Genomic DNA, 139,155 nt, shown 5'->3' on the forward strand with positions numbered 1-139,155 from the left:
GTTGCAGCTAAGAAATTCTAATCACAAAGTATTCATATATAGGAATACGTTTATAGTTCCAGTAGAGCATTTCTTTCTCTCTGGAATCCCAACTAGTGCTAAATAAGAAGGCAGAAAGCATTTCTTTATTTCTCAAAGTAAAAAGAATAACTCAGGCGCTCAGGCGACAGAATTACTAACAAGTTGGTCTGACTCATTTAAGATTGCACTGCTTCTGTTATTACACTAATTCTGACCATAATTGTTTCATTAGCTGACTGACAGACAAATAATCACAACATTACAACCTGAATAAAGCTTCAAAATGCAGCATGAAACCCAACACACTGCCTCACAGTTTTCACAGCATTCACATGATGCTGCAAATAGCAAGAGCCTGGTGAGACTCTTACTGCCAACTATTACAGCTGTGTTTCATTACTTAAATCTGCACGTAACTCAGTGAATAAAAACACATTCATACCTGTAGTAATCCAGGTATGTGTATAACATGTATTGCAAATTGTGTTCCAAGCAGTGAAGGACAAAACGAGCATGGAAGTCCAAGCCACTCGCAGCGCTGTGCTTTGGGACAGGGTGAGGATTTTGCAGAACTCCTCCGAGGGAAACCAATCTTTGGAGCAGAAGTTCAAAATCTTCCAATTCAGAAAGGACAAAAATCCCTTTTCTTTAAAAATAAATGAAAAAAAGAGAGAGAGAGAGAAAAGAAAAGAAAGGTGCACTGATTACACAGCTGTGCCTTTAGCAAGCGTGGAGGGCGCTTCCAAAATTACAAACCAGAACTTCCCATCTAAGGAATTATTTCATTAACAAACCAAAGATAACATGCCAAAATACTGCTGAGAGTGCTTTAACAACATGTTGGTTGCTGTAGCTCATGGCAAAGAATAAGGAGTGGCATGGGATGTTTAGAATTTTCTCCCCTGCAGCAGAACAGACAACAGGAGCACAACCATTGTGAGACCCCAAGCCTGGCACAGCACTTCTGCTCTCCCGTGTTCCTCACTGCTCTCAGAGCACTGACAGTGCCACAACAAGACTGAAAGCAAATGTACCAACTGATGTGTGCATTCTAAACAATGGCACCAAACACAATATAAACATGAACATGCAGCAAAGATCTGAGTAACAGGTGCTTCTCTAACTATGATTTTGGCTTCAGAAAGCCAGAAAGCTAAGCAACATGTTGGAGCACACACCTGGCCAGCTCGTTCAACACATCATTTCTCATGTAGCCACTGCACAACGTCTTCTGGTCAACAATGGCTGCAGTCAGGGGCGGCCATTTGCTCTGTGCACACGAACTGCGGCTGGGCTCAAATTCTTCGATCCATGAAGCGATGCTGAGCCAGTCGTGCCGGGCTGTCAGGTGCATCCAAAGAGCCTCAGGGTTACACGTGGCAAGTCCTGAGTTTAAAGAACAAAAAACAAAGCAATGAAGCCAACAAAATCAAAGACTGTTGAGCAAAATCTGACGTTTCTTTGTGTGTGTGTATTTTCAAAGAACAGGCATTCCTTTTTGCTAACACAGTGCTGAGATAACTATGGTACAGCATAATAAGGTTAGCAAAGTAAAAAAACATAGCTAAGTACAGCACTGCAGCAGCTGGCAATCAATTAGTACAGCTAGTTCCAAACTCCAAACAGCCCCCTGTCATAACACAACAACACAGATCCTACCAGAAGAGAATACAATATTTTCATTGTAAAAATTAAGAGGATTTGCTCACACTCAGCTCTGGTTGTACCAATGCCACGAAACTGCAGTCACTACACGAAAGTCAGATTTTTAATTCAATACTTCTCTTAACTCTCAGTTCCAGAACACTCGCCTTGGCCTTGTTTTCTGGGGAGAAGAATCAGATCCTGAAGGAGCTCGTCCCACCACTGAGCCCAGTTCAGCATCACCCTGACCTCCCTGCTGGGAACCTGGCGTCCATCGTGATCCAACAGTGACTCCAGAGCAGCCAAATGTTTGGCAGAGTCTTGTTCCTGTCTCCAGTTCTTCACACTGCAATGAAGTTTTGCATTAGGGCATTTTCTAGTATGCTTTTGTAGAATGGTTCACAATCTGACAAATAGGAGACAAGGAAAGGATCAAAAACCAGCAGAGATTTTGCTAGTTGATTTCTGGAGAAGCAGGACTTACACAGCTAACAGTCTGAGGAGAACAGGCAAAGGATTTACTAATTTTTCCAAAACTGGCACAGCAAATAATGAGTACTTGAACATTTTACAATTATTTAATTCTAAGATTGTTTTTTCCTAGGCTATTTTGTTTGTAATATTACGGGTAACATATCACAAATACAGCAAACATTCCATCTGAACATGTTTTACTCAATTAGTAACTCCAATAATATTAAATTATTAAATACTGCTTCATTTCTGTGTCAACATGAACAGAGCTCCCCTGCACTGCCAGCAGTGTCACAGCTCAGCTGGGAAGGAACACGGCAGCAGCTGCTGAACTGATGTAAAAATAATCAGCTCCCCCCGATCCTCACTACTAACCCACAGCCACCAGTGTGAGATTAATTAAATCTCAGATAACCATATTTATTAGTGCTTTAAATCACATGGAACGCAAGAGACAGTTTGTGTATATATATATATTATACACACACACACACACACTTCTATTAAGAATATTAATGAATAATTAAAACTGGTAACCCACATTACCTGGAAAGAGATTGCATCTCTTTATTTTCTTGGAAGGACTCCGAGTGCAAGCTTTCAACCTGATGCACAAAGTCTATCATTTTCTTCTCTTTTTCAGAAAAATAATTTTCTTCTTGTAAAACTTTGACCTTTAATTCAAATTAAAGTATTACCTCCAATTATAATTTTTCTCTACTTACTATATATCTACGCAGTAACTGATCCTGCAAGCCTAGGGAATAAACCAGCCGTAGGAAAAAGCCCCGACTGCACTGAGATCCATGGAGCTCATACTGTGTGAAACAGACGGAAAGTGGCCCAATGCCACAACAAACAAATTACATGTTAACCAACTTTTACCTTAGCTGCAAGTGCAAAAGATCGCAGGCATGCCAAAGCCAGTGTCAGTAGCACACTGCCAGGTGCAGGGCCAACACCAGCTCCCGTTCTGAAGATGGGCTCAGCAGCACAACGCTCTGTCTCAGCACATCTCAGTCCTTAGAGCTGAGCACATCAGCCAGACCCCACCGAATCCCTTCCTGCACTTACCAGCAAATCTCGTACGCGTCCATCAGCCGTGTAGAAACATATCTTACGTAACTGCCGCTTCACATCAAAACCCTGGAAAACCAAAAGAGGCTCATTGTGCGCTAACTGTACAGACAGATGGACACGGGGCTGCCTCAGCATTCTGAAGGCACGCCAGGGATCAAAGCAGCTCTTTTAAACATGTTTCTTTTAACTGTATGAAAAGCACGTGGTGGAATCGCTGCCTCCGCAGACAGGTAAAGCCCCTCCTCACACTTCCACCGCTCGTTCATTTCACCAGGCACAAAGAAGAGCTTAAAGCGAACTGAACACCTCTCACCATGTTCTTCAGGAGTGCTGAGGCCTCCCTGGTGTTGCCCTTCAGCAGACGGCCATAGACCAGATCCAAACCCATTCGAATGAGCTCCTGAAGGCTCTGGGCAGGATGCTGCCGCATTCGGAAGAAGGTCTGGGCCTCTGGCATTTTGTTGCTTAAGATGGCCTCAGCAATGACTTCCTAAAGGGAGAAAGAATGTCTGGAACAAACCAACCCCACTCATTTTCAGTGTTACCATCTTTGTGATTCCTAGGCCACTTTTCCCCACAACACTTTGAGGACCTTTCCATATTACACATTTCCTTGAATATTTTTTATAAGAACAGTCAGAACTTTATTATTGGCTTTTACCTCAGGTGTCAGCTTTTCCCACACCTGGCTTTCCTCTATTGCAGGCAGGTCTTCATCAGAATCGCTCTCTACATCTGTTGCATTCACTTGGGATCGAGGATAGTTTTTCAGAAACGTCCTAAGTTCAATGATGTAATCAGATAAAATCTCTGCAGCCTTCTGCAGGTGCCCATCAGGCTCTGCCAAGAACAGCCAAAACAGAATTGAACAGAAATCAACACCACGGGATTTTTAGTGCTTATGGATGATGCTGAGCACACTCTCCTAACTTCAATACACAAAACACACTTGTTCTTACTCCCGTGCCAGCGCTGGTGTTTATACCAGGATGGGTGACTGCGCTGCCCCATGGTAAAACAAACTGAAGTTTTCCAGGCAGAAACATTACCTGGTTATTTCTTTAGCTGCAGTGCCTTCTTAAACAAGCCCCTTCTACAGCCAGGGGAAGATTTGTGTCAGCATAACTCATGTGGCAGCAGTGAGAGAAGCTGAGGGCTAAATCCAACCTATGTAACGGCACTGCCATCCACAATCACCTTGAAGCTGTCACTCCTACACATGCTGATCCAGCTGGCAGCATCCAGTCTGATGTGACAGCTACTGCACTCACACTAATTTCTCAAATTTCCCCTTAAATAACACCTTTCATTCACTTAACACTAGTGCAAGCTTTTTTTTTTTTTGTATTATTAGTTATAAGCAAATGTAGGTTGTAATCCAAAACCCAAACTGTTCTCACCCAAACAATGACAAACTACATTACTACGTATGAGTCAAAACAAGTAACCTCACCCTCTGTGTGGACAAAAATTTCTTCAAGCTGCTTGCTAAGGAAAGTCAACGTGAGGTTCAGCAGCTGCTCAGAAAAGTGTTTGCTCTGCGGCTCCATGTCATTCTCTCTGATTGCTGAGCAGAGCAAGTTTAAGGCTGGTCTCAGCTCTTGCAAATCTGCACAGATTACATAGACAGTTACGCCTGCATCCTACGATACGGCTGGTCATAAAGTACAACTTAGAATAAAAGTTTGCTGCTAAATTATTTTGAAGTCCGTCAAACAATATACCTGAGGTGCTCTGCTTTCACACCAAGAAGCTCAGAGCACAACCCAGAAAAGCCACACATTATTCATCTCTCTCATTTATGAGAAGCTGCAACATCACATCATTGAAACACAGGAGGCAGAGCAGCACAAAGTGCTTCCACAGACACACAGCCAGCAGCTGAAAGGCAGCTCAGCCAAAGGACTTCACTCACTTTTCAGGAAAGAGCAGGATGCCCCATCAGCAGACTGCTGGGCTTCGGAGCGGAGCGCAGAAAGGTTGAAAAGACTTTCTTTGCTTTTTAAAAACAAATCTACTGTGTCTAGCTGACGATTTTCCAAGCCAGCCTAGGCAGACAGACAGCACCATTGTTACACACGTATTTTTAAAACATAGGGTACATTTATCAGCAGTATTTTTCACATTCTGTGCCAAAGTCTGCATGCAGAAAAATAAGAAGAAATTTAAACTACACATGCAATAACTGTAGCCTGAAATAACAAGGTGGCATGGCGAGTGCCTGCCATGCCCTTTTGATTGGTTTTTCAGGAACTCTGACCCACTATGTTTAGAGATAAAATGTTAATTAAGCAATTTATCAAAGTTTAATTTGGGATATAAAGAAGTACTATGAGAATCAGGTCTTTAAATAAGCTTACAGCAACTGAATGTTGCTGCCAACCTCCCCCCCTTCCTGGCTCAGTTCCCTGTCTATCACACCTTCAAACAGAACCAAAGAACCCCAGCACATCTTCACCTGAGCTCCCTGCCTGCAAACACAGCTGAACAGAGCTGGCAGAGCACTGTCACAGTGTGCACAGACTGCTGCATCCCAGACCTCTGGATCAATTGTTTTTTTAAGCAGGGATCACTGACACTTATAAAGGTAGAATTAGAGCAGGTAGAATTAGAGCACTGGAAAACTGCAGACATGAGGAGAGCTGGTGTGTGGTCCAGAGTTCAATTAGGAGAGGTTCTGAACGCTCCTTAATCATAGTTGTTTTTTTCAGTCTAGAAATAACACTAAAGCTGCCACATTTCACTGACTACTTTAAAGCAGTGGTTTTGCTATCTGCAGGACACGAATCAGCCCTGTTTACCTCTAGTGCATGCACTGGAATAGAACACCGCCCCCATGCATTGAGGTGACACACAGCATCCACGACTCCAGCACTGCCATAGATCATCAGTCTGTTCAAAAACTCCTCTCGAGTTAAACCAAACAGAATTAAGGAGAGGCCACGCTCTGAATAAAAGAATCAAATCATAATTAAAAACATATAAACGAGTTGCTACGTAACAAGATTTGTATCCACTGCCTGTGTACCAAATATCAACATAAAGCTGATATTAAACATAAAGCTGTAGGCTCCACTTGTGTGGCAGCTCAGCAAGAACACATTCAAAGTCAGCCAGCAGGGAAGGAGAAAGCTACAGACAAAACAAGGCTCTTCTGGGAAGGCTGCACCAGAACAATCACACAAATCACACAAAGTCACCTGTCAGCAGCAGACATAATGGCACATCCTCATTGCAATCCACATAAACACTATTTTTGCTGAACTGGTGGTGTGTTACATCTTGGGACTCGAAATCCCAGAGGGCAAGCGTCAGTGCTTTGTCATCCGCCAGGATCACAAACAGTGCCTTGGCTCCAGTCACACATTTACACTCCAGTTTCACCACTCGGTGTGATAACTGTACAGGCAGGATTTGTTTCCACCGCCGCCCCGCATCGCTGAGCTTCGTGCCAGCACTCTGCGACGGGTTGGGAAGGACACGTGGAAAAGCCTTTGGAGCAACGGCCAGCGCCTCCTCGTGGGTCTCGTAGATTAAGGGATCGTGATCTTCAAGATGGGTAAAATACTGATACCAAGGTAAGTTCATATCACACAGCAGATGTGGGGAACGTGATCCTCTTTTCCTGATTGTGCTGCGCAGGGAGGACAAGTGTGCCTTCCATGACCTGGGATGAAGAAAGCAGCCGCCAATAATACAGCGTATTAGGGCAGGTACCATGCAGACCAATCAACTTTTAACATTTCCTCAGTCAAACAGAAAGCATTTTGGTGTACAGATCAGAACCACCATTCTGCATTTGAGCCGTACCAGGTCCTATTCGTTTCTGTTTAAATACTGCTTGCACCACAGCTGCACTGGTTGGCAACAGCCACGAAGCTGAGAATTTTTACTGGAAAATTGTCCTTCATATCCCAGTACATACCCTCATTAATTAAAAATATATATATCAGTAGAAGGAAATGAATTCATAGAATCATAATATAATCTTACATACATCAAGACATAATTAACATAGTTCGTTAGTGTTAATTATTCCACTACTGAGGGTCACAAGAGAGTCACATTTTTTATCTGAACACAAAATATTCTGAAGTCCTCACATACTCACTTGTATTAAGCAGAAAACAAACAGAAAGGTACTCAGAACGCAGACAGCTGTCAGCGCTGGTTCAAACCTAACACAGCTCTACCAGCAGGAACTGCTGTTGGAAGCAGCTCAGTCATACACATGAAGTATCCTGGGGTGTTTCCTAACTGCAGCCTAACAGCCATGATAGACCGAAAGCACAGTGAGCTTTCACAAAGCAGATCTGCCACAACTGCCGGTGAAAAAAGCCAGCAGTTCTCTGATCAGTGCTCCATAGGAGGCAAAACGCAGACATTTTAGGATTATTTTCATTACCTGTCTGTGCGGAAAGGCGAGGACAGCAGCTCCATACTGTAGTCAGAACTAGCAAGGTCATCCTCATCAACTCCCTCAGGTGGCTTCAGTGGAAGGCTTTCAGGATCTCTTTTACAAATCAAATGCCCAGGGAACTGTCTGAAAGGAATTGCATATTATATTTTACCTCCCAGATGGATGATTTAAACTTCTAACATTAGTCGCACTTAAAACCTTTGGTAATTCTGCTGCAAACATACCTGAAGTACATGTTTAGATCCACAGAACAGGCACTGTTGGAAGCACTGATGACCACAGCAACGCTGAGATCATACGACACTTTGACTGCAGCGAGCGGTGATGTGACGGCGGAACTCCTGTCCCCTTCCTGCACCCCACCCAGGCAGAGCAACACGTCAATATGTGCCAGATTCGCACCATCAAAAGAATCAAATACGTCTTTAAAAGGTGTCAAAGAAAACGCCAGGCTTCAGGTTGCCCAACGAACAGGAAATGAGACAGAAGAGGAAGATGGTGAATTTGTGTTACTTTCGGCCCATGCTAACCTTTGCACAGCAAAGCATTTAGAACTGTTTGTTTCACATAGAGCCTTCTAAGCCTAGCTAGGATAGGAAGTGAACAGTGCTACAGGTGCTGTACAAACATAACTTGTGCCATCTCAAAAGAGTTAATTCATACTTAAAAGTCTTATTCTGACAAAAGAGAAAACCTTGTTCTACCAAACCATTTACACTGAGACCTCGTGGCTACTCCAAAGGATACAGATCCAGCCAGAACTATCCAAGAAAAACAGAATCCCCCTGCAGAAGTTTATATCTGTTATTCTTTCCAAAACTGGTGGAGGTAAATCAAGGGTAAAGCAGTCACACATCTCCAATGATGAACGCTCTCCAGGAAAAGTAATGTGCATAACAATGAAGCTGTTCAGCAGAAGTATGCATCTGTTGTCTTTAAAAGACAGTATCCTCAAAGACAAGATTGAAGAAAGACCTGTAAATTTAAAGATATCTTGTGATTACACCAATCCGGTACTTCCATTTGTAAAGGTATCTCAAGGAAATCACAGCTCAGATGCACTGTCTGAGCCGCTCCATTAACTGAAGCGCTTAATGAGAACGTGTACAACACCAAGCCGTAGGCCTGCAGGTTAAGCACTAATTAGTTTCTGCAGGATTAGTGCAGAGCCCTGCCCGTATGTTTTCTTCCTGTCTGCTCTAATGCCAAATGGGAAATTAGCGATGGCAGTATTGCTATTATTTCTGACTGTGTCATACAGCCACCTCCCCTGAACAGGGAAATGCCTCCAGCAGTTTGGTATCTGAATACAGAAACACCCCATCGCGTTTCAGGCCCATCAGTACTGCTGCCGATCACTTTAACCAGGCGAAGCCATTTACTTTTCACCAGAGCTGCCTAGAGCTGCTTTTGCACACGAAGCATTATAAATCCCGCAAGGACTGGCTATGGACACACACTGAAAGGCACTCACTGATGCTGTTAGTCTCGAGAAGCTTCTTCAGAGCGCCTTCCTCACAGCTGTGCAGGGGATCCGGGCTGCATTTCCCCTCTTCTCTGGTGAATTCATAGACAAACAGGTCGTGACTTTCACTCACAGCCAGTATTTTCGTCTTGTCTGCCTGCGGATCGTACTCCGCCGTACTCTCCCACACGAAGCTGAAGATGTAACCATCAGCACGTTTATCCGGCACCGCAGCATCACGGCACCGCAGCATCACGGCACCGCAGCCCGGCGCTCCCCTCGCGCTCCCGCCACTTACTCAGCCCACGCTCCCGGCAGCACGCTGCTCCGCGCCCGGCCGCCTCCTCCCGGCCCCAGGGACTCCAGGTAGATCCCGTCACGGAGCGACAGGCTGCCCAGCGCGTCCTGCCCCGCGCTTAGCCGGGCCCGTACCGCGCCCTGCACGGCATCCCGCTCCCGACCCGGGCGGGCCGCCAGCAGCACGCCCAGTTCCCGCCTCGCTCCCGCCATCCCCCTCAGCGGCGGCGACCCGCGCCCCCGGCCGCCATCTTGGAGGGGCCGTCCTCGCTTCCGGTCTGCTGACGGCGCCGCGCTGGGACTACAACTCCCGGCATGCACCGCTGCACGGCGCCGCGCCTCCAGCCGCACTCTTCCTGGGAGCGCGCCACGCTAAGAGGGGAGAAACCGAGAGCGTTGGTCGCCTCTTGGGTCGCGTTAGTGCGGGGCGGTCCGAAAGGGCCGGAACTTTTTGCTGTGAACCGAGCCCCGTCCCCGCGCCGTTACTTGGGCAAAGGCCTTTCTCAGCCTGCGAACGACGCAGCTCAGCAGTTTGTACGGTTAACGTCAGGGCTCGCCGCTCTGCAGCTGTGCAACTGCGGGAGGACGAGCACAGCCCGGCAAGCGGCGCTTCCCCACGCCCCGCCCGCAGCGAGCGGCAGCCGCGCCCCGCAGCGCCCCTCCTGGCGCACCTCCCTCCGCCGGACGGTGGCCGCGCGGGGCCGTTTCGCGCTCTCCCATGGCGGAGCGGGAGGATGTCGCTGGTGCTGGGGCTGCTGTCGCACACGCTGAGCAGAGTGCTGCGGTACTCCGGGCTGCGTAGGGGCTGCCATGCCCCGCCCAGCAGGGCCATGGAGCAGGACAAGGCGCTCGAGGTTTACGGTGACTGGCGGAGCTGCTCGGGGCCGCGCGGGGCGGGACGCGGGCGGGCCTGGAAGCGGCGGCGGAACGGGAGCCGCGCGGTGGCCGTAGGTTGTGCTTAAGGTGCTCTCGAAGCGTCATCCGTGGAGCCCGGGCTGAGGAGGGGAGGGCGGAGGTGGAGAGGAGGGTCGACCCGCCTCGTCGCAAAGTTAGACGTGGGAAAACGCGAAGGGCGAGCAGCGTTGTGTGAAATGCCGCACCGGTGCTTTGTGCTGGGATAGGCTGATTTTAAACCGCTTGCAGTTCTGAAGGTGTTCTATGTCCATTAGTAGGTATTGATTAGAATGGGATGGTGAAAGCAATAGCAAATACAGCAGGTGGTTTGATCTGCCCAGCTCCCAGGGAACTGGTAATGCACTGCTGGTATTTACAGCTGTGCCTCGGAACAGGATCGAAGCGAGCGCTGCCGGGAAGATGGCTTTTAATTAGAAGCATTGAGTTTAGGAAAGTGATTTTGTTGTCGCTGGCTCATCTTCTGCTTTAGATATCATCCGAACCATCCGGGACCCGGAGAAACCAAACACTTTAGAAGAACTGGAAGTGGTGACGGAAAGCTGCGTCAAAGTGAATGAGATTGGCGAGGAAGAGTATCTGGTTGTCATCAGGTTCACGCCAACAGTACCTCACTGCTCTTTGGCTACTCTCATTGGTAACATTTCTGTTTCATTACATCTTCAGCAATGAGTGCGAAGTTAATTTTAGATTGTCTGAATAATATTCTTATTAGTTAAAGTTCAGTATCGTTTTACCAGCAGTTTAGCTGTGAATTTCATCTTGAGAGCCCTTATGGCCATACAAACAAGGAACAGAAGGAATGGGGAGCTGTTGAAGGTCGTATTATGGAATCACAGAATGGTCTGGGTTGCAAAGGAGCACAGTGCTCATCCAGCTCCAACCCCCTGCTGTGTGCAGGTCGCCAACCAGCAGCCCAGGCTGCCCAGAGCCACATCCAGCCTGGCCCTGAATGCCTGCAGGGATGGGGCAAGCAGGTCGTCTGTTTTTCTCACGTTAGGAAAATTTCAGAACAAAGCAGCTCTCAAAAATCTATTCAGAAGCAGCGTGGAACACAGTGTGTGACCTGTGAAGCAGGTTCCTCATTCTGTCGCAGGAAAAGATTATGGTGATTATTTTAAATAATTGGGTAGCATGTGTAAGAATAGAGGCAGTAAACAGTTGTTTTCTTGGTTTTGTTCTTTTTTTTCCACAAACGTCCTCATCTGCAGAGTTCTCTGAAGTGCGTTGGGGTGCATTTGCTGTTAGCACTGGCTCACCTGAGCACAAACCAGGGCTGCAGTGTGGCTGTGGCTGTCCATGTGCAGCTCAGTGTGGAGCCAGGTTGTGGGGAGACGTGCAGCAGTAGGGCTGTCCTCTAGCTGGGGTGTTGCTCTCCAAGACAAACTGCAGTTCTCTGCTCAGTCACTTTGGAGACTTTCTCAGCAGTACTACTTGCTATATACAAATCTATACTTGCATATTTTTGAAGTAAAATTCGAATGCTGATTGTTAATGCACAGCTTTTCTCTAATTGCAGCAGCTTGTTTTTTGGTAGATTTATGTGGCCCCAAGGATGACGTTTTTTGAGTGCTATTTTCAATTATTTTCCAGTTCTGCATGTTAGACATCTAAAATAGTGAAGTTATGAGCTTGAGTTCCAAATTGTTGCAGGCAGGCCTTGCAACTATTCTTCCAACATTTTGTTTTGGGTTTTTAACAAAAACAAGCTAAGCATTCTTCTCAGCATAGAGACAGCCACAACAATAGCCAGAAAGCTCTATCAAAAGGGCAGAAGGCTGGAAATGGTGGAATTTGCATGCATTCAGTATTTCTCAGGGGTGCTGGGGACCAAAACCTTCTAAGTTTGTAAGGCAGGTATGAGCTCAACTGAGAGACTGCCTGGAAAGGGTCAGCAATGTGATTTGGTCTCCTCTGTGGCTTTTGCTGCTCAGAATGCAGAAGGAAGAGGTTGCCAAGTATAGTGGTGGGTTTGATTGTTAAATATGTGTTCTCTGAAAATGCACCTCAAAACCTTGGATTTGACAGGGATGTCTCTTAATCTGCTTTGTTTACCAGGCCTTTGTTTAAGAATAAAGCTTCAGAGATGCTTGCCTTTCAGACATAAGGTAAGATATCAGTTCTGAAACCTGCTCCAAGCTACAGGAATAAGTACTTCCAATGCTAAGTGTTCTTTAAGAAAGGATATGCTGCAGGATTGAGCAACTTGCAAAGCGTGATAAAGGATGAGCCTTTTAAACAGCCTGTTGTTTATGGAGGAAGTGAACACTGCAGAGCAGGAGTACTGGAAGGGACCTCTGAATAAATGTGGTGATTCCTTTCCTTTACAAAACAGTTTGTAGCTTGTTACACAGTGTTGCTTTTTGAAATCTTTTGTTTTTATAGTTGCTAGCTTCTTCTTTCCAGTTACGGCAGTGTGAAGCAAGGCTTGTATTTCTAGGTAATTAGGGTAGATGGTGATCTGTTACGCTGGACACATGATAACAAGTGGGTTTTGCTTCAGTGAGATAAAATGAGATGCACTGGACTTGTGTACTTTTCCTTTGCTACAGCAGTTCCATGACGTTTCCTTGTTGTTCTGTTTGTTGGACATTGTTGGTTTGTTTGTTTGGTGCTTTTTTTTTTTTGCCAGGCCTGTTCAGTTAAATGCATGAAGTCAATTTGGGCCTGTTTAGCATTTAGTCTTACAGTCTCTCCCAGGCAGAAACCAGATAATGTATTATGCCACCATTTCAGATAGAACATGTGTTTCTTGTCATTGAGTAAGACTTAAAAGGAATATATTTTTACAAATCTGTTCCTAAGGATGTCTTTCCAAGAGTTCTTAGCTTGTGAAAGTGACACTTGCAATTCTGGTGGCTTTCAAACAAATAGTCCTTGAGCTGTGACCAGCAGAGAACTTATTAGGAAGGAAATGCCAATTCTGCACTCTGTTTCCAAGCAGCCCAGCTGCAATGGATTTTTCACATGAGCCATTGATATTAGTGAGACATGAATGCTGCCACAGTTTTGAAGGAGTACTGAGGCCTCCTTGAATGGAGATAGATCTATTGCAACACAGTCACAAGGCTCAGATCAGTTGCTGTCATTGGTTCCCTTCCATTGTATAGGAACATTCTGAAAGGTACAGATTCCATGCATTGTATGTGTTTGGTAGTTTTCTGTTTTGGTACTGAATCTATTTTACAGTTGATGAATGCATCTAACACTGATCTCTCCTCTAGCTGGAAATCTACATATCTGAAGGTACACATTCCACTGAAGAAGACAGTAAGTAGAGCTTTAGACTCTGTGTTCTTTGGGAAGTTGCTCTTGTGCTGCTCAGTTATTAGCATGAAGAACTTCCTGCCTGGTTGATGATCTTAACACTGTGAAGTTTATCTGTATTTTTAAAATAAAATCTGTAGGACACTGAATTCTTCCAGAGCTGCATTTAATCACCATCTCAAACAGCTGCTGAAGCCTCTGTTGAGGCGACGCCTCGGCCCCTGTTCATAACCAGCAGAAATCTTTATGTGGGGGAAAACCAGTTCTTGCCATTAAATGACAAGACATTGAACCTGGAGAACACCGACTACTAATTTGTCACAGACTTCACACTTCATTTGAAGACACTTGATTAGCATACCTTGTACCTTGTATTCTTTTCCTAAACAAGAAAGCAGAAAACTTTTGGTTCTGATGGATGTTTGTTTGTGACTGAGTGCTCCCTGGCTCTTTTTCACAATTTCCTGTTAACCTCTCCTCTCAACTCCTTGGCTTTGTGCTCGGCTATACAACCTAAATGTCTGCCAGCACAGCAGTTCACCATTTCAGTTTGGGCTATTGTGCAAACTTCAGTCCTCTGCCTGAATAGAGATTTGCAGTGAGGTGGGCAGAACGCACTGTTTCTGTAACGCAGCATTTTCTCCCTCTTTGAGTTGGCCCTTCTGGGGGCTTGGAGAAACCCTGCCTTGCACTTGTGCTCACGGTGCTGCATGCATAAAGTACCACTCAGAACTGCTTCTGACTTCACTTCTCCTATGTTTTGCAGTCAATAAGCAAATCAACGACAAAGAGAGAGTCGCAGCTGCGATGGAGAATCCAAACCTGCGTGAGATCGTGGAGCAGTGCGTGACAGAGCCTGACTAGGAGCTGCTGCACACACAGCATTTTGATACGTTTCCTAAAGTTATCTTTGTTCAAAAAAGAGGAATCAAAGCCTTGAGTTTAATACTTGAGTTCTTTTTATCTTCTGTATGTTTTTTAAAAAAATTGTTTATAAGATAGATATAAATTATGAAAAATCAGTCTCTAAAATAAAACGAAGTATATAGTGTTAAGAGTTTGTAATATCTGGTGTCCAGAGAAGTATTTTATCTCATTAAAAAATGAAACAGCACCGTATGTATTGCCTTCTGATAGACATTGTCACACAAATGCAGTTTTGCAGGTTAAATTTCTATTGTTTCAATCACCACACTGTAAAAATAAAAGAGATTCTTATACTGAAATGCTGCTTTGAGATCAGCACCTTTTTTTTTTTTTTTCTTTAGCTTAGGTTTGGATTTCTGCTAGAGAAGTTAACGTTTATTCAACTTGTTTGTTTCCAGTGAACACATTAAAATTGAAATGAATTCAGTGAACTGGGAACCAAGCGATTGGACTGGAGCCTTTACCGAGACCCCATTTTTGCTAAATGTCTGTATTGTTTAGAAGTACATGTTTCTGATTCTGGTTTCCAATTACCTTGAGGGTAAGTTTTCCTGTGGCAACGTGTTGCCAGTTTGATCCTGCTGTTTGTTGCAGCTTACCTGCAGCGTGGGACAGGAGAGAAGCCTGCAGCCTGTGGTCACTGCTGTTCTGTTTCTTTTTGCGGCTCCCTTTCTAATCTGATCTGCAGCATCCATCATGTTGTCAGCTGTCATGTGTTTTCTCTCTGAAGTCCCCCGGGGTTCATTTCCTGCTGCAGCTGTGGGTTTGACCATGCACTTACTTTCCCTGAAGAATGAGGCGGATGTTTCTCTCGCTGTCCTCGGGGAGAAGTGATGTTCAGGATCCACAGCACAGCCACAGGAGGGCCCCAGTGCTGAGCCTGTGTGCAGCTGTGTGCTGCTGGCTGGCAAACCATTCCTAGATCCTGAGGTGTTATCTGGGCAGTGCAAAGCAGCTTGTGCAACTGGTGTTCCCCCAAGTAAAGTAAAAAACGTGAGTTGGAGCCTTTCCCAAGTGGAGCTGTGATGACTGTAGCAGGCTTGTATTTGGTTAAACAGCGAGAAATCCTCAGAGTTCTGTGCAACATCTGTTGAGATTTCTGGGATGTGTAACCATTTTAATAATGAGCTTCATAAAGCTCTCCTGAAGGCATGAATGACTGAATGGGTTCCATCTAGGCTGCGTGTTATAAACGGTGGAGAAAATGTTCTCCTTGTAGAACGATGCTCTGATGGATGTCACAGCTGTAATCTCCCTGCTTCAGTGCCAAAGTCCCACTTTGGTCAAAATCAACAATCTGTGTATTTACATTTCAGCTGGAATAGTCTACCACAATATATCCTAAAAGAGGCATTTAGAAAGGTTTTGTATTGTTTTTTTTTCCCAGCAGGCTCTTGAAATGGCAACAGCTCCTGCCAGCTAAGATGAAGAGCAGAGGGAGATCTTTTCCTGTGAAAGAATTACATTGGTAGCGTGTGCTGTGATTCTCTTGGAAGGTCTGAGGCTTCCTCTGATGCACTAACATGGTGAGATGATGAAATGCTGTGTCGGCAAATGGCCACAAAGTAAAGGCACTTCATTCTCCAAGTACTTGGCGCCATGAGAATGTATTTCGTTTCCTCTGGAAGCATTTTTGGAAATTGTGTGTTTATTCACTGAGAATTTGTACATCGCAGTTTTAATCACTGCATCTCCAAAGGCAAACTTAGAATGGACAACAGCCCGCACTAAGCTCACTAAGAGACTGTTCTGAAAGCAGTGACATTCAGCAGTGAGCAGTGAGCATGCTTTGAGAATCTCCAGTAAGAGCTGACAAGAAGGAGAGCTTGTTTGTGAGTTATTTTAGCACGATGGTGCCTGAAGGCTCCTGCTAACTACTTTTTTACTCTACTTTTTTAGGCTCTTAAGAAAGAGACAGTAGGGGGTAATCTGCCATTTCAAACCTCCTAAATCATTCAGGATGGCCTAGGAAGGATGAGCAGCACCATGGCAGAGTAAACACAAAATGTGTTGCAAGCAGAAAATAAAATAGTTAACAGTCTTTAATTAATAAAGGATGCATTCTGCCAAGTTAATGGCCAGCAGCAGCAGCCTAGCACTTTCTCCAGGAATTTCAGAGCTGTTCAGCTGCTGGGCTGTGGTGGTTGTCGTGCTCCTTGCACCTTTGTTCTCGTTGAAGTCTCGGCAGGACTCGGTGTCACACATCATATCTGAAATGGCCTCAAGGCAATGTCTGCAAGTCTGTAGAGTCAGCTGAACAGAGTGAAACTTCACATAGAAATTGCCCTTTTAAAATTAAAGTTATGCTGACTTTATGAAATCAAAGGAATGTGTCGCTTTGCTCCTTTTCAAAAGGAGAAAAACAAAAGCAAAGGATTTTTTCCTAACTATTAATGGTTCCTGGAGAGAAGGAAACACATAGATAGAAGTGTTTTGGAAGTGCTTTCCCACGAGGGGGAGCGCTGAGAAAGGAACTCAGAGACGGGGAGCTTTGCAAAACCCTGTGCTGCTGCTGCCTCCGGTTTTTATTTTCCCTTCTTCCTCCTTCAGGTCAGTTCTCCCCTGCAGGGCAGCCCAGAGCCGGGGCTGGGAGCACTGCGGAGGGACAGCACAGCTCCAGGGCTGCTGTTTGCTGCTTGTCCTTGCTTTTGTGGGCTGCTTTACACGGCCCCAGATGTAAGTATGTGAACTTAAAGATAACTTTTTTATCAGAGTCCCTGCTTTAAAGCTGCTGTTAGAGACTGGAGAGCTGTCCCCTCAGCAACATCTCTTTATCTTCTCATTGCACATTTTACATTTGTTGCCTTGAAGCAGGAACTTTCTCAGGAAAGCTCTGTCCCTTGAGGACATTTACTTGTTGCCACCAAACATCCCAAAATAGCACACATGCCTTTTCTCTCTTTGTCTCCTGCCATACCAAAAGCCCAGCGTCTGATCTCTCCTGCTGATACTCAGGAGCTCCGTGGAAGGGGGCACTTTTCCTTCTGTGACATTCAAGGGAAGGAAAAAAAAAAAATACAACCACCTAAAACCTCTTACATGTTTGTGGTGTCTCAGGATACACCTGAGAACAGTGAATTTGAAGACAGATCTGGACTTGTGTGACACACATTCGGAGTGCTTCTGCCTGTGTTCAGCCCGCTGCAGGTGTACCAGGCCTCCCAGAAGTGAATTGTAAGTTTAGAAGTTCAGTTGCTTGTGATGCTGGGGGCTGTTTGGATGTGAGGGGCTCTTTGCACCACTGTTGGCTGGGTAGTTCGATGCAACCTCTGTGGCAAAGCTGCAGCTGGCACTGCTTTGATGGCTGTTGTTTCTGGTTTATTATTTTCTGAGAAGCCATTAATTGCAGCCTTGAAACACACAACTGCTTTTCCTGTGCCGTACCCAATTGTGCCACGGTCCAGAGGCAGCTGTTCGATAGAACAGCACTGATGTGAATGATGTGCCCTAAAAGAAGCCTCTGCTAAACAGATTTTCAGAGGGTGAGGAGGGAGAACTCTGCCTGCAGCCAGCACAGTTTGCATTGCACAGCAGCACTGTGCACTGTGTGCTACCAGCTGCAAGCAAAGCCTCCTCCCAAGGTCAGTGGGCTTCACCGGGGTAATTTCTGCTACAATTCCACCAGCTTCACGCTGATTTAAATGTAAGCGTATCCATGAGAAAGACCTGAAATACGCTGGGAAGAGGAAAAGGCATTTCTCAGGGAGGGAAATGGCAATGATTCACTTTAGAAATTTAATCCCAGCAGGGTTATCTCAATTCATTCCCTGATCCAATGCAAAAACGCTCCAGGTCATGGTTTCGGAGTCCCAACCTGTTTCATATAACCTTTAATTTAAATGAACAGCTCCTGGACTGTAATCAGATAAATGTGTGAGATTTGCACATAAATGGCACTGAGAGCCCAAGGGCAACAGGTGATGTTACTGCACTGCCTCTCCCTGTGTACACATGCTTGGCACCAAGCTGCAGCCCCACACTGCTGATGGGAACAAGGCAGTGAAGGCTGAAATATTTCATGCTGCTGCGGAGGCCTGCAGCTGTGCAAAGCAGAGAGAAGCCTATCTGTATGTAACTCTGTGTTTACACACAGATGTGAATAGGTGCACGAGGGCAGAGATGGCAGCAGCCTGCAGTCAGTCTGTGCTGCAGGCAGAGGATGGCATCGTTTACACCACGTACACTGAAATCTTCAATGGCACCAAACATTAAGACCAATTCATTTGGAACAGGAGATATTTTGCAGCTGTGCATTGCTCCAGTACTGGTTGGTGCTGTGATTAAGCTTGCCCAGATTTGTATAAATCCCAGCCTGCAGCACCCACTGCATTTACTCAGTGGGGAGGTGAACTGGCTGCAAGAGCAAAATTCCCTGCAGCACCTGACAGCTTAGCAGAGAAATCCAATATTCTTCACACTGGCCAAGTAAAACAGAGCAGACAAAGGTCAGTGAGACTTAAGAGTCCCACATTGGGAAGGTTCTCAATTAGTGGGAAGCCCGCCTTTACTGTGTGGCAAATGAAGCATACATGTTTTGCAGAGTTGGTCTTCAATGGGGTCTTTCTGAAGTAATGAAGCAAAAGTATCTTACAATGACAAATTGAATGCATCCTGGTAACCACATATCCTGTATCTGCAACAAAAAGCATTGCTTAGGGCTCTCCCTGTGCACGGCCTATTAATAGTGAGGGCTCTGGGAGGGGAATGCTGCCCAGCCCAACGCCTGCATGGGGTCAGTGGTGTGAGCAGCACCCAGCACTGCTGCTCTGCAGCGTCCTGGCACAGTGATGGCAGCGTGCAACTGCCCTGAGCTGTGCCTGCAGTGATGGATGGCACGCAGCCGGCCCCCAAGCTCAGCAAGCACGGCAATTTACGAGGCCACACCTTTCCTGGCGGCACCGGGGCACAAACAGTGCTAGGAAAATGAGTAAGCATTGTCAGATGTGCTAAGAGAAAAGAGAATCGTGACTCCGGAAAACTGAGGCAAGTTCTGGGAAGAAATGACACCTGGCACAGCTGCAGTCCCCAGAACTGCACACTGCTGGGTGACAGAAAGGGCAGCTCAGTGACTGCATCATGGCACTGAGTTAGATCAGCTACTTACACATAAATGCTTCACCTCCAATGTACTGAAATGCATATAGTTCAGGCAGAATTTACACAATTCTTTCAACAAACACCTGAATTTCAATGTATGCTGCCTGGACTGCCTGTGGTGTCACATGCAGAACGCATCTGGGTTTGCTTCGTTGTTATGGTTAGCTCTGCAGTGAATCAATTTGCACCACAAATCAGAGGCTGAAGCCTTTAGCTCCGGGAGCACCAGTGCTTTACCTCAAATCCACAGAGCTCCGATTGCAATCACACAAATCCCAGTTTCTATGGGCAGCCTTAAATGATTTTCAGATGCAAACTGACTGCTTCTCTCTGCTGCATCTGAGATGAGAGCAATCAAACCCCTGCTGCTGCCAGGACCTAAACTGCCTCTGCTTAACTGAGTTTTCAGTGAAAAGCCCTTTAGAATTCCCCAAGGAGAAGAGAAAATATGAAACCCTTCAATTTCCTTCAATAACTGTTTAATTTAACACACTTGTGGGCGATAGCCATTAAAACCCAACACGTTTACAGCTAGCTATTCCTTAGCAAAACCTAGGAGCGCTGACAGAAGCAAGGGACAGACGGTGCCAACCCAAAAGAAAACAGGAATGAACACAGGCTCTTAAAATGTAAAAATTTACACCACGTTGGAAAGGAATACAACACAAATGGTGAAGTCATGGCTTGTGTTTTACATGCAAGTCACAGACAGGAATTCCCCTTGTTACGTGACACAGTTCTGCAGTTGTTCCAGACAGTACAACTTAAGCATCCGTCTGCGTGTGACCACACTGCTCAATGCAATGCAGTGATGCTGGGCTCTGTCCTTTTTCCACTGAGCTCAGCACAAGCAGTGCTGTGTTCACAGTCTCCCAGTTTCTCAGCCTGCAGAGTAATACAGAAAGGAGTGCTACCAAAATGCACCCGCCCTCCTCCAGGAGCCAACCTAACAGCAAATCCTCCCTAAGGCCTCAAGGATTAACCTACAGCACTGCCGGACCAGCTGCTGGGTGCCTCTCATACAGTAGCACTTACTATAGTAAAAAAGAACCAACTAACTTTAACAGAAGTGCATCTACATAAGCAGAAAGGTTTTTAGCTTGGTAAGAGCACAGAAAAACACCTTAACCAACCATTAAAGTTCTGCAGTATAACTGCATGCCGAAATCCAGTTGTGTAAGTACAATTCACTTTGCCTTTTGGGCTTTCACAAGGAAGGATGTGGCCAAATAAGAGCAGTGTTTGCCATGCACACGCATTGCTCACAGCTGGGGCTAGAACAGCTTTCCATCTCTTTCACTGGTCCACTCAAGGGCCTACACTGTTTGACTCCAAAGCAATCTCTCACTTCATTCCTGCCTTGTATCCCCAGCCAGCCCCTCTGCTCCGCACACAGGTGGGGGCTTTTACAGATGAAGCCATCAGCACAAAGAGGGCAGGGCCCCTGCATGCACTGCAAGCCCAGGGCTTCTGGTGGTAACTAAAGCTGAAAGCTTTCTTCCTCTGATCTCTCTCCATTTCTTAAATTATGGTTATTGAGCTTCAGTGCGTAAACAATCCAATGAAAATTACAGAAATGGGTTGCCAACTTCCAGTCCCTTAAGGGGGGAAAAAAAATCCAAATGGTCAGCTGTACTGGTGGAATGATACTCATTTTATACACATAAAAATAACAATAGAAATCAAGAGTTCTGTGCTGGCCTGCCAACACCATCAAGAGGCTGAAAAATATCAAACGATAGCACCATTAGCATTTCTGAGAAGACTCCCCGCATAATTGCTGCTTGAAGTTTCCCTTCCCTAACATGCTCTCTCTGATTGCTCAGTGATGGCTGTGACCCTAACAGACAGCTATGCCCATTGTGGCACAGCACACTTGGTGAGACCTGCACCCCCGGCCCAACCAGACATACTTCTCAGAGGGACCGTTTGAGCACCGTTAAAGTGTAGCACAAATGAAACAAATCATGCCTTCCCTGTGTTTTGCAAGAGCACCGTGTGGATCTTGGGCTGCGCCACCCTGTGCAGTGACAGAGCAGCACGGCTGGCTGGTCCCCAGCTCCCTCCTGTGCCGCAGGGCTGCTCCCAGAGCCACCACGGGTCCAGGTGCTTTCTGGGCTTGGGATGGTCCTGTCACCTCCTGGAGGCCCGCTCGTCCCCGCGGTCCTGGTCAGGAGCCCCGTGGTGCCCGTGCTGGCGGCAGCTTTGGCAGCATTGCATGTGGACCGTCGGGAGGTGGCACCTTCCCAGCACCCGCAGGGTCTGGCAGAAGCTGAACGTCAAGCGGTCCCGCTCACAAACGAAGCCTAGAGGATGTGAGAGGACAAGGACAGCGTTACTGCAGTCCCACTGTGGCAGGCATTTGACAGGAAAATCAGCAAGCACTTGATAGAGACTTCACAAAATGCAGTCACCTTCCCCTCAGCACTGAGCAGCCATTGGTCCTCATTTCTAATCGCCAGCAGAAGCAAAATCTGTACTTCTACCTACAGCCTGCAGCACCTTTCCAGAGCAGAGAAACCACAATGGCAGAAGCAGGGCTGAGCCTGGGCCTTGTCACCACTGCATTGCACAGAGCAGCAGCCCCGGAGCCGGGTGTTCATCCCATCCAATCCTAGACTCCAGTTCAGTCTCAGTTTGTGGCCAGCGAATGCAACGACGAAACTGCAAATGTCTTCAGCGCCGTGTCGGGGCCTGGTGCTGCCAACAGCAGTGGTTGAATGTGGCTCTGCAAGCTTTCCTGGCCACACATCTCCCAACAGCACCCCAAAGCCCTCACCTCAGCGACAATTCATTTCTGTGTTGTGCTTAACTTGTTTCATCTCCTTCCCTTCCTGCAGGTGTCTCACAAACCTCCATGCTGTTCTGCAGACGGGCTTTGTTTTGGGAACTGCTTCTCCCCGGCCAGCTGCAGGAGCGGCGACTGAGACACGCAGGGCTTCCTCTGCCAGCAGCCAGGGAGCACTGAAGGCAGAGTGACACAGCCAGGTGCTTCATCCACTCCTTGGCTTCTGCCCACAGAGACTTGGCCTGAAAAATACCCTCACACTTTGCATGCAAGTCCCAGTGCTGAACATCCTGTGGAAGCTGCAGGAATCGGCCCCAGACCGGGCTCTGGTGGGACAGACCCATCTCCAAGCACGCACTGTTTACAAGCCTGCATCAGGGGTTTGCTTCAATTCTTAATTTCCACCTTTTCCAGTTTGTATGAAAACAAGCACTGCACACTGCTGAGCCTCTAGCATCTCACACAGCAGTGTAAAACACTGAAATCACGTCTGTTCTAATTTCATCTCCTGTAGAAGTGATTAAACACAATGACAGCCCTTCTGTGGAAAAGGGCAGAGTGGCTGCACCCAAGTCCAGCAGCCCTGTGCTCCCCGTCCCTGCGCATCTCCTGCCCAGCACACACAGACGACCATGGGGTGGCCCCACAAAAAGGCCGTCTTTTCTCTTTCCCTAGGCACTTTTTGGCAGGGAATTGCCAGCGGTGGGGACAGAGCCAGGCAGCTCTGCGAGCACTGCCCTACACCATCTCCCTTTGGTGAACAAAGGTCTTCGTTTAGGGAAAGGCCAACGTCCCCATTCCCACCGGGAACAATCTGGTCCTTGGTGCTGAGAGCAAGGGACACAGCAGATGCAGAACAGTGTTCCCCTGCTTTTGGACTTCAATCGCAGCCTTCAGCCTGCCAGCAAGGTCGTCACTATCCTGCTCTAAAATTAATCTTCTATTTCAGTAGAGGTATTTCCTCTCTTCCTCTCTACCAACAGCTACTTCTGCACGGCAGTAGTGTCTGTGCCCTGAAGGAAACAATTAATGCTGATGCTGCTGCCTGCTGGTGCTGCCGGCTCCAGCTGCTGCCACCAACCCGTACCAGCACTAGAGCTGGCCCTGTGCTGTGCTCCTTGCCTGGGTTTGGGTCTGTTCTGCACAGCATGACGCAGATTTCCAGGCAGAGCAGAGCTGATGAGGAATTGCTGGAAAGCCCTGAGTGGCTGTGGCAGGGTGCAGTGCACAACCCCAGCTCCACTTCAGTAACAACACCAAGAGCACTGGAGCTGTTAGGCAGAGGGGAACGGCTTGCTCATGTGATGCTCCTTTGATGTCAGTCACAAGAATTGGTCACAAGCATCCCTGCACCACAGAATTCCTTTCACTGTGAGACTGCTGGACTCACAAATGGGTCTACAGTCGTGTTTGCAAGTGCTGCAGGTCACGGCTGCACTGAGCAGTGATTCAAATATACCTTCAAAGTTTCTGATGGGAGATGGAAGCCTCAGTTTCTGCTTGCAGAAAGCCCTCCTGCCCCCAAAGCTTTGTGCTGGAAATAGTTTGGGCACCTGGCTGCCACCCAAACTGCAGAGCTGCACACAGCCTCAACCATCTCAGCTGCTGAAATCCCTGCACTAGGGCAGGACTCAGTGATCACTGACCATCAGCTGCAGCACGGCTCTGGCAGCATGGTGTGGGCTTCCTGCAGCATTCACAAAGCTGTCGGGTTGGCTTGCTGGCTTGGATAGCAATGCTGAGCAGGAGAGGTGGAGACAACAGCTATGGCCCAGGCAGGTGTGGATGAGATGGCATGCTCCACGGGGCTGGCTATTTGCTGCATCTAACAGTGCAAATGTCACACCAGTTAAAACCCCAAGGGGCTTACAAGAACTCAGTTACTTCTGTGGCATTCTGGAGGCTCAGCCCTGCTGTGGGAGTTGGTGCTGGGCTGGGATGGCCCTGCAGAGCGCTGGGAATGTCAGTGGGCAGCTGCATGCCTTGCTGTGCTTGTTGCTGTTCACGAGCCTTTTGCTCATACAGCCTTCCTAGAAAGTTATTTATGGATCGCAACCAAGCTGCCTCCTGCCTGCCCTTGCAAGAGCTGTGAAGGTTTTGCTGCTGGAGCTTCTGGCTGGAGGGCAGCCTCCCAGGGCTGTCGTTTGATCCCCTTTCCAACAGGTCAGTGCCCTGGCACGGGAATGGAAATTCCCAACACAGCATCTGTGCTCAGGCAGAAGACCAGCAGCCCCACCAGGCGAGGATTCCCTGGGTAAGCTGAGTTATGTGCAGAGCAGGTCCTGCTAGAAGACACAATCCAGGGCGGGCTTGCAGAGTGGGGATTCTGCTGTTCCTTCCTGACCTCCCGTCAGACCCTGCAGCAGGGCTACGGTTGTCAAAAGCATTTTTATAAAATGAAGTGGTGGGGCGTTGCTGAGTGCTGGTCGCTCAGGCCCCGCAGTGTCCCAGCACACAGGGTCAAACTCAGTGTGGAACAACTTGGCTGAGCCACGATTCCTCCCTGGACAAGGCAAGCTATAGCCAGCTCTTCATTTTTCAGCTCTTCAGAGAAGGTCCCTGCAGATTTGGTTCAATTTTCATTTAATCCTTCTACTGTTATTTTTGTCTATTAACAATTTTTTTTAATGATCCTAACACTTCATCTATGAACGCACTTCAATCGTCAAGCTGATGCCAAATTTTACTCTGAAGAAATAGCTTAAAGCAGGGCTTTTCAAATCCAGGCCAAGTCAGCACATTAGAAACTGAAAACCCAGAAATTTGTGGTTGTTTTTTTAAGTTGACGTGGAAGTCACTTTACATTTCATTTAAGCTTCTGCCATACAGAGCTAAGCACTTACTTTTATGCTGGTGAAAAACAAACTTCCTGGTACAGATGTTGTAAAAACAAGGCAAGGTTGGGCTCAGAGCTGAGCCAGCAAGACAAGAGCCCTGAGCCTCTGACCTCTGGCCTGTGGGATGCTCTCAGAGCCAGGTCCCAATTTAACAAACTTTATCCCTGGCTTCTGCTCCCAGGGCTGCAGACCCTCAGCTGGCAGCAGCAGATGCTGAGTGCAGCAACATGAGTGTGGCCAGCGTTACAGACTGGTGAGCATTCACATGCCATGGTCTGGATGCTGTCTGTCCCACCCACACCTCAGTTCCCTGCACGTAATGCTGGTGTGGCACAGTCACCCCCTTCAGAGCCCCAGCGGGCAGCACGGTGTTTCTGCAATGCTGGGAATTGCACCAGTGTCAGGAAAACAGGTCACTCACTTCTGTGTGAGATGCAAAGTTAAATCCCTGGTGCTACAGTATGTGCCCAGTCTCTGCTCCTGCAAAGCAAACCTGCACTGCTGCCATCACCCATCCTGCTGCCCCACATACTCTGGCCATTCATGCCAAGGTCCATGGAACTTTAAAAGCTTGGAAAATGGGGAGAGGAAAGCTGAAAGCCCCCATTATTCAGGTGCTGGTGCTCGAGTATGGTATCACTGTGCAAGGATCACCAGCACCCAGCCTCGGGATCATGGACAGGAGTGAGCAAACAGCCGTGCTCACCAGGGGGGGAGGAGCAAGGAGCCATTTGTCAGTCTGGATCCGACAGGGAGGAATTCTCATTTCCCAAGAGCTGATATAGAGCCAAGACTGGAGGATTTTCCCTACACTCACAGAAAACAACTGTGCTGTCTTTCACTTCATTCTCAGCAAAAAAAGAGAGGGGGAGAAAAAGCCAACTCTACTTAAACACATTTCTGTACATGACCTACAGCTTCCTCTCCAAAAGCTGAAGACACTTATAACACACAGTTGGCAAGGCAGGCAGGAACATGCAGCCATTTTGCATCTACAGACTCACTGATTGCTTTGCTTTTATTTTTTGTGCAAGGGGATTAGGCAGAGTAGTGGTGCTGGGCTGATGAAGGAAGCAGAAGGTGGGGGTGAGCAACTGGGAGAGCCAATGCACGGCTGGGTGCTGCTGACCCTGTGCCCATGGGGAAGCACTCCTTCATTTCAGCCCTTGCTTTCCTTACTTTTATCACCCAGAGCCCTCACTGTCAGTGTGTATTTCCTGGTGCTGGAGATGAACAGGCCCTTTTGCCCCCCCTAACTGCTTGCTCTGGACAATGAACTTCATTAAAGTTAAAAATTCATTTAAGCTTCTGCCATACAGAGCTAATTACGTTTATGCTGGTGAAAAACAAACTTCCTGGTACAGATGTTGTAAAAACAAGGCAAGGTTTGTTTTCAAAACCTTCCATCTACTTGGAGATTGCCAAGGAGGAGAGAGGAGACGCATCTTCCTCTCTGCTGCTCAGCTCAAGGTTATGCATGAAGACTGAGAATCCTTTCCAAAGCTCCACTCTCCACTGACTGCTGCTGTTAATTAGCAATAAATAAAGGGCACTTAATGGCAGAGCCTCCCTCTCTTGCCACCAGGACACAGACTTACATGTGCAAATGACAAAAAAATTGGAATTTGCTGCCGTTAATTCCAGCATGTATCCCTTGCGGACAAACTTAGCAGTATGCAGAACCATGAATAATTTCGTTTCCCTACTCAAAGCAAGAAGAAATAGGATGTTTAATTGCCAATTAATCTTGAGGTGACTGGAAATACAGCCAAGCACTGGATAATGAGCCTGGAGCACAGGCGACAGCAGGCTGAGAGCACACACAGATCTGCCGCTCCTCGGGCTGCTCCTGGGGCACAGGCAGAGCCCACTCCTGCTGGCAGGAAACCTATGTTTCACTCCTATAGGAACCACAGCCATGGCTGCTTTGTGCAGCCTTGTTCTTGGGACAGCTGTACTCCTCGCCTTTATCCCCTTCCCTCTCTGGTATTTCTGATTTGAGATATTTCTGGGGATCAGTCGCTTTGCGAATGTATCTCTGCAGCACAGCCCCTGCATCGTCTGTTTTCAGCAAGTGGGCAATGGCTGCTGGGGGAGAGAGGGAGCAGTGCCAGCAGCACACAGTCCCCTAAGGGGGGCTTGTGTTTAACGATGTCCTGATGGACAGGGCATGCTAACAGCAAGCTATGCACTTTGCTCCTCGTCCCCCAGCAGGACAGGAGTGCGGACACATCCCAGCTGTGGCTCCCCACCCTGGTGTCTGCTGCCCTTCCCTCCTGGTGCTCTTTGCAAAGGCAGTCACTGTGTTTTTTTCCTGTTTTCTGAGCTGCAAGAAACGACTGAAATGATCTGGTAACAGGCATGGCTGATGTGCGTGCAAAAGCTTGGGGTCAGTGCATAGGCATGGATGGAAATCAGAGAGCTTTCCCGAGACAAACGCTGCTCTTATCTTGCTGGCAGCCACGTCCACAGTCCAGCAATTCTGCTCCTGCTCTTATCTTCTAGAGAGCACTGCCAGCAGCACAGAGGCGTCCTCCAGAACAAGGGGCAGCAGGGCTCTCCTGGCTGCCACGTGAGGAAGCAAAGCCCAGCAAAGCACCAGCAGATCCTACGCAGCCCCTGGGTCCTGTGCTGTGCCAGGGCACTCAACCAGGGACAGTGACCATTCCCACTCACCCTCAGTGGCTCTCCTATAGGGTCCCCTTCCTGCTTCCCCAGGTTGTCTCCCAGACACAGGGTGACTGCCCGTGGTTTCAGTTCCTCCTCAAGCTCCATGATGCCTCATGCTCAGATCTGACGAGGATTCTCCTGCTGTGGCATCACAGATGTTTGAGTTCCTTGTTTCTGTATGGAGTAAGAAGGCTGTCCCCAGCTTTGCTAGGACACTGTGGGGACAGACCTGAGGGACTGGCAGGATCAGTTGCTGCCTGGGAGCCATCTCAGGACACAGCCAACCTTATCTTCTGCACTCACAGCTGGATGCAGCTGTAAAAGTGCAAGAACATTTAAAAATAACTTCTGTGTAATCATCAATTAATTTATAACCCAGTGACGAAACTGGATTCTGGTTTTAATTAATTCCGACCTCCTTTAATTGAGGAGAGAAGATTGCCGGTGAGATGTTTGCTTATGTCTAATCTGTTCCATCTCCTTTAAAAATCCATCTGATTATGTTTTTAACATTTAAACTCTGCTGAGGGTATTCACATCTTTTAACGAGAACATAATTGTTCCCAAAGATGAGTGCATGATCTGGTACCAGTGCACTCCGTGTTACAGGAGATAGAGGCTCCTCATCCTTCTAACGTAAACACATGAATCACCACAGCCCTCATTAATCTTGTGCAGTAAAGATCCTCTAGAGCTCAGGAAAGGGCCAGAGTTTACGTTCATGCCTTTTCTGGGAGCCTCTGCCTGTGGATTTACACATCTGTGATTTCCTGCCATGTGAAAGTTTTGTTCCTCCTCATAGTTTGGCAGGAAATGTTTGTATTTCCAAGAGGCGTTTCCTGCCCTGGGCCACAGCCAGAGCATTTATGTCATTTTTAATCCAGAATTGTAACATTTATTTGTGTGCTTCCTACACATCTAAGTGGTTATTCTGGTACAGCCTTGAATATGCCGAGCATCGACACAGCTCTCATCACCAAGCCCAAGTGATGGGAATTTTCCCTTGACAAAAATAGCCGGAACTACACATCATTTCTTGACCAAACCTAATGGCTAGGGGCTGCCTGGAGGCTGGACAGAGCCACAAGTGCTGCTGCCCTGCCCTGCCCAGCCCCACAAGAGAGCTCAGCACATCAGAAGTTTCTCGCTGGACAGACAAAAGCTTTTCTCTCCAGACAAATTCAAAAGATAAGGCTGATTAATAATTAACATGTTAATATCAGTGACATCTAATCCCCCCATTGCACTGCTTTTCCTTTTAAGAGCTCTTAACTCTTGTGGTGCACAGGTATTTCCTGTAACTCTCTTGTCTTTCTCCATTTCAACTTCTACCAGTCCTACATAATGTAAAACATCAACCCCAGCCTCAACCCTGAGCATTGAGGCAAGGCAGCCCAACCCAGATGCACACTGAGATGTGGTACAAAGGCAGTTACACTTCTTGACTCCAGTGGGAGTATCTGTTGAAGACTGCCTGGAAGGCAGATTGGCACTGGCTGTGTGTCTGACTGGTAAGTGTCAGGTAATTAATATCAACTAGCATACACCACTGGAGCCAGAGAAACTCAATAAAGAGAGGATTTGATTCTTATTCTGTTGAAGCTGGTAGGATGTTTCACCTTGAAACAGGCACGGATCAATGACAGGAGGACTCGAGTGCTGCATCACACTGACCTGCTGGTGCAGGTTTATACAACACTCACAGCCAGGCTGCCAGAGCAAAGCACTTGCACCACACAGCTCAACAAGCACTTGGGGAGCACCAGCACATTAAAGAGAAAACATCTGGTAACCAGGAAGGGCAGAAAGGCCCGCGGGGCATCGCTCACTCACCTGCCTCGGTGCCTTCGCAGTTCTGCAGGTTGCACTTCTGCGTGCTCTCGGGCCACGGCTCGTGGTCACAGAGGCTGCTGTCCTCCTGCGCCTGCCCAGTCTGTGTGTCGATGCACTTCACCTGGCGCCGCTGGATGCCTCCTCCACAGGGCACTGAGCACTGCAGGAGCAGGAAGCTGTCAGCCCCAGGGAGTTTCTGTGTTTTTATTGCAGTAGTCCCCAGTGTGGGAAGATTTCTCAGGTTTTTATTGCAGCATTCCCTGGTTTAGTTCGGAGAGTTGGGGTTCTGCCCGAGGCCCTGGCACTGCTGCTCAGAGAAACTGTGATGCCCCAGCCCTGGAAGTGCCCAGGGCCAGGCTGGATGGGGCCCTGGGCAGCCTGAGCTGGTGGGTGGCAATCAGCCCACGGCAGGGAGTGGGGTTGGCAGTGCTTTAAGAGCCCTTCCAATCCAACCATTCTATTATTCAGCGCTAGCAATGTTTTCGTATATTGCTTTTCTAAGGAAACTAGGCCATGCAACGGGCACAAAGACCTGCTCAGCCCAGGGCTCTGCTGAGCAGCTGCAACAGCGTAGCCAGGAGGACACTGATCACAGAACCCACAAGAGAACTCTGTCCCCATCCCATGTGCTCACCTGTCCCCAGGATCCCACCACCCATTTGGTGCAGGGGTGGCTGTTGCAGGGCCGGGTGCTGTTGGGCCGCAGTGTCTCATCACAGTGGCCCAGCTCCGGGCACGTCACCAGGCGCTCCTGCTCCCCTCCACCACATGGCTCCGAGCACTGCAGGGACATCAAATGGTGGAACTCATTGTATTGGTTTCTTAAGGAAAAGAACTGCAAAATGCCCCTACCGATACATAAGCAAACACAAATCCTGCTTCCAGTGTTAAGCAACAACTTTGCAACTACAGCCGATATCAGCAGGTGGTTTCCTTCTTGACAATGGGTGCTCTAAATTGTGAAGTTTTCCAGAGCATGGAGGAGACAGGAGCTCTGCTGCAAGCACCTATTCCTGCACTGCAGATCCTTAATAGTCACCCTGACCCGCTGCCTCCCTGCCTGCCCAGCCCAGCCAGCAGCCCTACCTCTCTCCACGAGGACGTGTACCAGTCCAGGCACGGTGCGTTCTGGCAGGGCAGCTGCGCCGGGGGTTTGTAGAGAACAGCCTGGCAGTGGAAGGGCCGCAGCAGCCGCTGCTCTCTGGTGTCAACGCAGTGCACATCCCGAACCTTCGTGCCCCTACCACAGTTCTTGGAACACTGGGTGAACAAAAGGCACATCACAAGGGGGGCTGGGGCTGGGGCAGTCCTCCTGGAAAAGGGACCGAAGACATACTCCGCCTTGGGCTGGCTTGAGTTAACACTCAACTTCTTTTCACCTCTTTCTCTAGCCAAAGCTAGAGAACAGTGCGTGGAGCTCTGAATCCGTCACTACCTTCTTCATGAAACCAACTGGCTTCCAGTTGTAACAGCAACAAAGTCTTGGCATTAGACAAGTAGTGAGCTCCCATCCACACATCTCAGAGATTGAGGCTGCCCAGAACAACAGGGGTCATGCCTCACTGTTTAATTTAGGGGATTCCTCCAACCTAACTGCAAACACATCCTGCTACTGCAGGTTCTCAACTGCATCTTCCAGATACCTTCAAACCTTTCTTCAATGAGTTTTTGTGGCCCCAGCTTTTTAGCCACCTCAAAAGCAGAACAAATGCAAACTGAGAGGAAAGCAGCAAAAGCACACACCAGCAGCATGCAACTCTCTATCCACTAGGCAGGTACAGCCACTTTCCTTCTCCACGCATTACCAAGGAAGACACTGTGGAAGGAGAGACAGGGACTGGGTGCACGCCTGCTTACCTTGCTCCAGTTCCCCACACGCCAGGATGAGCACGGTCTCAGGGAACACCTCCGAGCAGGGACGGGTTTGCTGGCGGCGGCGCAGTGCTGCTCAGTGCCGGTGCTGCAGCGCACGCTGCGCCAGATTGCACCCACACCACAGGTGGCCGAGCACTGCAAGACACGGGCAGCCAGTAACACACCTGGGGCTGACAGCAGTGCGCTGCTCAGCTCACAGCTGCTGTGCTGGTGGAACCAGACCGTGCCACGATGAGGCACGGCCATGGGATGGAAGGAGCTTCGCAGTCTGCGGCCAGCAGCACCTGCGCTAAAACTCCACAGCGGGAGGCAGGCAGACCTCTGTCTGGGAGGAGGAAAACCCACTCCTACACTTTTTTGCAGTTGTTTCTGGTTTGAGATTGTTCTTTCTCTCCTCGCACGGGGAATCCCTGGCTGATGGCGGTGGCTTTAGCTTTTTCACTTCAAGAATGCTGTTAACCAGCACTAATTGTTCAGTAGTTTGAGCGCTCTCTCAAAACATGTTTTATGCCCTCCATGCCTCTCTTTCACAAGCACTGCTAGTCCTGCTTTTTTACTACTACAAACTCCAGTAGAGTTTTGTCTTCTGTTCACCCCACCTGAAAGGTACTGCCTTCATCTCCTCTTTCAGACTCACCCCTCACTTTCCAGACTGCTCAGGGACGGAAGGTGCCCTCTCACAAAGCCCATATGTGTGACTGTATCCTCCTGACAGCAAGTATTGTCCTCAAAGTTACTGGGTCCTTTGTGCAGCCTCCTTAAAAGAGTTCCCCAGAGCTCTGTCTCCAGTGATTCGTGCCACTGAAGGCCTCTTTTTTTGTGTGTGCTTTCTGATAAAAGCCTGTTACCATGAATTGCAGAAGCCATCTGTCTGTCACTGCAAGTGCTATGCAAAGAGCAACCATGGGACAGCTATCCAGTAAAACGATAGCTGATAATTACTTATAATTCCCCATTCACTACATTCAGTGCAGCCCCTTCCCTTTGGTAATTTGCAACCTTACTGCGCCTTAACTTTGACATTTAAGCCTTTGCCGTTTTGTGGAATATTTTAAGATAACTGTGCTATGGTGGCAGCTTGCTCCTGTGCCTGGCTCCTGGCAATGCCTGGGAAAGGCATGGGTCTCCTATATTCTTAAAAACAGCCCCACTATGCTTTTAGTGGGACCCAGCACATACCTCGCTCCAGTTGCCGACCTCCCAGCTGGGCACTGCAGTGCCTGCTATGGTGGTAGGAGGCAGCAGCAAAGCCTCCTCTTGCTCCCAGACTGGCAGGGGTGTGGGGGTGGGCTGGGGCACCTCGTGCTCCCCAGCACCGTAAGCAAGTGTCCCTGGGGCTGCTGGTGGTGAGTGCTCCTCAGGAGCAGTGTGGCCAACTGGGGCCATGCTGGAGTGCTGCTGGGTGCCGGGGGATGGCACTGGCACTGTGTGGTAAGGCCCCTGTGTTGCCCTCGGTCCCCATTTGGCCCCTGGCACTGCTGAGGGCTTGGAGGGTGATGCTCCTGTGGGAGGGCTGTGAGCTGGGGATGCTGGCATGGCTGGCACCAGGGCACCTTGTGGGGTGAGGTCACCGGCAGTGAGCTGTGTCAGCGGTCCCTGCATGGTGGGGGACACAGGCACTGGTGGCAGCGATGTTGTGGTGGCTACCAAGGGAACCAACATCAGAGACAGATGGATGTGGTTTCCTGGCTGCTGCCCTGCCTCTCCTCCAGGGCCCACGGTGGCATCTGCAGGATGGGGGCTCTCATGGGGACCTTCTACATGCCTTCCCATCTCCTGCTGTGGGCTCTGTGCAGTGGGGGACTTTGGAGCCACCCTATCTGTCACACGCAGCAGCTCTTCAGTCACCGGTGCTGCATGCGTGTGTGCAGTCCCCTCCAGTGCTGGTATTTCTGCCCACTCTTCCTGCTCCTTGGTCTTTGTGGCAGCGCTATTATTATCACCAGTGATGACAAATCCCATTTCCCTTGAGTTTTCACGGCCTGCACTATCAGGAGTCACTGTGCTTGCACGGTCCTGGACTCTGTTTGCAGGCTCTCCCACAGGCTGCAGACTGTTAGGTGTACTGCCTGCACCGGGGCTGTCCCTGTCAACGGGCAGCGGTGTAGAGGGACTGGTCAGGGCCCAGGAATCAAGGCTGTGAGGTGGAGCATCCCACGCAGGACTGGTGCCCACCAGTGTAGCACCCAGGGATAGCCTGGGGAGCAGCAGGCTGCTGGTGGAGCCATGACTCACTGCAGGCTGGGTGGGCAGTGGACCCTCGGAATAGGGCACAGGCAGTTCTTCCCCCTCATTCCTTGTGAGAGCAGGAGCAGCAGTGCTGGGAGTGGCTGTCCCCATTTCTTCACCCTCAGAGAACACATCAAATAGGTTGTTAAAGACCAAACCCCCTGACTCAGTCTCCTCTTTGCCATGCACAGGAGCAGAAGCATTTGCTTCGATTTCCTTCACCAGATCTTCCTCATGTTCTCCTCCTCCCAGCTTCCTGGTGTGCAGGACATCCGCAGGCATCTCAGGAGACTCCTCCACATTGTTGCTGTTCCACTCTGGCTTAGGGCCCTCGCTTTTGGTCTCCTTCTCAGTGAAGGGGTAGTATGACAGATCCTCATGAAAGTTGATAAAATTGTAATCGTAGTAAAAATCATCAACAAAGAAATTTCCCTTTCTGGTTGAGAAGTCATCCTCAGTTATGATATTGACATCATTGGACTCGGGGATATTTGGAATTACGGGGTTAAATTGGGGAATATGGTTATTTGGAATGTAATTTATTTCATTAAAAATCTCTCTGCTGGAAGAGCCGCTGCCAGACCAGTCAGTGTTGGTGTTGTCTAATTTCTTCTGGCACCGTGGCAAGGAGCAAATAGTTTCCGAGCTGGGTCTTTGTGCAGGGTCACAAGTTGCTTGAGTATTATTGCTGCAGTAAACAGGGCGTCTTTGTGTTCCATTCCCACATGTTGCTGAGCACTAGGAAAGGAAGAGGAACAGAAATTTCAGAGACAGGAGCACAGGAGTTGTAGGACGGTGAGAAAACAGTGCAGTTTGGGCAGAGGGCAAAGGGCTCTGCCTCTGTGACCAAACAGCTGGGTACGCTGACTCCTGCTGCGGCCCTGCATTCTGCACATCCCATGGTGGTGTGGGGCATCAGCACGGCTGCTGGCTGAGTCAAGCACTGGGGCTGTCTCTCCACTACAGACCGCCTTAGGAAGGCACACACAGCAGGGCATTTTGCACAGGGTGATCCTTGACCTGCACTCCAGATAGAAATGATTTTCCCTGGAGATAGACACTGTGAAGGGCTTTGGGCTGGATGATCTAATAGGTCCTTTCTTTGCGACCTATCGCCACGAATTACATCTCTTCTGGAAAAGCATTTCTTAAAGAAGGGAATAACAACATGGGTGTTGTCCCAGTAAGTGAAAGAAAAAAGCAAGGGTCAATAAGCAGCTTTGTAGAGGACACCCCCTCCTCCACCATAATAGTCCCTTTGAGATTGCTCAGTATGAAAGAACCCACAATCTGCAAAGAGAGACAGCAATATTTTCTGCAAGAGAAGTAAACTGTAGTGCTACTAACATCACATGTGGGCTGCTCAAGCCACAGGCTGCTGCAGTTTGCTACAGCAGATGCACAGAGCATTAGTCACATACATCAGCATGCCTCACACAATGCAGCCAGCAAGAACAAATAATCTCCAAGTCAAACAAATCCAACAGAGGGGATTTCTGCAAAAGTTGCTGTTCTCAGGATGAAAACAGATGGGCTGAGAGGTGGAGGTGGATGCACAGCCACCAGCACTTGAAGGTGAGTGCAAGGTGGGCAGAGAGAGCCCTCAGGGTACCCGCAGAGCCTCAGGGCTGGGCTGGCCTGGAGATGTGGTTCTCAAACAATTTACACTTGTCTATTTTGAGCCTTTCTTGTGTTTGCTCAGCCCTTGCAAGGGTCCAGCGCCCAGATGGGATCCCTAACACTCCCTGCTCTGGTGCTGGTGGGCTCCCAGCAGGTGCCCTACATGGGATGTGTCCCCCTCGGTCAGATGTGTGTCACCCTGTGGGCCACGTCCCTTGGCTGCCCTGAGAGGTGCTGCCCCTGTACTGGACACGATCCCCTATTTATGAATCTCCTGGGAAATGCTGAGGAGTGGAAGTGATCCTAAGGAATGTGCCTGGCACAAGGCAGGGTTCATAAAACTGCATGGCCATCACGGGGCACTTCCACCCTCCACACAGTGTCACTGAAATGCAGCATTTCCACTTGTCTGCCTCTGCAGCGGGGTGCAAGCAAGCTACCTCACCCCTCCAGGACAGCACTGCCAGATCAGGGGAAGCACAGGTCACCCCAGAGCTAAAAGTTCTTAGCAAATGGCTCCAGCTCCATCCAGGAGATAAGCTCCAGAAATCACAGCTCTCAAAGCAGAAAGGAAGAGGGTTATTTGCCAAGCCTCAGTTATCAAGAAAGCCCCTGAGGCACAGATAAGAAACCACTGCTGTTAGTAGCTGCGCAGGGGGAACAAGCATTGGTAGGAAAGTTTGGCCCCTAGCACAGCACTGCAGGAGGCACCACTGTGCCAAGCTGCTGACTGGGATGTGCTTCTGCAAGCATGCACCAGGGTCTGCAAATATACAAAAGCACTGAACCCCCTCTTATTATCCCTTTTTATGGCTAGGTGAACCAGGTTTCTGGAAAGCTTCCCAACCTCTCACATTTCCCTGCTTATTGGTGGTGGTGGCAATGTAGAAGAAAGAGAACTCTCACTTTAAGTGAAAGAAGAACAGAAAAGTTACAGACATATTAAAATCTCAAGCTCGTTTTCATGGTTTCACAGATGCATAGATGGCAAAGCCAAAGAGGAGCATTGTGACAGCCTGTGCTGGCTCAATACATAGCACAGACCTCCGGGCAACTTGGAATTCAAGATTTTTCCTTTAAACCATTGCAGCTTTCTTTCTCAACCGTACTATTGTGGCTTTTGTGGGCCTCTAGAAAAATATTTCTAAATAGCTCTCATTTAGCCTTCAAATTTTCTGTTCACATTTTTATTCTGTGTGTTTCTTAGCAACAGGCTCCGTTCCCAGGCTCTGATTTGCCTCCTGATACTTTTCTTTACACCAAACACTTTCTGAAACCAACGCTCAAATTAGGAGTTATGCCTCTTTGGTTAAAAAACCTCAACCACAAAAATAAAAATAAGGCTACGCAGAGTGCCCACTGAACACAGCTTTTATACTCCTCTCTTTTTTAAAGTATATTGCTGTAAAACTCCCCAGGGCAGCCTGGCAGCAAAGGCAAGGCAGCCACATAGCCAACGTGTGTGGATGCAGAGCAGATGTCCATCCACCTACAGACACGTGCATGGCACAGCTGGGCCCCTGGCTGGCCTGCAGCACCTTGCCTCTGCAAGCACAAAATGTTTTCAAGGCTTCTGCCAAAACAAAGGGGAAAGATTTCCACACTGAAGGCTTCAGTATCTCCTGTTTCTGCCTTTCTTGCATCAAGTGTGGAGCATGGCCTTGCTCTTGATGGAGAAAGCAGCATAACTCATATGAGAATGAAACAGTCAGACATCCTGGTGCTTCTTCCTTACTGAGATCTTCCTGTATCACAAAATTCCTTTGTGAGAGATCTGATATTGCATGCACACTCCAGAACCACTTTGCCCTGTAGCCAGGCGTGCCCCTGCCTGCTGCAGGACATCCTGGTGGTACATCATCTGTGCTCCTGCCGGCTTTGCAGGAAACTGCAACCACCCCCGTGATGTGTCTCACCTCTGACCAGTTCCCCATAGCCCACTGAGAGGGACAGGGGACATCCCGATGGCAGGGAGCAGTGGCTTCTGGTTTGGAGAGGTGCTGGCAATCCGCTTGCTGCAAAGCTCTCTGCTCGTCCAATCCCACACTCTGGATGCAGAGCACCGTCCTCTTCATCAACCCTGATGTCCCACATGTAGCTGAGCACTTTTGCCACTCACCAACCCACCACCTGGGGGAAAATAAAGGAGAAAATGCTGCAGTCAGTGCCCACCAGGCAGGATCTGCCCCCTGCCCCTGCTAGGATTGCTTGGGCAACAAGGGTATGTTGAGAAAGAGCAATAGAAGAGACAACAGACCTTGCTGGGCAGGGCTCCTCATTGCACGTCCTTTGCTGGTCATCAGGCCGTGTCAGTGTGTCACAGTAGTGCTCCTCCACGATGCCAGCCAGCTTTTCCACGCAGTGCACAATCTGCCTCTGCACCCCTGGGGACACAGACAAGGCTTGGCTCTCTACAATTCAGAGCACTGAACATCTTTAACAGCAAGCAGCAGGAGGCCCTGCCATTGCCTTCAGACACCAAAACCAGAAGAATATTAAACCTCCATTTAAACTGAACCTGAAACTTGAGAGCCCACTTTTCATGGCCCCCACATGCTGCCAACCACAGCAGCACTCCCATTGTGCCCAGCTGGGAGAAGGAGAGCTAGACACCAGATACATGATACATGTATGATTAGAGCTAGGAAACATAACTGTGCTGGAAAATGATTCTGAATGTGGAGCTGCTCAAGCTGGGACAGTCTAGGCTGCATGGAGGTTACCACCACTGTGCAACCAGCACAGAGGACCCTGGGCATCAGAAGCAGAGGACAGCAGCCAAAGCACCTCCCAGGGCTTGAGGAGGTATGATCTGCCTGTCCGGCACGAGGCAAACCACTGATCCTGTCCTGGGATCGAGGCCAGGGCTGCTCAAGCAGAAAGCTTCAAACAGGCTGCAGAAAGGTTTGGCAAATTTTGTGCTTACTTAAAAAAAATAAAAATAAAAGCGTCAGATTCTACCTGCTCTTTCAGGGCACAAAGATGTCAGGAAATACCCCAAGAAAAGCCAAGAATTTCCATGGGTCTTTCCCAGTCCTACTCCTAGCCTCTGCACCCTGACACCTCCTGCCCCTGCTCTGCAGCACTCACAGGTGCCATTGTGCAGGATGACCTCACTTCCACCACGCTGCTTTGCTATCAGCCTTTGTCCTGCTTTTTGCAATACATACTTGACCCGTGACTTGAGAGAGCTGTAAATAACAGTGACCAGCTGAGTGGTGATGGGGCTGCTGAATTCTGCTGGGGGAGCTCCCAGTGCTGTAGCTCCAGTGCTCAGAGACTTCTGAATGTGTGTAGGGTTTGCAGAACCAAATCTCAAATATCTCAGCTCTGGGAATGATTCCAATGGAGTGAGTGTCCTCATCAGCCAACTCCTGCCTCATTTACTCCTGTATTTCCATTCTGTTTCGGAAGCTATGAACCAAGCCATGCAATGGAGTGCTGGTTTTAAATAAAAGAAAGTGACTTTGCTATCTTCTTTTGACAGCACAGGCTGCAGAGCAGCATGTCATGGGCACCCATGCAAATCCACAGCAAAGAGTTCTTGTAGCAAAAATACATAAAAAGGCCAACAAATTCATGCAGCTCCACATCTCTCCTGCTTCAAGGCAGGAAAAAAAACCCTATCTTCCAGGAGAAGGCAGGAAATATCTCCTGGCTCTCAGTACTGCCTAAAATGGATGAGTGTTTGTGAAGTCTCTTCACTTTTCACACAAAGGGATCCTTCTTTTTTCCTTTTAACTCTTACCCAGACCTGCTGCGCAGCTGCTCTCGAGGAAGTGCTTGCTGCTCCCAGCCTTGCTCTGTGCCACGTGCAGGACCCACCCCTCCCCATGGGTGCTATGCTCAGCCCTGCACTGCTGCAGAGAATGTTCAGCTCGGGAGAAAGCCAAAAGGCTTGAGAGACAGAGAGAGAGAGACTGGATCCTTCTGATGTCTATTTACAATGTAAAGTGAAAACACTCACTGCTGTCAGTTCTGCGGAATGCCGTGAGAGCAAACGACCACACATGCTCACACACACATCCCTCGAAAGCCTCCCGTCTCATGGGGCCTGGGATGCTTGGGATGTGGTGGGGAGGAGGAGACATCAGATGTGGCATCCCGTGTACCCTGGGGCTGGTGGCCGCAGCCCCAACTGTGATGTTCTGCGCCCACCAACACCCTCTGAAGTGCTCTGTGCAGAGCTCTCTGTAAAGCTCCTGAAATAATCTCCCCTCCAGAGGCCCGGCCAGGCTGCAGACCGGCCATCTGACACTCTGATTTCTCAAAGCTCTTTTGTCTCAACCAACCCTACAGCCCAGGAACACCCGGCACAGTAACAGGACACCGAGCTGAGGAAAGTGCTGATAAAGAGTGGGCTCCCTGTGGCTGAGTGCAGCGGGGGCACCGAGGAGTTACAACCTCAGCAGATGCTGCTTTTTTTTTTTTCTCTCCAAGACCTACTGAAACCAAAGACCCAGGAATTTCTAAGGCAAATGCGAGCAATGTGCTCTGATGTGATGGGGAACGTGGCCCAGAGCATGTGCAGCTCTTGCCACCACTGCTTCTCAAACATCTGCCGTGATGCACGGTGCGGCACGAGGACAGTGGTCCCTTTGGCTCCCTGTACTACAAAATCCTGCCAGCATTTGCACTGTCTGCAATGAGAAGGAGATCAAGGATGACAGAAGAAGCAGCAAGGACTGATGGGCCAGGCCCTGCAATACAGGGATGCTTTGCCAGACTCACCGGTGCCACACGTGGCTGTGCACGCCGTCCAGGAGCCGAAGCGCCACAGGAACTCAGCGCGCTCGATCTCGTTCTCGCTGTCAGCTGGCCGCTGGATGGTGTACTGGTAGCGCACACCAGGGTTGGTTTCCTGGAACAACAGCTGTGGGGAGACAAGAGGAGGTGAGAGACACGGTTGGTGCAGCGTCTGACTGCTGCCTTGCAGGGGTTTTCAAGGAGGCAGGAACCCCCCGGCACAGCCACGCAGGTGTCACTCTGTCCAGCTCTGTACCAGTGCAGCGTTTGTCCCCTCACTGTTGGCCACGGACAGCAACGGTTGAGCTGCTGCTGCACTCCAACAGCAGCACGCAACCATTCCAGAAACAGTATTTAGCATGTAGTCAAAGTGTGTAAGAGAAGAGGAAATGCCCCAGCTGACCCCGCTGAGAGTACTGGGCTTGTGGAAACATTAGGTAATAATAAAAAGTAACAGCAAGAGTGCTGAGAATTGCCACAGCTTCAGTTTTAAGTCTCTGCCAAAGAGTCTGGAAGGATCCTCCTGTTAATCCTCACTGGTCTCACTGCCAAATGCAGCTGCATCCAAAGACCTCCTCAAGGCTCAGCATGGCTTGGACCTTCCCTGTGAAGGGCCCTGCTGTCACCTGTCCTAGGCAGAGCAGGATGGGGAAGTTTTGCATGCCACCACTGAGCCCAGCATGGCGCACAGTGCACCAACATCTCCCTGCAAGGACTGCAGCACTGCCTGCTGCCTTCAATGACAGCACACTGCAGCAGCCCTCAGCACAGCTTGAAATCATGGGTACCCAGCCCCTGTTCACATCTGCAGCCTGCTGTGAACGTCAGTGATTTGACCATGCCAGGGATGCAGACTGGTATGCACCATGCACATCACGCAGAGTGGCTGGGGGTCGCACCCTCCCCGTGGTGCAACACTGCAACTGCTGTGCTGTGAGAAGGGCTGGAGGCAACAGTGAAGAATCAACAGGCAGCAAACACTCGGTGGCTAGCTGGTAACAGGCGTTGGAAAGAATCATCAATTTCCCCCCACTTGAAACATGGCTCTCACTGCTCTCCAAATGAACGAGGCTGCTCCTATGGTTAATGCAAGCCCTGCCCTAAGTGCCTCCAGCAGCAGTCAGCACTCACGAAAGGCTGTGAGTTTAAACGTGTTTTTTTTAGCCTAAGTGCTCCCATTATTGCCAGAGCTTTGTTGTTCTTGGAGCTTTGGCAGGAGCAAGGGCATCTTTCCAAAACCTCTTCATGAATATTGAAACGTTTCTGTCAAAAGGTTTTAATTAGGTTATGAATCCCAGAAAGAGTCCCAGCAATTTGCTGGTGCTGAATATGCCAGTGTTGATATTAGCAGAGTAAAGCAATGCTTGGAGGCAGAAACACAAATGCAAAAGGCAAAGACTTTTGGCCACAGCATGGCTGCACAGTGAGCCAGGGACTGTGGGGTCACAAATCCAGGGCCATCCTGCCTCTGCCCCAGGGAAGCCACTCAGGAGAATGCACACCTGGGAGAAACAAGCCATGAACCTGGCTCTGCAAAATGCTGAGCCCCATGTCCCCAGCATCCTCTTCCCTGCCCAGCTCTGCAAGCCTGGGTTGCAGCACAGTGAGAGCCCCTGATTTCCTCCTGCTGCTGCACTAACTAAAGCAGTGCACTCGGGAGATCTCTCTTCGTTTATCAGAAGGTGGCTAAAAGGGAAAAAACGAGGTTAAACCACAGTTGTGAAGCAAACCCCCAGGGTTGAAGCTTTATTCATTCCTATGGCCTGTTCAGTGCGATTTAAAGGAAAACACTTTACACTGTAGATTGCATAACCCTCCCCTTGGCAGCTCTTCGGTGGAAATAAGGCAAAAACTAATAGAATAGGATGGGTTTGCAAGACAATGATAAGCTAAGTACCAGAGCTGCCACTGCTTAGGCTAGTTATGGAGCAGCACCTGGCTTTTGTAAGAAGTGTTCCCAAGACACACCAAGTGTGAACTGGGAATAGAAATTCTCACATGGCAAAAAGAGTGAAGTTTGGGATTTCTTGTTAATTCAGAAGATTTCAAAGATTCCTCTTGAATTTTTTCCCTCCAGTGCTTTTGTGAGGAAGCAAAGCCTGACTTGCAAAAACCTCGAAGGCATCACTCAGGCTTTGGACCTGCCTGTGCACCCCCTGAGGAGACGAGCCCTTGCCCAGACCCCAGCTGGTGCATGGGAGCCCAGTGGTGGCAGGAACGTGGCAGCTCCCAGCTCCCTGATGCCTCCACCACCTCCACTCGGGCTCATGGGCTGCTCCAGCCCTGCTGGAAACACCATGGGCTCTTCTCTTGCTCTTGATAAGATATGGAAAAGGCTCCGGAAACCAGCTATTTCTTTTTACACTCTCTCTCCTCAGTAAATATTTTGAGGAATGCTGCAAGCTGGATGAGGCTCAGCTGGAAGCAGCAGACCCACCCCAAGTTCAGAAACACGCTTCCTGGGCCAGCAGCGCACATTTGGCTGCCTAAGATGAAGAAACATGCAGAGGGAGGAGACACCCAGCCTCATCATCCTTCATGGATGGCCATGAAGTCACCTCAGCAGCACAAGGGAAGCTCCTGGCTCTTTCTCCTCATCCTTCCCAGCTGCAAACCCCAATTGCCCAGAACCCAGAGCATACCTGGATCCACACAGGTTCCACAGTGGGCCCTGGAGAGGTGAGGTTCTCCCAGTTTCCCGTCCTCTCATAGGTGAAAGTGGTCCCTGCCACCCTGTAATCCCCGTTCCACTGGATGGTCCAGCCACCGTTCAGGAAATACTTCTCTGGGTCTTCACTCCTCAGCGCCAGAAAATTTCCAGCTTCTGCGACTTCTTCAATCCGGATCTCTCGGGCTCCGACAGGGATAATCCCAATATCAACATAACCTGTGAATGCAATCGAGCATTTGCTCCAGGGAGTCAAGGACATGATCAGCTCCCTAGGGTGTGGAGACAGTGCCACAGACATTTGTTTTGAGGTCATTAGACACAAAGAGCAGTAAAGGAATATTTTTCTTGCAAGAGGCAAGAAATGGAAAGACAACTCTTCATCTCCTTTGTTACTTCTTAGACCTTATAAAAATCAACAAGTCTGGACTAATAAAAGACTGCAAATGAGCAGCATGAGTGAGTCAACCAATTAGTGCCACTCTAACTGAACAGGCAGAAATGAAACCCCGTGTCTCCTGGTTTCCCACACAGCACTTTCCAGCCTGGAGCAGCAATGGCTCTTGCAGAGTCATCCCCCTCCTCTGAGTGCTGCGTCCCACAAAGTCCCTGCAGCCATGGGATCCATGGGGTCTTGTCTGCAAAACACCTTCACCCTGCTCTGCTGATCAAGGAAAAATGAGTTCTGCAGATCAGGGCGGCTTATTTTAAGGAAGCCATTTAAAACAACTCATTTTTCTCCTCCCCAGCAGCTGGAAGCTGTTCTGCTCACCCCACCACTTCGCAACAAAATGTTTGGTGCCTGGGGAAGCTGCAGCTACTGACAGCCAGGAGCACGCTGCTCATCCTTCTCAGTTAGGTGTGTCTTGCCTTAAGGAGAATGCCACGTGTCCTTACCCAGTCCCTCGCTGTCCTCAAATGTCTTCTTAACAGTGTGGCAGGTGGAGCCATCCCCGTGGCAGACACCGCACCGATCTTCCACTGCGTTGGAGTCGATCTCATAGTCACAGCCCACGTTCTGTAACACAGCCCCATCAGCCCAGGCCTCGTGCCTGCACCCATTTACACCCACCCAGGATTTCAGTATGACACAAGCAGTCAAAAGTGGAAAACAACCACAGTAATGAGGGCCACCCTCAGTGGACAGATGATGCTCCTGAATGGCAAGAAATAAGAACCACAGATAGAAGATTGGTGTGAGCTGGAGTCTTTTTGCAGGATGGATGGTGATGCATCCCAGTCAGCTGTTAAAAAGGGTTTCTTGCCTGCAGCCTGGCCATCCTAGACCACTATGAAAAGTCAGATCCACATCTTGCTGTCAGCTTTCCCTGCCTTGTTCTGCAGCCTGTGCCTAGCCAGGCAAGCCTCTTGGTCCTTGGCCCTGCCAGTCTGGGGCAAGGACCTCCCCAAAACCTTTCCTAAATTCTGCTGGAGCTCTCCACACTTCAGACCCAGGCAGCTGCCAAATCACTTGACCAAACTGCGATTCCATCTGACACTGTACAATAAAAGCTGCAGCCAACTCCCCAGAGGTCCCACTGGGTCCTGTGCCAATGAGGAACCTTTAGTCTTAGCTCCACAAGGACTTATCCAGGAGTCACTTGCATATACATGCTAGAAAAGGAGCACTATTTTTGCTACTGCAATGTTTTGTTGAAAGCCAGGCTTAACTCTGGTGACGGAGCCAGCAACAGGCTTGCAGTCAGCAAGCATTTCATGTGTGCAATCATCTTTTAGGGAATATGCTGTCATCTGTGGAGAACTGCTGGATCTCTTTTCTATGTGCCAAGTAAAAACCATGACCTGAGCTCCCTGAGCCTGTGCATGTGCGCTGCAACCTCTGAAGTAACTTATAGCCTATTAAAGGAGGAAACAGGACCTTCTCAGAGCTTCCTGCTGTGCAGAGCAATTGCCACTGGCCTATACCTGGTAATGCCAGCAGCACAGCCAGGAAGAGAAGAAGCTTCCACAAATGGCTCTTCTGCAAGAGGATGCAAGGAAACTTGATTACTGATTATTTTTGCTTGCTTCTCTTTGTGCTGTTCAGAGCACTCAGCAGCCCTCAGAGCTCCATGGAAGAGGCAGGGAGATGAGCATTCTGCTCCCTGGTCCTTCTGGTTCTTTGCATGGAAGGTGCTCTCCCTGGCCCACAGCTCATTTATACAGAGCTTCCAAGAAATAACAACAGCCCAGGAGGAAGGACAAACCCCAACAACGGGAGAGGGTGCCACAGTTGGGGGAGACATCTCCATTGCAGCAGGCTGTGGGTCAGAGCAGCATCTGCCAGAACAGCAGGGCTGGGATAAGTGCCCTCTCCACCTTCCCTTCCTATCTTTTTATCTTGCCTCATTTGCAAGTGAAACTGCTCTTCCTGCATTTCCTTAGTTTGGTTCTCTACTTCCTTGAAAACATGCAAGAGGCTTAAACACTCCCGCATCATCTATCTTGTGAATATTGAGAGCTCTCCCTCATTTCCATACACAAAAACAGTACTAAAATGGATCAGGTGATACGTTTAGGACATCGGGCAGAGCCTTGACAACTGCCCCTGCCCCAGCCTGCAGCTGCTGGCACACAGGGCCGCTCCCAGCCCGCCCTCATCAGCAGACGTACCTTGCAGATGCCATTGATGCACATGTCTCGGCTGGAGTTCATTTCATAGCACGGGGTCCCATCGATGACGGCATCCCTCAGCTTTTCTGCAAAGTATTCGTCCTCCGGCCGGCAGTGCAGCTCACAGGGGTTAACTGGGAAGCCAAAGAGACAGAAACTGAACCCCAGGAGCTGCAGTGTGCACGCCTACATTCGCCTGCTTTTCTGCAGCAGTGTTGCCCTGGGCTCACACAGGCAGGGATCACCTTCTCTCTTTGTAACCACCTCCGACAACAGAAATTAATCCTGCAAACCCAGCCATAATTTAAAATACACATAAATACGCTGCAAGTGCAGCAGAAAGGGAAGGCAAAACTTTTACAGGCAGCTCCAGCAAGATCAAGGCATTGCAAGAATCTGTCTCAGGCTCTCTGTGAGGGCTGAGGGGAGGCCTGGCTGCAGGCTGTGCACACTCACTGTTGTTAGGCACCGGTGTCCACTTGTAAAGCTTCCCCTTGTAAAGCATGGGGTTGAACTGGCTGCACTGGACCTGGCGGAAGGACGGCTTGTTGGGAGGACAGGGCTTGATGTTGCAGATCCGGAATCGTTTCCGTTCTCCCAGGCAGTACCTGCCCCCATACTTTGGCCTGTTTGCAGGAGGGAAAAAAGAAAATAAACACATAGAGCCTAGGTGGGGAAACTCCCTTCTAATAGTAACAAACCCTAACCTACAGAGCAAACTTCTGCAATGCACAGAGAGCATCATCCACGTCCTTGCTCCTCAGTTTCCTTCTGGACAGAGGACACAAGCTCTGCACAAAGGCCTTGGACATTGCAGCAAAGATATGGCTGCAATGCACAACAAAGATATGGTGACAGCAGCTCCCCAGGTGGTGGAGGATGACAGAATTCCAAGCACAGATGGCTTTGGTCCAGCTGCTGTTTTATTTTTTTCATTTCTCTTCTCCTGGACAAGGAGAGGTGCCTAACACAGTCTGAGTTTGCTTCTGACCAGATTTGCTTTCTTGCTCTCAGCCATTAGCACAGCATTGCAGTGGTCAGGCTAAGGCACTGCAAGAAGGGGGTTTGGATTTGTTGCTACCAGGGCACCCATTTGTTTCAGAAAGGATCAACCCAAGTGAAAAGAAAGATGTGAAGCAGTCATTTTTGCAGATCTCTTGTGAAGGTGCTGGAGGTCCACAGCTCCTCTAGCATCTTGTCCCTCCTGACAGTGCTTCCTTAATGCTGCAACTATGGCCAACTCTACAGGCCTGGTTCATGAACCTATAAAAACTGGTGTGACAAGTAGCGTTCGTGTCCAAAGCCATTTTGCTGCTGGACACTCCTACGCTCTGCGCAATGGAACAAGCACTGCTCCTACTCTGCTTGCCCACGGTGTGAAAGCAACCGCTTTGGGAGATGAAACGGGCTGGACCCTTCCCCGGGGCCTTAAAGCATCACTTTCAACTCTAAAATCACATGACTTGGAAGGCATTGCTTAGCTAGCCCAGCTGCTTTTATTCTCTCCAAAAGCATCCCTGCGAAGTACCTCTTACGCACAAGAACCAGCTTTCCACTACCAGACTTGGTTTTTCTTTTGAGTGAGATGCAGCTGTTTTAAGGTAGCACCTGAAAGGCTTCTGCTGGGGGGATGCTCTGATGGTGCTTTTCAAACACATCTCCAAACTACCTTCCAGATGTCCTCTCCCTTTCTTCGCCACCTCCCAGCTAATCTCGGTCTCATCTGGAAGAACTGCAACTCAGACTGATTGTGACTTGGTTGGTGATCCAAGCAGGGACGCCAGGGCTGAATGGCCAACAAGACAGAGCTCCTGATCAAATGGCAAGTGGCCACAGTTCCAGGACTTCTGACAACCCCCTCTGGCCCACTCAGTCTTGCTTCCTGTGCTGGATGACCTGGATGTTTCTACAGCGTAATGCAACCCAGCAAGAACTGGGGGACTTGTGGATGGGTCTAAGATGAATTCTTGCCCAGAATGAAGAAATCTCATAAGGCATCTCTTGAGAGGAAACACATTTCTTCAGGCTTTAGATTTTTCATGCTGGTGATTCCTAAATGACAGAAACAGCCAGAAACACTGTATACACAAGGTGATAAATTCTTACTTACTTTGGAAAGTAGTTTTAAAAATACATCATTCTTTCCAACGTTTATAAAGTGAGAGGGACTTAAAAAGCAACAACAGACTTTTCTTGGATGCCAACAGACTCTCAAGATACTGCCACTGATTCTTAACACTTGCTGTTTCACCAGGTTGCTGCCAGGTTGTTTTGGTCACTTGCAGTTTCTGCATCCCACATCCCCATGACCTTATGAGAACTTTTTCCCTGATTAGTTTAGAGTGGCACAAGGAGCGTAATTAATTATTATTTTACAGTTGTATTTACACACCTTTCTCTTAGGAAACGCCTGAGGGAGGAAGGACCAGAGCACACATTTGTTCACTTCATCCAAAAGGCAAAGCTGAAGATTTACCTACCGTGGCCAAAGCAAACAACTGCCCAGGGAAATTCTGCTGCTTTTACAATGTTTGCTCTCCAAGATGCCTGCAGCTGTGTTTGGAACACTCCATAAACTACAATTGCATTTCTGTCACAAAACTCATGTCAAACACAAACCTAGCTCTTGACCTAGCACTGAGATTACACAGCTATTCTTTAAACAGTTCAATAGTATGTGTTAAAAACAATGCACCCAAAGAAGTTAGGCAGAAAGAACATCTGGGCTCATTAGAGAGATTCCCTCTTAGTTTTCAAATCTTCTAAAGCCATTGAAAAATGACTGCCACTGGAAAATTGCTCACAAAGCCCCTTTCTCTCCCTGTTACGAGGCACTGTGACACTTGGACGAGTTGGGGGCCTTTGTGTGAATCCAATACAATAGCAATTGGGCAAGGAGGGAGGCATCTGGAGGACAGATGGGTCAGCACAGCGGTCACGGCATGGATAATGCTGCTCTTCGGTTGGGGAGCAGTGAGCGTCCCCCACTATGGCAGCTCATTCAGCTTGCTTAGAAATCACTCTCAGGGAGAAAACAGTTGATAAGCAGCAGTGAGTGTTTTCAAAATGAGAGTGAGTCAGAACCACAAAAAGTCTATTTTTCTTTTTGGTCATTAAAAGACACCAGATATGTGTAACAGCTACAAGCGTGGAGTCTTTACTCTTTGTTGAAATCACATTCCAGTGCTCTCTGTCTGCCTGGCGCAGCAGCAGTTGTGCATGGAAGCAGACGGAGCCAGCTCTGCCCCTCCAGAGCCTGCCATCACCCAGATAGCTGGATAACCCCATGAAATGAATCGTCTGTGGTGTTTCAAAGGCATCTTGTTCAGAAAGATAACGGCATAATGGCAGCAGTCCCCTGCTGTCCAGTGCAGACATGGGTAGGACCAGACATGCCAGGCGATGGCCCCTGCTTTAGGGAGCCACCAGGAAGCCTTGGGCTCCTCTCCTACACACACTGGCTGAACAAACCCAGGAGAGCACACATGCACTTACGTGGGGTTGCTGCACTGCCTCTCGGCGCTCTGCACACCCGCACCGCAGCTCCTCGAGCAGGCAGCCCATGAGCTCCAGGGCCCCCAGCTGCCATTGATAGCATCAGGACGGTAACCCACGGGCACGCACTCACCATTGAAGCACCACTGCAAAGGGACAGGCCAGAAGAAGAGAAACCAAGATAAAGATGCACTAATAAACACCTACTTAGAGAGCTCTACCTTCAGGGAGCACTAAAGACCAGCGCTCATATTGCCCTGTGCAAACCCATGCTACACTCACTCCAGGGTGACTGGAGGTCAGCTGAGCTCTGATGGAGCCAAGTTCAGCTCTGTGCAATGAGAAATTCGGGTATATAAGGCTGTCTGAGGACTTGTGTGAGGGAACAGACCCCTGGACACGACCCTCCAAGCTTCTGCTTCCATTCAAACTGCAGGTTTCATCTTTTTAGGGACATCCTGATTTCCCTGAATTCAATCTCTCACCACCATTTGGCTGGAGTGAGGCCATCAAGGTGATCCATGTCCACGTGCTGGAGTTTGCAAATTGCCAGGTTTAGCACTTCGCCAGCAAAAATCATCTCTTACATACAGGATAAAGAATCTCTACACCTGCAAATGAGACTGCTCCCTCTTACCTTGTTCTCCCCACATGCTGTCCCATCAACAGCAGCATCCAGCTTGGAATGGCACGTAGTCCCCACTGTGCACCACAGTGTGTTGCAGACACTCTGCAGAAGAAACATTTACCACACAGGACGCGGTTACTGCAGAGCCAACCCACTGGTAGAGATTTTACTCACAGGGAGAGGATCGTCCCATGCAAAGCCCCCACTCCCCCAAAGAACCCTCAGAGCTGTATGAGTCCATGCTACGTTGGGAGGGGGGACTCTGGCTTACATCCATGTCATCACAGAAGGTGGAGTAGGCACCATACTGCAGGCGGCACTGGTGGCTCACATCATAGAGGACGCCCGGAGGCACCAGGGGGAAGTCCAGCACCTCCTGAGCAGGGGGGTCATCCAGGCACAGCCCCCAGCCCCGGCTGAAAGAGAGGTGACAAGGCAGTGTCACTGCCCGGCCGGTGCAGGCAGGTCCCATGCACCCTGCTGCAGCTGCCACCAGAGGAACCAAGCATCTCATCAGTGTTTCATCCCGAAATCCTGACTTTCATTCTACAGCTGACATGACCGTGGCTCTCCAACAAACCCTGCACCTGCTCCAGCATGTGGGTCTCTGCATGCACTTATCCAATTTCTGAGTTGGGCGATCTGATGTCTGCAACTGCAGCCCACCTATCCTCTGACACTCCAACACATCCTGGAACTCCATGACGAACAGCCAAATTGTTGCTTTGCCTAGGACCAATCTCCTGGGTTTTAGCTTTGCAATCAAGTCATCAGCAAAGCCTTCAGCCCAGGGTCCAGTCCTCAGTTTCACTACTCAAGGTGAAGGGTTTCACTGAACAAACACTGCACTGCTGAGAAGCAGATGTTGTCCTTGCGTTCATACACCAGGCCAACCCCAAAACGTCCCTGTGGACACTTCAGCTCTAGTGTCAATGCCCTGCTAATAAAAACAGAGTAGATGTCAGCAGCAAAACTCACTCGCTCTCATATCTGCTGCTACAAACAGTGCTCAGACTGTGCTGGACAGCATGTTTTTAGAAAGAGATATTAAAACTGAGCATGAAGCTCAGCCAAGACAACCCGTGGCCCACTGCCAGGCTGCTGGGAAGCCAAGATGGATGATCCTGGCTGGCTTGCTCTGCTGTGAGTGGTTTTGCTATGATACTTCCCAAACACACAAGAAATTGTCACTAGTTTAGCTTACAGTGTTGATTTAAACTAACGCGTTTCCAGCAAAGCAAAGTCTCCAGCGTGGGTTTCTGAGCAGATTAGATTACTGCAGCTTGTTGTGATTGGGAACAGGTCTAAATTAATGTGGAACAGGATTCCTTCCTAACCCAAGCTGGCAAAACAGCCCAGCTCAGGAGCAGCAGTGAATGGGGCTGGGAGTCACAGCAAGCACCCCTCTCACATCCTGCATTGGAGAGGTCCTCTCCAGGCACCTGCCAGCCCCGTGCTTGGCTAGAAACAGCCAGTGGGAGCACAGCTCCTTAATATACCACATATATAGTTTTTATAAGCAATTTCCCCATTGAAAAAAATCAGTAAACACATTGCTTTCAGCAGCCCATGAGCTGGAAAGTCTCACTTTCCAAGTCCAGCAGTGAGAGCATCCTGCCTTCCCTCTGGCCCCCTGGAGAGGAGGACTGCTGTGGGGGATTCAGGCCTGAGCTGGGCTGAATTAGGTGTGAATTATGCAGCTGGATGCAGTACCATGTCCAGCCTCAAGCTATAAGCCTGTTTCAGGCCTACAGCAAAGTCGCTGCACTGCAACTCCAGTGGATTTTCTTTGCACACTGACAGAATTCACTTAAGAAGCATATGTTGTCTAAAATTAGAAATGATTACATCTTTGCTGGGAAAGTCAAAGCTTAAGCACTGGACTCCTGCTCTAGCTGCATGAATGGAAGTGCTACTCCTTTGGATTAACCCACAATCATCTATTCTGGCAACAGCATATGGGGCCTGACACCACCCCAAAAATGCCCAGGGCCCTCTGTTCTGCTGAAGGCACTTTTTGTCTTGCCTCAGTTTACAGGAGATCTCTGCAGTCCCCATATGGGATAGTTTAGATCTCTAGAGTTATGCTCAAAATCTATTTCTTCATCAACCACTTTACAGCTGTCCTACTGATATCTTCAACTGGTCTCCAGATTTTGCAAAATAAACTTAACTGAGCCAGCAAGAGTTGGCATGAGTTTAATCTGGCTTTGAAGGGATGTACAGTGACCCACACAGCAGTAAAAATTCACAGGGGTCTGCTTTGCATTTGCCTATTTCAGTCTGTTCATTAAAGAGCTGCGTGACGGAATAGATGGATGTTGATTAGATCCCCATACGCCAGTGGGCTGGGAGTATCTGCAAATACGCTCGCAAGCAGGATTAAAATTCCAAAAGCTCTTGCAGAACTGGAAGAAGGATCCAAAAAAACAGGACTGAATTCAATAAAAACAAAGGCAAGGATTTAAACTTGGGAGGAATCAGCTGCACAAACAGGGGAGTTGGAATGACTGGAGAAGAGCATTGCTGTAGAAGAGCTGGTGCTAGTGGCTGAGCAGGGGCAGTAGTGGGTGCTGCAGGAGCAGACCAGCCAGGCTTCAAGTGGTGGGGGTCAGCTAGAAAGAGCCCATGACAAGGTGATGGAGGAAGACCTTCAGCTCTGCAAAAACAGGCTGAAAAATGAATTGTCTTGTCTAGAGAAGGAAAGACTGAAGGGAAACATGACAATCAGCAGCAGTGGGATGAAGGCAGGCTTATCCACACCACGGCATATTCATGGTCCTTGCAGAGCATTATGAGATACATAATTCTTCCACCAGCCAGGCTTAAAAGAGCTCACATCAAAGTGAGGGATGCAGAGAAGAGAGGCCCTTCAGCTTCTTCCCACCCAAAGCCGCTGCCTCGAAGATCACAGAGCCCTGTGCATGACCACAGCACTGGAGCTGTGCTGCCATCAGAGACACAAATCATTTTCTGATTCTTAAACGCTCACCAGTGTTCACTGTTTTGTAAAACAATGACCATAATCTGAGAGTGTTGTGTTGGTTTTTTTTTGACATGAGTCTGTTCCAAGCACATCTAGCAATCCCAGGTCAGGAGGCTCTCATTTTTTGGCTCATTCCTTCCCATTCTCCTGCCAACACTGTATTAAAATGCACTCATGTCCGTGCTCGCAGCAGGCCTCTCCTTCGCCTCTGGGATGTCACAGATGCTGAGAGGTGCCTGCTGAACTCTGCTCCACTCCTCAAGAAAGAGCTGCCCCTTCTGGGAGTGGAGCAAAGAGATGAAAACACCACTGGACAGGCAGCCAGATGGTCTGCTTCTTCCCTGGGCTAATGGCAGCCCAAGGTTACCGCCAGCAGGAAATGCTACATCTCAAAACAAAGGTTAAAAACAAAAGGCCAAGAGCTCCGTGGAGCAAGAAAGACTCATTCCGCTGAAAGCCACAAATCAACAGTAATTCACTCTAGCTGGAGCCAAGCCCATGTTTTAGGCCACTGGCTGGAATTTAGAAATGGGAGCTCAGCACCACCCAGTATTCCTAATATGCAGCTCCCAGCCCCTCACAAACACACTGGCTGTAGCCAGAGCTTTTCTATTGCTGTTTCTTAAAGATGCTCTCACTGTTTCCTAATCTTCTCGTGGCAAGAAAGGAAAACATCCCTCTGGTGCTAGAGACTGGCTGACAAATGTAAGTCTTGGGCCACGTTCCTAAGAATTTAATAACAACAGCCACAGGGCACTAAAAATAAACAAATGCATGAAAGAATGTGGCTTGATGTCATCTCCTCACATGGTGCCTCCCATCTCTAGGCAAACATCACGTTTGCCCCAGGCAGAACCTTGCTGCTAGGAGGAGTGGAAAGCAAGATCAGGGGTGCAGTAAGAGGTACAAATCCCATGTGCTATGGAAAATTGCTCCTTCTGCTCAGCAGCCTGGACGCAGTAATGTGCTTCCAACTGCACACTTATCTGTTAGGCTGGTGCAAGCAACACGTGGCTGACAATGTGGCAGAAAGGAGCACAGCCAGCTCCAGCATTCTGCTGCTGGGGCAACCATGCTTTGGAAATCCCACCAGCTAAGTCAATGAAGAAAAATGCTCTGGCTTTATTTATTCAAACAACAACCACTGTGTCACCCTGCACAAAGGTGCTTTTGCATTCCAATACAGCAAGGACCGAGCCAACTGAGCAAGTTAGAAATACCATCGAGTCAAGGGTGACTTCTGAGGCCAGAAAGTATTTTGCAGACCCCAAAGCTCAACCCAGCCACAACTCATGCAGCCAGCTCAGCCCCGAGCACCGATGCAAACGAATGAGAAGCAGCAGCAAGGACTTACTCGAGGAACCGTGTGATGTACTCCCGGCTGCAGCGGGACCAGGTGAGCGGGGACGTGTCATACAGGAGCTGTGGAGACATGATGAAAGGTCTTTTCCCAACTGGCTCACAGTCATTGCTGCTTCCATCATGCTGAATCCCAAAACTGTGTAAGAGCACAGTCCCACAAAGGAGAGGTGAGCCACACGCCTGCTACAACCGCGCAGCTTCTCTGCTTTCTGACACACTATACCAGACACTACAAGCATTTGCAACTTTATGGAGACACATTAATTAACAGGGAGCACTTAGCTATCTGGGAAATTCCAGTGGGACCACAGATGCTGTCACAAGCTTTGTCCCATATGTTACGGACAAGGAGAGCCAGACATCCTCTCAGCATGCATCTTGCAAGGGCTCAGGTGGGATTCTGTTGCTCCACAGGTAAGAGAACCCCATGCCCTTGGTGAGCTCCCATGCCCAGCAGTGGCAAACAAGAGGCCACTCAGTAAGCTGAGAAACATGGCTGTGCTCAGGGCTCTGTCCAGTCCCTGTGGCTGCAACACTACGTGCAGGGAACATAAGCCAGCAGGGGAACAGCCCCACGAGCTTATGTCTCCTTGCCCTGGAGTAAACAAATGACTTTTTGTCACTACTTTGAAGTGACAAAGCCAATGGACTGTGCTTCATACAGAGAGCATGGAGGTTAGCATTTAACTGAAAAGATCTATGAATTCAAAACTTAATGTGTAATCATTACATGAAATTTTTCCCATTGTACAAACTTTATGCTGGAGTTTTACTTCAGCTCTCTTACTGGCAACTCAGCCAATAACAAAGTAATGAGAATATTGAACAAAATCAGTTTAATTAAACTGGCTGGTTACAGACTTTTACTGTAGAAAGATACAGACTATGTTGTACAAATGATTTTCTCAAGTTCAGCTGAAATCAAGATCAGAAAAATCCTGTCTCTGATGCCATACATAGACTCTATTTTAAAACCTCTCAGTGAACAATCCTCTCCTCAACAGCTTTTAGTATCAGCAACATGGGTACACAAACGTGTCATTTGTGAAGGGTTCCTTGAATCCAGCTCAACCAAAAGCCGAACTCTGAAACAGCTTCTCAGGGTACATTCCCTGAGATTCAGGGAACTCTCAGCAACGTCCTTCCACCTCTTATCTGTCCCTTGTCAGGTCCTGACTAAGCCATACAGAGGACGGGGTCAGAAAGGAGAAGGAAGGCAGGGTACCTGTGTCCAAGCTCGTGGGCCACAGTGAAGGCCAGGGGCAGCCCTGTGTCCTCATTGATGTTGCAGCTCCTGTGGGGCTGGCACATCCCCGCCACGTGGGACAGACCCAGGGTCTCACAGGGTCTGTTCATTGCTGCGCAGATGTCCTTCCTTGGGCGATTGAAAACAACACACACAGTAAAAAGAGGGTTGAAGACAGTAAGATCCAAAGGGTGATGTGAAACTGAGTGAGGACAGCTGCCTCAAAGCAAGCCCCTCCTGCCCCGTGGTCCCAGCCTAACAGGAAGCCTCTAAGGCCAGCAAACACTGGCCAAACAGAAGCAAGAATGGAGACATCCAAATGTCTTTCCACACAGAAAGATTTATGACTCTTCCTTTCCCCTTTACTCTTTCAATATCCCCAGCTTATTAGAAAGCCTGATTAATGGAAACTGCAAGCCAGACTGGCTACGTTTATTCTATTGTATAAATAAAGTTGATGCTGGGAATAATTAAGCAATTACTACATTTCTTGGGGAAGTACATTGCAGTGGTGTTGTGGTCTAGGGCAGGGGAGCTCCAGCCACCCAGGAAGAACAACTCCATTAAAGTACGTGCCCTTAAGTGCCTTATTTCTACTACAAAGCAAATTTTCTAAGGAAGATAAAACTGTTGTGGGTTGTGAATCACTGCACAAACAACCACGATACTGCCAACATTCAAGCTGCTGCACCATGAAACCATCAAACCACATTCTGACTGCAAGGTATATAAATTTGGCCAGAGACAAGAATTCCACCCAGCTACACGGGAGGTGAGGGCCTGCTCTGAGCCTCCTTTACAAATCCTGGAATTCATCTACAAGAGAAAATGGAGAGCTAATCCTGTGTACATCTGCTGCAAGGACACACCCATTCTAGGGCTTCCCAATAGGGCCACAGTGAAAATCTGGTTTGGAAACTCCAACTACTGGTAAACTCAGAGCAGTTTCCAGGTTTAAAACTGAGGTCTGACATCAGTTCCAGCCACTAGAGCCAGACCACTTTCAGATTTCAAGTTATATATTGAATATGCAGGCTTCCAAACAGGGCTGAGGTACAGAGAGTGAGATTTAAACAGCTTCCACTAAAATACGCAGCTAGCTGCCTGTGTCCCACCTGCCTGCTGCCACAGGAGGAGTTTCTAGGTGGTGGAGTAAAACCTACAGCATAAAACCAGGACACGATACCTTGTGAGCAGGACTGCAACATCATGATGCAAGGGATGGGAATCTCCTTTCACATTAATGCTCTTCTGCCATTTGCAAAAGCTTTTCAAGGTGTTGTCTGCATGGTGGGAGATTTTCAGATCCTCCTGCCAACACAATTAAAAGTCAGTTGTCATACCGTTACTGGATCTGTTTGGTTTTTAGGATGCAGTGCAGAGGATCTGATCTCTGTCCCATCAGAGTAAGATCAGGAGTAACTGCCATCTAGATGGAATTGCTCTGCGTTTTGGAAGCCGTAGGCTGGATGAGAATATAGTCGTTTGTTTCCATCAATGATTCAACTGAACCATGAAGTCATCTGATATCAGGGGTTAAGAAACGCTGCAGGAAAATACTCCATCCAGGGCGATGTGCTTTAGAGAAGGATGCAGCTGCACAGCCAGACTGAGCAGCGACTGCTGCAGCTGGGAAACACAAACAACCACCAACTCCCAGCTTCCGCTGGTGCTACCAGCAGGCAATGCTCCTGGGACGCCGCGAGCGTCAGCTGCTCAGCCTCTGCCGGGCCATTCCTTGCAGCTCCAACCTGGAGCCTCGCCTGCCCCATGTCTGAAGGGATGCTGCCACAGGCTGAGTGCCAGTGGTACCGGGTACCATCCCATCAGTCACAGGACGAAAGGAAAGGTACTTCCAACTACCACAGTGGCTAAATTACAAATTGTTCTAAGAATCATGATCCGCAGCTCCTCTGACATATAACCCTCCCAACTTTACCAGACCTGCAGCCCATGCAGAAGACTAGGAAGTAAAGCATGGGAATCTGTGTTAATCTCACACAATCCATCCATGGAAAATGTGTATGAGAGAGTTTACAGGCTTTCATGGCCAGCTCTCTGTGTATCCCAATTTGCTACCAGAATGGAAGTGTGAGTCATTTTGTTTTCTTTTCACCTCTTCATTCTCCAGCAGGATGAGTCGCACTATAGCAATGTTGATGGGGTTCCCAATGCTGGCGTGGTGGAACAGCCCCGCCACCTGCAAAGCACAAAAGTCAACTAAATAAAGCCCAAAACAAACATCTTGCCCCGTGACAGTTCTCCTGGTAAGTACATTTGCAAGGCAACATGAGCTTAAGGGGAAGCTACTGAAGGTTGTCGACAACATCTCAACATGTTGGGGAATTCCCAAAACTAAAAGATAAGACCAGATGTAGACCCAGATTAAAGCATTCATAATACAATGGAAACTGATATAATCTATGTAGCACACTGAAACTCAACCAGAAATGCCTGGGGGACCACCTCCACTTTCACTCCCTAACAGACGTGTTGAACGCCTCAAAGCCAGCGCTCTGCCAGTGTCTTCACCAACACCGGGAAATCCAGGATGCTACCCTGAGGTCCTCTACCCAATCCCACCCTCTCTTACAGCCATCAACTACACCTCTTCTGAAATGCAAACAGATGCTACCACAACAGCTGGAGAGCAAACAGATTATACCAACTCACATTGACTTATCTGCCTGTCTTATGGCTTTAGCAAAACCTCCCTGGATTTTCAAGACCACCAGGAGACTTCACACATGACCCTGGATGTGGTCCTGCTCAAGGTGGCCTGGCATGAGCAGGGGCTGGGCCAGGTCACCTCCAGAGGTCCCTTCTCACCTTAAACCAGTCTGATTCTGTGACTCCAGGCAACATTAAGAGTGGTACTCCAGATGTCCAAGGTCAGTTCATTAACACACCATACCACCTCGTTAGGAGTCAATGCCTCCAGAAAAGTCTGAGTTTAAGGAGCAGAATGAAAACCCGAGGAATTTCAATGCAAGTAGTAGTTAGCTTTCAAAACCTGCCTGTAAGTTTTACCTCTAAATACTCCTATGGTTTAGTGCCAGGAAAACAGCTCAGCTACAATCTAGATCTATGCTCTACTCCTTCCCTCGGCTGCCCTCAGTGGCACCTTCCCAGGAAAGCCATTCACATTTCTGCCAACCAGACTAGTGCACTCAGCCATCGCTGGCAGGCTGGCACCGGCTCTGCAGCATTTGGAACTGAGATGAAAAACACGATGGCAGCTGCCCCGCAGCGCTCCCTTTGTGGGTGTCTCTTATTGGCACTGCCAGCACTGAGATCAAGGAAGCCTGAGCCAGAACTCTCACATCCATACAGGTCTTTTCCTGTGAGGTGGCCTCCTTATCAAGCAGGGGGCTGTGGGTGGCCCCAGCACAGGCTTCAGAGTGGTTTCAACTTCAGCTGCACCTCCCCACCCAAGCAGCCTGCTTGCCTGACCAGAGAGAGCAGTGGTGGTGATGATGTGGCCACGGGCAGCATCTGCCCCCTCTCTGTCCTGAAGCAGTAGGTATGGGAGGAGCAGTCCTGCTCTTGCAGTATCTGCCTGGCAGGCCACGTTAACCACCCTCGGTGAGAAAGGAAAGGGAACAGCCTTGAGCCCCACGCAGAAAGTGAAACCAAGGCAGGCTGAGAGCTGCTCCCATCTGCACCAAGACTTTGGCCTAGGGCTCGCTCACAGCAAACCACCCTCCTGAAGCAGATGGAGGACTGAACAATGCAGCAGAGCAAACGTGAGGGTGGGAACAGCCTGTTTGGTGAGAGATTTGCTGAGGTCTCATCAGGAATGAGCTGTGGCAAGCCCAGTATGTCTCATCAGCTGCATCTCCAGGGACCTGGCAGCTCTGCAGCTGAGAAAATTAGGACTCACCATGTTCATCACAGTCAGCACGTACTTCTCGATGTTCTCACTGCCATGGTATTCTATCATCTTGGTGTCTGCCACCACCAGCGTTTCCACCCACTTCTCTTTGCTGATGGAACGCTGCTTTATTCTTCTCTTCCTGTATTGTTTCTGTTCCCATCTTTCCCGCCGCTTCTCAGACTTCTCTAGGCTTTCCTGAGATTCTGAGAAATTAAAGGGAGAAAAAAAGACTCATTTTTGTGCAAAAAATCTGCAGCACTGGTAAAATAACATCAAGATGCCTTTTTTTTTAATTAAACAATCTGTTGGTGTTGATCAAGAGGACTCTCACTCAGACTCATAACTTACTCACATATTCACTGTGCTTTCTGCTCAAAAATTCAGTGAGAGATGAAAACAGTGACTTCACAACACCGTACAGCAGCATTAGCGAGAAAGAAAAAAAATCCTTTGAAGTAAATTCTCGAAGGGAAACAGGGTCTGAAATATTTTGTGAGGAGCATGCAGCCTCCTGGAGCCGAGCACTTGCGTTCTGTACCAACACGTTAATTTATAGGCAAACATGGAGAGAGGCCTGACCATGAACTGTACTGAACAACAGCAGTGGCTCAGCTCTGCTGAGTACAATCAAACATTTTTATTTTGCTGGGAAAGACAGCTCCCCGGCACCATAAACTCCATGCCCTGGAAACTGGATGTCCTGAGCCAAATCCCAAAGATCATCGCTGCCCTGGACGAGACTGAAACACCCGCAGGGCTGCACAGAGATTTCCTTGGCCACATGAAGACTGAATTCTGGGTTTCTGTGCTGCTCATCCCCAGAGAAACAAGGAGGACATTCACTGGGCTCAAAAGACACACGATGCCAGAGGAGAGCTTGGAGGCTGCCAATGCACACCAGAAACTGGGAATTCTCATGTCGAGACTTTTCCTGTGACGCTGCTCCAAGATCAAGGTCAGGGTCAGCCCCAAGTTGGGCAAAGGCTTCACAAACCACATCACACACAGTGGGAAATGCTTTTATGACCAGTTTCTATGGGCTCTGCCTTACTTCATTAACAGTGAACTTTTACATTTTATGGACTATAGTGTTCTTTAGCTGTACTTTGTGCCCCAGCCTGAAAAATCCTAAGTATCTGAATAATTTGATGAATTGCTAATACCACTGTGACAGTTTAATCACAACAGCTTCCTTGGAGTTCCTTTGCTGCTGAGCTTCCATGCGGGACGCAGAGCACGGTGCACACAGCTCCCTGGCTACCTGGCAGGGTCTGTATGGCATTTCCCCTCAAGATCCCTCGCACACTTGCCCAGCTGTACATACAGGCTCACAATACGCAGCACAAGACATCAACAGGAACTGAATACCAGGCTGATCAAACCCCGCCTGGCTGTGTGCGATCATTTGCAAAGAAAACCAGCAATACATCAGTAGATGGTGAAAGACTTGAGGTAATACAAATCCTGTAGACTTTCAGCTCCCTTTCCAGGGCACATAAATCATGTCCACACTGCTGCTCTGGATTCAAATAGAGATTCAGCTATATTACACACTGGCCACACCATACCTAGGGAAATTCATTTACAGAGCAACAGGCTTCAAAGTCTAGAAGGAAGCATTATTACTCTTATCAGTTTATTCATTTTGATTAAAAGAAGAATGCCTGAAGATAACATGATTATTGAATAAAAGGGTTTGGGGAAGCTCTAGGGAGTTGGTAAGACACTGACTGGAAGATGCAACTTCAAATATTCAGACTGGAAAAGTAAAGCATCCCATCTTTCCAATTTCCCTGTCTTGTGTCTGTCTGTCACAGCTGCACACAGATCCGTGCTTCACAGCTCTGAAAGCTGCAGAGATCCTAGCCTACAGCTGCTGGCTTGGCGTGGGAGGCCGGCGCTCCCAGCTGCAGGCACTGCTGAGCTGTGGGGATGCTGCCCCAGCTCTGAGGTGAGTGACTCATCTCATGCTCGAGACCTGCTCCAGACTGTGGGTAGAAATGTACCTTTGCTGTTTCTCTTGACTCCAGGATTTCTTCCTAAGGCAGATACCTGCCTATTACACGATTTTACTGCAGGCAGACATTCAATTCTCAGCTAGGCAGAGTTAAAATAGCTCCAAAATAACAAGGGCAACACAAACCTCAGTGTAGCTGCACCGGCCTTTGGGGATGTGGGTTCATGCTCCAGCAGCTAGGCTGCCCAAAGCACTGATTGTTCTTCACTGAGAACAGCGTCAACCAGTTTATGACTAGCCCTGGGATTTTATCATGGAAAAGACTTCGAACTTCCTTCTCTGAGCCTCATGCTCTCTCCCTCCCAGAGCCAGAACTGCAGCCCCTGATCCTCTGCTTGTGCAATGCAGCCTTTGAGTTCTGCTCCAGCAAAAAATACCCTGCAAGAAGCACAGACTGCTGTACCTTGCAGATCAGCTCTCAGCTCTCAGTGCTGTCCATCTGAGCCACCACTGCTTGCCTTTTCCAGGAAAGGCCAGCCCTCTCCCTGGAGCTCAGGAGGAAAGCAAAGAGATCACTGTCCAACAGAGACCCCACACAAACGCCCTGAGGGAGGGGGGGGTGCAAAAAACTGCTGATTTTCTACCTCTCCAAAAAGCAGCAGGGAGAGCAGCCTTGGCAGCCTTGGACAGCTAGCTCCTTGACACTGGTACAACAGGGTGCTATGGATACAGAAAGCATTTAATCTGCCATAAAATAATTCTGCTGGGCAGAAGGGCCATGGTGACAACCTGGATTCACTGGCGTAAATGGGAATTGTGGTGTTTAGCTCATGGAAATCAAATTTTACTCCAGAAGTCCAAGCTTCTGGCAAGTCACAAACTGATGTTTGCAAGGAATCAAAAACAAATATTCAGTCTCCACATCACAGGATGCTTGCAGCAGGCTTGGGAGGAAAAGATGAATGAGAGGCCTGAGGTTCAGCATGCTTGTGAGAAACATAAGCAAATACAGGAAAATTGGCAGGGGAAAAAAAAAACTGCCGTAATTCCTGTGACTTGTGGGCTCCACACATGAATGTCAGAGAACTTTTGCCTGCTGCTAAGCAAGCAAATTTTCCTGACTTACAATTTGAACCAGTGGTCAGCCTTCCCATAATAAAAACGCTTGTGGAAACCACTGTTTGCCTACACTTTCAGAAATTTGGCCATCCTGCAGCAAGGAACCCAAAGCCAGCTGGCAGACACCTACCAAATGGGCCCAGAACGCCCACCACCCACAGAAACCACCACAAAACCACAGCTCAGCTGCGTCTCAGTGCTCTGAGCATTTCCTTTCCAGACAGAGAAGTGGCAAAGGGAGGGAACCAGCACAGCAACTTCCAAAACTCAGAGCATTCACCTCAGTGTCCTTCAAGCTAAAAGCTGGGTGCTGAGATCGCATCACAGGAGCTGAACACTCCCGGATTTTAAGATAAGCATGTCTGCTGAGCACCTTAGAAGACTAAGGATTGGCACTGATTCCTTTACCTTCTCACTGCGTACTTCAAATTACAGAACCCAAATTATGAATTCTAGGATCTAGCCGTTCATCGTGAGAGGTACGAGAGGAGAAATACCTTGCACACCGCAGGCTGCCCATGCTGCTGGCTGCTTTCTCTCTTGCTCTCCCGGGTGCTCAGGAGCATGGCGTTTGTACACCCTGTGGGGCTGTGCTGCTGCGTCCTCGGGAAAGCTGGCGGCTACTGGTTCAATGAAATAGTCCTCGTCCATGAGCCGAAACACACCTTTCTAGCAGGGAGAGACAGAGATGTAATCATGAAGCTGTCCGCACCTAGTACGAATATCAGGAGGGGAGAGATTTGCAAGATGTTCCAGGCAGAAACATGTCTTCTCTAAAGAGGCTGTTCTTATGGGTATTTTGAGCCGGTGCTGGCCCAGCTGTAACACACTGTTATGGACTCACCTGGGATCGCAGAGCCCCAGACTGCATCTCAGGAACAGTTACACAAACGCACCTGCATTTGCCGAACGAGAAGCTCTTGGATTGGGCAGCTTCATCCCCAGCAACCAGGAGCTCCTGGTCTGGGTTCTGCAGCTGGAGCAGAGATGGCTGCCCCGTTAAGCCTGCCCTGCAAGGGCTGCGTTCTGCCCCACAGAGGTTCTGTGGGAATGCTGAGGGCTCTGCTGTCTGCAGGAAGGTCTGTTTAAAACGCTCTGCTAATCTCACTGCACCTCACGTGCCATGGCCCACCACTGCTCACAACACTGACATCCCTGCTCCTGCCTCCCTGACACTGATGCACAACAGGCTGTAACAAGAGGAGCAGGCAGCAGAAGGTGAAATGTTACACACAGGAGAGCACAACCCAGATTCAGCACTATGCTTCATTTTAGAATCCTTGACAGGAGGAGTCTGAAGTCTTCTAACAGCCTTCTAAGAAAGGTGAAGCCTTACTCAGAAACTGATCTCAAAGGCAGGTACGGTTGTTAAAGAAGGAATAATTATCCCATGCTACATATCTACCAAGTGCTGGACCAGCTGCTGCACAGGGAGGAACAAGGGAGGAACGTGTCCCTTTGAGGCACTATGCGACTTATTTCAACAGGAATTTTGGGACAGCCCATCTGTGCTTTACAGCTCAGAGGCAGAGAGTGCTTCTAACAAAGCAAAGCTGGCCTTGAAATGCAAGATATTGCCACTGTGTACAAATGCAATATGCTTCTGTAGCCTCCAGAACTAGATTGTCCCACACCAGCAATGAGTTCCTTGTTCACACCCTGTAACCCTAGCACAATTACCAGGTGTGTGTGAGTAATTCACTGTAACAGAGCTCAGTGACACACTTTACTTTCTTTGATCGTTATGTCAGACACAAGCACGTTGTCAGTGCATTTTCCTCTGGTTTAGCATCTGACAAAAAGCTCTGGTTATTTTAAGACCAAGCAGGAAAACTCTGAAGCAACTTAAGGCTGAAGTTTTCTCACCACTCAGGTTATTGGCTGCAGGCAGCATTGTGCTGATGCCTTTTGTGAGCTAACAGTTTTTTCTGCTCCTTAACAAATGATACACACCTACAGCATTTATATGATACTGTTCATTTCCAACCCATTTTACAGGCCTTAATTATGTGATTCTCCATCATAAAAAAGGTGTTTCCAGATGACACGTTATGCAGAAAATGAATTACTTAATGAGTATTATTTTTTCTCCCATCCATAGTTCAGTCACAAAGAGATGTTAACCCCGTTAACCAGTTCCTTCAGCACCTTGAAGACAGGAGTTATTACAGACCCAGCTTTTCAGATGGAAAAAACTGCCCAAAGCCATGGAGGAAGTTAATGCACAGGCAGCATTAGAGTAGTATGACTGCAGTACCCAGCTCTGGGCTAAGCTGCTCATCCTTCTCAAGCCCTTTGGCAGGCTTCCTTCAGACCTCAAACCTCACTGGCAGAACCCCAGTTGCTGCACTGACAGTGAAAGTGCAAATAAAATGATCTGACCCCCCAACTCAGTAAGCAATGAAGGCAAGGTGCTGAACACCCTCAGATGCTGTTAAATCTGGTGGGAAAAGAGCAACTTTGACATCTCCCAGGATGCGCACGGCATTTTTCATGACCTTCTTCATGCTATGCTGCCAGAGCCAACTCTTCTGAGCTTTTGGACACACTCAGCATCCCTCCCATGTCCACTCCATCTGCACCATCTACTTCTTGAACTTGAAATCCTGGCCCAGAACCGGCATGGGGAACAGCCCCAGGTATGTGCCTCAGCTCCTGCCCATCACAGGGAAGGTGTGAGCTCCTGCTACGTCCAGCAGCACAGCTGTGTGCTCAGATTTGTGATTCGTGTGGCCTGCACAGACCTCCAATTTACAAACCATTATGCTTTAGCAGGCCAGCTCAACATACAGACACATACTGCTTTTCTTTAAACACAGGAAGCTTGAAACACAAACACAGCCCTCAGCTGAACTGAAGCCACCTGCAGCAGCCAGAGGACCTGCTGGGACTCAGAGAGAAGCATGCAGGAAGCCAGGGCAAGGAATTACCAGCTCTGCAAATGCAGAGACGTGGGGCACGAGGACTACTGCTGATTTGTACTTGCAGCAGCAGCAGCCCTGTACCCCGTGTGCGTGCCAGCTCTGTGCAGGGTCACCACATGAAGCAGAACCCCCTCTTGAGGCAGACACCCCTACTTGAGGAGTGTCTGTGCATCATGTGAGTTATGAAGTTACACCGTAATGATTCTGCAAATCTCTGAGAGATTTTCAACCTTGCGGGGACCCAGTACCTGTGCCAGCCAGATGCAAGCTAGTGCAGACATGCAAATTTATGCTAAAGACATGAATTTGCCTTCCTAAGTGCCTACACCACAGTCTTACTAGTGATAATGACTTTGGCTTTCAGCAAAACCTACCTTCTTAAATGTCCCTATTGCCTTTGAAAATACTGGCCGTGGAATAAGACAGCTGATGCTCACTTTTAGTGAAAAGAGATTTCACTACACATGAACCACATGATCATGAAACAGTATTTCATTATCGTGAGATATTTCATCATCTCCAGGCTTCGATCAACTACGCTTTCAGATGAGTTTCTCATAATCCTATATTTATGTACCAGAAGATGAAGGCCATATGGGAATTGCTCTTTGGGAATTCGGACACAAGCACAAGTAAACACAGTCCCAAGAGTTCCCAAACTACTGGAATCCATGGGAAATTTACAGTCAGGTCATCCGAAGCAGCATCAAACCTACACAATGACATCTTGACTCCACTGCTATCAGGAGGAATTTTGCCAGTACCTTCCAAAGAAAAAAGGATTTCACACAGCTTCTGCTATTTCCCTGTCGGCTGAGAACCCTGATACTCACCAGCCCATCACAGGTACTGAGCGCAGCCAGGCCTCCCTTCAGCGTCCGGCTCCGGACCTCCCCGATCATGTGGCAGGAGTTATACGTGTGGGACTGGATCTTGGCACCGGCGATTCCCCCGTACCGCCTCTCACTGACAAACCCAGGGGTGAGGAGGTTGACGTTAAGGCTCAGGTTGAATTTCAGCGGTTGTCCTTTGTAATGCAGTTCATAGAAAGCAAGAAACTTGTTCTTGGAGGAAAGAGACCTTCTGTGAAGGGCTCGGTGGGACAAGTCGTAGGACAGAAAGGATCCGCTCTCATCAACCTTGACTGGATGAACGATGTCGCTGCTGGAGGACCACAGAGCAGGCTCTGCAAAAAGAGGGTTCCTGTGGTTAGCTTTACAGTCAATCTTTCCTCCTACTGCTTGAGCTGGCTCCCAAGACAGCTCACTGGGGTCAGTTACCCAGATGTGTGCTGGATCTGGTAGCTGTGCCTACTGCCAGTTCCCAGTACCTGCAAAGTACGTGCATTGTCTGGGCTGCTTCACCTCACCTCTGCCCTCTGGCAGCGCATCCTCACCTTCTCCCACGGGCTACTGCTTATAGCTGATCCCACAAATATTAGTCACGGTGCTCTGCTCTGACCAAGGACCATCACAGCACAGCTGGGAGCCAGTCCCAGTTTCCATGCACACATTCCCACTGTCTAATTACAGTCATTGCAGCAAAGTAAATAAATAAATAAATAAATAATCTGAAACGGTGCCTGGAAACCGTGCTGGAGATTTCTGGTGGTAAAGCACCTCCCCGGCCTCAGAGGGTCGCAACGCTCCTCCAGCCAGCCGCTGCCGCGCTCCGGTCCGTGAGCATCGAGAGAGCCTGCGGTGAGCCGGGGAACCCGGGCAGCCCCGGGGCCAGCTCTCCGGCCGCAGCTCCGCACCCGCGGCCATCCCCGCACGCATCCCCGCACGCATCCCCGCGCTCACCTGGCTGCTCGGCGCCGCCGCTCCGCTGCACGCCCGCGGCCAGCGCGGCGGCGAGGAGCAGGAGCCGTCCCGGGGCCGACATGGGTGCGGGCAGGGCCGGGCCGGGCCGGGCACTGAGCGTCTCCCGGCCCGCGGGGCCGCCCCGCCGCCGCCGCCGCTCTCCCGGCCCGGCCCCGCCGCTGCCCCGCGGCTGCCGGCACAGCTCGGCAGTGACCCCGCGCGGCCGCCGTATGCGGGGACACTTCGTTCAACACGGGCAACCCGCTTCTTCGAGGAGTGGAAAGCAATAGCGTTCGGTGGTGAGCTTCAGATCTCGGAGGAAAAAACGCAGATTTGCTCTAAATCATCTCTTCCTACCGGGAAGGTGCGTGGTTTTGGCTCCTCTGTGAAACCGCTGCCTCCCTTCAGTTTCACAGCACATCTGCACAAACGCCAATGAAAGACACTTCGTTAATGCTTTATTTCAGCTGCCATTTTCCCCAGTAGAAAAACGAGGCCGGAGTCTTTCCCTTTTTACATCTCTGTATTTTCCGATTTTTTTTTTTGTTTTGTTTTGTTTTTTTTCATGATAAAAAGAATGGGAAATACAACACGTGGATCATTTTGTTTTATTTAAATAACTCCTTGGCAGAGCACAAAGGCTGCAGGAAATTATAGTCCCTTCCTCACTAAATACAGGACTTGCTAACGGAGTATGTTATATCACTTCCCTTGCCTGTTCCCTGTGCCTGTCAGGACCTCATCACCTAGCTCTATCTATTTAAGCCAGAAGGCTAAAATGTTTAAAGAACAGCAAAACCAAGTGTTTGGTTTCAGATAAGTAGGATCGGAAAGATTACTTGTGAGTGAGGTTTAATGGGTACATAACCAGCTTTGGTTACGTGGAGCTCTCTGACATTTTTTTAAATGAAGCAATTCCTGCTCAGAACTCTGCATTTCTATGCCAAATTCAACAGTAAAACACCACAAAAATATTTCATATAAAATATTTTATACAGGACAAAACCCAGGTCAGTGTCTGACACTTTGGGCCTGCTGGATGCTGCCTCACTGCTTTGCTCTCATGTGGCAATCTGGGCACACACAGTACAGTGGATGTACCACTAAGTTCATGTCTGACTTGCCAAAATTTGCATCTTCTGCAAGCGACAAAGAAGAATGCAATTAAATTTTAAAGCATCCCATCATTTTAAAAACAATTGCTCTTGAATGGCCCTGGGCAAATTCCAGTAAGGCAGTACTCTCACCCAGTGACTGCTGTGCAACTGATGCAGTGTTTACAGCAGTTCTGCCAAAGGGAAAGAAGAGAGCGAGGCCGCTTCTGCCTCTTGATACGGATACGCAGAGCAGGGCATTGACCCACAGCACTTACACTGCTGTGCTGGAGAGGATCCTGCCTCTGCCCAGGCTGGGCTGTTCTCAGCTCCTCTGCATCCCGGGGCGGTGCTGCCCCAGTGCCGTGCTTTGCCGTGCTGGCTGCTGGCGGGAAGCCACAGAAATGGCGTGGGCTGATATCAGAGCCTGCAGTACAAAGAAATGCTGTGTTATCTATACAGCGGGTCCTCCTGCAATGCATTTCTAAAGCTCTCCCAACATCCACGTTCTAAACTGCATGCAGGAAGTCCACGGAGAAACTCCAAATGCTTTCTTATATCTTCAGAAAACGTGGCAGTTTGGAGGATGCCCTGTATTCCCAGACTACACTGAAAACCCTGTCGCTTCCTAGATGTTTTCACCTTCTGTTGGCCTGAGTAGGATTTTTTTTCTTTTTCTGAAGTGATGTTAAAACATGAAAACAGAGATGCGGCAGGATAGCCACAAGCAATATTTTTACAGAACAACACCGATGAGCATTCGGCTGCATCCATCACAAAGCTGCTCCACCGTGCGGTGCCTGCCAGCCCCACCAACGGCACAAAGCCCACGGAAATCCGGGCAGGCCAAGCCGCGAGCAGCCGCAGCCACCACAGCAGCCCGGCTCTGTGAGCGCTGCCCCGCCCCGCGCGAGGCTGCGCTGAAGTGCGAAGGCTCCACAGAGCGAGCTGCGATGGGCACTTTATATACCACCGCCCGCTCCAATGAGCCCCGGAAGGGCTGCGGACTGCCCCGGTCCGCTGTGACCGGGCTGCGGGCCGGTAAGGCTCGGTAAGAGACGGTTAGTCCCGGTAAGAGCCGGTAAGGCCCAGCAAACCCCTCCAGACTCGAGCGTCCCGCTTCGCGCCCTTGTGGCGCGAGGCGCTGTGAGGAACGTGCTGCGCGCCAAGCAACCGCATTGCGCCCCCTGGCGGCGCGGAGGAGCCGCAGGGCGGCAGGAACTGACACCGCAGTTCAGAAAGCAGGTCTTGTCAAATTTCACCTAGGAAACTGAGGAAAAGAAAAGAAGAAAGAAAACTTTAAACTGTTTTTGTTGATTTCCAAATCAGCATTGCTCATCAGCACCTGGAACAAGCATCTCCATTAAAGATCTCTTTCAATTTTTTATTCTTTGCATTTTAGTGAGGTGGCTAGCCTACCGCTGCAGTGTTATAAATTAAGGAGCAGAAATGGTCACTGAAAGAAATCCTTAAGGATCCCTGAGATTTCCAAGAACGTATCCTGGTAAAAAAAGAGGTAAGATCGACTATTCATTAGGGTGTCTTGGGAAGTCTATTTTCTATTTGAAAATACAATGTAATAATAATAATTAAAAAAAACCCTAGACTTGACTGTGTTCTTACTGACACTGATTTACATAGTTTTGAGACATTCTTTTTCTAGGAAATGTATTATGTGAAATTTCTCAGAGTCAGGATTCCCTAGGTGTGTGATGTAAAAGTGCTGTGAGTGGAATAGAAACCAAGGCCACAATCAGGAGCCCGGCTAGCTCAGTCGGTAGAGCATGGGACTCTTAATCCCAGGGTCGTGGGTTCGAGCCCCACGTTGGGCGCGCAACTTTTCTTTCGATTTTAAATTTTTGTCACGTGCTCCTCAGTCGCTCTCAGATCCTCACCGCCAAAGAACGAAACCGAATCGACGCAGCACCGCAGCCGCAGCGCCGAGCTCTCCCGACGCGGCCGCCCCGCCCCGCACTACCGATCCCAGCATGCCGCGGGGGCGGCGCAGTGCGATGCACATGCGCGGTGCGGCGGGGGTTGGGGCCGGCCGTGCAGAATGCGGCGGAGGTGGTGAGGCCCCCGCGGGGAGGGGGCGGGAGGAGGGCGAGGCACTTATAAATGGCGCCCAAGCAGGACCCCAAGCCCAAATTCCAGGAGGGTGAGTGCGGGTGGGGGTCGGCGGGCCGGGCGCGGCGGTGGGGGTCGCGGGTGAGCGCCGAGGGAGCGGCGGCCGTGTGGGAGCGGAGCGGGCGGCGGGCGGGAGGCCGTGACGCCGTGACGGGCACGGGGCCTGCGAGCCGCACGGCTGCGCCGAGCCCGAGGGCTGAGAGCGGTTCTGCGGCGGTGGGCGGGCCGAGGAGAAACAAAGGAAACGGTTTTGAGGGAGTCCTGCTGAAAAAGGACAGCTGCCGTGCTCACGGACGAGGGCCCGATGTCCCCTTGAAGTCTGATGTTCCCTTGGGGCCCTGCGGCGGCACGGCGCCGTTTGGGTCTCAGCTTTCGCCACTCCGCCGCAGCGGAGGCAGCGTGTGGGGAAAAAATGGATTCCTCTCTTCCTATTCCTCGGCTTTCCTGCCCGTAAGACCTGGGCGTTCCCTTCTCCCCCGATATCCTACGTATGCTCGTTTTCCGGCAGGTGTTAAAGCCGTTGACATCTCTTAAGTCTGTTAGGGTTTGTATCTGCTCGGCTCGATGCTCCTCTGCCCGTGCTGTGGAGCTGGGCTGGGGTTCCTCGCACAGAAGGAGGCTCGGGGCTCTGCACTGGTACAGCTGGTGGAATCCATACCTGCATGAGAGCAGCGGAGACGTTAGGGTAAATGGTAGGATTCTGCCGCTTAGGAGGCTTATTTTGTGTATGTCGTGGTTTTAAAATGATTGATGCTAATACTGGCAAATGAAGGTTTGTTCCCCTTTTCTCTGCCTGGTCCTCACTGTGGCTTCTGTCTTGAGCAGCTGGCTTTGCAGAGGAGTGCCTGGCAGCAGTGACTGGATGGCAGCTGATGTCAGAGCATGTTCTGCTGTTCTGAGTGTCCATAGCAGTGTTACCAACCTGCAGAGTTAATCAGGATTTAATGTGTGTTTCACGTTGTAGTGAGTTAATGCAAAATGTAGTGAACTGGAAGTTGAGTAGAATTCCGAGCTGACATATTCATAGCTGTAGGAGTCCAAGCAGCATAAATTCAGTACAGAAATTAAAATATGAGCTTTCTTACCTAAATATAAATGCTTGTGAGCTCAGCACTAGCATTTAATTGGAGAAGTGTCCTATGAATGAAGCTTCCTGAAGTGCTGAAACTGAAGCGTTTTATTATGGCAATCACAGCGTTGCAAATAAAATTATGTGTAACTTGAAATCCTGTTGTTGAATAGTGTTGGGTGGGGTTGGAAACTGTTTTGTAACAGTTACAGGCACTTCCTGTAAAGGAATGGGTGAGAAGGAGACAGGATTTCTGTGAATACAGTTGAAAGCCTGGAACACCCAGTTGTCCTACTGGCAATATGGGGTATCCCTTAAAGTGAAGGAACTGTCATTTTTTTCATGTAGGCTTCAGAAATGAGATCAGATCTGGTCAAGTGTGAATTAATGGTTCTTTGGTGTTCTTGCGTCTTCTCACAGACAAGAGAAAATGGAGAATATTGAATCTTTCTCAGCTGTCAAGTTCAATCTTTGACTTGCATAGAGCAGGTTTGTTCCCTGATGATGGTGATGAGATATCTCTGCTCCCACATCTGTTCTCAAGATGACTTGTTAGCCTTCCACTTTGACATCAAAGGCAAGTCATGTGTCATGTCCTTCACACACAACTTGAGAACTTATTGTTTCTATAAATACTCTGCATGCAAAACAATTGTAGGAGGGGGCAGCTGAACTGAGACTTCCCCAAGCTGTTCCTCACAGTCTTTGATGCCAGAAGACTTGCTGGTCCAAAGCCTGTTTTGTGTTTGAGCAGGGTGTGCTGGCCTGGTGCCGGCATGGGAGCTGTTAGTGCCCAGCACAAATGTTCTGTGTACCTTGGCTTCCTCAAGTGTTGGCAGAGCAGGTCCAGGTATTTTCTATCAGCTATTTTAGCTAAAGAACTCTTCTCTTACAAGTCCTGCTTGTGGGATAATGAGTAGGTGTGGGTGTTACTGTGGCAGTGCAGGAGAGAAACAGTCTGCTGCTCCTGTTAGGGCCATTCTGTTTTCGTGGCAACCTTTCTGCACAACTAAGGTTTGTGTTCCTTAATCTCAGAGTTTTGTCTGGAAAGGCTTTATATGATATTTGTAACGGAGATGTGTTTTCCAGTTGTGCCCAAGTGAGCAACGTACAGCATGAGGTTAATGGAACTTTTCAGTCTTAGCTCTGATTATGAAGATTCTTGTTTAGTGTTCTTTGTTTTTGCATAAAAGTACTTCAAGTGCCAAAAGAATCACTTGTTGGCAAATCTCTAGCTCTTTTTCCAACGTACAGGAGCATTTTACAAGTTGAAATACATTTCTGACATAGTTGTGTGTTCTTGGACTTTACTGTGAATACTTCAGTTCTGTGAGGAGCGTGTGGCTCATAGCCTAGGCAGTACATCTTTTGATGGCAGTGCTCTCCCTAGTCAGCATACAAGTTAATTAGTAAACTCACAGATGTGTACTTGCCCATCTGAGCCTCCTGCTGCTGGGTGATGTTTGGTAGTAGTTGTGCTCTTTGGAGAAACTGCTGTGTGTCTGCTTGTATCCCGCTCTTGCTGTTAAAATGGTGCCCAAATCCTCCTCCTCTGATTGAAACAAAATCAGGCAACCTCCCTGACCTTCTCAGAGCGGCGCTTCAGAATGCGTGTGAGAGCTGCTCAGTGCCCTCACCAAAAGAAATTGAGGTGTGGGGATATTTGGTTTTTTTTCAGCAGTTTGCAGAGCGATTCTTTACAGCCAGTCTGGTTACAAGTTGTGTAAACGTCGAGTTGTGTCTGGGGTGGGGAAAGGCAAATACAGCCAGGATTGTTCAGCTTTCAAGAGAGGTCACGCTTAAAGGCTCTGCGTGCTGTTGCTGGACTTATCCCTTGAGTATGTAGAAATGAGTGTTGAAGAGTAGAGTAAATTTTGCAATAGAGGGTGCTTTTAAACCCACAGCCTGCAAATCGGTTGGTTTTGAGCTGCTCACAAGGAGCTCCAGAGCTGCAGGGCTGAGGAGGCATCGTGCTGCTGGTCCTCCCAGCCCACACAGCACAGGTGCTGAGGCACTGCTCTGCCCTGTGTGTCCTGGCTGCGTGCTGCACACTGGACTGTTCTGCAGCTTCTCTTTCAGAACGTGTGATGCATCACAGCTCTCAAGAAGGAAACATCTGCACTCCAGCATCTTCTGTTGAGTACACTCAAATTCCTGCAGAATAGAACTGCACACTAGGGCTTACCATTTGCAGGTGGGAGGGAGGCTGAAGGATGAGCTCTTCCTGCTTAAAACCATGAAGTGAGCATTTTTTCTAGCTGTCGCACAACCCTGCCACTGTTCTGTCCCACAAATGGTTGGAGAAATGTTGGAATTCTTACTTCATTGAACTGGAAATGCCAGGTGTTGCACTTCCTACCAGGAGGGGAGTGCTGGTAGCACTTCTGTTTGTGTCGGCAGCTTGAGATAGAGGGGTGGCACCTGATAGCAAGAGCAGATTCCCTGCTCTGAGTCAAATTGCAATGTCACGAAGACTTAGGAATCCCTTACAGCAAAATGGTTTTACCTGCTGAAGTGCACATTTGCACCAAGCCAGGGTGTTTTCATATCTGTGTCTGGAGTTATGGCTCTGAAGGAGGTCTGGGTGCCAGTAACTTGAGCTGGCAGAGGCTAGGGGAATGGGCAGGATTATAGGTTTGAGTGTCAACTGTTTGCTGGGAGGAAAAAAAACCAACAAAACAGAACTGTGGGTGGCTTGGATGCAGCTGGTGTGCAGCTTTCCTTGTGCAGGTGCTCTCTGGGGAAGTCCATGGGGAACCTTTCCTTCGTGGCTTCAGTAATCTGCTTCGATCCTCTGATATGACGAAGTTTTCAATCACCAACGTGGTTCTCAAAATCTCTTAGAGCTTCTTGCTAGGTTGATGTTGGATTTGTTCTGTGATAACATGCTTTTGAGAAATGGCCCTGGTTTTATTCTAAGATGGCTTTCTGTGACTGTCTTTCAGGTGAACGAGTGCTTTGTTTTCATGGACCTCTCCTTTATGAAGCAAAGGTATGTGGCTGCTCATTACTGCACGTGGTTCTGACTTGCCCAGGAAAATAAAGAATTGCAGGAGATTACTTGCTGTGCCTTACCTCCCTAGGAGTAATGACTGAAGCAAGATGAAGGAAAACATGCTATTATATACACTTCAGTTTTAAGCCCTGTGGTTCTTTATTATGGAGAAGCTTAAAACAAAAACAAAAAACCAACAAAAACAACTCAGGACCCACAGCAGTACTGTGCAGCTGTTCTGATGAGTTACTAAGGTTATATCTTTTGTGTTGAACATCTCTAATGCATGTGTTCCCACAGCACTGCACAGCAAACTTGGAACGAGTGCATAAACCAGCATCAGAGCAATATGGGAAGTTAGAATTTGTGAATCCATTTGCTATAGTTACTGTATAGTAACTATACAGTGCAGATTTAAATGAGGTCTACTTAAGATGCTTTTGGCTGAAAGCTGCTATCTTTTAACAGCTGCAAGCTGCCTGGAAGTACTGTTATGCTTATCCATTAATTCTCTTCCTTCTCTTAGGAAGGGAAGTATTTTGGTGTGGGATGGTATTTATTTGAATATTCATGCTCACTTTGATTCCTCATAACCAGTAGAGGCTTTTTAAGCCTATGGTCTGACTGTGGCTTTAAATCCAGGTCTGCAGTGAACTAGCAAGTTCAAATGAATAAGCAGTGTGCAGTAGTGTGTCAGCAGGGTCAGCGTATCCTTACTCCTTGTTGTGAGTCCAGGTGAGACTGAGTTTGTTCCAAATATGGTGGTGTTGAGATCAGTAGTGGAATATGTTGTTCCACTTTGTTGGCAATTAAGCATTGATGATTTTTTTTTTTTAAATTGGGAAGGCATGGGGTGGAGTCCTGACAGTGATGCTGAGGAAAATGCTGTACAGCAGGAGGCTGGATTCTCAGGAGTGCTTATAGGTGACCCAGCATAGTGCAGAAATACCCATTCTGAGTTGTGTAAGTCAATTTCCCACTTCAATAGAGAAAGCCTTAAAATGGAACCAAAAGATGGAGCTGAAGAGCATGTTCATGTCTCTGCAGTAGACTGAGGTGAGGATGCTGTGGGGTAGAATGGTGACATGTACCCCAGCATCTCCAGAACATACCTTTCTGGAGAAGTGCCTTATCCAGCCCTAAGCTGGGGGCTTAATTTGGCACGGCTGGGAAGTTTGGAGATGTAGCTGGACACAAAGATGAACTGTGAGAGGTTATGCAGTCTGTCTTCTGGGCTGTGCTCTTGCAGGAGGAGGTCTGTCTCTGGCTGTGCTTTCCTTCTGTTGGAAAGTTGTCTTGCATGTCAGACTGCAGATGCAGGAGAAAACTGTTAATGAGCAGTGTGTGTAGGTGTTGCAGCTCATTGAAGTCTTCCTCTGGATGTGCTGATGTTACATCTGACAGGCTCTTGGGAGGGCCCTTCTTAAAATTAAGGCACACAGGTTCCTGTGAGGGATGCTTCTGAGTGGTGGTGTGGATTAATTGGGGCAACCTTGTCCTGTATATTCCCTTGTCTTATTGGTCTCACCTCAGTCTTGGTGTATGAGGTTACTGTCTTCTGAGGCCAGTCTTTGGATGGAGATAACCTTTTACTTACCCTGTGTTTAAATTCTCAGTCTAGAAAACTCCTATCCTACAGTCCTTTCTACTGAATACAGTGTGCTCTCTGTGACTGCAGAGATCCGTGTTATTTACTTTACTTTTGAAGACTCCTCTATTTCAGCCAGCTTACCTGCCTGTGAGGTAGGGGCCTGCATGTGAGCAAGCTCTCTGAATGGCTTGCAGCTAACCCTGGACTAGTTAAGTGGCTGTGTGGTTAATCTGGTGCTCCTCAGGGGTTTTGGATCCTTCTCATGGCTGAAGGTGGCCCTTTGGATAGCTCAGCACAGTTGCTTTGCTTAGACCTTCCAGATCTGTAAATAGGCAGCAACTTGTGTTAGACAACTTAGTTTCTGCTGTGGAGTTGCTGCCAGGTATTTCAGTTGCATGCATGGAAATCTCTGCACGTTTAGAGTCTGAAAGCTTATGAAGCAAAACTTGTTTGGTCATCTTTGTTCTCATTGGTGCTAACAGAACTCTTCTCCTCTGTTCCAGTGTGTAAAGGTTGCCATAAAGGACAAGCAAGTGAAATACTTTATTCATTACAGTGGTTGGAATAAAAAGTAAGTATTTGCATGAAGTGGAGTCAGTCCTCTTTTTTTTTTTTATCAGTTGGAATATTAGCTTGATGAACAAGTTCTGCCATCTGTGTGTTACTGGAGAATTTTCTAAAATTAACCCAAGTATTTCTTATACATAGGCCCATGATTTGTAGTAACAAAAGATTGCCTAACTCACAGTTTCCTTCCTGCAGGGCTTTGGTTGTGTAGGCAAAGTAGCTTACGGTGTCTCATAGGAAGTCTTGTTTGTTCAGCTTTGAAAACAGTTACTATAGTTCCCTCCTGGCAGAGATGTCAATATGGAAACTTCTGTTTTGGTAGGAGAGAGCTGCAATGGAGCCAAGTATTCTTCTCAGAAAGCCAGTGAATTTCAGTCTTAAATGTTGCTGGCAGCAAAGATCTGGTAAATAGTGTCTTTGTGAAGGCTGCCTTCAGAGTAGGGAGGGCTGTCTGTGTCAGTCCCTCACAGGAGCAGACTTAGCCTGTCATTCAGTTCTGGCCTGTCATGCAGAGGTAGCATTAGAGAAACCTTTCCCTTCTGCAAAACTAATAGGATTCTAGGTGAGAGACTTCTGAAGATGGCTTCACGATGTAATGGTCAGCCCTGTAAAGAGGATTTCACAAGGTTACTGCATTCAGTAGTTGCTTTTTGCCCGTCAAGTTCTGTGGCAGGGTTTTCAATTTAAGAATTACTGTTTTTTTTTCCTTAGTGATTATAAGCTTCAGCTCTTCAGGCTCCAGAAATCTTTCAGATTTTGCTTCATTTCATTGCTACGGATTCTCGAGCAAATACTGTCACTAATATCTTGACCTCACTGACTTCACTAAAAGCTGCACTTCACATCCTAATGCCTACAGTTCTCTGTAAATGCATCTATCCCCTCCCTGCCAGCGGGCAGGTAGCTGTCACTGCTTACTATAAAGCATTTACAGGGAGCGTAACTGATTCTTAAGCTGGCTGCTCTGTGTCAGTGAGGCAGCATGGATGTGGTATTTCATTTCCTTGTTTATCTCTGGTGGTGAAGGGTGCTATAAATGATGTTGTAACTCCTGCTTTTCTTTTCATGCTTGTGTTGCTTGAAGGTTTTCTTACCTTCAGGCTTCCAGTTAACTACATTAAAAGTGGCATTGCTGCAAGATCTAGACAGATGGAACAGTGATTGTTTAGTTCTGGTTGACATAATGTTAGTCCTTTGTTATTAATTGCTCAGTTCAACTTTTGATGCAAATATTGACAGGATGTGAGAGCTTCCTCATGCGGTGGAATGCGTGCTGCAGTTAAGTTTCTTTGAAAGTGTCACAGCTGTACAGCCAGGAGTAAGAGAAGTGGCTTTCCTATCTGACCAAAAGGTGACACTGAAGTACATACAGCTGCCAGTCTGTTTCTCTAACACTTGGTGGCTAAGCTTGGCTTGTCTCAATCCTGAAAGCCTTGTACTCCTGTAATAGTATTGCTTTGATTGCATTGATGTTGCTAGAGTAGCAGCTACTGCCATCAAATGGAAATGATGTGGAAATCTATATAGTGAGCTTTCACTTATGCGTTTCAGAATAACGTGGCCACTTTTAATGTGCTTTTATTTGAAATAATTTGTCAGATTGCTCAGATTATCCACTCTGTCAAAGTGGAATTACTGCTCATAATGGCAATTTCCCCAACACCTGTTCTCTTAAATCGTTCACTTCAGATTCTTCAAATATTCATGCCATCTTGGTTTCCTTCACAGACAGAAATCAGAGCACTTCTTCTTACAGTAAGATCTTATTGCTGAATTTGTTAACCTATAAAATGTTGGAATAGATAAAGGAAACTCACAGAATAATAGAGTTATGGCTACAGATGTCCCATAACTTAGTAAGTGTAGCTTTTCTTTTTCCTGAAATGACTCTTTTAAATTAAAAACAATTCCCACCCTCCCAAATTGCCCATCCTATGAGTTTGGGGAACTCTTCTGAATTTACTGAGGGTTACACTTCCCTAGAAAAGCTGTTACCACTTCAGACAGTGGGGAATGTGTTTGGCAATTCACACTCCGTTGTGTCAGTCCATGAATTGTCACAAAAGCAGATTTCAGTCTCAGATTCTGTGAAGCTTTTAATTGATTCTGTTGTGTAGAATGTGATTACATAGTGGTTTTGAATGATTAATTATTGTTCTTTTTTCCAGCTGGGATGAATGGGTTCCAGAAAGCAGAGTGCTCAAATACGTGGATACCAATTTGCAGAAACAAAAAGAACTTCAAAAAGCCAATCAGTAAGTGTTTTTCCTTAGAAGTTGTTCTCAGCAGAATCATTTGTTCCATAGAACTTCAGTCTAACTGCTGCATATCAGAGGAGGTTGGTAAGTTCAAAACAAACAACTCACAGCAGACGCCTTCAAGAAGTACAAGTTTCTCTTTTTATTCTGGAGGTGCTTTGGCTTAGAGGGATTCTGATCTTTGTACTCCAGAAGCTCATAGAGTGAACTGCTCCTTAGTTTTCAGAGTAGGGCGATGAGAGCCAGGCACACTGACTAACTGGAAGCATGTTCTGTCACATGGAAATAAGGAGACTAAAAATGACCCTCCTGCAGTATCCTTAAGATGTATTTTTAAGCAGTGAGGATAGTCTTCCTAGGAAACACTTAGCAACCTTTTTTTTTTCAGTATTTATGTTATTTTTTTTTAGCAGAGGTTAGCTGTTGTTTCCAGGTCACTGGGTAACAAGGATTGAGGAGGTGTAAATGGGAGTTCATGCCTTGAAAGGTTTGTTATATGAATAAGCTTAAGAACATCTTGCTGTTTAGTTGAACTTGTTCCTTCTTTGTCAAATACTGACTCTGATTTACTTGCTAGCAGTTCTCTAGATGATTTGTGTAACTGTTTACCTTTTGAGGGAAAACAAGCTGCTTTTTCAGGTAGTCTTATTGCCAAATTTATTCTTTTCAAAGGGAACAATATGCAGAGGGGAAGATGAGAGGTGCTGCTCCAGGCAAGAAGACATCTGGTCTGCAGCAGAAAAATGTTGAAGTGTAAGAAACTTTTCATTTAAAATCCAAAACCAAACTGTTGCTTAGAATTCTACTGCTGATCTTCCAATGGTATTTCCCTACGATTTAGCCTCCGTTCCACTACTCCCCACACAAGCTATACAGGTGTTTACTTTTGTGGTATCTGAAAGGCCTTTGGTGAAGTACTGTACTAAAACCATCTTCTAAGATGGAATGGTGCTTAATATTGAGTCAAGGTACTGAATAGGTTGGATGTTAACAATTTATAGTTCCTCTTTTGAATACTATTCCCCTCAAGTTAGTGAACCGATGCTCAAATGTGGGAAGCTCCCTTAAGACTTGTTTATCTCGGTCAAATTGAGCAGAATTGTTTAATTCTTCTAAGGAGCCCAAGCTCTGACACCGAAAAATCCTTAAAATGCCTTGCCCTGTTACTGTGCAGTTATAAAATTGCATTTAGGAAGCCTTTATTTTGTTGTTTTTTTGCCAAATCTAAACACACATGCTGTTAAAATGCTTTTCCACCTTAAGAGACCAGAAGCAAGCTCAGATGTTTGTCAGGAGAAAAAATGCAAAATGCAACTTTCAGTTTTCTTTCATTTCATCCTTTTTGTTTTTTCAGAATAGGCTTGCATGGCCTTACTCTTAGGTTCTCACAGTCAGTACAGCTCTGCTTTGCTCATGTGCCATGAAACTCTTCTGCTGGAGTAGTACTTGACTTGTTTAATTGTGAAGGCGCTCATTACCAGCATCGTGTTTTGAACTCCTAACTTCATTTCTGATTCTGATCTTTGAGGAAGCTGCTGAGATGACATTGTTTCCTGAGAGAATTTGGCTTGCACTTCATGCCTCCTTTAGGGGCAGCTTTGTGTTACGAAGTGTTTCATTGGTTTGAGAAGTGCAGTGGCAGTGGATGAAGGCTTTGTTGCTGTAGGTGCTGAGCGTAGATTTAGCTTTGGAGTTGGCCAAGGCCCAGCCAAGGCTGTAAATTGTCTCTTGGTTTTTGGAATGGAGTTTCAGGTGGATCTGGTCATAATGCTGCATATACTCCCTTGTCTACTGCTGCAGGTTGTGAGGTACCTTAGCTGCACTGGTTTTGTGTGCTTTCTCAGTTTGGGATGGGCCTCTACAGAGTTCCTAATGAATGTCATTATAAACTAATGAAAGCATCTAAATTGTGATAGTTACTAATGGGGCTACTTGAGAGGTGGTTGCACTTGAGTCTATTTGCTTTTTAGTCACTGGAAGTAGAATTAACTCTTTAAGCTAGGAAGCGATGGCTCGATCGTAAATGTTTCCATGACTACCGAACGCCTTGCAGAGGAGATCTCAGTAGTGCTTCAGGACTGCATTCCCTGTGCTATCAGCTTTGGTCATGTTAGAGGTGCAGGCTGATTGCAGTGGGTTGCTTGATTTTTTTTATTTTTTATTTTTATTTTATTTTATTTTATTTTTTTCCAGCTGAAAAAATGCTGAATGCTCACCTGCACTTGAAAAGCAGTAGAATTCAAAGTTGTCTCAATTCTCTCAAGCACATACAATAATGCTAAATCTGAGATAGACTGGCACAGCAAAAAGGACTTCATCTTAAACTTCTGTTCAATTCCAAAGCTCAAAAGCATGTTACCACATCTGTCTCTTCTCTTCAGTTGAAACCAGTTGGGTGAAGGGAATGGCTTTGCTTTTTTCTATTGTCACTATAGTAAGCATGGGGGATTGTTTCTCATGTAGAAAAACATGCAAAACTTTTCGTGGTGACTGGAAAAATTAATTTCTAAGTGGTGGATTATTAATGTAGTGAAGGGGAAGAGGGAAAACTGTGGTCACTGGAACAGCAGTCTTCCGATGTGAAAGATAACAGGGTCTCATGCTTGTTGCACTGATCTTGCTCCTAGTCTCTAGCTATTACCAGCATCCTTCTAAATTAGACCTGGTTCTTCCAATAAAGTCTCCCCATTTTTCTTCCCTGTCTGGAGGCTGAGGGAGAGGCAATGCTTTGACCTAACCTAGCAGTGATGCAAAGTTGTAATGCTGCTGTGTTGTTGAAAGAGCCACTGCTGCTTGTGTTCTGCTTACAACTAAAGGCAAGATGGCTTCTGAAAACCAAAACATCTGGAAGTAGTTTGAAAACATAGGGGTTATTCTGATGTAATTCTAAGGTCTTTGCAGGTACATGAAGTATTGTTGGTGGGGAGGGGGAGAAACCAATGAGCAAATATGCTAAAGAGGGTAAAGCTGACAAGTGATTTGGCCTTAAAAGTTACCTTTGTAGCATTCTTGGAGGATTGAACAGAGGGAGAGAACTTGCTAATTTGTTCCTCAGCCAAACTGTAGTGAGAAGGAGATAACAGTCCAAGAGCAACTTATCCTCCAGGAATGCTCAGTAAATCTATAATGTACTGCTAGAAAGGTAAATTTTTGAATCTTAAATAGATTCTCTTGAAGGCTGAGCACTGGGTCTGACATTCTTTCCTTAACTCAACCCCCATTGTGCCTAGATTTTTCAGACGAGATGGAGCGCATACTGTTTGCTGTTTGGAGACCCCTACCATATCGACGCGGTGAGTTAAGGATGGATTGTCAAACCAGGATTTTCATCCTGAAATCCAGACCTCCTTGCTTTCATAGATTTCTTTAAGAGACTCTTAAAGTCTTCAGTTGTAATAATGTAAGCTTTGGTAGCAATTGAGTTAACGATTCTAAGTACTGCAGTATGTTGTTCTTTGTGTTTTAAAGCCAGTGTGGACTGATGGTTTTTAGTTTCTCTGAAATGCACACGTCTTCAGGTGGGGAAGGGCATGCTGTGGGTAGTCAAATGCCTTCAGTCTGCTAGTTAATATTCGGAAGGTAACTGATGTCAGTTTTAAAACTGCCTAGTTCTAGAAGTTTACGGTTGCTCTGCATGCTTACTGTATCCTGGAGCTGTGGAAATCACTCCAAACGGTGCTGTTCTGTAAGACCAGAGAGCTGGGCTGTGGCGACCAACTGTTACAAATGTGAGGACTGATCCTGCCTTTTTAATCTGCTCTGTTTTTGTCACTGGCTTGAGTCTGTTCAGAGTAACAGTTCCTGTAAACTGCAGCAATGAGTTGAAAACGGCTTTTAAGGCTATTAATAAGCAATATTTAATCACATAGAAATATGCATGAAATGCTATTTGTACACAGCTGTTTTGAAATTAATTGATGGTTTTGTATTAATTAGAAAAACTATCATAAGCATTTGTGTAGTTACAGTGAGTTTTGAAAGGTGAAGTACAACACTGCAGATGCTGGCTTCCTCAACCTGTGTTATGTATGGCGCTGCTGAACAACAGCTTCTAAGAACATGAGCTGGTTTTGGTGAGCGTGGTGTGATAGAAAACTGTTAGCCTGTGCTTAGAAAGTAAGAAGGGCAACCTGAAATATTGGAGTGACAACATGGCCCTGGCTTACAAAAAGCTTCTGGGCTTTTTTTACTGAGGCATTTACAAGCAGTCTCATCAGAGATGCTTTCAAGACAGTATCTCAACTGAAACATGGAAGTTATTGTCATTCCTTCTGACAGAAGTCCTGTTCTTAAGCTGAATACGTCACTTAAAAACGCGTGCTCTGGCTGCATGTCTTCTGTGGCATCCTCTACTACCACTGGTACAACTAGCAGCTCTTACAAAAGCTGCTCTCAGTCCTCTAGGTGCCTGGTAGCTTCATGCCACTGCCTGCGTGCCAGTTGTCTGAGCACTGTAATGGAATGTGAGCTCCAGCTGGAGATCTTCCTAACCTGCTCAGCTGCCTGGTGGTCGCTGCGAGGTGTACTTAGGGACAGGCAAGTGACTCAAGTCTGTGAGCTTTTTCTACCAAAAGATACCACTTCTGTTTCTATCAGTCTAATCAAGGAGCTTCAAAGCTCCAACATGTCAAAGAGTCCTAAATCCAACACACTCAGAACTTGTGAAGCGATTGGGCTTCTGGCATCCACACCATTCAGTGGTAGGATGCTTCTCCTTCAAATTCAGTGCTGTGCTGAGGAGGGGAGGAAGGAGGAGGGCTATTCTGTCACTTTTGATGTCTGCTGCCTGGGTTTTAAAGTCAATTTCTTTTTTTTGAGGAAAGAATAATTAATTCTTCCAGCTTCATCCTTTATCTCTAATAATACCTCTATAATATTTCTGCTTTTCTTTCTGCCTAGTGGTTCCTCTCAGCATAGAAGCCAGAGGTGCATGTAGTTCTGACTTGGGTATTTATACTTTTCCTGATAGTGTTGGATGCTTTAATTGTATTTTGATAGGAGTGCTGTTCCTCAGAGCCAATTCAGTGACTGAGCTGCTTGAGCAGTGGAAGGCTGGCAGGCTCTTTCCAACATGCTTATTTTCCATACTTGGTTGTTTTCACTTAAGGTCTTATTACCAGTCACCTCCAATCAGGAGAGACTTTGAGATTTTTTTTTACATCTTTGTCATTGTATCCTGAGCAAACTGGAACCTCGTTCATCTTTTTGTGGTGCTCACAAATGTCTTAAAGCTCAAATCCCTGAGACCCACGTGTAGCCCACCTTTGTTCTGCTGCTTGTATCTTAACCAGTTGTAGGGAGGTTCTAACGGACTTCTGTGTCCTTTTAGAACACGTGAGGATTTGGGGAAAGTGAAGCACTTGTAGCTGTTCGTGAGACTTTAAACTAGGTGGTCATAGCCTCCTCCCTCTTGTGGAGCATGCACACCTTGCAATGTCTTGGTTTTCCTGATATCATTAGTCTGTGTTGAATTCTTTTGTGAGCTGCTCTTGTTTTCTACTGACATCTGACTCCAGAAGATGCCTTCAGAGATCTGAGCACTAATGCCTACTGTCCTGTGCACAGACTGCTGGCTACTTGAGGAGGTGTCCAAGGGCTTTGACAAGTACTTGGGTATCCTTGTTCTCACGGATGTTTGGAAGGGTGAGGTGCAGGCATTCAGCATATGCTCTTCTCTGGCAGCCTCCTTAGTTGCACTTACCATTTGATTGTACATCATCTTGTTTTGGATACTGCAATTGAAAGTTCAGCATTGTGCTGGGGACTACTTGTTTTCCTTCTGAGTCTCACCCTTGACTTACAGTACTTAATTGCATTGAGCTGTTTTGTAAGCTGTAGTTGTATTCATTTCCTGCTGATTGTCTTGTTTCTGTGCAATTGCAGATCTTGTAATGTCAGCATCTTCACTTGATGATTGGCTTTCCAGTTCAGTGTCATTTTTTGATTACTCATATTGGAGTACTGTGGATGTAGGGGCCTGTCCTCATTTGGCTTAATCAAAACCCTGCAGTGAGGTCTGGGTTTCCTTCCTCCCAGAATTCCCATTGCTGACCTTGCTGCTGCTGAGGTAATGTCAGACTACAGTAGGCTACATCCTTCAGGTTTGAGCTGTGAGGTCTTTAGTACCTGGCAACTCTCTGATCAGTCTTAATTAAAACTTTCCATTGGAGCTTCCCTGGCAGTTCCCTGTTGCTTCTTAGTTTTATTGTTGGCTAATTCTGTATGGAAATGCCGTTCAGTGGTGCATGTAAACTTGCAGCCAGGCTGTACTTTGTACATGAAGTCTGTCAAATATCTCATGCTGCTGTGCCTGTGTTTTTGGGCTTGTTTGTCATGTGTGAAGTGGCACAGAAGGATGTGCTTTAGGCTGTGCCAGCTGTATTTCATCTTTTTGTATCACTTCAGGACTTGAATTCCCTTGCAGGAAATTGTTGTCTGCCATCACAAGGAACATATATGGCGTTCTTCAGCTGTGTCTCAATGAGTCTGCTTAAGATATGCTGCTCCTCCTAATTTCCAGGTTCTCTCAGTAAGGCTGTCTGCACCGCCTGTACACAAATGCTGCATCTCTCTCCTGGATACTGAGTGCACTGCATGCTTAAGTTACTCCACAGAAGCATTTGTCTTGCACAGCTGTTCTAACCTAGTGAAAAGTTACTCCAGACTGTCTGCTACAGGTCTGCCAAGTGCTAATGCTTTGTCTCTAACCTGAGATTTTTGTTTGTTTGCTAACTGAGATTTGTCTTTTAGACTGCAAACAGATGGCTGCTTTGACTTGGTGCAAAGGTGTATACCTTGAGTGTAAAGAATCAGGAAGTAAGGAAAGAGGTGGGAGAGTACAAGTGCCTGCCCAGAGTGGATTTATGCTAGACTGTGTGATTCAGTAGCATAGCTGTGGTGTATGTCTTAATTACAGTATTTCTTAAAGTATTTTATACAGCCTGCCTACACCAGTTTGCTAAGACTCTGCTAGCCTGATGCTCTAAAACTATTTTTATCTTGACAGTAATTCTCAAAAGAACTCCATCTCTGCTTGTTCACTCCAGGTTTCGAAGAAAAGGCTCTCCTCAGTGCACAAGTCCTTTGTCAGTGACTTGACTTGGCAGTTGTTACTTCTTCCTGGAGAGAGAGGGGATCTTTATTCTACCCACAGTTCTTTTTAAGCCTAATGATTGTGATTTGAAGCCCGAAAAAGGTGTTACTCTTCTGATTTCAGACCTTTCTAGAGACTCTGCCTGCTTGCTGACCCAGATCACCCAGCTCAGAGGCTGGCCACAAATGTCACTTGACTTGGTGATGAGGTTTCCAAAGAAATAATGATGTACTGCTATAAAGCTTTATCTCATGACCTGGGATCTTGCACACAGGAATTTTTTTTTACTTTGAGGCATTTAATTGGATTCCTATTAATAATAAACAGGTGGGAACATGGCTGGTAATGCTCTTAGTTCCAGCTTTCTTACTAAATGAATAAAATCAGTGAACATGCCAAGTTCAAATAATGAAAATCTGCTAGAACACTTTAATTTGTTTCTAATATCTCTTGACATATCTGAGTATTTGCATAGAGCAGGCATTGCATGCCAGGTGTTCTTTAAATGTTTGCAAGTTAGCTTCCCAGTGTGACTGCTTGGAATAGAAATGGAGGTTAAGGCTGGAGGACTGAGGGAAGACTGAGGGATGTGTGGTAAAGTTTGAGAACAGTATTTGGAAGAAGGTAAATATTAGGAATGTTTCTATTCAGCATAGTTCCAAATGTTACAAGTGAGAGGCAGGTATAACTGTGATCTCCCCTGAACTTCAATGCCATCGTGGGCGCTCCATGCGACCTGGTGCACACAGTGAATTCTCATGGTGCTGTTCAAACTTCCTTGTGCTGCTGCAGTGCTAAAATTGTTCTTCCAGTGCTCTACAGGAGAGTCAGTTGGCTGAGATGCCCGATTCTTCCCTGCCCTTCATTGTGTCTTTAAGAGATCTCTGAAGTACTGAAATAACACCTCTACAGGCATTTGGGAAATACAAAATGTTTGTGGATGTTCCTTGGTGATGATGGCCAGGAGTGCTTTAAGATGCTTGATTTTTGCAAGTACTCATGGCCTGTCTTCTGGATTTCTGTAGATTTGAGTTGAATTAATCCCCCCAGAAGTGAATGCTACCCTGTGTCATAGAAAAGCCTTGAAGCATCGGCACTGTGGTGGTAAATAATCCCTGGCAGTTCTCCTTTCGTTGTTTTCTAAATGCTTTGTAGGCCTCTGAGTTTGTGGGTCTGAACTTACTGTACTTTTTTCTGGCTTTCAGTTCATTCAGTACTTTCATCTTTATGTTTGCAATAATTTGTGTTCTTCATTGCAGGAAAACAAAAAAGAACAAGCAGAAAAGTAAGTACACCTTTATTCTGTGTGTAAGTGGATATGCTTAGGGAAGGATTCTTAGCTGGAATAAGACCTTAAACCTGCCCCTGCTGAGTTTAGTTCCTGCACCTTATGGTGCTCCTCCTGGACTTCAGGTGTCTCTTCTGTAAAATTCCCTAGTTAATAAAATAGGGATGTGTAACTTGCTGCTTTGTCATGGGCTGTTCCAGCCTGTCAGGATTTAGACCCTTTGGAAGCAGAATGTAAGGTGGTATCCCCACTAATCTGCTGAAATAATTCTCAATAGTAAAGTCCCACTTCAGTTTCCTTACCAAGATGGGACATGCTTGCACTGCTGATTGCTGCTTCCAGAAGGTTTCTTCCAAAGAGCACTGGATATGCTTTGTTTTCAGTGCAGAAATCTCCATCTTCACATACATGTGATGTAGCAGTTTAAACACAGATGTGTGATGTGCAGTTTTGAAAACAAAACCACATGAAAGGATGATTTGAGAGAAATCTGAATACTACTTTTAAATCCTAAACATTTCTTTTTTATTGGTATTTCATATGACCAGACTTCTTACTCAGCACGCTGTCTTTCTTCTGTGCAGCTCCTGGAATTGGAGAAGGGAGCAGTAGCAGTGAGACTCCTCAGCCTCCTAGGAAGAAGAGGGCACGAGTAGATCCAACAGTTGAAAGTGTATGTGTTTATGATTCTCCTGCAGGATTCTTGATGGGGAGCAGAAGAGCTGCTTTGCTCAGAAATGCAGACAGCAGCACTTGGTCCTGCAGTGTGAATTGTTACGACTTTGTGAAATGCGAGGCCTGCTGGGTGGCCTGAAAACCTGAGCTATTTCCCTGTTCCCCCTAAAGCCAACTCAGCAATTCCTTACTCCTGTAGTGTATTTGCTTTGTGGAAAGGATGGGATGAGTGGCTTATCTTGGTTGATTATCTGAAAGTAAGTAGCGTGAATCCACTTCTTTGTTCTAGGAAGAAACATTTATGAACAGAGTTGAAGTAAAGGTGAAAATCCCGGAAGAGTTGAAACCGTGGTTGGTAGATGACTGGGACTTGATCACCAGGCAAAAACAGGTGACTTTGGACAGAGCAGCCTATCAATGTGTGGGCAGGGGCAGTAATCAGGAATTTTGTATCTCGCTTGAGTGCAGAGCAGCAAAGTCCTCAGAGTTCAACAGAAGCCTTTCTGGACAGTTCTGATTGCAGTTGGATTTTACCTGTGCAGCAGAGCTGCGTGTGAATTTGTAGAGTGTAATCAGTCTAATTGGACATAAGCTAAAAGTCAACTAATTTTAAGTTCTGTGGTGTTCCTCTAATCATGTTTGGCCTGTTGGAACGCTTTGAGGAGTTTGCTTAGGTGGCAGAATTAGTCTGTATGAGCATTGCAGGTGATGTCTTACCTCAGATCCATCCTGTCTTATTTACACATCATTGTGAAAGCATTTCAGGCATCTACAGCTCTGACAGAAAGCAGTCTTAGAATAGTGATTGTTAACTGTGCTGCCAAGCTGCATCTGCGTAAAGCCTTTTGATACAGTAATTTTACCTAAAATAAACTGTCTTCCCTTGTAAGAAATATTATCTTTTTTCAGGAACTTGTTAGCGAGTGAAACTACTTTGTATTCTTCTTGCCAGTTTTACTAAGTGTTGTTGAAAACTGTTGGCCCCAGCAGGTGCCCAGCAGTCTTGTTTGCTTCCAGTACCAGTATTGGGTGCTGACCTGTGGATGCACTTTACACCTTAACCTGTTAACTTTGTTCTAGAGATTTCCTTATGTCACTGTAAGATAAGCATGCAGATAGAAAAGTCTGCATAAGTTTGACAGTTTGTATTTTCTGTTTTGTTTTTTTTCCACAGCTTTTCTATCTTCCTGCCAAGAAGAACGTTGACTCTATTTTAGAGGATTATGCAAACTACAAGAAATCTAGAGGGAATACTGATAACAAGTAGGTAGCAATCATTTCAGCTCTTGAATATGTCTCCCTGTTGTTGGATTGCAAGTTTCTTCATGAACAAGAGAAGTTGTTTAACAGATCCCAGTGCCAGGGGGGTCCAGGTCTCCAAGGACACGATTCAAGAACACTGTCCTACTTCCTGAACGCTTTCTCTCTCCCTGGCACTCTGCCCTGCCTGATGCTTTCTCCTAAATGAAGTGTAGAAGCCACATCAGGAGTTCTCTGTTCTCTACCTGTTCTCACCCACTCACCAGTGAACAAAGTTCATGTTGCTTTGAATGAGTGCTGAGTCAAGTGAACTTGAGTAGGTGAAAAAAAAGCAAGGTGCTTTTTGGCTTACGTAAATTCTTTCTGTGTTAAAAGCAGTCAGTAAAGGAGGGGCTGAGCTGCACAGCTGCAGGGAGTTCTGCATTTCAAGGTCTGCAGACAGATTTCCTGGAGAAATCTGAAGCTTTGTAAAAGATCTTCAGAATTTTGGCTTGGTAAATCTGGCAAATCTAACTCTGTGTCCAGGCAGGTGTAAGAACAAGGCTGACAGTTTTCTCTGTTTACCAGGGAGTATGCAGTCAATGAAGTTGTTGCTGGAATTAAAGAATACTTCAATGTCATGCTGGGAACACAACTGCTGTACAAGTTTGAGAGGCCCCAGTATGCTGAAATCTTAGCAGATCATCCAGATGCTCCCATGTCTCAAGTCTACGGTGCCCCGCATCTGCTGAGGCTGTTTGGTGAGTATGACATAGAGATTAAGCAGTGGTTAAGAGCATCTGAATGCTTCCTTCTCCTGTCTTGAGTCTCAGCGAGTGGGAACTGCAGAAATTGGAGAGGCAAATTCCAAAACCTGTGACTTCTTTATGTGCCTTATGTTCAGTCATGCAAGGATTTGGAATGCACGTTGTTTCTGGTTAGCTTGTGTGTGGGAATGGATTCCTGGGTTCTTTATATATGCTAGTGTAGGTTTAGACTTGCTGTAATACTTTATAACTGAAGTGCTACTTGTTTTGAAACAGTTCGGATTGGAGCTATGCTTGCTTACACGCCTCTTGATGAGAAGAGTCTGGCTTTGCTGTTAAACTATTTGCATGACTTCTTAAAGTAAGTATTTCTCAAATCTTTCAGCAAGAGAACAAAAAATGGACTACTGTGGTGTGACCTGTTCTCAGTGAGCAGGTGTGTGTGCATGCACACTGTCAGCTCACAGCATCACTGCAGCTTACCACTTCTGCTGCACTTAATTTCTTGATCAGCTTCTAGCAAAGCCTCAAGCTTCCATTTTTGTTTGTTTTGGAGAGAAGAAACGTTCTTTGTTTTCATACAAGGTTTTAATGGTCGGCTGTAGTCTGTGGAAACACTGATTTGTGAATCATTGGGGGTAACAAAGCATTAAGCTGTTTGCCAGTAAATGTTAACTTACCTCTTCCAGTAAGCTATGGAGGTCAAAAGGAAATCCTCAGCACTTCCAAAACACGCCTTGCCCTGCAGGAAGGCTGGACATGAGTTGGCCTGATCTCCAGGGCAAATTGCCTTGGTGTGATCCTGAAGTCTTAAGTTAGCAGTCGTTCTGTGGGTATGGAAGTAAAGACCAGTGCTGAAGTTCTGTCAGCTGCAGAGCTGGGAAGGTGAAGCCAGTGTGTTGACTGAGGCCCCTGAGTGCACACGTGAGCAGTGCAGTGCTGCCTTGCTGTGGCTCCATCCGTGTGTGCTGACAGCTGTCCTGTCCCTGCTTCACAACCACTGGCAGGAGCTGCATTCCTGGTGTAGCAGCTGACTGAACCTCCAGTGCAAAGTGTTTCATCCTGTTAATCTTCACCTCCCTGTGCTTGTTTGGAGCCAAGAGCTCTTGACAACAGCTTGTTTGGAATTGATTTTTGGCATGAGCTGTCGGATCCTTAATTGCTTTGGACAGCTGACTCTTTCTAGCAGTTGTATGCGTCGGTTTGTGCTCCTGGAATCTCACAATGTGATTTCAATGAACATCTCATCGTTTGTGATACTAAATAACTCCTTGGGAAAGGAGCCTTAACCTTTGTGATACCTTTCCTAGGTACTTAGCAAAGAATTCCTCCGCGTTGTTCAGTGCCAGCGACTACGAAGTGGCCCCTCCTGAGTACCATCGGAAAGCAGTATAGTGCTGTGCTGCTCTGCCAGGAAGCCTGGGATCCTCGTCGTGCTTCTCCATCTTGTTCTTCACATCCTTCTATTGCACATGTCCTCTTCTGCACAGACTGTGAACATAAAGTGAATAAAGTTGTGTGTTGAGTGTGGAGCTGCCATTTGTAAGTTCTGAAATCTTTCTTGTACTGAAATGGAAGATTTATTGGAAACTCTTTGGTGTTTCTGGCTTGCTGTTTGCATCACTGGAATGTAAAAAGAGTGCAGGTATGGTATTCATTGTATAAACTCTTCAGTGCTCACAGGTCTGATTTGCCTGACTAACCTTCATGGCACAGTGATGGCAAACCCAGGCTCGGACCCGTGAGGTTTGTGATCACCCAGTGTTGGTGCTATTGATCTGACTCTCAAACCCATTTACTTTCTTGGTGTTGAAAGTAAAATGTTTGGTCTGTAAATGTATGCTTTTGTTAGTTGAATTGTAATTTTTTTATTTTCTAACAGTAGGAAGATGTGTTATCCTATAGTAGTGTCTTGGGAATGTTGGTCTTTCACAGAGCTGTTTTATGAATCTTCAAATAAACTTTTTTAATTTCAAGTGTTTGATTTCTCTTTGGATTAGTCACTCGTAGTGTCCTATCACTGATTTCAGGGTGTTTCCACAAATATAAAGTCTTGCAGTACTAACTGGGAGGTGCTTTGTCCCTAATTTAAGGACTCTTAGTTAAATCTAATGCATCTGATCTCGGGGTGAGCTTTTCCTCTGGGCTCATTCTATGGTTCCTAAGAGCTAAGAATGCAGTTTCACTTTCCTGGCGGAGCTGTGAGCTGCAGCCAGAGGTGCAGCTACGTGGCAGCAGCTGTGCTTTGCAGAGGCACTTGCTGGCTGTGTCTCTTGATTGAAAACACAGGGCTTGCTATGAAGTCAGTAATGAAGTTTGTTTAAATTCACCTTTTCTCCCTTTTCTTGCTTCTCTAACTTTCTTGCAGCCAGTACTTCTGGAATACTCAGGATTGCTTCTTCAGAAGGCTTTCACAAACAGCTCTATGACATCAGTTAGCTGCTGCTCTTTGCTCACTGTGACCATTACCCAAAAGAAGAGCCAAAATGCTGATCTGAGTTTGAACAGTGGCATTATCCTTCGCCAAGCCGCCCCAAGGCTGGAAGCAGCCTTTGCAGAGCAATGTTTGTGCGCAGGAGCTGTGAGCATGGCTCGTGCTGCCGTCGGTGCTGCGGTGCCCCTGGGAGCCCGCTTGAAGATGGGGCACAGCTCCCTTCAGTAGGCTTTGCATGTGGGCTCACGGGGATTTACGCACACTCTGATGACACGCACGGAGATTATTCAAAGCCTTGCCCTAGTAGCTCCCGCTAATTAGCTTGCTAATTGTTACTAATTGTAGAAAAAAAAATGCGGAGAGCATCTGCAGAGCTCCCTGCCCGAGTGCCCATCGCCCCCAAGGGCACCCGCAGGAGCTGTGCGAGCTGCTCCACGCCTCCCTCCTGCAGCCCTGCGGGCAGTCCGGGCTCTGCTGCCTTCCTGGGCATCGCAAAACTCTGCTTCTGGCCGAGTCAATCAGATTTCTGCAGCTGCTGTGTGGCCGGGGGGAGCAGGGGGCTCCTGTTGGTGCTCCTGCAGTGGAGCGGCACCATCAGGGCTGAGCTCATCCATCCAACGTGTGCTTCACACCAGCTTCCCTCCTATGAGTGCATCCTGGCTGTGTTGGCTTTTTTTCTCCTTTGCTCACGTGCAGAAATACCCTGAGCAGAACTCCGCACGTTTTCCAAACGTTTCCACGTCTCCCTTGGCTGGTGCTGGCACCAGCCCTTCCTATGGCTGTCACCCTGGAGCTGCAGAGCATCCAACGACCACAGGGGTGTGAGGGGCGCCCAGCACTGCGAGGCTCACGCATGGCTTAGCTCAGATGCTGCTCGTCACCTTTAATTTGCACTGAAGGGTTGCTAAATCCAGAAATGAAGGCAGCTTGCTAATTAGTTTATTTAAAGCTGTCTTTCAGGAGTGCTGCTCGATCATCCTCCCGGGGTGGTGGAAGGATGTCATTACAGGAGCTGGAAAAGCCAAAGACGCGCTCCTTCCCTCCTGCACATCTCCCAGAGCCCGCAGAGATCAAAGGCTGTGACAGAGCACAGCGTCACCTAATGAAAGCAGGAGGGCGAGAGCAGCCCTGTGTCCCCACGGAGCTTTCATTCCAGGATGAGCACTAAATGACAGTGTGGGGTTGCTTCCTGCACCTGCCAGCAGCGCAGTGCTGCTTCAGGGAATGAAACTGCATCCTGCTGTACGTGGTTTGAAGGGGAGACTGCTGAGAGATGGTGATGGTTTGCAGGCTGCTCATCGTTGAGAAGGGTGAGAAATTTCATAGAATCATAGAATGGCCTGGGTTGAAAAGGCCCACAGTGCTCACCTGGTTCCAACCCCCTGCTGTGTGCAGCATCGCCAACCAGCAGCCCAGGCTGCCCAGAGCCACATCCAGCCTGGCCCTGAATGCCTGCAGGGATGGGGCATCCACAGCTTCCTCGGGCAACCTGTTCCAGTGTGTCACCTTATTGGGTTTCTCCTGTTTCCATCATCCTGTCCCCCCATCCCGGACAGGATGGCTGTGGGAGCCCACCCAGCAGAGGCAGAATGGGGAGCACCAGTGTTTTTGGGAGCTCTCTACTCAGAGCACTGTACACACACACAAAAAAACATTTTAACCAGAGTTTGTTCCTTTTCAAAATCACAGCATGTGATCTGCATCAGCAGAAGGGGGTTCCAGCTGTGTTTTTGATGTTCCTCCTTATCCCAGGACGGGGCTGCACAGCACCTGTGGGCCGTGGACCTTCTGATGTCCCCAGGAGGTTCTCTCTCATGCTGTAGGACAGCAGCATTGTGGCTGCACAGCGGTGCGGGGCTGGGCTGCCTCTCAGTCCCCCCACAGCTCCGATCAGTCGTGGCTGAGCTGAACCTGCAGTGAAACTAAAATGTTCCCTTAGAAGCGGAAGCTTGTCCTTGCTTTCACTCTGGTGCCCTCCGCTGCCACACAACAGCCTCTTCAAAGGCATTTATCTTCCTCGTCAGGCTGCAAAAGCACCTGGCTGCCCAGACGTGCCCGTGCATACCTTTCTGCTAAGGGCTGTTTGCCTTGTGACAGTGCTAAAAGCATTCATGTGGGCAGGGAGCACTTCATGCCAGGCCTGCTGGAGTCTGGGCCTTGCACCTGCGTCCATCGCTCCGGCTTTTCTCCCCGGTGGTGCTGTGGGGGTTCAGGATGGGGCCGGGCACCTGCTGTCCCATGGGCAGGCAGAGCTGATGGCAGAAATCCAGGCCCGTTTGGGTGCTTGAGGAACCAGAGCTGTGCACGCAGTGGTTTCCTGGTGGGAAGCCAGAGAGCAGGAATAGGGGCTGCCCTCCCTGCGGTCTTACAGCTGTGGTTTGAGAACGCAGACCTGGCTGAGGAAATCCTGTGGTCCTCCTACAGCCGAAGGAATTCATCGGAAGTGGGCAGGGAAAAATACCGAGCTTCTGTTGTGCTCTGAAATGGGGTCTGTTTCTCATTTAGGTCCCTGTGCTGTTCCTGTGCCAGACTTGGTTTGTCAGCCCCGTGGTGGCTCCTGTTTGCCCCAGAGGGCTCCGCTGGGGACAGTAACAGTGATAGGGATGGTGGTGGCTCCTGTGCAGCCTGCAAGGAGAGAGTGATGCTGCTGGTGCCTGGCTGTGGCTGGGGAATGCTTTGGGGTTTGGGGATATGGGCCAGGAATGGGAAATACATTTGTTCAGGTTCTGGGGCAGTGCAGGGCTCTGCTCAGGTGCGGGATCACCACAAGCAGCACCTGAGGCAATCGCTCCTGTTCTGTTCCTGCCTGGAATTGCATTTGGGAGGGTGGGGGGCAGCAGGAGCCCCATGGGTCTCCCCAGGGCTGGCCATGATGGCATGAAAGTGTGGGACCTGTGGCTGCCTGTCGCCTGCAACAGAACTTTCAGTACTTTGGGGACATGTAGGTGAGGCTGGAGAAACCTGGTGTAGAGGCTGCACATGGCTGAAAACATTGCTGCATCCCTGGCAGCTCATCCTGCTGGCTGAGCTGTGCTCGGCAGGGCACAGAGAGGGCTCACATGGGTAAGGGGCTGAGCCTGCTGAGGATGTGGCTGCTGGGGGGCCCTGGGCTGGGAATCACCATGGAGCTGGACAGAGCAGCACAGGGATCTGACTGTGCTGTCTACACACTCTGCAAGCAAAATATCAGCTGGTCTCTAAGTGTGGAAGGTTCCTGGCAAAGCAGTCAGCTGTTGTTTCAAGAACATTTCTCCTATTGCAGCATTCGTTATTGCTGGACGCCACTGTCCCTTGCTGTCAGATCTGTGACCTCTATGCTGCAAAACCACAGCTGGCGTTGGGCCCCTGGCTGCCTCCAGCATCAGCCCCACGTTGGCTTTGCTGAGTCCCTGCTGCGATGGATGTGGCACACCTGAACCACGGCATCTCCTGGCCCCACAGCAGCCCCCAGGTTAAAGCAGAGCAGCCTGGGGGCGATGAGGCCACCCTAGGCTATGTTATCAGCTGCTCTGCTCACAGCTTTTGTTTTTTAATTGGGTGGAGAGTGGAAAACCCTGTGGCTCCTTTCTGTATAAACAAGAGGGATTTATGATCAGCTGCCCAGCTGATGGGACTAATGATGTCCTCTCTCATCTGCCTTATCTTTATTGCTGAGCTCTCCATTGGGCTGAGCTGCAGCATCTGCATCCACCCCAAGCACTGTGCTGTGTGTTGGCCAGCACAGCTCATGGTGGGTGGCACTGTTCTGCTGCCCCACGTGTGCCCCAGGGCTTTGAGCAGCCCAGGCTGTGTTCCCCAGCATGGCAGGGCCAGGCTCCACGTACCAGACTCCAGGCAGACCCTGCTGATGGCACAACTGCTGCCAGTGGAGCTGGTACATAGGATCCCCAAACACAAGTAGGAAGGGAATTTTTCACTGCTAGTGGCAGCAAGAGGATTGCCTTTTGTTCTGATGAAGGCTCTCAGGAGTATGGAGGGAATCCTTGTTTCTTTATCCTTTTGGATTGAGGGCACAAACCTTTCCAGGCTCTCTTTCCCTCCTCTCCCTTTCCTCCCCATGCCTCTCAGTCACGAGGACATGCAGCTGTCCAGGCAACGAGGACCAGGAGCACTGTGGTCTCTCAGCCCTGCCCCAGGTCAGGGCACCTCGGTCCCCTGTTCAGACACACTGGGATGCTCAGGGACAGGGCAGCCCCGTGCTGACACAGGCTGTGGGAGCGCAGAGCAGGTCCTGAAGGCTGCACAGCGTCCTGCTCCAGGCCCTGCTGGGCATCTCGGGGACACAGAGCTGAGAGGACAGACTGTTTCAGGTGGTTGGGTTCTCCCTTCTTCACTCGCTGGCTTTCCTTAAAGGTGTGAGTGACCTTTTGGCACCCTGTTGCCCACGGACACATCGCAGTGCTGTGTGGTTCGAGAACTGCTGCTGCCCTTCTGCAGAGCTGCTCAGGAGCTGCACTCCTCTGTCTTCAGCCTTAGGGGACACCAGGAGCACCGGGGCCATCCTGATGCCACAGCTTGGCAAACTTCAGCCTTGGCTCCACAGCTGGCAGCCCTGGTCTGTCCTGACGTCCTGCATCTGCAGCCAGCCCAGCCCAGGGCAGGCACTGCACCGCACCCAGCTGTGTCGCCAGGCTGCCATACAGCAGCCCCTGCCCCACGGGAAGCCCAGGGCTCCACCTGAACCCAGCTGCAGGGAGGGCACCGGTCCTCCTCCCACCCGAGGCTAATGACTCGTTTGGGCCTTCCCCACGTGTCTCTTAGTTCATTACTCTCAGCAATTAGCCCTTGGGAGCGGCTGGGGAGTTGCTTCTGTTCGTTCTTTCTCATGGGAGTTTCACTGCAGAAGCTCTCTTCCGTAATTTGCTCTGATGTCTCTCCTTGCCCCAGCTGAACCTGTGTGGCAGCCGTGACCTCAGCTGCCCGCCTGTGGAGCTGAATAATGGGTCTGTCCCACTGTAATGCACTCATCTGCAGCTGGCCCTGCACTGCCATGGAGCTCCATCTTCTCCCTGCTGATGCAAGGGACGGTCTGCTCTCAACAGGAGCTGCTCCTCTGCTCTTTATGCAGCTGAGACATCTGGGGCCGGCCCCCAACTTGCACACAGACGTAGCTGCACGTGCTGGAGTTGTTTTCCCCGTGCTGGGAGATTAAATGATATACCAGAATTAATTTTGATGAAGAACTGATGTGTCACAATGAGTACATCAGGAGGTCAGCCTTCAGAGCCCTTCCTCGGCCCGGCCACGCGCTGCCATGGGCTGCACACCCCCACGTGGTGGCAGATCTGTCTCCTTGCTGCCGTGATGGAACAGAACCCCGAGGAAGGGATGGAGCAGCCGCACAGAACAGGAGATGCACAGAGCGGTGCCTGCTGTGATCCTCCCGACCCCAAGTGCAATCGGGCTGGAGACACAGAGCTGAGAACACCGCATCCGTTGACATGCTTCTACTTTTAACATGTTAAAGATCATGTCTGTAACCTGCTCTAATTTTAGGCCGTGGTATATCTGCACTGAATTCCTAGCATTGAAGAATGAGCACAGGTGTAAAATTAGATGCATTATTTATGGGCTGGCGGTTACCAGTTCTCCATCCTTAGCAGTGCAGTGTTCATTGGTGTTGGCACTGCTGCTGCCCGTGCTTTGTACCAATGGCTGACCACAGCTCTCCCGCCCTCGGATCACTCCACATCTTGTTATCCAGGCAGAGGGTCGTACAGAAAGGACACCAGTCTGGTGTTCAGGGATTGGGATCAGTTCAGCACAGCTGTTCTCAGTGGCTTTGGCCAACAAGGGTCCCCCAGGCGTGCTCAGCCAGACACAGAGCAAGTCTGAGGGTGGGCTGCTGCTCTCAGCTGGAGAAAAGCTCACGTGGGCTCACTGCCATGTCAGTGCTATGACATGGCAGTCATAACCCAAATTCCATGATCAGGAATGCTAAATAAGGAACTCAGGTCAGGGTGGCCAGGCAACACGCTCCCTTCCCCAAGGTTTGGGTGCTGTGCTCCAGGGTTTCAGCTTTCATTTACAACACGACAAGTCTTTCCTCACCCAGGCTGGATGACAAGCAGGATGAGCAGCAGCTCGTGGCTGTGAGCAGCACTGTGTGTCCCACCAACGTCAGCACAGTGCAGACCTACGGCTGTCCAGCCGTGCTGGAAGTGCCCGGCCCGAGTTGCTCACACAGCTCAGACAGCACACGAGGTTTTTCTGCAGGTCTGGTCTATGTAAACAGTAATTGAGTGTACAGAACTGGGCACCACTCAGTTTCTCTGTATGCATGTGCACCTTGGGCATTCCTTATACGCCTTCCAACCTCACTGGGGGCACAGCAGCAGCTGGTGCTGACACGCTGTCCTGAAGGAGACACGCCTGGTATCCTTGATTCCTCCCTGCCTCCTGCGGCATGGAAAAAAACATGGAAGGAGGGAGGAAACGCCTCTCAGTGCAGTTCTCAGGCTGCTGGGGTGCTTTGGGTCATGGGTGTTTTTCTCTTGCAATGAAAAGACTTTGAGAAGATCTGTCCTTGAATGGCTCTCAGCTGCGCGGCGCAGGCAGCTCAGGTTTCGCGGCTGCAAACAGGCAGGTATTTCAGGCTGCCCCTCGCTGTTGGCCGGCCTGGGGGGAGCTGTGGCAGTGGGACACGCCGACTTCTGCTGCTGCTCCAAGGGCTGAGGCCTCTAATTGGCTGAATCGGCCCCCGGATTTGTGTGCAGACCCTGAGCGGTGTGAGCCAAAACTCCTCTCCAGAACTGAATCCTATTCACAGGAAATTCAGAAGCCATCTACCTTCGGCCAGCATCCAAGAGGAGCAGTGTGTGTAGGAGGGGATGTGCTTTGCAGAATAACACAGAAGTCCCATGTGCAGGACCTGGGCAGAGCCAGCAGGAGCTGCATCCCCGCCATCCCTGGGTGCTCCTGGTGTGCGTCACCCCAGGGTCCACATATGGCAAAGGCTCCTGCAGCCATCCCTCCCCCCGGCCCTGCTGCAGTTCTGCTCTGCTTTGCTCTGCCTTGCCTCCTCCCCCCAGGCAGCCCCACGTTTTGCTGCTGCAGGTTTAGCTGCTATCTCAGCAGAAGGCAGGACTTCAAACCTGGTTGGTTTCCCGCTGCTCAGAGCAGATGGAGAGCAGGCTGGGAACAGCAGGGATAATGAAGCTGTTCTGTGGGGCTGAGAGGTGTGTGCTGTTTCTCTGACTTCAGGAGACACTAGTGTTTAGGGTTATTGTGGGAAGCTTTGTAGTTGCTATTATTACATTGCAAATGCATGCCTGGCTGGTTGCTAACCTGAGACCTTGCTTGTTTTGCTCCCCATCAATCTAAAAATGAATGAGGGATCTCTCCTGTGCTGCCAGGACTTCCCAGGAGACACAGTGTGAGGGTACTGACAGTCAAGGGTCTCCGGTTTCAGTGTTTATCCATTTGAGCTTAAACAAGGCTCCAAGCCGCCGATGGCCCAACCCAGACATCCTATACACACAGACAAGGCTCTCTTCCCCAGAGATAACTTTCCTTCTGCTACTGAGTCCATCACCAAAGCTTTGGAAACTGCGACCTTTGTCGCCTAGGAGCTCATTTCCAGTATAGCCAGCCAGCAAAGCCAATCCCGGGAGGATGGAGAGAGATGTGCTAATAACAAACAGCTGCTGGAGACAGCTTCCTCTAGAGCAAACCTGTGTCTGTGTGCTGTTATTCCCCATAGACAGAGCTTGGTTTCCCTGAAGACCTGTCAGCAGCTCTGCCAGCATTCAGGTGGATTTGCCTGCTGTATATTCCCACAGAGCTGCATTTCTGTTTGAAGCTTTGGCCCAGGGCTCTGTGACAGCCTGATAAGCTCTGAGTTACAGGTGTTGTGTTATCAGACTGAAGATCCTGCCTCCTATTGCTGATTGCTCCTATAGCATAAAACACCTCTTTTGTTTGCAGTATGAGGAACAGGACTAATTATTGGTCGCAGTTTTGCAAAGCGTGTGTGAAGGTGAGGAGTTTGTGGTGTTCTCTTACAGCCACTTCTGCTTCTACTTCTGGCTGTGCAGCACTCGCATCCTTCAGTCTGAGCACAGTGCGTTACACAGAGATCAGTCACAGCTGGGGTGAACACTGAAATCTGGGTGCGATCTGTTGCCTTTAGTTGGAAATTCAGTTCCCTTCTAGCCCCTGATAGAATGTGCTGCTTAATTAATATAATTGATTCCATGTGCTGTGGATCACAGTGTTAGCAACTTTCCAGCTTTACTGTCTGTGTGTCAGCGTGGTTCTCTCATCTCAACCATTTCACTTACCTGAAGACATGCGTGCATTCTCTGAGCTGTAGAGGTGCTCAGCAAGGCTTGACCAGCCTAGATGCAATGCCTCACATCTTCACCTTTCCTGCCTATGTTTCAAAATCTTCCCCTTGCAGCTGGAGCTACAGTCCCAAAAATGAAGGACATCATCCTCCTGCACATAGCTGTGCGTGAGAAAAAAAAAAGAGGAGATGTTGTGTCCCAGCCTGAACTTCATGCACTTCCACCCCAAAACAGATTCCCTGCCTTTGGGTGTTATCTTCTTTTGGGGTGTGTTTTAAGCAGTAAGGAAGAGTTACAACACCCTGTTTTGTTGGCTGGCTCAGATGGTTGGCAGCACCTCGTTTCTACGCTCGCCTGTGCCCTGATGTGCAGCTCTGCAGCCATATCCTGCCTCTTCCCGTTCCCATTGCTGCCCTTCTGGGCACGCAGCCGGGCTGGTTCGGCTCACACCGTGCCGGGTGCTGTGCTCTGTGGCAGCTCCCTGCTGCACCGATGGCCCGGCGCTGCTCTGACAGAGCTGCTGGGAAGCGCTGAGAGCCGCCAAGCTGGCAGCTGAGCTTTTGTTAAATTCAGCTCCTCAGAGGCTGGCACAAATCGTGTTGTTTCCTTGTCACGGCGTTGTGCCAGGCAGGGTCAGGAGCACAGCGTGTGAGCACTGCCTGCGCGGATTCTTCCCTTCTCCTTGGAGCCCACAAGAAAAGAGTGTGAAAGGAGTGAAACGAAAGATTCAGCGCTGGATCTCTTTGGCTATTTGTTGTAGAAGATTTCCTAGTGTTTGCTGGCATTTATCCGGGGCTGTGTCTCCTTTTCCAGTTGGCTTGGGTGCTCTGGATCTGCATGGCCATGGCTGCAGGCAGCTGTGGGGCTGGCAGGGGCACCGACCCAGCTCGGAGGGCTTGGATGAAGCAGCCTCTATCAGGAATGCTGTGTCCTTGGCTGTGAGCCTGGGCATGAGGCGAGGTGCAAGAAGGGCCAGCAGAACAAAGCTCCTAGCAGAAATGTGGCTCTTCATGGGTTCAAGAGCAAAGGCAGATAAAATGATATCCTCCTCAAGGTGTGTGCCTGGCATGGAGATTAATTTACCCAGATGATTCAGGCAGCAAGTGATGCAGGAAGTGGCGGGGTAATTTAATGACCCAAACAGAAACAGCGAGGAGCGCATTTCCCTCTCGGTCGTGTCGGGATTTGATTTTTGAGTTCCATTAACAAACTGACTGATAAACCATAAGCTTGGAGAAGTGCAATGTATTCCAGTGGATTTCTTTTCCCATCTTATAAAGTAGCTGAGAAGCTAAGCTTGTCGAGACCCCTTTTTGGTGACGTGTTGCCATGCAGTGGTCTGTATAGAGGCTGCGCCCTGGGCAGCTGTCTGTGTGTCGGCATGCAGGCTGGGGACTGCGAGTAACAGCCACGTGGAAATCTGCAGCCCTGTTGTCTCTCCTGCTCATAAATTCAGTGTCGATTTGGTATTACCTACGTTTATGGAGTGTGTGAGCACCAAGCTTGGTGTTGTTTGTGACTCATTCGAATATTTCTCTTTGAACTCTGGCTGAGGGTGGAGAGAATTGTGTCAGTGTTGCTTTTCCAATAGAGCACAAATGCAGACTTTGGCACTGCGAGGCTCAGAAAAGCCCCCACCGTGGTGAAGCTGTTCCTTCCTCCTCTCTCACTGTACAACTTGGCTCCAATTAGTTTGTCTTGACTGCGAGATGCTCAGGCCAACACTGCTTCTATTTCAGAGGAACCAGCCAGAGATTAATTAGATCCCAGGCCTGTTGGAAGACTAGCCAGCAAATTCCGTGTGCCATTAAATCAGCACTTATCAGACCAACACTGTTGGAATAAACATCCCCTTTGTTGTGCTGCAGTAGGCAAAGATTGTCACAGAAATGAAATGTTTGAGCAGAGATGAGCACGATAGCTTCTGAGCTACATCAGCTGCTTGCTTCGATCAGATTTTAGCTGTGGTTACTGAAATGGCACTAAGTGTGCAGCAGTGTGTGCTGCCCTGCCGCGCTCTGCTGCGCTCTGCCAATCCCACCCGTGGCAGCACGGAGTGTGGACAAGGGCTGCAGGGGACACGGCATTGCTGATTGTGAGCATCTCATGGACGTCCACCACGCTGTATGTCAGTGCACGAGGAGGAACACAGTCAGCATCAGTCATCGTTCCGAAGAAACCCGCGGTTTGAAGTCATAAAGAATGAAAGAAGTGAAGTGGAATTGGCAAGACGGCGGAACAAATGCTCAGCAGGAACTGCAAATTTACATTCGGAGTCTGTCAGCAGAGAAGTGACCTTGTCTCAGCACCCTTTGGATGTGCCTCAACAAAGCTAATGCAGGGCATAGCAGATTGGCTTGCACTGGCTCAGCTCACAACAGAGAATGGGGGGAAAGTGTGTCCAGAGCGGTGGGGAGAGAGGTGCCAGAAGCCAAGAACCAGTAACAGTGCTGGTGAGAGTGCATTGCAGGATGAGCAAGGATGTATTGAACCAATGGGCAGAGAGGTGGGCTGTGGAGAGGGGTGATGTACAGGGAACTGCATGCCAATGATGTCAGCAGCAACAGCTTTAATTAATCTGGGGAGCAAGTGAGAAGAAGACTGTAGTAGGTATGTCCAGAACCAAGGACCAGTTCTGGCACTGCGGTCAGGGGAAGGGCTGGAACACGGACAGCTGCAGTGCAGGGGCTGTGCTCAGATCAAGGCAAGCAGAGCTGCACCACGTACAGCTGAGATGGGGAGATGTGCTGGGTGCCCTCCTGAAACGTTACGACTTGGATGCCAGTCAAATGTACAACTCAGTGCCTTGTAATTTAACATGAAACATCTTGTTCTTGTGCTGACACATGCAGCACCAGGGCTTAAGGATGGCGTTTGGATTGGGAACTTCCTGCTTTGATGGGAAGTGGAAAAAAAAAACAACAACCCCAAAATCCAACCAGGTAGGCTGTGCTTCTTCTCTGGCTCATTGCTTTACCCTGCTCAGAACCAGCTGCTGAGAGCCGTGGTGTGACTGCAACAGGCTTCACCCGTGGCTGATTGCAGCAGGGAAAGGCAGCTGACATGGAGGAAGCTGAAGGAGCAGAGAGCCAGCTGTGTGCTGCAAATGCATACATGTGATTATCAGCAGATGGGGAATTGCTTTGGCTGTGGTTAGGCATTTGGAAATGCTGTGTGTGGTGTCTCAGCAGTGAAATGGTATAATGAATTACTTCTAAAATGCTGCTTTCCCTGTACAGAAGGAGCTTCTGTTGAACAACGTAAACACAGCAGAAGGTGGAGAAAGCTGCTGCTGTTAGCTGGGTCCTCACACTCAGACAATTATCCGGAAAGTTGAACTTCTTGGTAATGAAACCTTCTTTCTAATGAAACAACCATTTCTTTTTGCAGTAATACAGCAATGGTTCTGGTCTGAAGAACTCCAACCAGGTCATCTGCCATAGGTTAAACTGATGCTGAGGCTTAGCTTTGCTCTTGGATTTGTCAGTGGACACTGCTTGCTCACGTTTGCTCCAATCCCCATGCAAACGCCCCTGTGTTTGATGCCACAAAGGTTATTTCTTGAGGGAAGAGAACCCTAAAAGTGTTCTGAATGTGAGCTCTTTTCTCCCAAGAGTTTAAACCTGGATCTGATCCCTTTCAGATGAGGTTGGGGTGATTTGCCTGGGGAAGGTTTTCACCCAGCAACCCTTCCAGCACTGCAGATGTGCACGATGTGACTGCGTGGGGCTTTGGGCAGTGGGAATTCAGCCCAACCTCTCTGATCCTCTTCAGCACGCATTTAGGACCCCGGGATCTCTCTGAACAGCCGGCCTAGAAAAGAACCAAAGTGTTTGGACGCATGGCTCACCTGAATTGATTAAAGAGTGCTGACATTCACCTTGCGCTCTGCTTATTTAGAGAGGTGTACATTTGATTGAATACTTCCAACCCTGCTGTCGTAAGCAAGGTTTTAGAGTTTACAGAAGCCAGAAGCTGTAATTAAATGGTCTCAGTGCTGTGTGTGAGCTCAGAGCTCCGCAGAGCTGTGTGATGGGCTGTGAGCACAGGCTCACAGTAAAAGGGCTCAGGGCTGGTGACACAAGTGGCAAACTGCCGCCTCAGACATTCCTTATGCAAAAGGAGGAAACTAATTACATTGTTTTAAGCGCCATCCCGACGCAGCTCGTGCATACACGACTCTGATGAAGGACGCAGGATGTCTGCAAGGACAGCAGCGAGTTTGCACCTTCCTCTTCTGGCAAGTCTGCTCCGTGCCAGCAGCAGCACAGCACCGCGTCCTCCCACCCGCTTTCCCAGGCGGGCGGGCAGGCGGCACGGGGCAGGCAGACCTCGGGGCTGTGTCTGCTTCCCGAGCACAGCCAGGCCCGAACTCGCAGCCTCATGCACCGGCCCGCCCTGTGCCGCCCCTGCGGAGCTCCGCGCTGCTGCAGCGGCCGCCAACGGGCACCGATGGCCGGGCACCGATGGCCGGGCACCGATGGCCGGGCACCGATGGCCGGGCACCGATGGCCGGGCACCGACCCTTATTCATCACAGAGCGCCCCCTACTGGGCGGGCGGTTCTGCAAACTCCCGTCTCTCACCGCGCCACTCCCCTTCAGGAGGACTTTAAAATGAGGAAGTCCCACCCCCTCTCCGCGTGGCGATTGGTCTCGGCGCCCGCGCGGTCGGGCGGCGATTGGCCGGGACGCCTTTCGGGGGGCGGGGCTACGGGCTAAAGGTGCCGCGGCGGGCGGGGGTACGTTTGTCCCGGCCGTGGCGGCGGCGGGTGCGCGTCGCGGGGTTGGTGCCGCGCGCCCGCCCGGGGCCGCGCCATGAAGAGCCTCAAGTCCCGCCTAAGGAAGCACGAAGCCATCATTGCAGGCAGCGCGGTGCGTGCCGAGACGCCCTGTGGGGCGGGGGTGGGGGTCGGAGGGGTCCTGAGGGACCTTGCGGGGCGGCTGGAGCTGGCCATGGGCATCCTCCGTGGGCTGCGGGGCTGGGCAGTGCTGTGCTGTGCGCGTGTTGGGGTGGGTGGGCGGCTGAGGGAGCTGGGCTGGGAGGGCCGTAACATAGGGACGGTCTGGCGGCAGCGGACGTGGGGCGCCTCGGGCTGCGATGCCCTGTGCGGCCGGGGCTGCCCCGGGTGGAGCGGAGCTGGGGAAACGAGGACGCAGCCTCTGCGTTCTACTCCAGTGTCGCTTTCTGCCCCCGGGAGATCCAGCGCTTCCGCGGCTTTCCCTGCCCCCCGGGCCACTGTTAGCGCTGTGGTGAAGCCGGAGCGCGGCGTTCGTTGCGGCGTGCGGCAGCGAGGTTTGCTTAGGAGGCGTCCCGAAAGCTTCGGCGGTGGCTGTGTGCTGCCGGGACTGCTGGTCGCCCCTCGGGGTGCTGGGCTGGGGCAGCTGAGGGCTCTGAGTGCGGGGAGCCCTCGTGGCGGCTGGCTGTCGGTGGTTCCTTACGGCTCGGGTTAATGTTAGCTGGCTTTAAGCAGCTTTATTGGCGTCCTTTTTCGTTCTTCTCTGAAGATGAAGTTTGATGGGAGCGGTACTTGTGAGCGAAGGCAGCTTGATTTGGAGGCAGGACTTGATTGCTCTTTGATTGCGATCGCTCGGTGAATGGTTTCCTAGGAGGCGGCCCGGGTTGCTGCCGTCCCGTGCTGCCTTGCTGAGCGTGCTGCTAGCTGCCTGGGGTAGCGGAAAAGGGCGGCTTAATAGGGACATGCTGACTTCTATCAGCCATCTTTTGAGATATTAGATTCCTTTAAAACGCTATTGCTCATTTGTCTTAGATTTGAAAACATTATTTGAGAATAATAGTTCATTTGAAAGCTATGCAGGCATTCAGGCTTGTGAACTGCTGGCAACTCCCTGGGTGAAATGACAGCTCTGTGCATGAGCACATTGCCGTGCGAAGGAGTGATTCAGATGTCTGTCATGATAATCTGTAACGTGTAGGCTGACGCTGGTTTGTGCTCTTCATTAGTCGTCCTATACTTTAGAACTGTTTGTTATTTCAAAGTAAGCCTATGGTAATTAAATGTCAACAAACAGTTGAAGTGATACAGCATTTGTGTTTGGTTTTGGGTAGGTATGGAGGCTTTTCAGTTCTGTGGGAGCAGGCTCGACAAGCCTTCCTTTCAAAGTAGATTTGATCAGTCTCAATACTTCTAAGAGCTGAAGTCACTCTTGAATACCTGAAGGAAATCTGCTTCAGTGGAAGTCATTTCTAAGCTGAATTTTGTACTCACAGTGTGCTCACCTCATCTGTTCATTCCATCTTTTGGTAACGCGGTCACACCACCAACTTCTCAAACTTATCCCCCTCCATGCAGGGGGGTTCCTCCTATATTCCTTCATACAGCTGGTGTTAATGGTGAGGCTGAAGGGAGGTGCTTGGATAAAGCCCTCTGTTTGTGGCTGCTGGGGCAGGAGGGAAGTGGGTGGGAATCCAGCCAGGCTGAGCTTTGTGGGTCTTGCTTGAAAGCGGTGCAAAAAGAGCTGTCTGTTTCGGAAACTTCATCCCTCTCTCCTGTTCCCACCCAGTGCTATTTCCTGGGGAGTGGAGAGAAACTTAATCCCTTCATCATGCTTCTGGACGTTTTCCTTCAGTTAGGCAGCAATTGTGTGCCTTAATGCTTTTTGACAGTGATCTTTTGGGAATAGCTTGACTACCTGTCCCAAAATGGAGGAATGCCACAAAATGCAGGAAGTAATTACCTGTTCCACCATTATTCAGGGTGCTACGTCTGAAAAACGAATTACCTGGTTTTGCCAGCTCCAGCTGGTGCTCGGGAGATAATCTGAGCAGCCTGCTTGGTAATGTCAGGGCTTTGAATAGTGAGACAAATGCTGCTTGTCCTTTGTGCTATTGTGGGCTCTGTGCTTTGTAGCAGATCCTGTGGCCCATGAAGGCTGCAGTGCACAGACAGTGGCTCACTCCCCAGCTCTAATGAGATAAATTGCAATTAATGGAGTCGATACTGTACTGGGTGACTGCAGCAGTGTGCACTGCTAATAGTTCTGAGATTCCAAAGCTGATGTAGGTGTGCGTTTGTCATCTAGGCTGTACATAGGAAGTGTGTTCTTCCAGTAAGGTTAGGAATTCCTGCTGCAGTGTATGCAGGAGGACCTCATCAGATATACCTGCTAATTGGCTTTTCTCGAGGTTTCCTGGAGAAGATGTATGGGGAAAGGTTTGTTTCTTGTTCTGTTTCAGACCTTCGCTGGTCAGCTTTTGCTGATGAGTTCTACTTGCTGTGCTTCATGTCCCTTACCTGATCAGTGTGGGGCTTACTGCCTTTCTATCCTTTGTGATGAGCTCTGTATAGTGTGGAGGGGGCCAGGGCTCCTTGGTGAGGTTGGATGGCTGCTTATGGTGCATGGTGGGAATCCTGGTGTGTTTGGGCAGGGCTGCAGCTCCTCCAGGCTCCTGGTGTCAGAGGGTGAGGTGTTGGGGCAGCCCATGTGAGGAATGCACTCGCTTCAGTTCTTGGCAGTGCTTCCTGGAGCACCTCAAGTGATGAGAATGAGCAGGTAGGAAGCCATGCAGAAACGTCTGTCAGCTTTTTCTCCTTTGGGAAGAATAATGTTAAGGCTGTTCAAATTATATTAATAAACCCTGAATGTCGTATGTAATTAGTGTGGAAAAAGCAAAGGCAGGTGTTAGAGCTCTCATCCTGGTGTGACAGTCTCTGGTTATTAAATTAGTGCCTGACCAACTTCTGCAGTTAGGGGCAGCTGTCTGAGGCTGATAGTGCTTTCCTGCCTGTGGATGCTGCTGTTCTGCTGGATGGATGGCTTCCTCTGTGTGAGGAGGGGCTTGGGATCAGCCCCCACTTCTGTGTTCAGCTCCCAAATAGGAGAGGACCCCTGCTGCTGGTGGCACACACTGCCCTGAGGACAAACAAGACCTTGATGGCGTTTGGTCACAGCTCTGCGCTGTGCAAAGACAAAGCCTTGCTGGCTGTGCCCGTGGCAATGCCTGCTCAGCAGAACCTTCCCTGTGCTGCTGCTGTTGGCTGGAGCTGAGTTGCTCAGCCCTTCTGAGTGCATCCCAGCTTCATGGTGCTGTCCTCAGGCACCACTACCAGGAATCAGCTCTGTAACATTTGAATGTCAAATCCTAGCCTGAATGTGATTGTTCCTTAGAGGATGTTTGTGTTCCGAGAAGCGTCATTAGGGCTTGTGCTGGTGTGTGCATTCCTTTGGGAAAAAAAAATTGTGCACCATTTGCATCTGTTTAAATGGGATCATGTGCTTGTTTGTGTGATGCTTGTGGTTCCTGTGAAGAAACACGAGGAGAGTCAGGAGCAGCAATTTGTGGTCCGGCAAAGCTCTGTGGTGCAGCCCTGTGCAGGTGCGTTGTAATTTTCACGCAACTTTAGGAAGGAGTATTTATCAAGGCTTTGTTATTTTGGAATGTAGTAATTAGAGAACATCGTAAAAATTGGAAGTCTGGGGGCCTCGTGCACGCTCTAATGGCAGCTGCGTTTTGGTCTCTCCCATTTGAAAGGGAAATGCCTCTTCCTCCCATGGGCAGGGCTGTGTTGCAGGCCCTGAGCTGTGGGCTCCCCAACTCCATCGGTTCTGTGGTGGGAGCTGCGATGCTCTCCTTGCCATAAAGGCTGCAGTGCTGTTTGGGGCAGGCACAAAAGGCAGGCCCCAGCTTTACTGTGGGAGGCACCTAACAGCCTTTGTTGTGAAGAGCTGGGAGAGCTCTGGCTTTTTTCCAGGGTGCACGGGTAGGTCAGGTCACTTCTGTTAGTGCCCGAGCTGGGCTGTACCTCGGGGCTGAGAGGCTAGGGATGGCTCATCAATAATGTGCACTTAGGTTATGCGTCGTGGCAATGAGATGTGAAGGAGATTGTATTTAAAAACAAACCTGAAATCTTATTTATTTTGCTGTTTTTTAGCAGCCTGATCGTCCTTTGGAGTTATGTGCAGCGTTCAGCACTTCCACTGCGGTTTGTGTGCTGCTGCTGGGCTTTTCCTTACCCCAGGAATCTTACGGAGAAGAGAAGCTGGCAGTGCTGTTAGATGCACATCTCTCACTGGCAGTGGTATTCGATGCAGCCTCAGAGCCCTTATTGTGGCTCTGAGAGGACAAGTTGTATATCTAGCTAGAAGGCTCATGTGTTTGTTTGATGCTTAATAATCTGGTATTGATGGGTTATGCCAACTCCAAAAGAGGATTAGAAATGTTAAGTTTTCAGATGGCTACTGTTTGTTTTGCTAGACTTATTTGTGCTAATCCTGGGATGCTGTTACTTAAACAAGTCACGCAAACAGTAAAAATTCTTGACAGGAGCACTTAGAGATCAGTGCATGAATGGAGCAGCTTTAGGTCTGCCCTTGGGTTTGGACACTGTTCAGACTGAGCCTCGCCCACTTAGCAGCATCCAGCAGTTTTTCTGTAGATGGAGACATTGGGGTGAACAAGGTAGCAGTGATGTGCTGTGTGTGGGGACCTGCTGGGCCATCCCTGTGTTCAGGCTGGCTCTGCTTTTCCTTTATGTAGACTAAATGCTACGTCTTGCTCCCTCAGCTCTAGACTCCGAAACACACTTAAGTGAACATACAGACACTGATAGGCAGGGTATGCTTATAAAATACAAAGTGCTGTGGTTTCCTCTTGAGCCCTTTCTCCAGCCCTGCATCTGTGGCCTCTTCTGGGCAGCATGGATCAGGCGAAGCCTGCAGGATGGGGATGGCATTAGGTGGCAGGAATCCATCCTGCAGGGGAGCGGTACCTGGTGAATGCTTCTGACAGAGCTGAGGGCTGGCTTGGACTGCTGAGGCTACAAACAGTCTGCAGCTTTTAAATAAATCGCAGTGCTTCAAAAGCAGCCGCCGTGCAGCGCCCTGTGAAATGGCAGGGTGTGTCTGTTCACGTGTTGGATTTAATCACGGCTGTACTCTGACCCCTGCAATGAGCAGAGTGAAATGCAGGAGCTGTGGGCTGTGCTCTGCGCCACGCACGCTCTCAGGTAGCTCCGCTATCAGCCAATGTCTTCCTTTCCATGCAGGAAGGCCTGTGCTGGGGACATGACTGCCTTGTGACAGACAGCCCTACAGTCAGCGATTCTTTCTCCCTCTTTGACAGGAGTTCTTATTTGTAATGGCCTTTTCAGACATCAAAAACTGTGCTTTTGGTTTTATAACTATTTATATGAAAGTATCACCTTTGTGTCTTCAGAGAGCATCCAAGAGCACCCAGGTGCTGGAGACAGCTTGCAGGAAGAGCTGATGGCGGTGTGCTGCCAGAGCTCTCTGCTCCTGCATGTGTGCTGTGTGCTTAAGTCGAGCCCTAATGGCATTAAGGGAGGATGTGCCTCGTTTATTTTTTTCCACTGATAGGATTATCTGCCTCGCTTGGTGGTGACCAGAAGCTGTGTTCACTTTCATAGGTTTATGGCAGCTTTCAGGCTGGAAGGTTTAAGGACTGCTTTGAACTACAGCTGTCATTCCAGAAGTGAGCTGCAGGGCGGCTGAGGGCTGTGTGTGCTTCGCAGAACGGAGCTGTTTGCTGGCTGTGCTGTGAGCAGACCTGGGAGAGCCCTTCCCGGCCCAGGAGGAGCTGCCTGGGCAGTGCTTCTGTTCCAGCAGCTGGCAACTTGTGCTGTTGGTGCCTTACTGTAAGGCAGCAATATGCTGCTATGCACAAATGGGAGGAAAAGTAGCATTGCATTTGTTGCTAACTTTCCAAGAGTATCCTTTTGGGCTTCAGAGTTGTTTTATTGCACCGGCCTGTAAAAAAATATACCTGTGCTCAAAATGTAAGTAAGGAGTGGCATTTCAGAGTATGTAGGTAGCATATTGAGCAGCTGTTGTATCACATCTGCATTTGATTGACTGAAGTGCTAGGTGACGACACAATGGCAGCTGGTATAGAAAGGGAGGTTCAGTGCCAGAAAGCTGCATCTCTCAAGTGGAGATGTGTGACATCATGCTCATGCTGGTAACCAGAAATCTTCTGTGGGCTTTTTGCTGGCATAGGAGCTCTTGTGAGTTTGCTGCTGGCTGCTGAATTCACTCAGGAGAGTGAAAATAGATTGGTAAAGTAATTAATTGTAATAGAATCTCTTTCAGAATCACAGAATGTCAGGGGTTGGAAGGGACCTGTAAAGATCATCTCTAATCCAATCCTCCTAGATTAGGTCGCTATCAGTCAACAGATTTTTAAATACTAACTTTGCTAATTGCTTTGCTGGTTGTCAGCAGCATACAGATATTTTCTTAGCTGATCACAATTACTACTAGTGACAATACCCCAGAGCTTCCTTTGCCAGCAGCTGTGTGCCCTTCCCTCCCTCTTGTTAAGGGCAGGATATCTGTCTGGGTGCAGAGGAGAGAGCTGCTGCTCTGGGTCCGAGCGCCTGCCTGCAGATCCCTCTGGTGGTGTTGGCTGGGCTCTCACTGCTTTCTCATCTTCAGATACTTACTTGTAATGACGGGGTGATGAACATGCTCGTTTCTGAAGGTCAGAGCCTTACAGAGTCCTTTGAATCTTGCTGCTGAGCTTCTCGGTGTGGAGCAGTGAGGGTCTGGCTGCTGTGCTGAGCACTGCGGCGTGCAGCAGTGCTGGAGAGAGCTGCAGGATGGGCTGTGTCTTCATGAGGGAAAGCAGCTCTGCTTCTCATCTGTGATGTTCTCTCTAGAATAAAGGGCTTCAGGTTCAGGGAGAGCAGTAGGTAATGGTTTGTGCAGTGAAGTTGTACAGTTCCTGGATGGTGCTGAGGATGCTAAAAGCTTATTTGCTTCACCATGAAGAACTAGATAATGGGAAATTTAACTGAAAATTATCCAGTAAATAATTAGAATCTCTCTAGCCTAGGAAGCTTAAATAATTGACTGAAGGCTAGGAGAAGTCATCTGTGCTGGTTCAGTTCTTGTGTGGCATGATGAGTGTCTTGTAGTCTAACATAATCCACACATTGCATACTTGGATCTTTATTTCCCACCCTTTGACTTTCTGAGAGCTTTTCTTTGAGCTGCCTGGGAGAGGAACTCCACCGGTGCAAGTCTGAAGCTGTGCTGTGCTTTCTGGAGCCTTGACAGCCGTGCAGCCCAAAGTTGGGCATGGTTCAGCAATGCTGGGTTCCGTGGGCAAGGCGTGAAGGCTGCAGGATGGCCTCAGCAGTCACAGGGAGCAGCATCAGGCAGACAGGCTGATACAGCAGAGAAACCTTGTGGTTGGTTGCATTTGGGTAGATCTGTACAAGGGAGCTCAGCTGGGGAGCAAGTCCTCTGTGTGGGTTCTCATCAGACTGATTTCAGCTCTGTAGGTATTCTTGCTGTTGCTTGTAAAACGTATTTATTTATTTTTTTCCAGAATGCCCCTTTTAGCTTGAGGAGACAGGCTTGGCTCTGCTCAGAAGATAACTTGTGATGCTGTGGTCATTCCCATAGGCACTGAGTGTTCTTGGAGTGGCTCTGTCACATGAATGCTGATTGCGGAGGTGCCTTGGGATGTCCTCTGGAACATGGCAGTGCTGTGAGGCAAAGTGCTGCTCCCAGCTCGTAGCGTGGAGTGGCTGAAAAATGACTGGGGAAGGGTGAATAGTGCAAATAGCAATAGGTGTGATTAGCCTGTGATGGGTGGCTCTTCTGGGAAAAGCCATTTTAAGCTATTTCCAAGTGCCCTACAGGAGCTGTGTTGTGTTTGTGGTTTTCTTGCTCTGCATCATGTTTGTCTCCCCTGCAGACTAAACACTGCTCCGCCTGTGATGTTGACCCAGCCCTCTAAATACAGCACTCAGAGATCTCTGGGTAAATGCAAAACTTGTGGAAGCAGACTTCCAGCTTCCCCGCTGTTAATCACGGTGCTGTCTATTGAATGTTTTGACAGCCTCCACGACTCCTCTCATTTAATGTGTTGGGAGACAGACTGGCAGCAGCAGTAAGCTGAAACCTGCTTCTATTCAGAATGGCTTCCATCGCTGTAGAAGGAGGGATCTTTTTGAAGCGGAGGCATGTGTGTTTTCTAATTTAAAATGGGTTAAATTTCTGTCAAAATAGGATCACGCATTCCATCTGTGCTGCAGTCAGAGTTGTCTCAAGTCTGACGGCGGGGCTGGTTTTGGCTCTGCGCTGTGGTGGAATGGGGAAAAAATGACTCCTGCTGGTATTTCGGTCCTTCTGTGTTATTAGTGGTGAGAAGCATGACCTTCATTAATGTCAGCCGACAGTTAATTTGACTAATGTGTTTGTTATTTTAAAGCGAGTGCTTGTGTCTGCGGAACAGGACGTGGTGGTGCAGCTCGGTGCGTGCTTGTCTGCTCGGTGAACATTAAACCCCAAAGACATTACTCACGGCACGAGCATGCAGGGAATGTATTAATAGCTATTGCTCTCCATCGCTCCGCTATCAGAAAATAGATCTGGGCTGCTGACTGTCTGCGTGCTGTTGACAAGACGCTGCAGGCTGGGCAGTATTTACACACAGCCACCCCTGGGCAGTCGCTGCGGGCTCTGCAGCACGGCGGCGTTGCGGCACGGAGCTGCGCTCAGCCCGGAGGGATGAAGGCTGAGGAGGATCCTGAAGATGCAGCAAACGTGCCTGGGGATCCCAGCTAAGCGAAGGATGGAGCAAAATGAGCTTGGGCTGGGGGAGAGGATCTGCATGTGAGAGCCCCTTTGAACCCGTTCTGCTTGGTGCTCCGTGAGCCGCAGCTGCTCGTGGCTTGATGCGAGGCAGCAAGAAGCTGTGCCTTCTAGAATGACTTGTTGGTTTTCTTGTGCAACTAAAGACACAGTAGGTATCCTAAATTTCCTATCAATGGCAGCACCTTACAGCTGCAGAAATGTAAAAGCTGTAACGCCTTATTAATTAATGAGTTATGTTCATCTTTAGGAACTCTTCCTGTGGGGCTTTCAGTGAATGTGAAATGCTCAGGTGATAACAGTTGAGTTAGTGCATCATAGGAGACTGATATAACTTAATTATAGATGTGATAACCAAAGAAAAGTTGTACTTCTATTAACACAATAGTAACGAAATAGTATTTTTATCTGAAGACTGAAATGGGAAGGAGTGTATGGTAATGGATTGTCTGTGTACTTGATTGAGTTTGTGCTGGTGGGTATGAGCTCCAGGTCTGAAACTCAGGATCTGAACACGGATGCAAATGTGCACTATGTGATATGACTTGAAGGGTGTGAAACGTGTTGTACTTGAAGGAATTTGGTGGGGGCAGAGCTTGATGTGCAGCTTCTGGGGTATTTACAACTAAAACATCACTTGCACAAAAAGGAGCTCATAGCAGAGAGCCTCTGTCAGGCTGTGGAGGAATGCTGCTCTCCCCAGTGGCTGTCCTGGAGCTCTGACTGTGAGCAGTGCTGTGCCCTCTGGGGGCTTGGTTACGCCAGGCCGGCTTGGCTTGTAAGTAATTAATGTTTTAATTGATTGACAATGGTGCTGGACTTTGTTGAAACACCTGTGGGTGTGACTTTGAGAGCTGTCTGTTTCTGTTACTGTGTGTCACTTTCAGCAACTCACTGCTGAGACTCCCTGATTCCCACAGTCATATTATGGGAATGGGGAATAAAGGTAATTACAGTTGTAACGCCGTCATGTGACTCATTGTCAGTGGTGGCAATAGGTGTTCATTTCTGAACTTCCTTCATTTCTTCCGGCCAGCAAAGCCTGCCTGGCTGTTTGGTGGGCCTGCACTCACTGCCCATGTGGCTGAGCAGTGCCCAGGGCTCTTCCAGCCTCCAGTGGGGACCTGGAGCAGTGCTGGCCTTCACTTTGCAGCAGAACTTTTTGAAGATCACAAACACCTCAGAGGGGCTGTGCTGGCAATGTAGCGCTGTGGGTAGGATGTCGCCTGCAGTGCTAAATGGGAGACAAACAAGGAATAAGTGCGGGGTGCCGACTGTCTGTGTTGGTGCAGTGCTCTATTTATGACCGACCTGTGCTTTCTTTGTACTCTGCGTAGCTTTGGTATTTGCAGGCAATTTGAAGCTGTAAACCTTGAATTTTCTTCTTGCATGTCTCATAGGTGCTCATCTGCTCAGCTAAACTGCAGATCTGTGAACAATCCCGAGCAGCCAGAAAAAGCTCCATCCTTTTGCGTATCATTGGCACATCTGTTTGGTGTTAAAACTGGAGAGCCCCTTGGGACATTTCAGAGCTAGCTGAGGCTTATTTTTAGGAATGACCAAATGCAGTGGGTTGAATCGGTGCATCGCTGTGCCTATATAATGTGCTTGTGTTGGGGGTTCCCTCCCTGGCAAGGCACGTGGAGAGGGGCTGGAATAGTGCTGGAGAGTGAGCTGGTGGGTAACGCCAGGCTCCCTGCCTTCATTTCTGGTGTTCTTTCATCATTCGTTTGGTCATGACAGCATGGCTGTCGGTAAATCTGTGCAGCTCAGCTGGTTTTGATAAATGTGAACTCGGTTTGGAAAGGGCTAAATTTAGTTCATATTTCTCGAGTTGCTGACTGCTGAATTCACAGAAACTCAAGTCTGCTGTTGATTACATGTTTTGTAATTGTTGTGTTCAAATGTCCCACAGAACACATGTCCTTGCATTGCTCTCTGCTTCCCCTTGACTATAAAAGGCCTGATGGAAGGGGGAAGAATTGTAGCACCTGTATTTTATCTTCCTTCTTCCTTATGGAATCATACTTTGTGAATACTGAGAAGCTTATGCTGAAGATGGACACTTAAATTACAAGTGTGTAGCTGCAGTGTCCTGGGCTCTGTTGCTTGCCATTCCTGGCTTATCTGTTTCTGCTGTGTTTTAGCTTGTAAGCTTTGGGGCACAGACAGATATCTAACAGAAATGGGACAGTTGACTGCTTTATTTGGACTATCACAATTGAAATGTTTGACAGTGAAGGTGAACAGGAAACCCCCCCAGGTTTTTCTGTAGCTGGAGGAACTGGCTGCCTTGGGAGAGGAGAACTGATGTCCCTTCTCCAAAGGGTGTAAGGCCAAGAGGCAGCTTTTGAGATGGAAGGGGTCTGGGGAGGGGGGGGAAAGGTTAAAATAGAATAATGGGGAATTAGGAGAGACATTCTTGAGATGTGATCTTTGAGTTCCCTTCCAACCCAGGCCATTCTGTGATACTGTGACTGTGCTGCGAGTCCCATGGCTGACTGGCCTCTGCTCCAGGGGAGATAGAGTTAGATCTGTGAAACTATCTGGAGATCTTGTTTTCCTTAAATTTATAGGGAACTTGTGTGTGCAACTTTATTTTTAGACCTTCTAGGTGGAACTCAGCAGCATGAGTGGTTTTATACCCACAAACTCTGCTTTAGGGATCAGGATGAGTTAACCAAGCTGTCCCTGAGCAGTGTGTTCAATGCTGACAGCCTGGTTGAAATGCTATGGCATTGTACATATATAGCCAAACCATTCAACAGGTATGACTGTCAATTGTAAACAAATGTCTTCCTTTTTTTTTTATCCCTTCCCCCCAATAATGAGCTGCAGTGTTTTGTTGGAGCAGCTTTATGATCAGTTTTGTACCACAAGCTCACTTGCTTTTCTAATGCTCTCTTTTGTACAGCTGAATACAGACTGGAACAAGTATGATGACAGGTTAATGAAAGCAGCTGAAAGGGGCGATGTGGAGAAGGTTTCATCAATCCTTGCCAAAAAAGGGGTCAGTCCCACTAAGCTGGATGTGGAAGGGAGGTCTGCGTAAGTAACTTCCAGTGCTCTGCTGATGGGGAAGCCAGGGGCTTTCGCTCCATTCCCAAGTCTTACTGCTACTCAGTAAATACGTCCTGCTCGTTTGTAAGGGTGTGTATGCAGTGTGCTGTGTTAGCTTCTTGCCTCATCTAAACTGGTCTTACAAAACACGAAATTATCTTAATGAGGAATTGAACAGAGAAGGTTGTGTAGCTTCTGCACTGCAGTGGAAGAAGTGGAGAGTGGAGAAAAGGAGGAAATCACCTTGAACAGAAATCTGAACCAAGGGTTGATCATGGGAATAATAAATTTCTAGCAGCAAGGATGGACTTGCAGCATGCAATTTAGTCTGCGTCAACATGTGGTTATTTGTTTTGACTTTCTTGTTAATACTTCTATTTTGCAAATAAAGCAGTTGCACTTAAGCATGGGTTTTCTGTTTAGATTCCATGTTGTGGCATCAAAGGGAAATCTGGACTGCTTGAACACCATCCTTATCCATGGAGTTGATATCACGGCCACTGATGCTGCAGGTATGCTTCCTCAAATGCTCAAGTGCAACTTGCTGAAGTTCTCAGCTTGGTTTTTGCTTTGGAGTGGGGTTTAACGAAGTTGCAGGGTGGGCCTCCCTCCTTCCTGCAGTGCTGCACGTGGTTGGCAGAACCAAGAGAAGATTGGTCATGTACTGCCATACAAGTCCATGAGTGCTGCTGGCATGCAGCAGGACTTGACTTTGGCTCACATAACAGTTCTTTAAAAACTCAAACGTGGACTAATTCATCTCAAAATGCTGTGCATTTAATTATGAATTGCTGGTTGCACTTTCTCTAAGATTAAATAAATAAAATAATGTAAAACCCCCACTGTTTAGCAAGTGGCGAAGTGTTTAAAAGAGATGGCTTTGTTTTAGCACTGTCAGAATTGCCAAAAAAGTGCCAAACCATCAAATAAAATGATATGGGAGTTGATCTGAACTGTGGCTTGGCCTGGAACAAGCCCAGCAGTTTAATGGCACGCAAACAACTCTGTATTTCCATATATCTAAGGCATGATGACCAGTAATGGAGCACGTGGAATTATGTGGGTGTAAGACAGAGGTTTTAGTTCAGATGAAGTAAACTGTCCAAACGACTTCAGTGAAAAGCAAGTGAATTTCTTGTGAATGGATGTTATGTGATAAGTCATAAACTTTCTGAGGAACAGCATAAAATGTTGAATTTGTGTGTGGTGCTTCTAACTGCATGTTCATAACAGAGCCTGAACTGAAATTGGTGTTTTCTAGGTAGAAACGCATTGCACCTAGCTGCGAAGTATGGCCATGCCTTATGTCTGCAGAAGCTGCTGCAGGTACTGAGAGGGAGAATTTGTCCTTCGTTATGGCTCTTACCCTTCTGGCAGGGGAAGCTGCCCTTACACATACTGCTCTGAATTTTAAGATATCCTACTTTTTCTGGTGTAAAAAAAACAAACCTGACAGTCATGGAGGAAATATTTTTTTGTATGAAATAACAGAAGTGGCTGGACTTATGGAAGTGAAGATAAACAGCATTCTTTTGCTTCTTCACAAAAGTTCAAAGTTTTTCCCTTCTAAAGAAAGTGAACTTGAGCATCTTCTAAAGATTAGTGCTCCTGTTCTGAATCAGTTTGCTTTTAGGAACAAGGGTGCTGAAAGGTCTGCGCAAGAGAAACATTTGCTTTGAAAGATGGGCAGGTATGTGCAGCAGCCTTTCCTTAATGAAACAGTATTATGTGGGGATTGTTTTGGGGTGTGATGTTTTTCTTCATTTATTTTAATTTGAAATCTTAATGAGCTTTTAATACGTCTTCAGTTTACTTGACACATGTCTGCATGCAGACATAATTGGCACCTTTAGTGTAGAGTGACAGAGCTGCCAGTGATGCTGTTAGCAAAGAAGTAATGATGAATAGCAGGGAGGTTCTTAACTGTAGTGAACAAACATTTGAAAGCTTGTGAACACTGTGGTGGATTGTGTGATTGCTTTGTACAGTCTTAATTTACTTCTAGAACCTTACAGCAGTGTGTGTTCAAGGCACTGCAATGCATGTACCTATAGCTGCTCTTTTTCTGTATGTCAGTGTGCATGGAAACTGCAGAGGTACATCTTATCCTTATTGATTCTCTGCTGCTTTAGTTAAAAGCTGAAAACCTTTCAAGTGTTCTAAATGCAATTTGAATGGAGCTAATAATCAAAGTTATCTATTTTGACAGTACAACTGTCCAACAGAGAATGTGGATCTTCAAGGAAGAACAGCTCTTCATGATGCAGGTAAAAGGTTTTGCTTTTTCTCCTAACAGTAGTGTGAAATCTAGATTTAATGTCATGATTCTCAGATATACCTGATTCTTTTAAACTTACCTGCTTTATGTTGTGATGACCCTTAACCTCAGCAGCAAACCTGTTGAAAGGCTTAGCAGAAATTTTTAGATCTATAGCTAGTGGATCTGTAGAGATCTGCAGTACTATCTAAAGCAAGTACCATTAAGCAGTGTTAGAGCAGTGATGCACCCCAAGAAGTATTTGGGGTTTCATGAATACTTCAGCAGTCTAACCTGCTCTTCGTTCTTCTCTTGCAAGCTATGTCAGACTGTTCCTCTAGCATACAACTCCTGTGTGACCATGGGGCTTCAGTGAATGCAAAGGATGGAGTAAGTTGTTGCTAGTCCCTCTCTTCCATACAAGCCCTGCTGTATTCTTGTGTGCTTTCTCTACATCCTTTCCCTCTTCCTTTTTTCATTCCTCTTTGTCCTCTTCAGGATGGGAGGACACCACTGGTGCTGGCCACTCAGATGTGTCGCCCCACAGTTTGCCAGCTTCTTATAGACAGAGGAGCAGATGTCAATGCCAGGGACAAACAAAACAGGTAATGCATGCAGGGTGTTCTCAGAATGCCTGCTGTGACCATTCAAGGGTAGGACTTTCTCTGTTGGCTTTCAGGCTGCAGAACGAATGTTAAATTGAGCAGGAAAAAAAACCCTACCAAAACAAAAAAACCAACCCTCTGAGCTGGGACTTAGTCCAGAAATTATGTGCCAATTCAATAATGCAAGCAAACTTGACTTTTCTTCCTGCTTATTCTTGCATTTAAAATACATCAAGATAGAGTTAAGTGGGAAGAATTGCATGTGATGCCCAGCAGAGAAATGGCAACTGGTTGCTGTAAGAGTTTGTTTCCACTGCTGCAGCTGATACTCTTTGAGACTAATGCGTAAAGCATATCATGATGAAAGCAGGACTTCTTCAAGAAGTACTTGAGTCCCACTGGGGCTTCTGAGGGGCTGGAAGGCCCTGAAATGTTTCTTTCTGTATCTACGGAGGAGGGGTAGCAGGGAGCTGTAACTAGCTGCTGCTTTTGCTGGCTATTTCTTGGAGGACGCCTTCCTGCTGGTAATGGACTTGGGTCTGGTGGGAAGCAAGGCATGGTGCTTGCATTGCACGTTCTGAAGCTGGCAAATGTTTGTTTGGGAGGCATTGCCAGGATTCTCAAGCACTTGTTGGAACTCTAAACTTCCTCTTGTTTGTTGTGTCTGTTGATGTTTGCATGTAAACAGAAAAAGCCAGAAATGGCAGGAGCTTTCAAAGTACTTGGGTGGTGCTCTCAGAGCAGTTGGTTTGTGCTGGGCTTTATGAAAATACTGCTGTTAGTGTTTTGCTTCTTACAAATATTTGTAATCTGCTCAATGGCTTTTTAATGTTTAGTTTCCTCTCCTGATAACTGAAAGATTCCTTCACTCAACTTTCCACGATTGAACATGAGTGCAAGGTGATTTCTTTGAGCGCTCCTGAAAGCATAAGATCCCAGAGTTTCTGAACGCAATCTTTCTCCCCATCCTCAGGACTGCCCTAATGTTAGGCTGTGAATATGGCTGCAAGGACGCGGTAGAAGTCTTGCTCAGAAATGGCGCGGATGTTAGTTTGGTTGATGGCCTTGGTCATGACTGTGCTTACTATGCCAGAATTGGTGACAATATTGACATTTTGGCTTTAATAAAAGCTGCCGTTGAGGATTCCAGCAAAGGTACGAACGTGGCTGCTGCTGCCTGCTTTACTCTGCCTTTTGGGTTGCGTATCCGCTTTGGAGGACAGCTGCAGTCCTTTAAACACAAAGCTGATAAACAGCCTGTGTGGGAGGGTGCAGAGGAGAGGGGTCTTGGTTTTGGTTTCCTTGACTGTAGTAAAGCCTTTAAAGCTAACGCAGGCTGTGATGTGAGGATGTGCAGGGTGTTGGCATGACTGAACTGCTCCTGCAGTACTGATCATAGCTGTTCTTGAGCATTACTTGTAATTATCTTGTGCTTGTGAAATGCTGTATTTTTTTTTAACTGAATTTGGGGAGAGAGGAACTATTTCCTGAAGTGTCTTAAAGTGAAGTAGATTTGCAAAGTACGCTTTGTGTGAATCTGAATGAAAGGAATTTTTCTTCAAATTCTTATTTTGTGTTGTGTTGTTTTGTGTTTATTTTTGCTTTTCTAGCAAGAGATACCATGAAGAGAGGGCAGCCTGAACAGAAGGTGAGGCTTACTGTGCTATCTCCTAAGGCTGCCTTATGAGGAGGTGTGGGAGAAAACCTTAGTTTTTCTAAGTTTTTTTTACCTGTTAGTGAAGTTTCCCTCTTCTGTAACACATTCTCTTATCTTTCTGCCCTGTGGGGTGAAGCCCAGAATGATTTTTGGGTTTTTAGGCCTGGCTTGCGGTCTGTGTTAATTTTCAGTCAATTTCCTGCTGTCTGGAGCTGGAAGTGAGCTATTGCTGAACAAGGAGCAGGTTTTGGTCTCACTGGGACATCTTCCAAAGCCTGTTGTTCCCTGAAGTAGCTTGGGGACACCCAATATTTTTCAAAAGGGATGCAATCAGAGGAATGAAATCAACTTGTTTTCAACTCTAATTACGTGGTGTGTATTTCTGTTTAAAAACTAGTCCCTGTGCGTAATTTGCTCGGTAGTATTGCTTCCTCCCCACCCTCCCTTGGCTGTTGAAATGGAACCTGGATGAATGTTGTCAGAAGGCACCAGGAATATCAATTAATGCTTTAATGTTGCTGTAACAGATGAACAACATGTCACAAAAGTGGCATCGGCTGCATGCACAGGAAGAGGTGAATGTCAAGCTGTATCAGAAGGACCATAATGCTCAGGTAAATAGGAGGGTTTCTGAGTTATGTATTCCCATACACGTAATGAATCAGGCATTAAAGACAAGGTGGGATTTTAAGTACTAGCATTCCATTTAGGAAGATCATACATGTATTGCTGTTTACTTAAGACTTAATTGCATGAGTATGTGAAGTGACAATTATGCAGATCAGCTGTGAACTTTTTACAAGATTTTTTTATATTAAATACTTTTAAGACATGAGATGAGATTTGCCCTTTCCCATCTCTTAACTTTTGGTGCCTGCTTCTTTCACCTGCAGTAAGATCATAGGGTCACGAAACAGGAAGATGCTTTAGCATTCTCAGGAATGTATGGTTGTCTTTCTAAAACTAAGTTGCATCATAATTGCTCTATAACTGGTATTAATTTTCTCATCTTCCTATTGTGTCATTACAGTTTATGAGAAGGTATGTAACACTTTAAGCTATGGGGAGCAACCCACTGAGATACTGACGCTTTCATTTTGAAATCCTTTTTATTGCAGAGGATAAGAATCTCTAAATGCAGCACTTCTGTTTTGAGCTAGAGTAGTTTCCACTATTAAGAAGGTGATTATCTAGCAGTGGGTTAATCAGGTTTTGTTTATATGTAAGCACTGGGCTGAATGAAGATCTGAAGCCCTATCATTTCCATGCACTGAAATTCTGGGCATTGCAAGGGTGGTTCTTGTGGTTACTGGGGCAGAAGTCCATTCAAGTTGCTATGCTTCATGCCAGTGAGGCTTTTTCAATACATACACTGGGTTTCAGGAACTGTTTTAATACTAATTATTGTTACATGTTAATAGGCAACCACTTGAGAGCTTTCAGCATTGAATGTAATCTTATTCTGCTTGCATTTTCAAAGCCTGTATGTACGTGAGAATTATCCAGAGACATAAAGCTTGGAGACCTTGAAAGTTGTGCTTATGTAAACTTCAGAATGAGGCAGAGCTAAAGTAAGGCAACAAAATCATTGGGGCTTTTTAAGCAAGGCTTGATGTCATTAATGACTGTTGAAATTGTTGGTACAAACTCATTAGTTCTCCCTGTGTGAGTGTGGTGTATTTATTCTTTTTTCTTAGGAATTGGAGTTAGAAAATCAAGACTTGAAGGATCGAATGAGGGAAGTGCAAGAGGAGCAGAGGATGTTGCTGGATAGAATCAGTGGGCTGCAGCTGCAGCTAACTGAGGTAAAACCACTGGTCTTCATGGAGTGACAGCAAATTACTTCTGTAGGTGCTGCTATTACTTTCTTGTGCTGCAAAGACCTTCAGACTGTAGTCATTCAAGGTGTGATGGGATGCTACACCTTCGTCTGCTGCTCCTCATAAAGTTGAGCAATAGCATTTATAGCTGTATTTCATAATGTAACAGGAACCACGAGGCATTCCTGTCTATTGCAATTCAGAAAATAAACTTAACTTGCCATTTAAATGCACCTGTTGGGCATTGGTGCTTATCAGAGCCATTGCTTATTTTCCAGCAGTTACTTAAAGTGGAAACAGGACAGAAACAACTCTTCAGTTAGAAAAAAGTGAAGGGGAAAAAAGATTCTCAGTTTTGGTTCATTATCTGAAATTGAAGTTCTGTTTCTTACAAAAACACCCAAAACAAACCCTAGCCCTGCTCCTCCCCTCCAAAACAAACAACACCCAACTCTCCTCCTCTGCCCCTCCAAAAAATCCCAGAGAAGCCATTCTGCCCCCTCATATTCACGTTCTAAAATCAACTTTTTACTGAGAAGCTGTGTTTTTCTGCTTCAGTGAGTGATGTAAAACAGGTATTGTATTCTCTTAGTGCAAGTATCAAGAGACAGCGTTCTGTCAGCATCCTTATTTGTTGTTCTCTTGCTAGAGGTTAGAAGGCAAATGCGAGGTGGGCAGTGTGTTGGGAGCTTGTAGGATGAGAAGCTGGGTAGACTCATCAATGAATGTAACTCATCAATGAATGTACAGTGCATGAGCCCCTGAAACAGTATTGAAAAATGATTTGTGGGGGGATTTCTTGTTATTTTTGCAGGAACAAATGTTTGCAGATGATCTTGAAAATGAGGTATGATATATTGCTTTGAAGTGTAGTAGAACTATGAAACAGGGAAATGACTACTGAATTTAAGAGATGGTGTTTAAAGCTATGGAGGGAAGGAAAGCTATGCGTAAGGGTTAAATGAAGTATCTACTGATGTGTATTCAGTTCATAGAGCTGTATGGTATTTGTATTGCTACAAATGAATGTTGTAATTGCTAGTTCACCTGAAAAGTGTTGTAAGCATCTGTTGAAGTAGTGACTTTTGTTTGCATTGCATTAATGAAACTATTGCACATGATTTTAGTACCTATTTCCTTGACTACTACGAGACTGTTCTTGTGGAGACCTGGTTTTGTAGAATGAGCTTAAAGAATTTAGGTATTCTCTCAGTGCTGATTTCTAGTTGAAGTTTCCTTTAAACCACTTTTAAAAGCTGCTTATCTTATGACTCTGGCCATCCTCGTGGCTTTGGCTATTTGGCACTTTCTGTTCTCTTTCAGAAAGATGAGTTGAAGAAAATCCTGAGTACGAAGGAAAAACAGCAGGAAGAAAGCTTAAGGACTATTGAAGCTCTGAAAGCTAAACTCAAATATTATGAAGTATGTTAACTGATTTGAAATGCTGTACAACAGTGGATATTTACTATGTCAATGCTTAATCTTTTTGATTATTGAAAGTCTTGAGTTTAAGTGAGAAGTTTTCTGCCTTTCTATCTGTAGCTTAAATGTGGTAATTCAGCTTTTTTTTTTGTATTTTATTTGCTTGCAGGTTGATTTAGTGGGATCTGGAAGCAACTTGAGTAACAGTAAGTGTTATGTTTAACTCCTAAAGCTTGCCAAGCAGTGTTGGAGAGCAGCTTTTTCTTCTCCTCTTTGTCCTTGCTATGGACAAACATCTGCCCACACTTCCTGCCTCACAGTACAGAGTGCTGGGTGCTGGAACACACTGATGAGACTCACGTGTGACTTTGTGAAATCTGGGATGTCTTCTAATGATGTGAAAAACAAACCAAGTGACAAGAGAGTCCTTCTGTTCTTCATATCTTAAACAGCACAAATTCTTGCCTGTCTGTGCATCCTTCTGCTGGACAAGGCAGTCAATCACGAGTGTTTCAGCACAGGGAAACTTGAAGACAGCTTTAAGCACAGGACCTCGACTTATGCTTCTGTTAAAAATTATTCCGTTTCCAGAAGCTGGAGTCTTTGACATCCAACTTGGTTACAGGCCTGTCCTGCGTTTGTTTAGCTTAAAAGATGCCTGAATCTGTTGTGAACCACAACAGGAGCTGTTGGGCTGCCCAGAAGGTTTGTCTGGAATGCAAAGGAATACTCTTCCCTGCTGTATTCTTTTCACAGGTAATTCAAGGCAGCCTTTATGGCTCTCTTGCAGAACAGCACCCAGCCTGGTGTGGCAGGGTTGTCTTTCCCTTTATAGGTGTCTGTCCACGCTTCCTGCCTTACTTAATTTAAGAGGGGGTGTTTTAATACCAGGTGGTTGAACACCAACCTGCAACATGGCACAGTCCCATTAAAGAGAATAAAATTAGGAAGGAGAAACATGGTTGTTGGGATTTGTGTGACTGTTTCTCAACTAACTGCTGTTTGCTTTGAAAATCTAGGGAAAGAAGATTTACTTAAACAAGGTCAAGCGTTTGCTGTGGAATCACAGGTAATAAATATTACTGGAATTCAGAGCTGGTTACTCTTGGGAAAGCAAAAAATTCTTATAAATGTGCAACAGTTTCTATAATACTGGCCTTGCCATGTTTTTAACTGCTGGTGCCCTCTAGGGTTGTGTATGTGACATAGCTGTAAATGCTGTGAAGGCATCAGTGCTGAATGGTCTGCAATGGGCATTCTTGAAAAGGAACCCAACAGAAGCTTGGGGCAGCGGGCATCGTGCACAGTGCAATTGTTTCTCATCTCCTTAACTTTTCTCCTGCTTAAAATTCAGTTAAAATCTAGACCATTCTTCTGCCAGCTAAATAATAATTTCCTGCTGGTTTTGTTTGCTGATAGCTACCTTCACAATTAGACTAAGAAAAAAAACCAACAAAATTCAAACCTTATCCCAAGCCAGAATTAAGTGGCTTTAAGCTGATCAGGTCTGCAAGTGACCTGAAGGCAGTGAGTGCTTGGAACATGACCAAGTCAGTGCTATGGAATTGCTGTAATGGCTGTCAGCAAAGTGAAGGTTGGTACTAAAGAAAATGCAAAACAGAAAAGCTTCTTACTATTCTATAATGCTTTTAAAGTGTTCTTTACTAGACAGTAAGTGAAGTGACTGCTTTCTTCAGGCATTGTTGAGAGAAGGTCCTGTTAATCATGGTGTACTCAGCCTGTTCCAATTCCTTTGACCAGTATTTTCATATGCTGGTTGGCAGGGGCACTTACAGGAAATTTAAGTATTTTTGAGTAGATATGATTAAATGTGAATAATGATGGAAAATAAAACACAGGAACAGTGCATTCATTTTAACATCATTGGATCTGATTTGCAAACAATAACTAGAAGTACAATCAGAGCTGCTATTGCTGACATAATTTGGGCAGTTATGTGGTTATGAGTATGACAATGCGTGTGGATAGAACTTGTAAGCATGCTTACACTTCTGTGCCATTTTGTCTTCAGTCCAGGTCTATGCTGAGGCCCCTGGAGCTGTCCCTGCCTCACCAATCACCCAACTCAGAGAGAGAGACTTTAAAGAAAGAACTTGACAACATGAGGACTTGCTATGGTGCAGCAAAGGAAGAAATAAGCAAATTGCAGAGAGAACTGTCTCACAAGGTGTCTGAATGTAAAGCTTTGGCATCGGAGTGCAAAAGAACCAAGGAAGAATCTGATGGGCAGATAAAACAATTGGAAGATGCTTTAAAAGATGTGCAGAAGAGGATGTTTGACTCGGAAGGCAAAGTTAAGCAAATGCAGACCCACTTTCTTGCTCTGAAGGATCACCTGACTAATGAAGCTGCTTCAGGGAACAGTAAGCTAACAGAGGAGCTGAAGGATCAGTTGAAAGAAATGAAAACAAAGTACGAAGGAGCCTCTGCTGAAGTGGGTAAGCTGAGGAACCAGATTAAGCAGAATGAATTGCTAGTGGCAGAATTTAAGAGAGATGAAGGAAGGCTGGTGGAAGAAAATAAAAGGTTGCAGAAGGAACTTGTTAAGTTGGAGATGGAGCGAGATAAAAGGGAAAGAAGTGTCATGGAGTTAGAAGGGCAGCTCAAAGAAACAGCAGCCAAGTTAGCTCACTCTGTAACTTCAGAGAAATTTGAAAACATGAAGAGTTTGCTGTCAATTGAAGTGAATGAGAAAGCAAAAAAGTTAGCAGAGATTGAGGGAGAGCGTGAAAAACTGCAGGCAGAGATCTGGGCTTTAAAAAGGGAATCTGATAGTCAGAAGGCTAAACTTGCTCAGCACGTAAAGCCAGAAGATCATGAGCAAATGAGGAGTGGCTTTGAGCAAAAAAATGAGGAACTGGAGAAAAGAATTTCTGAATTGTCACAAAAGAATCAGACTCTGCAGAAGGAACTTGAAAGATTTCAGACTGATAACAAGATGCTGAAGCAACAAATCCAAGTATTAAAAACTGAAATTAAAAGCCAGAACGTGCCTTTAAAAATTCACGAAGAACTGAAAAAAACAAATGATGTGACTGTTGGTGACCTGACCAAAAGGCTTTTTGAAATCACAAGGAAATATAATGAAAGCAAAGCAGAAGCTGAGCGTTTGCTGGCAGAGAAGAACAGCTTAAGTGAGACCATGAGCCACTTGCAGGCTGTGTACCTGTCTCCAGAGCAACACAGAGAAGAAATGGAAGCTTTAAAATCGAATGGCATTGAGCTTGAAAAGCAGCTTGTCGAGCTTCAGAAAAAATATGATGATGAACAAGAAAAAATGTGCAAACTCGTCTCTGAAAACACGGCCATAAGAGAGTCTGTGAGGGATCAGTATGTTTTGGCTGCAACGCATGAGGAGATTAGAACTGCTCTGAATAATGCACTGGAAAGGAGTAATAAGGAGTTGTCAGATCTGAAGGAAGAGAACGAAGAGAGAAAGCAAGAGTTTCTGCGAGTAGATAAAGAAAACGGGGCTTTGAAAGATAAGGTGAAGCTCTTGCAGAACCAATTACAAACTGAATGTGTGAGTTTAAAGGAGCATGATGCTAAAGTGAGTGCTTTGAATAACAGCGTGCAGGAGCTTCGGGAAAACAATGCTGCAATTACTGCGGAGTATAAGAGGAGCCAAGAGGAGATTCTGCAGTTGCACGGAGAAATTGAAGCCCAAAAGAAGGAGCTTGACACAATTCAAGAATGCATTAAGTCAAAATACGCCCCAGTTGCCTCCTTTGAAGACAGAGAACAAAGCTTTGAAGCCACGGTGAAAGAATTAAAAGCTCAGTTGCAGGAACAGATGCGGAAGTGTGAAGTAAGTGAGGAGGAAAGTAGGAAGTGCAAGGAGGAGAATGGGAAGCTGAAAAAAGGCATTATGTCCATCCAGAATGACCTGCAGCAGAACTATGTCCTTGCTGAGAGATGCCGCGAAATGGAAAAGACGTTCACAAGCAAAATGGAGGAGCTGAACAAGCAATTGAGAGAGATGCTGCAGAAATATACAGGCAACAGAGATGAAAAGGATGAGCTGAAAGAGAGCGCCAAGCAGGGTGTAGCTGTGCAGGCTCCTGTGGGCAGTCAGCATCTGTCTGTGGAGCAGATTGATGTGTTGAAGAACGCTCTTGGGCACACTATAGAGGATCTGAAGGAAGCTCTCAGGAGTAAGAAGGATCGTTATGATAAAGAGGCACTGAAAGTAGGAGAACTGCAGCAGGAGTTGTTGGATCTGAAGAAGTCTTCAGTACCTTTGGTAGAATATACGAAAATGAAAGAAATGCTGGAACAAGAAATCCTAGCAACTAAAAGCAGTTTAAAAGCGAAGGAAGGAGAAAGCCAAGTTAAAAGTGAGGAAATCTTGAAGTTGCAAGCTGAGATTCAGCGTAATCAACAAGCTCTAACAGACCTGGAGAGCAAGGAGGTGATTGACTTATCAGAATACAACTCCATGAAAAGTGCTCTGGAGGCCCAGATTAAGAGCATAGCTGAAAATTTGTCCAGTGTAAATAAAAAGTATGAGGAAGCATGCGAGGAGGCTTTGCAAGCTAAGAAGAGCGAGCGCTCTTTAAAAGATGAGAAGGAATTGCTCCAGTTACGGAGCTGCAGCATTGAGCAGGAAATTAAGGACCAGAAAGAAAGGTGTGAAAAATCACTGACGACAATTATTGACTTGCAGAAGAGAATACAGGAGTCTGCAAAGCAGGTGGAAGCCAAGGATAACAAGGTAGGCTGTCGGGTACTTAATGGGCCAAGCCTTTTCAGAGCAGTGGCACTGGGCTCCTACAGCTGCTGAGCTGTTCTTGTATGACTTTTGTGTTGGGCGTTAGGTACTGGGGCTGACCCAAACCCATGAGCAGAAGCCCTTTGCTTCTGTGATGGTACACCAAATTTTATTAACTCCTTTGTAGTTTTGGGTACTGTTGAGGTGATAACCTCTATGACTTCCATCCTGCATCCCATGCTCTTAGTGTATGGACTCATTCTTCCATTGGCTATTGGTTGCCTGAGTGTTTATAGCTATCTTTTAAACACAGAAAGTATTCTTGCCTTGCTTTCATGTATTGTGGTTACGAATAAAAATGCTAGAGCACCACTTTTTCAGGAAGTGAGGCCTCCTTAAATGAGTTTGTTCTTTTAAAGATAACAGAGCTGCTTAATGATGTGGAACGATTAAAACAAGCTCTTAATGGCTTGTCTCAGCTTACGTACACCAGTGGGATTCCTGCAAAGAGGCAGAACCAGCAGGTAGAAGTGCTCCAGAACCAAGTAAAAACACTGCAACAACAGCTGGCTGTAAGTAATTATGCAAGGTGTCTGAAAGGCAGTAGCATTGCTTATGGTGATTCTGTGTAGAAGGAAATGTGCGTGTGGTCAGTAGGGCACTGGGGCTGACTGTGAGCTCAGGCTTTGGGAAAAGTGGAAGTGTTCATAAGTGTGCTTTTCTTTCTCTGACTGACTGCTTCTGTCTTGTAAATTTGTCTGCTTCTATGCACTGGAGTTGCAATGTTAGGAACTCTTCCAGATGAAACAGACAGGATCTGTGCTGAAGAAGCATACTGCTGTAGTTCATGCCATGGCCATTTCTGTGTGCAAGTTCCACACTAATATTTTGTGCAAAGAAGACCAACCATGTATTTTTTCTACTCTAAAAGTGAAGTGGTCCTTTGTTAATGAATTTGGTGGACTTCGTATTCCCTTGTCTGCAAACATTGAGAAGTGTGTTGCTTATCATTAAGAACTAACAGTAGATGGGAGCACTTCACAGCAAGTGCTGTGATTTTTTTTGAGTGCACACACGCATGTCAGTGCTTCTGTGGCTTAATATAGCTGATAGCTAAAGCTGTGTAGGTGAGCAAAGTTAGGTGTCAGTGAGTCTGTACAGAACTAGAATGTAACTTGAAAAATTGTCTTTCTTCTTGATTAATGCAGGGAATATAGCTGATCTTAACCTTGAAATCTTGCTTTGACTAGTATTTCTATACTAGCACGCAGAACCAAATCCACAAACTTGGAATTAGGTAAGAATAGATGTTAATTTGACTTCATCTCTTTTTGTCTTCCTTCTCACAGGATGCTAAAAGGCAGCACCAAGAGGTGGTCTCAGTGTATCGGACACATCTTCTCAGTGCTGTGCAGGTATGGTAGCCCCAAGTTCAGATGTTTTGTTGTGTTATCTGAATTTATAGAGATTCCTGAGATATTTTTGGAAGATCTTAAAGAAATGATGCTAGTTTCAAGTTTGTTTTCATGTTCAGAGTTTAATTTATAATTGAACGACCCAGGAAAAGAAAAGCAATACCATGGCAGTCTTATGGTGCTGCCCTCTTAGCTTTTGCCTCCAGTGTGACTGTCTGCAGCTGTAACCTGCTCTGAGGTGATGGTTGGGTGATGTGAATGTGTCAGTGCTGCGTTGTGCCAGGTGATGCTGGAGGGGAGTTAAAGCTGGAAAGTGGAATGCAGGCCTAATGAGTGCTGCCCGCTGAACAAAGAGCTGAGCAACTTATTTCAGAATTGTGGCTTCAGATGCATAAGCACATCAAAGTAGGGCTGCTGCAAGAGCAAACTGGCATCCAGAGAACAAGAACTACTTATTTTTTTTGCCCAAACATTTTCATATGACACTCTGCTAGGTTGGGCAGACTGTTCTTTCTTTCATGAGGAGATTGTAGCAGGATTCCTAAAGAGTTGTCCAGAGTGGTGGAAATACAACAGGGAGTTGTGACTTCTGAGCAGTTCTGAAGGCCCCCCGATGTTGTGTGTGTAGAGTTGATGCTTTATGAGACCTATTTATTTTTCTTTGTGTTTGCTTGCTCTAGGGTCACATGGATGAAGATGTCCAAGCTGCTTTACTGCAGATCATTCAGATGAGACAGGGACTGGTTTGCTGACATGCTTAGTGCCATTGCTCTGGAAGGCTGCTGCAGCTTGTAGGAGTGCTGTGATTACGGTAGTGATAACCTTTGTGAGTTCTATATTGTTTTGATATTATGGCTGCAATTGGAATCCCTGGAAGTTACTCCATATAAGAAACAGCTTACAAAGCCAAAATGTTTTCTTCCAAAACAGTAAAGTAGAGCTACGAAGCCTCAGATCTGGCTCTCCTTTCAGTAGATTCATAAAAGATGTAGAACATGCTTTGAAGTTGGTGTACAAGCTGACTGTCAAAATGATGACATGGTAGCTAAATAATTGTATGTCTGATTGACCACTTCCTGAAACAAGGCCTATTCCCAGAAACTCTAGTTTATCCTATAACTTGAACTCTCATGGTATGGTTGAAAATAAATGGTGTTCAAATGAGCTTGGCAAGTATTGTAGCTGTATGACTCTTAACCAAGAGTGGGGTGTCTTGTTTGTAACTGGAGCTGGTTGTGACTGTTACAACGTGCTGAAGTCAGCTGCACAGCTAGATGGAAGGTGTTTGGTATGTGCTGTAACTTGGCTGGCCAAGTTATAGGTTTTGTTTAAATAAATGTTAAGATGCAGTGTCTTTTGCTTTTTTTTTTTTTAAATCAGACTTAAAAGTTGGGTTTTCCACCAGAACACCAACCTTTGTCCCTTGCCCAAGAGACTTTTAATGAATTCTTTGTAATGCTGATTACTGAAGGCTGAACTACACGACTGCAATGTCATGGTTTGTAGAGCAGCTTTTTTTTTAAATGCAATAGTTCTACTTGGACATAATTTCATTCTTCATTAGGTGTAATGTGGGTGTAGGCCAAGCAGCTCAGCAAGCTGCACATGGGATAACTCAATTACTGGATTTTCAAACACACTTTAAACTTTCATGAAATGATTTTCCTCTTAACTGTAAATTATGTACTATAATCTGATTATTTATGGGGAAAGATGCAAATAGTATGACAAATGAAATGAGAGCTTTTATTTGCTTGGAATTTACCTGTTAAAACAAGGCTTCATTTTTTTTTAACTGAAGGATGATATTTCCGTAAGTTTTGTAACAGAAAATATGAAATTTGGGACTACCTAAAGTAATTAAAAAATGAGCCTAATGATGAATGCTGGTGTTGTAATAGTGCAGGCTGTACTGTGCTCAGTGGCCCCTTAACTTCACTACTGAGCTGAAGGCACTTGTTTATACCTAGCAGATAAGAACCTGACAGCCTGAAGCAAAGAAGACCAAGCTGCCTTCTGTGTGCTCTCTGAAAAACAAAGACTGAAGTTTAGAGTGCTGAATTGTCTGCTTCACATTAACTGGGCTTCCCAGCACGCGTTGGCTTAGGCCTTGGCTTTCAGTGATGTTACCTTTATTTCCTTCTGTGTCCCTTTTTGGGCAGTCGCATATTGTTGAGAGACAACTGCCAGACAGGGAGGATACCTGAAGTGATGAATGTGCAGGACAGTTATTGACAGAAATACACTTAATATATTTACTGAATACGTCTGTAGTACAACAGATCTACTGCTGCTTTCCTTTAATTTCTTAGAGGACTATTACAGAAAGCATCTCAGTATAAACACACTACTTCATAGCTAAATTCTTTTATGATTGTGTTACTTGAAACTTTTATTAGAGAGAAACTGACTGTTTTGATATACTAACTCTGGCATAATTTGATATTGTATGTTTCGTTATTGAGGGAGTTCTATGTATGTTTTTCTAAATTTCTCCTATATTGCATTAATAAAATGTTTTTTCTTTTTTTGTAGTGATCGATTCTGTAAAAGGTAAAGCAATGTAAAGAATCTGTCAAAGTAGCCTGGGCTGTGGAGGGTATTGGACTTGATTGGGTGCTCTTGAATCCCAAGTAACTCATCTATTTTTCACATGTCTGCTAGCATATTTTTTCTGTGTATTTTCAGAGGTCTTGAGTCCTCGGTGTTGATAATTGCCTCTGCATTCCTTCAGCTGCTCTTTTGCTTGGTGTGCATTTCTGGTAGCTTCTTGTCACGGTTTTATCCAGGACAGGTCACCACCTGAACACAGATCTAAGAAACCTGAGTGCCTGTGAGGCATTGCTCCTTTTGCCCCGTCTGGTTGCTGGAGATCAGTGCTTATTTGTTGAACGGTAGTGGTGTTGCTGCTGTTCTTTGCCTTGCTTCCTGCAGCAGCATTTCTGCTATTTCACAACCTGAGGAGTGGTGGGGCTGAGATCAAACACGTATAACAGCTTCTGTATAACAGCTCGGTTGCACATCGAGGGCCTTTCCTCTGGAGGAGTGGCCCCAGATCTTGTGCCAGCTTGGTGGCAGTAGGCTGCAGTGGAGCTGCGCTTGGGTGCACTGGTTACCTGCCTCCTCTGGGCAGGAGGGAATGCAAGGTGATGAAGAATGACCTAGGAATGAGAAACTGACTCAATTTCCTTGAGAGCAGTGTAAGTCAATGCAACTGGTGTCACCAGTACATGCTAGCTCAGACTTCTTTGTTACCTTGATGTTGATGCTATAAAATCATAGCATGTTAGGAACTAAGAAACTAAGTTTTGTCTTTTGGGGTGTCATAGGAGTGGATTACTTAAATACTGTACAACCATGTAGGCTCAAACTGAATGAACACATCTCCTGGCAGTGCTGTGTGTGAGGCTTTTTGGTTCAGTTGTATCAGGAAGGTGAACACAAAATGCAGGCTGTCTGCTCATCAGCACAATTCCCACGGCTGTGCTAATCCATGTGTTTGGTATAATCAAACACCAGGTATCACCTGTGCAGTAAAGGCAGCTTTCCATTTTGCATGTTCATGGGCAAACATTGTTGATAAATGAAAGGGAGAAAATGAGAGGTCACAAAAATGTCAGATGCAAATGAAGTGCATTAAGGAGGTTTGAGGGATACTTGACGAGAGAGATAGCGATCTGTTACATGAAATGGAAGGCAGCATCACAAGCAGCTTATAATTGATTGCTGGCAGAATGTTGCTGTTACGTAGCAGCCCTTTTTAAAGTGGGTAAATGACTTCTGAGTAGCTGACTTGGAAATATGTCTGAGTCCTGGAAAGCTTGTAGAGATTACTGCGTTCTTAATCTAATGTGTGTAGTGCTCTGCCAACTCAGAAAATTAACTTTAAAAAGAAAAACACACACATAATTCAATCACAGCTATTAGATCAGATGGGTTTTACATTAAGTGAAAAAGATGTTGAGCATTTAAAGCATATTAAATTGAAGCTTTACTGTTGGACTTGGCTTTCAAGCCAGTGCTCTGCTGTGAGGAGTATTTACTTCTGTGTTTACAGAGTATCTTGGATGATGGGAAGGGAATACACTGTGAAGGGAAATAGGACTTGAAAATGATTTCTGTCATTTAGCGGGTAGTTTTATTATTAGTTTTGCACTTCATTAAGTGTTGGCTCTTTTTGCTTATGTGCTTTTAGAACGTGGTAGTGATGACTGAAAAAAATTCACTGCAGGGCTTTGAGCTGGAGATCATCATCTAGTGAGCATACGCCAAAGTGCAAAGGGCTCTTAGAGGTTCCTTGTGTTGGGAGTCAGGTGTTGTGTAAGAACGATTTGGGGGTGCAAGGACGCTTCTGTCTGGTGTGAAGTTGCAGTGCATTCTGGCCATGGAAGGCTTGAACAAGCAACTCTTAAGCTTTAGGAAACCTGGGGGCTTGTGGTAGGAACACCTGCACAAATGTCTTCAAAGAGTCTGCAAGAAAATGATGACTGAGAAATGGTGTGCTCCTGTCCATGTAGCTGCGTTCGGTCTGCCTCTGAAAGAAGTGATGAAGCATTGATCTGAGAGAAGTGAAATGAGGATTTTCCTGGTGGAAAAATATCCAGTTGTGAATAGTGATATGAAAACCCTCAGAATATGGAAAAGGCTGGAGCTTCAGGGAGAGAACAAGAGCTGCTCTATGCCTCCCTGGAGGGAGCCAAGGAATTACAAGTAATGTTCTTGCTGCAAGCAAGAACAACAAACAGCATTGCTTGTTCTTTCTTCTACTTTTTTTTTTCTTAAGAAATCCCCATGGCTTGAAATGGTGACACTGCAGAATGCTGATGCAGATGAGGTGTTACAGGAGCGCACAAGAAGTGGTGGGGTGGATGGTGAGGGGTGATACGAAGGAGTCACTTCATGGCCTGGAATAGAGGATGCTCCTCTCCAGGTCTGAGAGCTGCAGCAAGGAGGCAGCTGGCTGGGGGTGGCCTTGTGAGTTTTGTCACATTTGGGGAAGCTCTAATTTTAGCCCAAGAATGAATTAAAAGACACCAGGCGTTCCCTGCTTGGACTGCTTCCTGCAGACAAACGTGTGGAGATGCAGGCTGGTGGTGGTGGTTGGGTTGGAAGGGATAGAGATCTGTCGAGTAGTGCTTAATAAGCTGGAATCCCACATCTCTTGGAGTTGGATGCAGTGTCAGCTTGTCCTGATGGGGAAGATGCAACATGGCTGCTATGTGGTGAAGCTGGAAAACCATGGAAACTCCCAGATTAATCTTACAGCGTAACATGGAAAGAAATGCTGGAGTCTCCTCCCTTCAGAAAAAAAGGGAAGCACATGTACTTGCCTCTTACATTTCAAACATTAAGTGAAAATTACTCTGGGATGTTTGCCTGTGCTGAAATGATGTATGCGTGAGTGCTCTCTAATGCTGGTATCTGACACCCTGAAAACAGCTACAAAACGAGTGGGCCTGACTTGTGCAGCACACTTGGCAAGGCACAGACCTGGCAGGCCGAGGTGCCTGGAGTTGTTCCTGGCTGAGCATGGAGCTGCCCTCTGCCTGCAGCAGTTCTGCAGGGCACGGATCAGCTGCAGCACCTTGCAGCAGTGCCTGCGTTCTGCTGATGGGTGAGGTGAGCAGGTTGCTTTTTCCCTGAGTCCCTCTCAGACTCCATACTGATGGAGAGTTGCCTGCTGGTCCCATGTGCCCCTGTGGGCAGGGGTCTGGAAGAGAACAGGGATTGCTGCTGAATGCAAGGGGAACTTGAAGATTTGGACAAGGAAGTGTTTGGCTGCAGAAATACAGACTTAAAGTACAGAGCATAATGCTGATCTTACAGGAGCCATAGGAGTTCCAGTAGGAACTGCAGCAGGGCCTGGATTTTTCAAATCGTGTGTTTGTTTTCCTCTGCCTAGGAAAAAAAAAGCTGACCTTGTCATTTTTTTAGGCATCTTGGGCTGTTCTTGCTCTGATCTGAAGCTCGCAGTTGTCAGATTCCCATAAATCCTAATAACTGACAAGTATGTGTACATAGCTCTGCAGTCTGACACTCTCAAGCTGTTGGACTCTCTGGAGGTGCTGTGTTATCATCCACACATGCAAGCAGTGGGCGTGATGCACTTAGAAAATATGGGACCTCTGGCACTCGTGCATATTTTTGTACAAGAAATCTGAGGCAGAAATGTGGCAACCCTATCCCAGCAGCTTCATCTAGCCCTGGGTTGTTAAAGAGTCTGTCATGTCCTACTGCTGCTAAAATATAAAGAAAAATCAATGGGGCATTTAACTAATGGCAAGCTGTGATAAAGGGAGTTCTTTGGTAAAAAGCAAGAACCTGCAGGAGGTTGGAGTGGGAGGAGCAGAGTCTGATTAAAGGGTAATGGGGTTCCTATCATTTCAAGCTTACTTGGGGAGAAGTACAGAAATGCACGGCTCTGGGCAGCTTGAAGAATCCTGGCAGGAGATCTGTGTTCTGAATGAGGGTAAAAAATGAGCTGAAGGAGGGGGTGATGTGCTGTGGGCCAAAGAGGGGTCTTGAAATCCCTGCTCATCTCTGTGGATCTCTGTGGTCTCCTGGAGAGATGAGCAATGCTTTGCCACACTCAGAGCACGCCATCCCAAGGCTGTGTTGGGGGCACTGGTGACAGGTGTCACCCTGTGCCATAGCTTGGTGCTGATGGAGGAGTGCTGCAGGATGTCACTGCACATCAGCCTGGGACTGAGGGAGAGGACAAGGATGTGACATTGCGTGGGAGCGCTTAGCTGCATATTAATTTCTGAGTGTTTAATCTGCTTATTCTCTTGAGCTGTTCTTGAGCAACGAACTCTGCTGGGGATAAAGGAGGAGTGATTTATAGCTTTAAAATTATCGGTGCTTCAGCAGATCACCAGCTTCAGCTTGTATGGCTTTCTTGCTTTGCTTTATAGATGCTTCCCTGAAGCTCACACACACACACAAGGCTGTGTGCAGGCATTTGGTGTTGTCCTTGCCAGAAACATGACCTTGGACAGCTGAGATGGGATTATTGAAACAACAGCCCCTTCCACGCCCGCCAGCACAGCCCTTGCGCCCCCATTCTGCTTGGTAAGCTCTGCCTGAAGCCTTGCTTGTGGCTTCCTATCAAGCGTATGATTTAGAAACTTCCCGGGTCACCTTTGCAATATCTCACATGCAATTGATGGGGAATCCGGGGACGCATTTTAAAAGTAAATTACATGGAACAAATAAACCAATCTGCTTCTAAAGCACTTGTGCCTTTGAAAACACTGGCACTGACTAGCTGCTTTTTAAAAGGATATTTGTATTTGTTCTAATTGAGTTGACTTTTGGAGGGGGAAAAAAAACAAACAAACAGAAAACAACCCAGCGATGTGAGGGATGTTTTAGGAGATGTCTGTTCTTAATCCGTGCTAGGCTGCTCACACAGCCACAAGAGCAAGGGTGTTGAGGTTACTTTCCTGCATAGGGCTATTGGTTGTACCTAGGATCTGGGCTTTGGCAGCAGCTCGTGCCCTTACTAGCCTGGAAGAAGCAGCCCATGAGGTGGTTGTTCTTGTCAGGACTCTTTTCTTCTGCTCTTTATCTCCCCACTTTTTGCATCTAACCGTGCTCTTAGCCTGCTGGTCCTCTGGCAGAGAGCTCCTCTCTTCATTGATTGCTGGTGATGTTCTCCTGGGGTTGGCAGGACTCACAGCAATAGCTTTGCACCTTGGGCCTCATTCCAAGCATTTCTGACTGAGTTAGTGATCATTAACAACCTGTGTGTGCTCCATCAGATCACCTGGCAGCGTGAATTTGCCTACCTCAATATGATGCTGTCATCATGTTTGTCAGATGAGCTGGAACTGGCAGTCCTGAGCTCAGGCTGGTGCTGTGGTTCCTGTGCCAGCTGTGGGTAACAGATGGTGCCTGCTCTGCCATAACCTTTTCTCTGCAATCAGATAAGGCAAGGCTGAGGACAGAGGTTACCTGATTGGGCACAGAGCCTGTCAGGACAAAGTTAATGTGCCAGTGCTTCTGGAATGTGTTTGAACTGGGAGTTTATAGTGGATCAGCATATCTGGGCTGCATGCTTACAGTGCAGCCTGGTCTGGAGAAGGGGGGGCTGAGAGGTGCCCTCACTGCTGTCTGCAGCATCCGAGGAAGGAGAGCTCAGGGAGATGCTGGGCTCTGCTCCCTGGTGCGTACAGCAGTGGCTCAGCTGTACTGAGGAAGGTCAGGCTGGGCACTGGGGGAAAATGCTTGTGTGAGGGT

At 47.5% G+C, this 139,155-nt stretch overlaps 5 protein-coding genes and 1 non-coding gene across 14 annotated transcripts in view; 4 read left to right on the forward strand and 2 right to left on the reverse strand.

Annotated features, from left to right (window-relative positions):
- Positions 1-9,614, reverse strand: part of SPG11 (SPG11 vesicle trafficking associated, spatacsin) — a 25,894-nt gene extending 16,280 nt beyond the window's left edge. Inside the window, exons 1-16 of one of the 3 annotated variants that reach the window (XM_042823920.1) lie at positions 9,403-9,614; positions 9,114-9,298; positions 8,387-8,614; positions 7,864-8,062; positions 7,625-7,762; positions 6,420-6,886; positions 6,021-6,166; positions 5,135-5,267; positions 4,673-4,828; positions 3,881-4,059; positions 3,533-3,709; positions 3,214-3,285; positions 2,686-2,813; positions 1,833-2,011; positions 1,200-1,407; positions 464-667 (exon numbers count right to left, since the gene is read on the reverse strand). In XM_042823920.1, the coding sequence (XP_042679854.1) occupies positions 464-667; positions 1,200-1,407; positions 1,833-2,011; positions 2,686-2,813; positions 3,214-3,285; positions 3,533-3,709; positions 3,881-4,059; positions 4,673-4,828; positions 5,135-5,267; positions 6,021-6,166; positions 6,420-6,886; positions 7,625-7,762; positions 7,864-8,062; positions 8,387-8,614; positions 9,114-9,298; positions 9,403-9,614 (3,011 nt within the window). Of the gene's footprint in view, positions 1-463; positions 668-1,199; positions 1,408-1,832; positions 2,012-2,685; positions 2,814-3,213; positions 3,286-3,532; positions 3,710-3,880; positions 4,060-4,672; positions 4,829-5,134; positions 5,268-6,020; positions 6,167-6,419; positions 6,887-7,624; positions 7,763-7,863; positions 8,063-8,386; positions 8,615-9,113; positions 9,299-9,402 lie in introns of those variants that run through there. The other 2 variants (XM_042823921.1, XM_042823923.1) reach the window with 2 other exon arrangements.
- A 487-nt stretch (positions 9,615-10,101) lies between these two features.
- CIAO2A (cytosolic iron-sulfur assembly component 2A) lies at positions 10,102-14,806 on the forward strand. The gene is made up of 5 exons (XM_042824217.1): positions 10,102-10,262; positions 10,786-10,950; positions 12,372-12,421; positions 13,538-13,583; positions 14,347-14,806. Exons 1-5 carry the CDS (start codon positions 10,136-10,138, stop codon positions 14,442-14,444), a joined length of 486 nt encoding a protein of 161 aa, XP_042680151.1. The 5' UTR covers positions 10,102-10,135; the 3' UTR covers positions 14,445-14,806.
- A 5,260-nt stretch (positions 14,807-20,066) lies between these two features.
- ADAMTS7 (ADAM metallopeptidase with thrombospondin type 1 motif 7) lies at positions 20,067-66,961 on the reverse strand. Its single transcript, XM_042824216.1, has 24 exons — positions 66,880-66,961; positions 65,911-66,263; positions 62,651-62,822; positions 59,084-59,280; positions 57,317-57,400; positions 56,387-56,511; positions 55,180-55,329; positions 53,947-54,090; positions 49,878-50,022; positions 49,616-49,708; positions 48,979-49,124; positions 45,940-46,109; positions 45,484-45,617; positions 43,768-43,888; positions 42,845-43,089; positions 40,188-40,329; positions 37,714-37,840; positions 37,373-37,586; positions 32,787-34,574; positions 31,590-31,742; positions 30,819-30,992; positions 30,367-30,513; positions 29,733-29,892; positions 20,067-21,910 (listed from the first exon to the last, which is right to left on the reverse strand). Exons 1-24 carry the CDS (start codon positions 66,959-66,961, stop codon positions 21,738-21,740), a joined length of 5,439 nt encoding a protein of 1,812 aa, XP_042680150.1. The 3' UTR covers positions 20,067-21,737.
- Positions 66,962-69,732: 2,771 nt separating this feature from the next.
- TRNAK-CUU lies at positions 69,733-69,805 on the forward strand. The gene has a single exon. It is a non-coding gene; the product is annotated as a tRNA-Lys (tRNA).
- A 210-nt stretch (positions 69,806-70,015) lies between these two features.
- On the forward strand, positions 70,016-91,618 carry MORF4L1 (mortality factor 4 like 1). 3 transcript variants are annotated; one of them, XM_042824385.1, is made up of 13 exons: positions 70,016-70,131; positions 74,115-74,161; positions 76,259-76,326; positions 78,491-78,577; positions 79,253-79,333; positions 81,811-81,873; positions 86,933-86,958; positions 87,546-87,634; positions 87,926-88,027; positions 88,811-88,899; positions 89,464-89,636; positions 89,919-90,003; positions 90,953-91,618. In XM_042824385.1, the coding sequence occupies exons 1-13, from the start codon at positions 70,092-70,094 to the stop codon at positions 91,035-91,037; spliced, it is 1,035 nt and encodes a 344-aa protein (XP_042680319.1). In that variant the 5' UTR covers positions 70,016-70,091; the 3' UTR covers positions 91,038-91,618. The 3 variants fall into 3 exon arrangements, with proteins under 3 accessions (XP_042680319.1, XP_042680320.1, XP_042680321.1); XM_042824386.1 differs by lacking the exon at positions 81,811-81,873; XM_042824387.1 differs by lacking the exon at positions 74,115-74,161 and having other exon boundaries at positions 70,113-70,131.
- Positions 91,619-105,132: 13,514 nt separating this feature from the next.
- Positions 105,133-133,444, forward strand: UACA (uveal autoantigen with coiled-coil domains and ankyrin repeats). Of its 5 annotated transcripts, none has more exons than XM_042824537.1 (19): positions 105,133-105,237; positions 116,861-116,994; positions 117,430-117,518; positions 118,268-118,332; positions 119,216-119,273; positions 119,583-119,653; positions 119,762-119,868; positions 120,842-121,023; positions 121,479-121,516; positions 122,053-122,139; positions 123,223-123,330; positions 124,160-124,192; positions 124,669-124,767; positions 124,937-124,973; positions 125,787-125,836; positions 126,800-129,502; positions 129,919-130,071; positions 130,849-130,914; positions 131,595-133,444. In XM_042824537.1, exons 1-19 carry the CDS (start codon positions 105,181-105,183, stop codon positions 131,664-131,666), a joined length of 4,209 nt encoding a protein of 1,402 aa, XP_042680471.1. In that variant the 5' UTR covers positions 105,133-105,180; the 3' UTR covers positions 131,667-133,444. The 5 variants fall into 5 exon arrangements, with proteins under 5 accessions (XP_042680471.1, XP_042680475.1, XP_042680474.1 ...); XM_042824541.1 differs by having other exon boundaries at positions 129,979-130,071; XM_042824538.1 differs by lacking the exon at positions 105,133-105,237 and adding an exon at positions 113,836-114,097.
- Positions 133,445-139,155: the final 5,711 nt, after the last annotated feature.

This window comes from Centrocercus urophasianus, unplaced genomic scaffold (assembly GCF_019232065.1).
Source record: "Centrocercus urophasianus isolate 14NV4802_14NV808 unplaced genomic scaffold, USGS_Curo_1.0 seq_23, whole genome shotgun sequence".
Lineage (NCBI taxonomy): Eukaryota > Metazoa > Chordata > Aves > Galliformes > Phasianidae > Centrocercus > Centrocercus urophasianus.

What these genes read in the sequence shown, in the direction of transcription:
- MORF4L1 (XM_042824385.1), top strand. Translation starts at nt 70,092, where the DNA reads ATGGCGCCCAAGCAGGACCCCAAGCCCAAATTCCAGGAGG. An exon ending in TACAGTGGTTGGAATAAAAA is followed by an intron (nt 76,327 to 78,490) that starts GTAAGTATTTGC and finishes TCTTTTTTCCAG; the next exon opens with CTGGGATGAATGGGTTCCAG. An exon ending in GAACTTCAAAAAGCCAATCA is followed by an intron (nt 78,578 to 79,252) that starts GTAAGTGTTTTT and finishes TTCTTTTCAAAG; the next exon opens with GGAACAATATGCAGAGGGGA.
- ADAMTS7 (XM_042824216.1), bottom strand. Translation starts at nt 66,961, where the DNA reads ATGTCGGCCCCGGGACGGCTCCTGCTCCTCGCCGCCGCGCTGGCCGCG. An exon ending in AGGCAGTGCAGCAACCCCAC is followed by an intron (nt 46,110 to 48,978) that starts GTAAGTGCATGT and finishes TCCTGCAAACAG; the next exon opens with GCCAAAGTATGGGGGCAGGT. An exon ending in GTGTGGGGAACTGGAGCAAG is followed by an intron (nt 30,993 to 31,589) that starts GTAAGCAGGCGT and finishes TTGTTCACCCAG; the next exon opens with TGTTCCAAGAACTGTGGTAG.
- UACA (XM_042824537.1), top strand. Translation starts at nt 105,181, where the DNA reads ATGAAGAGCCTCAAGTCCCGCCTAAGGAAGCACGAAGCCATCATTGCA. An exon ending in CTAAACTCAAATATTATGAA is followed by an intron (nt 124,768 to 124,936) that starts GTATGTTAACTG and finishes ATTTGCTTGCAG; the next exon opens with GTTGATTTAGTGGGATCTGG. An exon ending in TGGAAGCCAAGGATAACAAG is followed by an intron (nt 129,503 to 129,918) that starts GTAGGCTGTCGG and finishes GTTCTTTTAAAG; the next exon opens with ATAACAGAGCTGCTTAATGA.
- CIAO2A (XM_042824217.1), top strand. Translation starts at nt 10,136, where the DNA reads ATGTCGCTGGTGCTGGGGCTGCTGTCGCACACGCTGAGCAGAGTGCTG. An exon ending in CAAGGCGCTCGAGGTTTACG is followed by an intron (nt 10,263 to 10,785) that starts GTGACTGGCGGA and finishes CTTCTGCTTTAG; the next exon opens with ATATCATCCGAACCATCCGG. An exon ending in GCTTGCCTTTCAGACATAAG is followed by an intron (nt 12,422 to 13,537) that starts GTAAGATATCAG and finishes TCTCTCCTCTAG; the next exon opens with CTGGAAATCTACATATCTGA.